Source organism: Lacerta agilis, chromosome 14, assembly GCF_009819535.1.
Source record: "Lacerta agilis isolate rLacAgi1 chromosome 14, rLacAgi1.pri, whole genome shotgun sequence".
In the NCBI taxonomy this organism is placed as follows: Eukaryota; Metazoa; Chordata; class Lepidosauria; order Squamata; family Lacertidae; genus Lacerta; species Lacerta agilis.
Genome location: NC_046325.1, coordinates 5,282,356 through 5,421,194, shown reverse-complemented (window position 1 = coordinate 5,421,194; position 138,839 = coordinate 5,282,356). Strand labels below are relative to the sequence as shown.

Here is a 138,839-nt window from a genome sequence, read left to right as displayed (position 1 = left end):
ACAAACCTGAGCACAAGGCTCTAGTCCACATGAACACTCACTCTGTTTCCTTCTGCAGGGTGGACAGCACCAGCGTCTTGAGCCTGGAAGAGAGAGGATTTCAGGGTCGGGGTTAAATTTTAGCTTGGGAAAGGGAGTGAGTTGTGAACCAGGAGCCGCTCCAAGTCAGCCCCCCCCCACACACCCGTCGTTACCTTCTACACTCCCCAGAAGGCCTTCCTCCTTCAGACTTACATGTCTTGGTCGGCTGCACTGATCTTCCGCCAGTGTTTGGTTAGGCGCCTTCTCACCAACACAGCGGCAAACTGCCGGATCTGGGGGTGCAGGAGACAAGAGGCAAAAGTGAGAGGACGGTAAGGACACAGGGGGCAGGGTGGTGTGGTGTGCAGACTGGCTCGCTTGCACGAGCTACGCACAACCGTGTGGTTATCTGGGTCCCATAAGTTGGCTATTCTAAGTGGGCGCATCTCAACTTTGGGCCCACACACAGACTTTTAAAGTGCAGTGGTACCTTGGTTCTCAAACGCCTTGGTTCTCAAAAACCCGGAAGTAAGTGTTCTGGTTTTCGAACGTTTTTCGGAAGCCGAACGTCCAATGCGGCTGTCAGCTATTGTTTCCGGAGCACCTACACTAATCAGAAGCTGCGCCTTGGTTTTCGAACATTTCGGAAGTCAAATGGATTAAGTCTGGCGCTTTTGTTTTTGCTATTTATTTTTGCGTTTTTGTTTTTGAGGCTTTTTCAGTTAATTTGTGTCAGGGAACTGCCCTCGGCACAGCGCAGTGGGGGTGACAGGGGTTTGGGATGTTACAGAGAGCCCCGACAACACCTGAGGAGCAGCACTTCTTCATCCAGTGGGGGCAGCCATGAGACCTCAAGTGGGGAAGGGGAGGTTTCTCAGGGAACGGGCAGCGAAGGCTTTAGGGACGTGAGAGAGCCCTTACGCCCTGCGGGTGCAGAGAGTGCCACACCACTTCCGCCACCCCAATTGTGCAGAGGGGTGCCACATAGGGCAAGGAGGAGGAGATTCCACATCCCGCGTCTTTTTTGCTGGGGGGGGGGGGTAACCGGAACGGGGCACTCCCGGATTCTGCTGATAGATGATACGGACGTGTATTTGTTAGCTCTGCACTGTAAATAGTTCTGCACAATAAAACTATAAAAAGTGGCAACGGAATCGGCTGGTTACTCATGAGCAACGAACCAGAGTTCTTACAATTTGTTTTTGTGACTGTGTGGAACTCAGTTCAACTACTGATTGATTGATTGACTGATTGTGTGACTGTGGAAATGGATAAAAGCCCCCCCATCCAAACAATTACTATCATCAGTGCAGGTAAGGGGAAAAAATTAATTTTAATTTTTACCAGAACGGATCCAGAATGGATTAAGTTTGAGAACCAAGGTACTAATGTAGCTTACCGTCCTGTTCCATCAAAACAAATCAAATTAGGTTTTAAAGAGAGTTTGTGCACATACAGCCCCAGCAGACAATAAAATCCCAAAGGAGCAACCAAAATCACATGGTTATCAAAACTGCTGCTATTAGCTCCCCGAAAGGGATATGAACATGGTTTGGGGGAGGGGCATAGAGGGCGCACTCGGGGGCATAACTGCTGCCGCCAGAAAATTTAGCCACAAGGCTAGCGCCGTTGAGCATGCGCACTTGGGACACTCCCTTAGCCATGGTTACAAAATTTCAAAGGGGCGCACGCATAGGGGCACACACCCCACAGAAAACCAACCCTTCACCCTCCAAATATTAGGAAATATTCCCCGAGGGAAAAATTGCTTTATTTGAGTATATAGAGCAAACCCTCGGCTTTCTTAAACGAACCCCAAATATTTTCTCTGCAGGAACGAGCCCCAGGGTAAACTGATGCAACCACCTGCCAGCATGTTTTAAGCCCCGGCACCTCTCAACAAAAAAGGTTTAGCCCGGCGGCGGAGGCAGCGATGCTTCTGAGTGCCAGTTGCTGGAAACCACAGGAGGGGAGGGTGCTCCTGTGTTCGAATCCTGCTTGCAGGTTTCTCTCACCGGCATCTGGTTGGCCACTGTGAGAACAGGATGCTGGACTAGACGGGCCACCGGCCTGATCCTGAGGTACTTAACCTGTGGCCTTCCGGGTGCTGTTGGACTCCCATTATCCCCAGCCAGCACACCCAATGGTTGGGGGGTGGGGAGTTTGTGGCCCATGAAGGCACCCCCCATATCCCCCATCCCTGGGCTAAGCCCTGCAAGGACTTACCTGAGGATTCTGAGAGCAGGACATCACCTGACAGAGGTGGGACAGCGCCAAAGGATTTTTCAGGGCCTCTTTCAACTGGGCCGTAGCCTGAGGAGGAAGAAACACAGAGTTGGAAGAGACCCCGAGGGTCATCTAGTCCAACCCGCTGCAATGCAGGGATCCTGCCCGCCGCCGTCCCTGGGGGGACTCGAACCACCAAAGTTCTGGTCAACAGCCAGATGCACTGACCCACTGCGTCACGACCCAAAGCTTCAGTCCAGTCTCTGCAGAGTATAGCCGTGCCATTTCTCTTTCTATATAATTTTTATTACATTTTCTGTTTTACAATTTGTACTGCTTTTAACATCCTTAAAATATCAATGACTTCCCCTCTTCTCTTTCTAGGGTTCATTTTGCATATTGCAAATCCCTGCATATTTTACGTAAACTAAACCATTCAGTCTTCCACTATTACCGGTACATCCATCAAAACTTAATTTACACTGTTGAGTTTATCTCAATGCTGCCAATGTTTTCAGGTTTACACAGTTATTTCCCATACAGTGGTACCTCTGGTTAAGTACTTAATTGGTTGCGGAGGTCCGTTCTTAACCTGAAACTGTTCTTAACCTGAGGCACCACTTTAGCTAATGGGGCCTCCTACTCCCACTGCGCCGCCAGAGCACGATTTCTGTTCTTAACCTGAAGCGTTATTTCTGGGTTAGCGGAGTTCTTAACCTGAAGCGTATGTAACCCGAGGTACCACTGTATATCCTGTGAACTGCCCTGAAACCTCCGGGTGTAGGGCAGTATATAAATTTAATACATAAGTAATAATATATTCAATAAACGTTTTCCAATCTTCTCTAAACGTATGTTCTTCTTGCGCTCTTATTCTGTATGTTAAGTCCGCAAGCTGCGCATATTCCATCAGCTTAAATTGCTATTATTATTCTTTAGTTGGGACCTCACTTGTTTCCCATTTTGGGGCTAACAAAACATGGGGGGGCAGTAGTGGCATACATAAACAATCATGCCATGCTATTTCTCATGCAACATGGGTTTCCGCTATACTCAGAGGGGCAGGGTGCCCTAAACTTGTCCTAAAACCTATTTTTGTTTTATTTTATTTTTTAAATCAATGGCTTCCACATTAAGAATTTGTATTTCACAACAGCTCCGAAGGGGCAGCTGCTGTGATTTGCCATTTTACAAACAGCATGACTGAGGCAGCCAGCCAGTGGCAGCTCCTGAGTCCATAGACAAGGAGGGGTTTCAGATCTAGGGGTCCTAAGGTTAAGGCTAAAGGGACCCCTGACCATCAGGTCCAGTCGTGTCCGACTCTGGGGTTGTGGCGCTTATCTCGCTTTATAGGCCAAGGGAGCCGGCGTTTGTCCAGAGACAGCTTCCGGGTCATGTGGCCAGCATGACAAAGCTGCTTCTGGCAAACTAGAGCAGCACACGGAAACGCCGTTTACCTTCCCGCTGGAGCGGTCCCTATTTATCTACTGTACTTGCACTTTGACGTGCTTTTGAACTGCTAGGTGGGCAGGAGCTGGGACCGAGCAACAGGAGCTCACCCTGTGGCAGGGATTCGAACTGCCGACCTTCTGATCAGCAAGCCCTAGACTCTGTGGTTTAACCCACAGCGCCACTAACTGACTTGGAGAAGGAGCATTGGGAATCAGTTCTCTGCATCTTGCTGGACCTCAACGTACAACTCCCAATCCAAAACCCGGCCCTCCCCTATTTATTAGCATTCCCCCCCCATTCCTATCCTACTTAATATTTATTTATTTATTATTAATATTAATATTTTATTGAGCTTATATACCGCCCTATACCTGAAGGTCTCAGGGCGGTTCACAGAATAATAATAATAATAATAATAATAATAATAATAATAATTTATACCCCATCCATCTGGCTGGGTTTCCCCAGCCACTCTGGGCGGCTTCCAACCAAAGATTAAAAATACATTAAAACATCAGTCATTAAAAACTCCCCTAAACAGGGAAGATCACAACATATATAATCAAGATAAAAACAACAACCCAATAACATTCCCCCACTAGAAAAGAGCCACATTTTTAAAGGGTCTAATTGATGCCCACATGGTCTGCTAAGCAGCTTACAAGCGCAAATGCCAGTTGCACAAACATGCAAACACCCGTAATCAAAGCATGCGAATTAAAATCCCATTAGTGACTGCACAGCAGCGCCCACTATCTGTGCTTTCCAGAAACAACTGACAACATATATTATTATTTTTTGCCTGGACGAGTTTTTCCAGTCGGGTGAGGTGGTCACTGCCTTGAGGGTTCATTTCGCAACAGCTCTTGAAATGACACCTCCAGGTCTTTCGTGTGCTATTTCTAAGGCTATTATTTGGGTGGCACCTTGAGAGAGATATGCAAAAAATAACAACAGGCGATTCATAAGTTACACTACAATAATACTTTTTTTTTCTCCTTTTCTTTTCATTTTAAAGACTTGGGTTGTTCCAAGCCCTAACCACTAACATGCCCACCTCGATTTCACATACCCTACTTCCACTGAAATGCCTGGATCCTTATGCTGTTTTCAAACCCAGCAGCCACCCCACACTTTCCTGCTGCCCCGCTCTACCTGTTGGATGACGGCATTGTCGGGCTGCAGCAAGGCTGACAGTATCTTCTCCAGCTCCTCGGTCGCCATTGTGCTGGGAGGCGAAGGATATGTATATGGAGATATATATATACACGAGGGAGGGGGGAAAGTTACAGGGGGGGGGGAAGGAGCCCCACTGAAAAGTGGGGCAGGGAGACCCCTGGATTGTTAGGGGAGGGGAAGCCCCACTAGGGATGGACAGGCTGGAAGAGGAGGAGGACGGGGAGGGGAAATCCGGCCCACCCACCCCCCAAAAAGAGAGAGAGATGGGGGGGGGGGGAGAAGGCTCAGCCCCACAGGCGAAGGGAGGCAGCTGCCAGGCGAAGCCCAAGAAGCTGTTGGTTAAAGAACTCCCAGCACATGTGGAGCAGACAAGACGGCCGCTTCCGGGGGACAGAGGGGCTCCGCCACGCGTGCTGCCTGCGCCTCGGGCGCCCCCTGCTGCCCTGGGAGGACCGACTGGCCACCCTCTGCCCTGAATCTGTGGGCGGGTTTTGTTTTAATATACGCTCGCTGTTTTAAACTAAAACAAATTAAAAAAATAAAAAATTCCTTCCAGTAGCACCTTAGAGACCAACTAAGTTCATTCTTGGTATGAGCTTTCGTGTGCATGCACACTTCTTCAGATACATACCAAGAACAAACTTGGTTGGTCTCTAAGGTGCTACTGGAAGGAATTTATGTTATTTTGTTTTGTTTTGACTATGGCAGACCAACACCTGTTTTAAACTATTCATGTTTATAGTTGGTTTAAAAAAAAAAGCTTTTTAAAATAATATTTTTAATTTGATTTTACAAATATTAATTTATAACCATCCTAATTACATCTGCATATTTCGAGATTTCTCCCAAATCTCTGGACTTCTGATAGGTCCTGTTCAGTGCTGGATTTACATATAAACTAAACAAGCTATAGCAGGGGTAGGCAACCTAAGGCCCGCGGGCCGGATCCGGCCCAATTGCCTTCACAATCCAGCCCACGGACGGTCCTGGAATCAGCATGTTTTTACATGAGTAGAATGTGTCCTTTTATTTAAAATGCATCTCTGGGTTATTTGTGGGGCCTGCCTGGTGTTTTTACATGAGTAGAATGTGTGCTTTTATTTAAAATGCATCTCTGGGTTATTTGTGGGGCATAGGAATTCGTTCACCCCCCCAAAATAAAATTATTGTCCGCCCCCCCCCAAGGTCTGAGGGACAGTGGACCGGCCCACGGCTGAAAAAAGTTGCTGACCCCTGAGCTGTAGGTTAGGGCAGGGGTCAGCAAACTTTTTCAACAGGGGGCCAGTCCACTGTCCCTCAGACCTTGTGGGGGGCTGGACTATATGGGGGGGGAATGAACGAATTCCTATTCAGTGACCAGAGGAGGAATGACCAGTGGGAGGAATGCAGAGAAAAGAAAAAGGGCATGGTGCCTCTGCAGTGGTGGAACTGGACGCCTTAGTCTGCCCCAGCTGCAACATCACCTCTCTCTCCAGTATCGGTCTCTACAATTCTGTTTCTGCGTGTGTTTCATTAAAATTGCAAATTGTGGTCCTTTTCTCCTGCGCTGTGGGAAGAGGCAAAACCTTTCGAACTCGCATCTTAAGCTTCTAGAGCCTATACTTCCGCAACTCGTTTTGCCGCGTATTAAATCTCTGCTGGGGTTCGCCAAAGAGTACTTGCGCCAAACTTTGACCCTGGCATCCAGGAATTCTCCTTTTATACCTATTTGTTCCTTTGCACCAAAACAGTGTTACAGCAACTGCTTTGATGCAATTAAGATTCCTGACACCTCCAGGTTGGTTGGGGCTGGGAGATTCCCCATCTGAAATCCTGGAGATCCACTGCTGATCAGGGCAGATAATACCGACCTAGATGGACAAGTGGTCTTGACTCAGGATCAGGCCGCTTCCTGTGTTCCTAAGGTCTCACGCCCAATCTTTGGCTTCTACCATTAAGACCTCCCTCCTTCTGGTGACTTCTGTTTCAGTGTATCTGAAGAAGTGTGCATGCACACGAAAGCTTATACCCAGAACAAACTTAGTTGATCTCTAAGGTGCTACTGGACAATTTAAAAAAAATTCAATTTATTTATTTTGACTGCATCAGACCAAAACGGCTACCCACCTGAATCTCCCTCCTTCTGAAAGCCTACAGAGCCTCCAGGAGAGGTAGAGAAATATATTGGGGTAAAAAATGAACCATGGGCTGCAATCAGCAAGTGTAAAGGTGAGGAAGATACGTAGCGCTGGATGGAAGGATTTTGCTGGGCGAAACTCAAGCCCATTCAGAAGGAAACACTGCTGCAGGTATATGCAAACCCTAGATCGCTACACCCGTGCGACCAAATGGCTGCAACAAAGAACACACTCAGGAGGCTGGGCAATGATATCTAGCTGGCAGAAAGAAAATGATTGCACCTTCCAGGGCTCATACTTTCCTCGATACAAGGATATAGAAAGCTAAAGGAGTCACTGTTCGAAGAGGGAGTAGTGGCGCAGAGGTTAGAGTGGCAGACCTGGGAGTTGTTTTTAGTTGTGTCCAACTCTTCGTGACCCCATGGACCAGAGCACGCCAGGCACTCCTGTCTTCCACTGGTCAGACTCATGTTGGTAGCTTCGAGAACGCTGTCCAACCATCTCATCCTCTGTTGTCCCCTTCTCCTTGTGCCCTCCATCTTTCCCAACATCAGGGTCTTTTCTAGGGAGTCTTCTCTTCTCATGAGGTGGCCAAAGTATTGGAGCCTCAGCTTCAGGATCTGTCCTTCCAGTGAGCACTCAGGGCTGATTTCCTTCAGAATGGATAGGTTTGCAGTCCATGGGACTTCTTGCTTTTCCTTAGGATGTCCCTATTTTCATTGGAGAAATGTTGTGTATGGAGTTATCCGACCCCCGATCCATCTGAAGGCAAACAGATGGCACAGGGAAGTGTTTTTTAATGTTTAAGAATGGATAGGTTTGATCTTCTTGCAGTCCGTGGGACTCTCAAGAGTCTCCTCCAGCACCATAATTCAAAAGCATCACTTCTTCGGCGATCAGCCTTCTTTATGGCCCAGCTCTCGCTGGGAGACTAGAGCTCAAATCCCAACTCAGCCATGAAGCTCACTGGGTGACCTTGGGGATCAGTCACTGCTTCTCAGCCTGGCCTACCTCACAGGGTTGTTGGGATTAAAATGAAAACAGGGAGAACAATGTACGCCACCTTGATCTCCTAATAATAATATAATAATAATTTATTATTTATACCCCACCCATCTGGCTGGGTTACACCAGCTACACTGGACGGTTCCCAACGGAATATTAAAAACACGATAAAACATCTAACATTAAAAACTTCTCTAAACAGGGCTGCCTTCAGATGTCTTCTAAAAGTCAGAGAGTTGTTTATTTCCTTGACATCCGATGGGGGGGTGGCGTTCCATAGGATGGGTGCCACCACCGAGAAGGCCCTGTGCTTGGTTCCCTGTAACCTCACTTCTCGCAGTGAGGGAACTGACAGAAGGCCTTCGGAGCTGGACCTCAGTGTCCGGACTGAACGATGGGGGTTGAAACGCTCCTTGAGAGCCAGTGTGGTGTAGTGGTTAAGAGCGGTAGACTCGTTATCTGGTGAACCGGGTTCGCTTCCCCACTCCTCCACATGCAGCTGCTGGGTGACCTTGGGCTAGTCACACTTCTTTGAAGTCTCTCAGCCCCACTCACCTCACAGAGTGTTTGTTGTGGGGGAGGAAGGGAAAGGATAATGTTACCCGCTTTGAGACTCCTTCGGGTAGTGAAAAGCGGGATATCAAATCCAAACTCTTCTTCTTCTTCTTCTTCTTCTTGAAGGAAAAGGTGGGGTATAAATGCAAGAAAGAAATAAAGAGACCGCCAGAGAGTCTTGCAGCTAGGTTTTTTGGTTTTTCTTTTTAATTAATAAAGTTGAATTTCAAGATCTGTAAAAAGAAACGGCTGGAACAAAACAAAAATCAAATTAAAAAACCAAACAAAACCCTAGCTTCGATCCTTGCTAAATATACATAACTCCTCATATATATAATTTCCATATATAATTATAGGCATTTTCTTGACTGTGGCGGAAGGCGAAGAGACAGCTTCTTCCCCCACCCAGACTATAATAGCCCCAGGCACCTTGGGAGTAACAAAGGAGGCAATGTAGGAGAGAGGGAGAGAGAGAGAAAAGGTATTGGCAATGCAGGGAGGCCTCTGACTGGAGGGGGACTACCTTGTCCATGAGGTGGCGGCGGCTGGTGAAACAAATCGAATGAAGAGGCTGGATCCCTTGCTGGATCCCCTTCTGAAGGGGTCGACCGGTGTTCTCCAAGCCGGAAGATGTTGGACTACAACTCCCATCATCCGTGACCGTTGGCGAACCTGGCAGGGGGTGATGGGAGTTGTAGTCCAACAACACAGGGGATTCCCAAACACTGGCGCAGCCTATCCTACAACATGCAAAGAGGGGGGTCCTTAAAAAGCTGCAGGGGGAGGCCCACAAGGCTCTTTCTCTGTCCCCCTCCAACATGGAGACATCCATTTTAACCTAGCCCCCTGGAAAGGCCTCTGGTCAGAGGAAACTATTATCCAATCCTTAGCCCGCGAATTCTCTCCCACATTAAGAATCCCGTAGAGGGGGGAAACCCGAGGGAGAAGGTGGTGCCGGTTGCTGGGGCAATTTCCATCTGCAGGGCCGGCCCTGCCGGTCCTCGTAGGGGCCAGTTTTTATTTTGAATGCGATTGGCTGGGACCTGTCGCCCGATTGCATAAAAGCTCTAAAGGAAGCGAATCGTGGCAGAACAATCTTCACCGTTTCCCGGCTGGTCAGCCGCCAAGAGCCAGACTTCCCTTTGGAAGGGAAGGAGCATGATTGGCGAACTGAGCCTGGCATTGGTCAGCTGACCAGGCCGCCCAGCCAATAGGAAGAGAGCTCTCCCGATTGGTCACATTTCAACCCGTTTAAAGAGAGTAACAAACCATAATTCCCACCCCAAAGCGCACAAACTGCAGTTTTGACCAATTTTTTTTTTATAAAGAAAGAAAGAGGAAATTTGTTGCAGTGCCTACTAATTGGCCAGATTGACAGGCTCGCTGATGGACTAGCTGCGCTGATCAACAGGAGAGGAGGGCTTATGGATCCCGTTTCCTGCTGCTCCCCGGCAATCAAGCAACCGCCACTGCGGTGAGCTGGGAAGCTCTCGGAAAACCGACCCCAGCTAACGAGAGAGACGGGTCGTTAAAAAGCCCGGTTTCCCCGAGCTCGGCTGAGCTCCCAGCCAACTGGGAGGCCCCGCCTTTGAGCAGCGCCTGTCCTAGCCAACGGGGAAGCAGAGCTATGCGCCGGCGCCGGCCAACGAGAGCGCAGGGGTGGGGCGGGCGCTCAGTCCATCTTGAGGTTGACGTAGATGTAGCGGATGAACTTGAGGGAGGCGAAGAAGGAGATGGTGCCCAGCATGAGGAAGAAGACGTAGCCCGTCAGGAGGGAGTAGCCGAAGAACTCCACCGTCTGCACCGCGCCAGACATGTTGGAGCGGCGGGAGTAGTAGAAGACGGAGTAGAGGAAGATGAAGAGGCCGGTGGAGCCAGCGCTCAGCACGGAGCGCCACCACCAGCGGTAGTCCTCGCCCGAGAGCTGGAAGTAGGTGAGGGCGATGGAGATGCAGGCGCCGACGCTGAGGAGGATGGCGAAGACGAAGAAGAGGATCCCGTACAGGGTGTACTGCTCCCGGCCCCACACCGTGGCGAAGATGTAGTAGAGCTCCACAGAAATGGCGCTGCCAGGAATAATAATGATAAAGATAACAATAAGCATATTTGTACCTCACGCGTCTGAGTTGCCCCCTCATTCTGGACACAATGGAGACGTAAAAAGATTTGGGTCATCGCAAAAGACGCAGGAGGAAATGATTAACAATAGGAACCACAAAGGGGAGGGTGGAAGTCCAGGAGATTCCTTGGAATCGTGCTGTTACACGACTGCAAAATTTTAATCCGAAAAACCAAGTAATCACAGTTGTACCTTGGATCCCGAACGCCCTGGAACCCGGACGTTTTGGTTCCCGGACGCCGCAAACCCGGAAGTGATTGTTGTGGTTTACGAACGTTATTTTGGAACCCGAAAGTCCAACGGGGCTTCCGATTGGCTGCAGGAGCTGCTTCCTGCAACCAATCGGAAGCCGTGGTTTGGTTTCTGAACGTTTTGGGAGTCGAACGGACTTCGGGAATGGATTCCGTTCGACTTCCGAGGTACGACTGTAAAAACCAAAAAGAGAGTGGCCCCAGCCACTCTGGGCGGCCTCCAATGTTTAGCTCCGTGGGATGCCCACGAGCTCCGGCATTGTAAGAAAGCATTCTCTGAGCGCTTTGCCTGTGCCACGCACCGTTTTGCAAACCTCTGTCAGGTCACCTCCTACTTGTCTTTTCATTTTTATTCATTTATTTATCCGCAAGAAAAGAACAAACCAATCTAAACGAAAACAAAAAATAAAGGGAGGGAGAAAAAGGGGGGAAGAGTATAAACCCTCCTTTATAGGTAGATCCCAACTAGTCCCACACAGAAAAAAGGTGAACTTTCCTAGCTCTCACCTGGGAGCTTGCCTTTCTTCTCCCACCCTGGGAGATCTTCCCTTCCCTGCCTCTCACACAGGGTCCTTCAGCAACAAAGAATCACCTTTCCTCATTGGTGTGTTGGCTGCTCTTTAACCCTGAGTCGGGGGACCACACCCTGCATAACCCCACATCCTTATTTCAGACATCGTGATATATCGGCATATTGCCGTGTTCAGCTGGTGACGTATCATGGGGTTGAGAACCAGACATTGCCCTGCCCCACCACACGCAATAATAAAAAAATGCAAGGGAAAAGGATGATACAAGAGAGAAAAGAAGAGAGGAAAAAGGGAAAGGAAACGAAGAAAACAAAAGCGTAGAAACATCAGCAAACATTCCCAAAGAGGGACCTCCGGTTTTCCATCGGCCAGTCACGTACTAGAAGGAGATGTAATTATTTAAAACCATTGGTTGATACAAACACCCACCGTCTATTAAACAATCATTTCCTCCAAGTTAGAGTGGCTTTTCTACTTGGCTTTTCTCGTTTGCTGCTGCTTCTCCTCCTCTACCCCCCCCAACCCCACAACACGCAGCAGGGACGACCCCCAGATTTGCAAACTTGGGCAAGCGCCAAATTGGCCGCCGGTGGGACGGAGAGAAAAAGAGATCCCCCCCCCCCCGCTTTAGAAGATCAATGGCCAAATCGAATTGGGCTCCTGCGTCCTCCTTCAGTGGAATCAAAGCAAGCAGTTTCCAATCTGTCCCTATAGATTTGGGGGTTGAGGCCCGGATTCAGTTTGCTGGGTAAACGTACCGCAACACGCACAAAAGTTTTAATTTGCAAGCAATCCGGGTCTTCTTTTTTGTGGTAGCCTCTTAATGGGGCTGAGCGTGTTCTGTTCATCTAAGCGCAGAGACTCCTAGCCCTTTCTTGTGGGTTACTTTAATATGGGGGCGGCAACGGGGGTGGGGGGGGAGAGAGAGATAAAACAGCGTCCCTGCCCGCTTTTGTACCAGGAGTTACGCCCACCTTTGTCGTTTTAAGTTTTCTTGCTTGGTATCTAGTCTCCACACGGCTACTGCTTCCAATAATTATTAGTAATTCTTACAAGATTTTTTTAAAAAGCAATTACTTACATGGCCTTGGGAGTTAAGCTCTCAGGGGCCCTAACGGTTTGAGCGGAGGAATTTGAAATCTCAGAAATTAACCAGTATCACATACTGCCGTATTTATGCTTATTGCAATACTATATTTGCACTTTTAAAGTTGCTGGGAGTGATCCCTGAGGTGCTGCGGGATAGCTCAGATCCAACAATGAAATTCTGTGATTCTATCTTCTGAAGTAGCCAAGTTTGCCTTCTGCTGAAGCCGAAACAAAATAAAAAAAATTCCTTCCAGTAGCACCTTAGAGACCAACTAAGTTTATTATTGGTATGAGCTTTCATGTGCATGCACACTTCTTCAGCTACACGGAAGCTCATACCAATAACAAACTTACCATATTTTTTCGCTCCATAAGACACTCCTAAAAAGTAAGGGGAAATATTTGTGCGTCTTATGGAGCGAATGGTGGTCCCTGGAGCTGAATTGCCCAGGGGCCAAAAGAGGATCGTGCTTTTTATTTTACAAAGAGAAAATAGGGTGTTGAAAGGACCCCGCTCAGCAGCTGATCAGCAAGAGATCGGGAGAGAGATAAGAGTCCCCAGCTCCCTTTCAGCCCCACCCTCTTGCCACGGCCTCCATTGTTAAATGTGCTGCAGAGGGAAGGTTGTTTGTTTCCCCAGCGACATGTGACTGGCTGATTAGATTATCTGTCTGGAAACTGTAGAAAAGGCTCCCTTTCCTTTAGAAGCTGCAGAAATGTGAGTTGAACCCCATAAATACGGGGCTTTTCCTCTTTGCTTTCCCCCCTTTGCCAAAAAAGCTGCAAAACTTTTAGCTGATCCTCAAAAAAACCAGGGCTTTCAGAAGAGGAAACCCAGGGGAAAAAAATTCCTCCTCTAAAAACGAGGTGCTCCCTATGGTCTGGTGCGCCCTATGGAGCGAAAACTACGGTAGTTGGTCTCTAAGGTGCTACTGGAAGGAATTTTTTTAAATTTTGTTTTGACTATGGCGGACCAACACGGCTACCTACCTGTAACTAGAACTTCTACTAAAGCATTAACAGAAAAAAATGGAAACTATGAAAACATCAAAAAGGGGGGAGGGCGTCCTTGGTTTTTTTTCAAGCTACAAAGTCCCAAACGCTGCCCCCTTTCTCCCCCGGGGAGTCACTCCACCTGCCTCCTGCCCTTAAAGTGGGCAGCTCAGAGCCCAGGAGGGATAGCGAAGGACGGAGGCGGCCGGAGACCCAGGCTCTCACCTGAAGGGGAGGAAGCCCCCAATGGTCATGTGAACCAGCGTGGACTTGTACCAAGGCTGGGGCGGGATTTCCCGGGCGATGTTCTTGGTGCGGCAGGGGGCGTCAAAGGGTCCCGCCCGGTTCTTGCCGAAGATGCCGCCGATGACGGTGAGAGGGAAGCCCACCAGCAGCCAGACGGTCAGCAGCAGCAGGATGGTGGTGGCCGGCAGAGCCTGCGTTGAGCCGTTGGCCCAGTGCACCGAGTTGACGACACTCCACGTCAGGAAAAAGGGAGCTGGGCAAAGGCAGGGAGAGAGAAACACACACAGCAGCGTCAGCAACAAGTATCGGGTTGTATCTGTCTCAGGCAAATCGGACCCGCTGCCCTCCCTCTCCCCCCACCCCACCGATGCTCCTTTGTGGGGATCTTGTTAGTACTGTAATGTCTCATTCTCACATTGCATAGTGTTGCGCAGCGGTCGGCAGCCTAAGGCCCGTGGGCCAAATCTGGCCCAATTGCCTTCTCAATCCGGCCCAGGAATCAGCATGTTTTTACATGAGTAGAATGTGTCCTTCTATTTAAGAAGCGGTGGAGGAGGACTGGAAGAAATTTAAAGACTATTTGAAACAGCGTGAAAAGATTGACATTTGAGAATGAAATTAGAGGATATATAAGGTTACGGTTATGAAATTAGTTAGTTTAAGATAGGAAATAAGAATTAGATATTAGTATTTTATGTTTATAAGGATTAAGATTAGATGAGAATGATGATTATATAATGTTATGAAATTACTGAAGAGGATTTGCAATGAACGCAGAAAGAGAGGATGTGAGTAATATTATAAGAATAGTTAAATAAGTGTTTGTTAAGATTTTTAGTTTTGTTTCTTTTTTGTATTTTTGTATTTGTATTTTTGTCTTTTTTTGTAGTTTTTGTAGTGGTTTGTTGTATTTTATGTTTGTTGTATTATTAAAATTTAATAAATTTCTTTAAAAAATAAAATGCAACTCTGGGTTATTTGTGGGGCATAGGAATTTGTTCATATTTTTTTCCAAAATACAGTCAGGCCCACCACATGGTCTGAGGGACGGTGGACCGGCCCATGGCTGAAAAAGGTTGATGACCCCTGCGTTGCGGGTTGCCTTTAATTACTTAATTGATGTATGAGTATAGGAACTATTTAAATGTCTCCTCCCTCTCTGCTCTGCTCCCTCTACTGAAGAAGATGGATGTGAGAGTCATCTTGTCGTTTCGTTATTTGCTTTATAGATTAAACCCTTGATGTTACTATTCCAACCAGTTACTTCTGCTGCGTTCTGCTGTAAAGGACTGAGTTTACTATCTGCAAACGGGTGTTTAATGCTCACAGATCTAACACGGCCCCTGAGAAATCAGCTCTCGTTTTACAAAAAGCAGCATGCTCCTAGTCCTCATGAGGGGCGAATGAATCGCAACGCGCGGCAACAGAATTATCCAGCAGAGGAACTGAACTGAGCTCACAGGCCTCCCGCCCACAAAATTCCACATCAGGTCATCCCCTCATCCCCCCGGCAACTTTCTTCATTGCAGCAATGTAATGGGAGGGGAGATTTTTTTGCTACACAACTGTGAATCAGAAATCCTTGCTGATCTGCTTGAAACCACCAGAGATCCATCAACAGATAGCAATATACCTTCTGTCCACCCCTGCCCTAGACCACAACCCTCAAAAGATTGCATCAACGGTGTCTCCGAAATTTTTTACACATCACCTGGGAAGACAGGCAAACTAATGCCAGTGTACTGGAAGAAACAAAGATCACCAGCGTTGAAGCAATGATTCTTCAACATCAACTTTGTTGGACTGGTCGTGTCGTTTGGATGCCTGATTATCATCTTCCAAAGCAACTACTCTATTCCAAACGTAAAAGTGGAAAGTGTAATGCTTGTGGTCAACAAAAGAGGTTTAGAGACTCTCAAGGCAAATCTAAAAAAATGTAGTATAAACACCAACAATTGGGAAACACTGGCCTGCGAGCGCTCCAATCGGAGAACAGTCTTTACCAAAAGTGTCATGGGCTTTGAAGACGCTCGAACTCAGGACAAAAGCGATAAACATGCTAAGAGGAAGGCATGCTTGGCAAACCCTCGCCGTGATCTACTCCTGCCCGGAAACCAATGTCCCCACTGTGGAAGGACGTGTGGATCCAGAATTGACCTCCACAGTCACTTACGGACTCACTGTTAAGACCGTGTTTATGGGAGACAATCTTACTTGGCTACGAGTGATCGCCAAAGAAAAAATAAGACAGGTGTGGGGAACATAGAGGAGACTTGTGAAGACTGCCACTAGCACATAGCTGTCAACTTTTCCCTTTTCTTGCGAGGAATCCTATTCGGAATAAGGGAATTTCCCTTAAAAAAAGGAAAAGGTTGACAGCTATGCACTAGCAAGGACTAGCAAGATCCAAATGTATAGAAGGAAGATCTACAGAGGGACCAGATTGTCCCAATCCTCTGGGCAAAGGAGAGGCAGCCGAAGAGCTCTCTCCCCCAAGGGAAGGTTCCTCTCGCTGCCAAAGTTTGCCCCGATGCACAAGGACTAAAAACTCCGCCGGGCCTCACCGGAGAAAAGGCTGGTGGTGAGCAGGATGTTCCAGACCCAACGCTCGCCCCCGATCTGGCGGTAGAAGTTGCTGGAGACGTAGCCGGAGATGCAGCAGGTGAGGGCGTAGAGCAGGATGGCAGCCGAGTTGATGGCACCATGCCGGTGGACGTTGAACATGCCCAGGAGAGCCATGACGATGATCCCCGTGCCCAAAGCTAGGAACTGGCTGCCCACCCCGAGGACGGCGCAGAGGAGGCTGCGGAAGGCCGGGAAGCGGAAGACGTCCGTGTGGATGATCTTCCAGCCGTTGTCGCCCTGGTCGAAGTCGTCGCCCGAGGACGAGGTGGAGGCCTCCTCGTCCAGGTTGTAGCGCGCCAGGTCGTTCTTCAGCACCCTCATGAGGATGACGACGACAAAGCCCACCAGCAGGAAGACCAGGACCATGGAGTTGATGATGGAGAGCCAGTGGATCTCCAAGGTGCGGGGGAAGAAGCCGTCGTCGCCGCTGCGGCTGCCTCGCCGGTCGCCTCGCCGCTCCAGCGCAGTCTCGGACCAGCGGACGCTGTAGGTGTGGGCCACGGGGAGGATGCTGCGGACATCGTCCAGGCTGGTGGGCTTGACGTTCCGGACGCTGACGTTGGCATAGATGATGCGGTCGCCGTTCCACTCCAGGTGGAAGTCCAGGTGGGTCCAGAGGCCGATCTTGTGGGTGTGGGGCAGGAAGCCGCTTTCCTCCATGTACCCCACAAAGCCGCGCAGAGGCAGGTCGTCCACCACAAACTCAAAGTAGTATAACTCTTCGATGGCTTGCCGGAGACGCTCCACCTGCCGGAGAGGAAGGAAGCAGTCAGGACGGGAGGAGGGAGGAACCGACACACCCAAAACGGCGCTTGAGTAACAGAACTGTAGGGTTGGAAGGGACCCTGAAGGTCATCCAACCCCCTGCAATGCAGAAATCTTTCGCCCAACATGGGAGTCGAACCCACGGCGCTGAGGTTAAAAGAGACTCATGCTCTACTGACTGAGCTTGGTCTTACCGATTGCTTTCCTTCCCGAGATTTCAAAAGCCCGAGGAAGAGATGCAAGGAAACTGATCCAGGATGCATGGGATTCAGTATTTGCCTCTAATCTGAGAGTGCACAAATAAACTATTTTATTTTTATTTCATTTATTGAATTTATATACCGCCCTATGCCCAGGGGTCTCAGGGTGGTTCGCAGAATAAATATAAATATAAAACCACAAAATGCATAATAAAAATAAAGCACAAACTCAATACCACCCCAAAAGAAAACACATTTTAAAAGGGCATAGGATGTATATTGGATCAACCAAAGGCCTGGTTAAAAAGGAATGCTTTTGCCTGGCACCTCAAGGTTTATAATGAAGGCGCCAGGCGAATTTCCCTGGGGAGAGCATTCCACAGATGGGGAGCCACTGCAGAGAAGGCCCTGTTCTCGTGTTGCCAACCTCCGGACCTCTCAAGGAGGAGGCACACAAAGGAGGGCCTCAGAAGATGATCTCAGGGTCTGGGTAGGTTCATATGGAAAGAGGCAGTCCTTGAGGTATTGTGGTCTTCAGCCATTTAAGGCTTTATAGATCAAAACCAGCGCTTTGAATTGGGCCCAGAAACTAATTGGTAGCCAGTGCAGTTGGACCAGTGTAATATCCTCAAACCGTCTTGCTCCAGTGAGCAACCTGGCCACTGAATTCTGCACTAGCTGAAGTTTCCGAACCTATGGAATTTGCTGCCCACGAGGTGTAGCGACAGCAACCAACTCAGACAGCTTTAAATGAGGATTAGACAAATTTGTGGAAGGCTACCAACGTCTACTATCTCCACCATCAGAATCAGGATGCCCCTGAATTTAGAGTGCTGTTGTGGGGGCTTCCCATAGGCATCTTGTTTGCCATGCTAAAAACAGGGTGCTGGCTTAACAGGTTTGATGTTCTAACCCAACAACATCCAGGTTAGATTCAGAGCCAGGGATAAGACACACACACCCCAATATCCTGCAGCCCAAGCTGATCAGAAGAGGAGATACCAGACTCTGAAAACAATAACAGGAATCAGCTGTCAAACATTAAAGCCAAATTAGGGATGTCCCGCTGAACCAGGAACCCAGGCGGCAAACACCAGCTCTATTAAACAGATCTTGGAATCCAAGATTTTCTGGTTGGGTTTTTACCTGCTCAGGGGTGAGCTTCATTTCACAGAGGACCTTCTTGTCCACGTTCTCCCGGAAACGGATCTCGTACATCGACTCGGCCATGCGGTCTCCATCCAGCACCTCCCCCAAGGTAAGGCTTTTGTGGCGGATATTCTCCGGGGAGCACACGGGGAGCTGGTAATAATGGTAGGTCTCCTGGGGGTTGTGGTAAGGTCCCACTTTGTTGACGTAAAGCATCACTGGGTCCCCCCGCTGATAGTGGGTCTCTGAAGAGGCCGTGGATAGGAGGGAAAGGAGGAAGAAGAGGAGAAGGACAAGAAATGGGGGGCGGGCCATCATGGGGTGGTAACAGGAGAAAGGGGGGTAGGAAATGGGCCAGGGCTTTGGGAGGAAGAACAGAAAAGCATTATTCAGCGAGGCACAATTTCTCTGGAATCACATATTTATAGTTTTGGGGACACCATCTCGGCTGATGCCAACTTAAGGTCTTGGTCTTGGGTCACATTCATAGAATCATAGAGTTGGAAGAGACCACAAGGGCCATCCAGTCCAACCCCCTGCCAAGCAAGAAACACCATCAAAGCATTCCTGACAGATGGCTGTCAAGCCTCCGCTTAAAGACCTCCAAAGAAAGAGACTCCACCACACTCCTTGGCAGCAAATTCCACTGTCAAACAGCTCTCACTGTCAGGAAGTTCTTCCTAATGTTTAGGTGGAATCTTCTTTCTTGTAGTTTGAATCCATTCCCCCGTGTCCGCTTCTCTGGAGCAGCAGAAAACAACCTTTCACCCTCCTCTAGATGACATCCTTTTATATATCTGAACATGGCTATCATATCACCCCTTAACCTTGTCTTCTCCAGGCTAAATATACCCAGCTCCCATTCACTCCATACATTTTAAAATCACTATAATACAACTGCAAACAGCCACGGCTTCCCTCAAAGAATTTTAGGAGCTGTAGTTTTGTACCGATGCCGAGAGTTGTGAGGAAGCCCCTGTTCCTCGCTGAGTTACAGTTGCCAGAATTCCCCGAGAAGACGGATTGATTGTTGAACAACTCTGGGATTCGTTGTGTGAGAGGAATAGGGTTCTCCTAACACCCTCAATAAACTACAGCTCCCAGAATTCTTTGGGGGGGGGCAGCCACGACTATTTAAAGTGGTATCATGATGCTTTTTAAACACATGGTGTCCAAGTGTGGGCTTGGGGGCTTCCTCGGTGCCTGTAGAGTTTGACATCACTATGCCAGACTTAAGAGCTTCCATTCTTTACTATGGGAGCTCCCAGAAACCAACCATTTTGAGGACACCATTCTGTTGACATCAAAGCACCTGAGAAATACCCCATCAATCCCTATAGTCCATTGCTGGGTCTCCCCTGCCCCCACCTCTAACAAACAACAACCCCACAAACCTATGAGCACGGGCCACCTTTCCAACTCATGACAACTTGGGCATTTTTTGGTGCCCTCATAGTACCACCACCTGCGGCTTTGGGGGAGAGAGAGAACGAAGGCCCTGCCAGGGATCAGCCTTCAGGAAACCGCATGCTGGGAGATTCAATACAGATAAACTAAAGTCTTCCTTCCCACAGTGCATAGTCAAACTATCGGACTCTCTCCCCTAGGAGGCAGAGATGGCCACCAACATGCAGGGCAATTCCATGGAGGAGAGGGCTATTGGTGGCTACTAGCCAGGATGGCTATGCTCGGCCTCCGCAGCTAGAGACAGCAACGCTTCCAAGCACCAGTTGTGCCGTAAAACACTGCAGACGATAGATGCTCCTGTGCTCTGATCCTGCTCCCTGCTTTCCCCAAAGAGAACAGGATGCTGGGCCATCGGCCTGATCCAGCAGGCGAGACTCTTATGCTCCTTATCAAAGGCTGGTTTGGTGATGCAATTTTGACCTGGGGGGTGGGGTGGGGAGGCTCAAGCCTCAGGCGTTCGGTGATTCATTCATCGACACACAAGTCCAACTTCGGGTCATGCCAATCTGGGACCCTTCCTTAACCGGCATCCCCTTAGGTCCACGGTTTGGGGGGGGGGGTGCCCACTCTGAATGCCAAACTGCAGGGTGAGTGTGGGGGGCGGCGGTGGCTGTACTTCATGGCCATAGAACCATAGAACTATTGAGTGGGAAGGGACCCAAGGGTCATCTAGTCCAACCCCCTGCGATGCAGGAATCTTTTTGCCCAGCGTGGGACTCGAACCCCCGACCCTCAAAAGTTAAGAGTCTCATGCTCTACCGCCTGAGCTATGTTGGTCTATCTTATGGCGGGGGGGGGGAGGTTTTTTGCAGTTGCAGCAATAGCAACCTAGGAAGACCCTCCGGCACCCACCCCAGCGCCCATCCTGGAAGCCTAACCTGGGTGCTTCGGGGCCTCCCACCACCTTAAGCAGAGGAGGTGCCCCTCTGCCGCCCCCCAAAATACCCCAAATGCCCCCCAAAGCCTCTGCAGCACAGGCTCCCACTCCTCACCTGACCTCACCTCTCTCTCTAGGGCTGCCCTTGGCGCTGCCTGAGGGTCTTGCAACTCCTTCTGCCCGAGGGCGGGGGGAGAGGAAGCGGGGGTCTCCAGGCGCAGAGGGTGAAGTGGGGGGGGGCGCCTCTCAGCCCCAGGGGCTTCCCATGCCCGCGCCTGGCCCCACTGCTCCCTTCAGCCCCGCTCCCAGCCCCCTCTCTTCCCAACGCCGCCTCTTCCCTGGCTCCCTGCCAACAAGGAGGCGCGGCGGCTAATGGCTGTGGCGGATCATTCGAGGGGCCGGAGGCTCGCGGCGCCTCGGGGTCCTTCAGGCAATCTCCGAAGACAGGCCCGGCCACGTCCGTCGGCTGCTTCCGCCCTCAAGCAAGAGCGCGGGGGGCCTCGCTGCCCGCACGGTGACGTAATTCCGAGTTTGAGGGACGCGGTGGCGGGAAGACTCCATAGAGACGGGGAGAAAACACCCCCTCCCCGCGCGCGCGCCGCTCTTGCCCCGCCCACCTGTTAAAGGGGCAGGCGCGAGCGGAAGGAGCGAGCGGCATAGGGAAGGTGGATGAGCCTTAAAGGCTCCATTTCCAAGAAGGCAAAACTGAGGCAGGAAATAAAGACGGCGGGATGCCTGATCTCCTGGGTTCTCTCCTTAATTCCCTTTAAAATGTGCTTTTCAGAGTGTGCGCACGAGCGACTGAAAAAGGGCAGGGTGACTCTGATCACGCCAAGAGTGCATTTTTCATTTTGTTTGCCTCCTTTGCAGCAGGCAGAAATCCAACAGGAGGAGCTCCTCCCTCCACCCCCCGGCCACAACTCTTTAGTAGGAAAAGAGCATGGCAATAATTTCAGGGCTACCCTTTAGCCTTAGCAGCAGAGGCACCTCACGCCATTTCTGCCCAGGACTGTTTCTGGTTTCCAAAGCTTCGCAGCCCTGTGCGTTCAGTAGAAAGTGAGAATTCAAATATTGTTACCTAAAAAGAGAAAGAGAGAATCATGAAAACTTCATGCTGCAGTAAGGAACTGGGACACTTTTGACACCTAGGTGTATATTTCTGGGTCCACCTTATTTTTGTAATTGCAAGCTGTTTGGAACCGGTTTTGGTGCAGCAATTAAAAGCAAAACAAAATGCTAGCACGTTTGCAAAGTTAAGCAGGGTCCGGTATGGTTTTAAATAGGATGGAGTTGGGCCTGTCTTGAGGGTGTCAGACTAGAGGACCCTCAGGATTCTTTCCAACTCTGCAATTCCCTGATTCTATGATACTGTATTTTAATGTTGCAAATCACCTGAGAACCCAAGCTGAAAGGTGGATAATTAACATAATACAATATAACAGCATCATTTTATAACTTGCAGCCTATGGACACTCAGTGACTGAAAAGGAAAATTCCTATAAATCATTCACAAGCTGATGCTAGGCCAGGGGTAGGCAACCTAAGGCCCGTGGGCTGGATGCAGCCCAATCGCCTTCTCAATCTGACCGGAGGACGTGTTTTTACATGAGTAGAATGTGTGCTTTTATTTAAAATGCATCTCTGTGTTATTTGTGGGGCAGAATTTGTTCTTTCCCCAAAAAAATATAGTCCAGCCCCCCACATGGTCTGAGGGACGGTGGACTGGCCCACGGCTGAAAAAGGTTGCTGACCCCTGTGCTAGGCGATGGGGACTGAGGACCCAGGAGTAACACTCTGTGAACATTTAGTTTACTTTGAGGTCAGTGTGCATGGGGTTGGTTTGCAAATCGCACAGACCTGTAGCTCTTCTCTTTCCTAAATCAAGCTTGCAAAACAATGCCCAGACAAGCTGAATGGAGCCCATCAGCTCTGCATCGCATCCCTGAAAAAATGGCGTGTGTGTCGCAAGTACCTGACATACCGCAAAATGGAGAGAGGGCTGCCTTGAATTCGGTGACTCATGACCTTATGTGGACCTTGGTTCGAGGAGCTGCGTCCGAATATCTCCCCTTTAATCCTGGCTAACCCCCATGTATATGTACTCAACTCCTTTCCTGAGCCCAACTTGGGAAGTTCCATTCAACACACGTTTGCGGCTGAAGGCCCTGCAGTGCCGCGAGGTTACTTTTCGGCAACTGCTTTTTCGTTCGAGGCGAGGGCCTGGAATCCTGGCGCACCCCGTGGGTGGGGCAGCACCCCACACCCTTTGTCTCGAGACAATCCCCCATTGCCAGCCAAGGAACCGGAACCCCGCCGACCAATGGGCGCGAGCGGAATGTTGGGACGCGGCTATGGCATCATCGGAATCCCGGGGGGATCCAGGTTGGTGGAGGGCGGGGGGGTCAAGGTGCTGTTGTCGGAGGGGCCGGAAGGCTGGGTCTTCTTATCTCCTTTGAAGCTATCGCAAGGAAGGGTGCCAACTTGGATTCGCTTATCCCGGACGCAAGTAGGGTGAGATAGGTGGACCCTCCACTGGATCTCTCCATCATTAAGGCAAAAAAAAACCGTGCCACCCAGTTCCTTTTCATGCTGGACTGTGCGGTGGGAGAAATTGACCAGCCAGCCTTCCCATACCAGGTTGGGTCTACTGCCTTCCCGTGAGACACTGCCAACCTAACAATTATTCCCAGTATATATCCTATTGAGCACCTTCCCCGTAGACCTTGAGCTGAAGCAAGAAGCCACTTGGCTGGTTGAAGGTGGTTTGGGACAGCACACAAGACTTCAATCATGGTTGAACATTCGGCCTCCACGCCCTACGTCTCTGTGATGGACCAGTATGGTTACCAGGTCGGCAAAGTGATTGGCCACGGTTCCTACGGGACTGTCTACGAGGCCTATTTCGCCAAGCAGAAGACGATGGTGGCCATCAAAATCATCTCCAAGAAGAAGGCCTCCGAGGATTACCTCACCAAATTCCTGCCGAGGGAGATACAGGTTGTTACTCTCACGGTCCTGTGTGGATTTCCCTTTCAACCCTGAGCATTTCCACAGGGCGCTTTGCTGTGGGCTCGGACACGTGTGTTTTGAGCATCCTCATGACGTCACAACACCCCCCCATACAAACGCTGCTCTGAATTTCTTGGCCCCCCCTATTTAATCCAGATTTGCTGTGTCCGTTGGGAAATCTAAGAGATTTGCGGGAGGAACGGCAAAATGGCGAATCCGGATTAAATGGGGTGGGCAATATGGGACAGCATTTCGATGAGGACATTGTGGAAAAACTTGCACAAGCAGCACCGAGTTATAAATAAACTGCTGGCGGGGAAGACAATCTACTTTTATGGTGACGTCTTAGAATAGAGCGGTTCCCAAACTTTCTTCCCCACGGACCACTTGAAAATTGAGAAGGGTCTTACTCACAGACCACATGATTGTTTTCCTGCTTCTCGCAGCAGTTGTAATTGGCTATGTGCTAGATGCAATACGATTTTCATAGAATCATAGAGTTGGAAGAGACCACAAGGGCCATCCAGTCCAACCCCCCTGCCAAGCAGGAAACACCATCAAAGCATTCCTGACAGATGGCTGTCAAGCCTCCGCTTAAAGACCTCCAAAGGAGGAGACTCCACCACACTCCTTGGCAGCAAATTCCACTGTCCAACAGCTCTCACTGTCAGGAAGTTCTTCCTAATGTTTAGGTGGAATCTTCTTTCTTGTAGTTTGAATCCATTGCTCCGTGTCCGCTTCTCTGGAGTAGCAGAAAACAACCTTTCTCCCTCCTCTATATGACATCTTTTTATATATTTGAACATGGCTAATATATAAAAGGATGTCATATAGAGGAGGGAGAAAGGTTGTTTTCTGCTGCTCCAGAGAAGATTTTGATTCTTTTATTTCTTACGCATTTTCTGTTCTGCTGCATTACCGTTTCAGCCTCCGTAGAATTCAAATTGCAACACGAAACAGATTTAAAAATGCAGTTAAAAATCCATATGAATATTTTGTGCAATGGGTGTGCCGTCTCCCGTCTTTAGCTGCGAATGCTGCAGTGCAACTTTGAGAACACATCAGAGGAGTCAAGGGGTGGCAATCTTTTCTCAGTGCTAAATTTCTCTTATCAAGAGAACAGTTGTGCAGAATAAACCCCAAATTCTTACGTAGTGCAAGCCACAATAGACCTGAAATCAGAAACCTTTCCCAGCTGACCCTGGCTTCAATGTAATGTTGACTTTGGGCTTTATGGCTTTGCATATGTTAATTTCCTTTCCCCTTTTGAAGAACAAACATTGCTTATTGACAGATCCTGCCACCAGTGCTCTGCTTCCAGGCAGACAGCTGGGTAATTTTTTTCATTTCTTGGAGCTATGGGAAAACTAGGCTGCAGAGTCTGAGATCCCATCTGCACTGCACATTGAACAAATTGGGGTTGTTCTTTTGCAACCCAACTCTGCATCGAGAGATTCAGTGTCCCCTAAGTCCATTTATTATGGTGCTGGAGGAGACTCTTGAGAGTCCCGTGGACTGCAAGAAGATCAAACCTATCCATTCTCAAAGAAATCAGCCCTGAGTGCTCACTGGAAGGGCAGATCCTGAAGTTGAGGCTCCAGTACTTTGGCCACCTCATGAGAAGAGAAGACTCCCTGGAAAAGACCCTGATGTTGGGAAAGATGGAGGGCACAAGGAGAAGGGGACGACAGAGGATGAGATGGTTGGACAGTGTTCTTGAAGCTACTAACATGAGTTTGGCCAAACTGCGAGAGGCAGTGAAGGATAGGCGTGCCTGGTGTGCTCTGGTCCATGGGGTCACGAAGAGTTGGACACGACTGAACGACTGAACAACAACAACAAAGTCCATTTTCGGTCAAGGGAAAAATATGTGGAGTTAGGAACCAGTAGAAGGAAAGCAAGGAAGATCTTTAGTTGTCTGTTGCATCACAGCCCCCCTCCCCCCCCTTGCAAGGAGGTGAGGACCCAGAAAAAAGGAGCTACAGTTGATCCCAGGGGACTCTGGGAATCGTAGTTCTGTGAAGGGAATCGGCCCCAGACATGTTTCAATCTGTCCGTAACCTTTTCTGCTAATCCACTTCACCAGACATTGGCACACGATCTGTTCACGGAAAGTCCAGCCTTAGTTTTCTAATATTTGCTGTTTCATTGTCTTGCTGCCGCCATAAAATATATCATCAGGTCTTTGCCGAGGCAACTTTGAGTTGCTTCTGTCAACGGAAGTAAATAAAGATAATATGGTTGGGCGTCAACATTTTTGACTATAAAACACTGAAGAAGTGTGCATGCACACGAAAGCTCATACCAAGAACAAAGTTAGTTGGTCTCTAAGTTGCTACTGGAAGGATTTTATTATTATTATTAAACATTCTCGTCTGACTAGCACGAGATTCTGTATATTGACATCATTAACCCATATGTCCAAATAGTTATTGAAACAGGACTGAGGGTTGCAAGATATACATGGAGAAGGCAGTCAGATCTTCAGGCCAATGAGTAGTCGATAGTGGGTATTTATTCCTCCAGCCTCATAATATAACTCTTTTTGTGAAGCATAAGAGTTCACAGGATCCACTTCCATTTCCCATCTGTTAGCCCCTAGGTTATAATGTGAGCATCTGCAAACATCAAGGATTTTTCTGAACAAATTTAATCAGGATCGTTTCTGAGAAAGCGTATGTTTCACCTTGCCCTCCAGGTGATGAAAACCCTGCGCCACAAATACGTGATCAGTTTCTACCAGGCTATCGAGACCACCTCTCGCCACTACATCATCATGGAGCTAGCGCCCTGCGGCGACGTCCTCGAGTGGATCCAGAAATCGGGAGCTTGCTCCGAGGCCCTGGCCGGAAAGTGGTTTTCTCAGCTGTCTCTGGGAATCGCCTATCTGCACGGTAAAGGCATCGTGCACCGGTGAGTAAAAGGAGAAAATGGTGATAGGCCGGGAAAAGAGGCAGTCCTCAAAGCTGCCTCTAGAAACAGATACTCTAAAGACTTGGGCTGTGTGCGCACCAGATCTACTATAAACATGTCGCCAGTGGCGTAGGAAGCTGCTCGGGCACCTGTAGCGGAAAACATGACGTGTACCCGGGGACGGACGTTGCTACATAGCGCGCATGTGCAGCATTGCTACATACAACGCATGCGTTGTACGTAGCGACGCCGCACATGCGCACTATGTAGCGGGTTGCCGGCGTTTGCACTCCGGCGACATACGTACGGCGCCAGTATCCTCTGCTCATGGCTGCAGCCACAAATGGAGGGTCCCGGCGCTGTCCATACAGCGCTGGGGTGCCGGTGGCGGCAAACCACATGCCTTTTCACCCCCAGAGACGTGTCACCGGGAGCGGATTGCCTCCCCGCCCCCATTGCTACGCCACTGCATGTCACATTCAAAGCACACACAGCTGGCCGGTGTTCAGAAGCATTTCCTGTCTGCCTCCTTGGAGGCAGAGAACAGCCACCCTGGCTAGTAGCCGTCAACAGCCCTCGACTCCTGGCTGGCTCGCCAAATCGTTATAAGAAAAAAATGTTCCTTTTCCCCAAGAGCCCGTACAGAGTCCTTATGTAGCTTCTCTATCGGTGGGAGAAAATAACAGAGGCCGACCAGAGAATACTGAGAAGCAAAGCAGCTAGTAAGCCTGATCTTTATTCAAGGAACTGTTGCAACAGGGTCCCCCACTCATCACATGCAGGAGGGAGAACACAGAACAAGCCTTTATATAGACTTTTGAAATTGCCCGCCCTGTAGCCCAAGACCACCCATCACAGAAGGAGGTCTACAGCAGGAATTTGAGAGTGTTGCATCTCTCCTGTCTGCCAGGATACCTGATCATGCCTTACTTGGTTGCCCTTTCTGGGTAGCCTGGCCATTCCTTTGAGATGGGAAATACTTAGTTCCTGAATCTCTCATGCATATTGATAACAGATACTTGCCAGGCTGTATTTGCAGGGAGGTTTAAGCCCCTACAGTCAACAGGCAATTGGAAAGATTTTCCCATTTCCTTCCTCCTTGCAGAGAAATATTTGAGGTCAATCATCAGGATTGTTCTCCTGTAATATTTCAGACATGTGGCTTATATACTTACATTGTTTGCTTTGTACATTTATGAGCATTTATTTTATATCTGAGACCTTAGAATTCTTATAACCACCATCTTTTTATCTGTCCTGAACATTCAGCTTTGTGCAATGTCCGGGAGTTCTAGCATTGTGGGAGAGGGAGCGAAACTTCCCTCTATGCTGTGCTTAATTTAATAAATGTCTGTCTTCTTGCTTCTCACACACTTTTCTCCAGCCCCTTTTTTGGGGAAGAAGTCCCCAGGGCTGCAGACTTTCTTTGTAGTGGAATTTCTCTCTCTCCCACCCTCCTTTGATCTCTCTGGTTGTCGTTTTCTGAAGCTTCTCCAATTCTGCAATATCCTTTCCACTCTGGAGACTGAACCTGGGATGTCCCTGTGAGAAAGTCCTGCAGGTGTAGCCCACTTTCCCTAAGATCCCCACCCGATTCCCTGTCTCCTTCCTTTTCTCCCCGCTGCCTTTTCCAACCGCAGGGACCTGAAACTCGAGAACCTTCTCCTCGACAAGCGCGAAAACATCAAGATCTCAGACTTTGGCTTCTCCAAGATGGTGGCCACCCAGACACAGCCTCCCCCGACGCCGTCGTACCGAATGATGAGCTGCTTCTCGCACCTGAGCCAGACGTACTGCGGCAGCTTTGCCTACGCTTGCCCGGAGATCTTGCTGGGCCTGCCCTACAACCCGTTCCTCTCCGACATCTGGAGCATGGGGGTCATCCTCTACACCTTGGTGGTGGCCCACCTGCCCTTTGATGACACCAACCTCAAGAAACTGCTCCGGGAGACACAGAAGGAGGTGAACTTCCCCAGCCACCTCCAGATCAACGAGGAAATCAAGGTGAGCGGCATGACATTTAGGAGCCGTACCCACAAAAGCCACCAGGGGGCACCGTGCCAATACCACTGAGTGCCACTAGGGATGCGAGTGGCGCTGTGGTCTAAACCACTGAGCCTCTTGGGCTTGCCAATCAGAAGGTCAGCGGTTTGAATCCCTGCAACGGGGTGAGCTTCCGTTGCTCTGTCCCAGCTCCTGCCAACGTAGCAGTTTGAAAACACACCAGTGTGTGGGAATGTTTAGGAGTGTGGATGATGATATATTAGCTTATATATCTCAATCCCAGCTTGAGTTAACAAGCTCCAAACTTAGCAGAGTTCCATTCCCTTTTAAAACACACACAGCAGACGCGCTTGCACAGGCTTGCTAAAGCCTCTATAAGAAATATATATTCCTGGTATATTCCCCTTCTTCCCTCTTAAAAGTAAAGACACAACACAGTACTGATTATAAAAGAGTTTACTTACAGGCATCCTGAGCTACAGCATACAGTCTCAGAGAGGCAGACAGGCTTAGATAAATGTATTTACATGTAGAGGCTAACTCCACAAGGGAGGAAAGCCTCTTTGTGCTCTCTTGGCTGGGAGCCGAGAGAGCATCTTCTCCTAAGATGTTGCTTGTTCACAAGACAATGCAAAAAGAGGAAGATGGGGGCTGCTTCCTGTGGTTTTGTGAAAACCTGCCTAGGTGACGCCACACCCATCTCCAATTAGATGGAGGAAGTTGTCTCAGTCCAGGTAAACAGGAAGTTAAGGCTGGAGGACTGAGACACCTTCATGTCCACTCTAGCAATGTTGTGTTTTGACTGCTCTGTGTTTACATCCCACACAGTGCAAGTAGATAAATAGGTACCACTGCAGCAGGAAGGTAAACGGCGTTTCCGCCCGCTCTGGTTTCCGTCACGCCAGAAGCGGTTTAGTCCTGCTGGCCACATGACCCGGAAAGCTGTCTGTGGACAAACACCGGCTCCCTCGGCCTGAAAGCGAGGTGAGCGCCACAACCCCATAGACACCTTTGACTGGACTTAACCGTCTAGGGGATCCTTTACCTTTACCTACTCATGGGATCACGGTGTGGTGTGCATACCCCAGCAGGGGGTGTTGATGTGAGGGGTCCTGTATCCATGCCCTCAAAATCCACTGTGGGGTGTTCGTGCAATGGTATACTGCTGAGCCCATACCCTCAAATGCCACTAGGGGGTGCTGCTGCATGAGTGCTACACCAATACCCTCAAAAGCCACTAGGGGGCAGTTGCGGGACTGTGGTGCTTCTGTGCCTGCCCCCTAAAAAGCGACTCAGAGGTCCTCATGTAAGAGGTGTTGCCTCCTCTCCCCTTGCCCTCAACTCACAGCTTCTTGGCCTTTTAACTGGTTTGGAACAGGCAGAAATCCAACAGGTGCGGTTTCCCCAGCCAGTGCCATTCATATGCCTAGGAATACCGGCAGCCTGGCTGCAGCGCCGATACTCTCGGGTGCAGCAGGCGTACTTACTGTGAGGCTGGCCCTGCATGAACCTCTCCACCCACCCAGCACCCTGAGGCTTTATCACGGGGGTGGCAGGAATGCCAGCTACACCCTGGCTGATCACCTGGTTCCTCCGAGCAAGGACAAGAGCTGTTCCCCGACTCTCACTGTGCCTTCCTCCTGGAGCCTTCCTTCCTGTGGATCATCTAGTCCAACCCCCTGCAATGCAGGAATCTTTTGCCCAGTGTGGGTCTCGAACCCACGACCCTGAGATTTAAAGGTCTCATGCTCTACCGACTGAGCTACTCCAGGTCCCAGACAGGAGCTTTCTCGTTTCAAGTATTGTTCAAGGCAAAGGACGGTTGTGCACACCTTGGTCTCTGAGCAGCGAGAGTCTCCGGCGCTTACCTGCAGTTTGGTTGCGTTTCCTTGGAAATGAAGGTCAGCGGAGACTGCGGTGTCCTTAGTATATACATATTACACATATATACAGCAATAACAGTCCAGCAGCAGATCTTGACTGTTGATGATTACGAGTCCAGCACACATGAAGACAAGCCTCTCTCTCTCCAGCTTCCAGCATCAGCCAAAACTCACAACCAACTTGCCTGGCTCTCCTTCCTAGGACCATGTGGCATCCAGCCAGGCGAGTTCGAGAAAGTGCTTACACCTTCCTGGAAGCATCTCCAGTAGTCGCTATGGCAACACATCTCTTCCCAGTTAATGCCTAAAGATGCTGATGAGACTGACCAAGACCATTACCTGAACAAAGGAACTGGTTTCCTCTTGCAGATTCTAACCTCACAGGTGTAGGGTCGCAGGTTCGGGACCCCTGGGCATCATCCAAACTGACCCCCCCAAAAAAATCTATTGCTAGAATCGAAGATGACAGGCGTAAACAGGGGTGGGGAAGTTGTGGCCAAACAGCTCATTGATAGCCAGTGTGGTGTAGTGGTTAAGAGCGGCAGACTCGTAATCTGGGGAACCGGGTTCGTGTCTCCGCTCCTCCACATGCAGCTGCTGGGTGACCTTGGGCTAGTCACACTTCTCTGAAGTCTCTCAGCCCCACTCACCTCACAGAGTGTTTGTTGTGGGGGAGGAAGGAAAAGGAGATTGTTAGCCGCTTTGAGACTCCTTCGGGTAGTGAAAAGCGGGATATCAAATCCAAACTCTTCTTCTTCTTCTTCTCATTGTAATGGCTACAACAGCCAGCTGCCCCGAGGCCATTGGCCACAGTGGCGGGAGATGATGGGATCTGGAGTCCAAGAAGACCTGGCAGGGCACACCTTTCCTCCTACCCCAGATCTAGCGAAGGCCTCCTTATAGACAATGCCTCCTGCGACGCACAAGGGAATAATCCAAAACCGAAAGCAAACCTGCTTTTCCACTTTGGAACAATTGTTTTCACCCAGTTGCAAATTCAGCTGCTTAATCCGGTGCCTCTCGTACAGTGAAGATCTTTTTAGTTGAGAGAGACAGAGACCGCACTACAATTCCCTGAATTCCCCAGGAAGAGATTTGCCTTTAAGAGCTGCCCCAATGGCTCTATGAGGGAGATACTGTAGGGGTCTCCTAGCAACTCTCAGCACCAGTGCCGGATTTACGTATAAGCTAAACAAGCTATAGCTTAGGGCCCCACACTCTTGGGCCCCCCCAAAAAAATGTAAAGAAAAAAAAAACTGGGTGTATATTTCTAAAATATGAGATAAAAAACAAATAAAATAAAACCTACATACAGCAACAGTGTCTTGTGTTGTGTAAGTCATGGGCCCCGCCTGCTAGCCTGCTCCCTAAAATATCACTGGTTGAGAAGAGAAGACTCCCTGGAAAAGACCCTGATGTTGGGAAAGATGGAGGGCACAAGGAGAAGGGGACGACAGAGGATGAGATGGTTGGACAGTGTTCTCGAAGCGACTAGCATGAGTTTGGCCAAACTGCGGGAGGCAGTGAAAGATTGGCGTCCATGGGGTCACAAAGAGTCGGACACGACTGAACGACTGAACAACAAAAATATATAGGGTGCCAACATTCTGCATGAACTGGTTGCATGGCAACTTGGGCAAACGGCTTTAATAATAATAATAATAATAATAATAATAAAAAAATTTATTCAGGGCGGCTAACACCAAATATATAATACATTAAAAACACAAAATCATACTATTATATTTAAAATAAAACTCAAAATTTAGATGCCTATTAGGTCCATAAATTACCATATAGCATATAAGGTAAAGGTAAAGGAACCCCTGACCGTTAGGTCCAGTCGCGGACGACTCTGGGGTTGCGGCGCTCATCTTGCTTTACTGGCCGAGGGAGCCCAAGTACAGCTTCCGGATCATGTGGCCAGCATGACTAAGCCTCTTCTGGCGAACCAGAGCAGCGCACGGAAATGCCGTTTACCTTCCCACCTATTTATCTACTTGCACTTTGACGTGCTTTCGAACTGCTAGGTTGGCAGGAGCAGGGACCGAGCAACGGGAGCTCACCCCGTCGCGGGGATTCGAACTGACGACCTTCTGATCGGCAAGCCCTAGGCTCAGTGGTTTAGATGACAGTGCCACCCACGTCCCAGCACCACCGCATATATTCAACACGAAAACAGCGACAATTTGTTGTTGACAAAGGACAGTAGGACATATAAAGGGCCCCATTACCTTCAGGAGCTTAGGGCCTCATCAAACCTAAATCCGGCCCTGCTCAGCACTCTTAACAAACTAAGAGTTCCCATGAGATTTTTGGAGGAGGGAGTCATGGCTGTTTAAAGTGGAGTGACACCGCTTTAGAGGTGTAATCACAAAGGGACTGTGCACTTCTGAATTTGCCCGTGCATTACTTAGAAAAAGGTTTTGTGGACGGCTGGGCTCGGCCTCCACACCCAGAGGCAGCCGTGCTTCTGAACGCCAGTTGCTGGAAACTGCAGGAGGGGAGAGGGCCCTTGTGTTCGAATCCTGCTTGCAGGTTTCCCACAAGCCCCTGGGAGAACGGTCTGGCGGATGTAGCCGGGCCGTTGGCCTGATCCGGCAGCCTCCTCACCCGTAGCGGTTAAACTGGGACCGCCTCTCTCTCTCTCTCCCGCCTGCAGGATTTGGTCCACCGCATCCTCCGCCCGGCTTCCAAGCGGCTGAACATCCTGGAGGTGCTCAAGGTCCCTTGGGTGCTCAAGTTCCTGGCTGAGAAGCCAACCACCGAGATCAAGGCCCTGGAAGCCATCTGCGGACCCCGGGCAGCCGACACCAGCAAGAACGCCACCACGCCCAGCACCAAGTCCCGCTCCCTCACCTTCACGGCGGACAAAAAGAAGCCCGCCAGCCGGACCCGTAGCACCGGGCAGATCAAGGGGAGTAAGAACCAGGAGAAGCCCGCCTGAAGGAGGGGAGACATCTTGGAACAAGGGTGGGGGGGAGGTCTCAGGTTGGAGTCTCTCACCTGCAGTGACCGGCCGCTATTTTATGGGGGGTGGGGGCGAAAGTCCAGGGGGTGGGGGGTCTAGGGTGTGCACAGGGACCATGGGGGGGGGGAAGGAGAGCGGGGAACACCCAGAAAGAGTGTTGCAGCCCCTTGCCTTCATCAGGCCTAAGGGAACAAAAGCTGAAGGTGGTTTGGGAACCTGACGTTTGGGTGGCATCTCTGAAATGCGAGATTAAAACCGAAAACAGAACAGTCCTTTGGGGTTTCGCGGAAGTCAATTTGGGAAGGTTAACAAACCTTTACGCTCATCTCTTCTTCTAACGTGCACCCACAAAACAAACCACAAACCACCATATATATATATATATATATATATATATATATATATATATACACACACACACACACACACACACACACACACATTCCCTGGGGTTACTGAGCCAAAAGGCTGCGATTCTCGATTTCACAGAATGGTAAGCGCTGGAAGGGACCCAGAGTGTCATCTAGTCCAACCCCCTGCGATGCAGGAATCTCAACTAGATCCCCCCCCCCCACGACAGGTGGCCACCCAACCTGTTGCTTAAAAACCCACTAGCTTCCGAGGGAGACCGTTTCACTGTCAAATCGATCTTCCCGTGAGAAAATTATTCCTGATGTTTAGCTGGAATCAGTGGTGTAGCAGAGTTTGCTGGCCCCCGGGGCACAGTAGGTGAAGAGAGCCTGCTGTGCTAGCCCACATTGGGGGGGGGGAGAACAACAGCCGGCCAACGCAGCCTTTGGTGGTAGGATTCCCCTGACGTCCACTGAGAGGGTGCCAGGTTGGGCCTGGCTAGCCCCTTGCCTGCCTCCCTCAGCCTCCGCCCGCTCGCCAAGTGCAGTGCGAACGACCCTCTGTTGGGTTCCTGAGTTCAGCTCCTTTCCAAGCGAGGAAATTGGGAGTTTGCAAATAAAAGCCACCTTGGTGATAGCAAGCGTGGCAACGAATGTAGAGATGGTCTTCTTCCCGCAAACCCGCCCCCCAGCAAACACCAATGAAAGTGAAGGCCGGGTTAAGAGTATGAGAAAATCTAAGCGCTTTTTCTCCACCCAAAATAGTTTAAATTAAGATGTAGCGATGTGTGCTGACAGCTTCCAGTGAGGAATCGGAACAGAGGTCTGGCGGTCGCTCTTACCCGCAGCAACTAAGCAGAGCCTCCAAGCTCAGGAGCAGTCTACCACTAATTGCTCGGGAGAGGGCCAAAGAAGGGCGGGCCGTGGCTTCGTTGGGCACATCTGATTGGGCAATGTGCGGAACAGAGGGACACTCTGCCCAATCTGAGGACAGAGAGAGGCCGGGGAGGGGGGGGAAATGACTTGAAGAGCGCCGCTTCCCTCCCCAGCAGCCCCGTTCTTCGAACAACGAAACAGCAGAAGAAAAAAAATTTCCGGCCACGTTTATTCTCAGAGTTGTCGTCGTAAAGGCCACTGCAGCATGTGCGCATGAGGGGGTGCGGGGCGGGGGCGGAAATCCCTCCCCTTCCCCCTCCGAATTCTTGGCCACGAGAAGATACAAAAAGAAGAAGAAACTAACGACGGAGACGGAGACGAGAGAGAAAAAGCTTCCGAAAAGTTAGCGGGTTAGCACAGACCGAGTGCAAATAACATGTAAACGCCACCCCAAGCAACATTTAAACAGACACGCTGTCGATAGGAACAGAGAAAAAGAGAGAACGTACCTCTTTGTATCACAACCCCCTGCCCACCCTCTTGGCACAATTCCACCCACCCTGCTGGGTTGGCATCATTCATCATTATATTTTAAATCCACATGCTGGTGGGGAGAAAATCCTTAGCATTGGTAAAGTTAAGAGGCTGAGGGGGAGACGGGACGACCAAGGCATGAGGCATGAAGCCCCCTCCCCAACCCCCCGCCCAGCAAACAGGAGGAGGAGCGAAGGGACACTGAACCCCCATAATTTGACACACACCCCAATCCCACTCGCAGCGAGGGCAGGGGGAGAACCTAGCTCTGTGGAAACCCCCCTGCCTCATTTCTGGGGAGGGGGACTCGCCCCCACCCCACCCCACCGAAGCCCCCTCACATGTTCACAACCGTGGAGAGGGGTTGCAAAGTTTGGTCCTCGAGTTTTACAGAGGGGTTAACGCGGGGGGTGCGGGGGCCAGTCCCCCGTTCCCAAGACGAAACCCCCTTCCCCTCCCCACGATACAATCTGTTCATATATATATATATATATATATATATATTTCATATATATAAATCTGTCTATATAAAACTCTTTACATTCGGCACGTAAGGTTATTTCAGGCAGGGGCGGGGCGGAGGGGGTGTCGGTTGTTCACCACCCCTCCCCGAATCTGGAACTGAAGGAGGAAGGCGGGGGGGGGGGGAGAAGGTCCTCTCCCATCTCCCAGCCCTCCGAGGAGGGGGAAGAAAAGAGGGCGGTTTTCCCACAATGCATCACGACACCCAGGCGGCGAGCTGCTTCATTTCTTCGTCGTCATCGTCGTCCACCGCAGAGGCAGAGGCGGGCACTTTTGAGGCTGGCAAAAGGACGGAGGGAGGGAAAGGATGAGATCAAAACAGAGAAACGGCACCCCAAAACTTCAACCCTCTTCCAAACGGTTCTTGGAGCTCCTGCCTTTACTTAACTCCTTCCCTCGGGTTGCCTGTTTATTCACTGTATTTACATGGGCTTTGAAGACGCTCGAACTCAGGATGCAAGGGAGAAACGTGCCAAGAGGAAGGCACGCTTGGCAAACCCTCACCGTGATCAACTCCTGCCCGGAAACCTATGTCCCCGCTGTGGAAGGACGTGTGGATCCAGAATTGGCCTCCAGCCACTTACGGACTCATTGTTAAAGCTGCGTTTATGGAAGACCATTCTACTTAGAATCATAGAATTGGAAGAGACCCCAAGGGCCATCCAGTCCAACCCCCTGCCAAGCAGGAAACACCATCAAAGCATTCCTGACAGATGGCTGTCAAGCCTCCGCTTAAAGACCTCCAAAGAAGGAAACTCCTTGGCAGCGAATTCCACTGTCGAACAGCTCTTACTGTCAGGAAGTTCTTCCTAATGTTTAGGTGGAGTCTTCTTTCTTGTAGTTTGAATCCATTGCCCCATGTCTGCTTCTCTGGAGCAGCAGAAAACAACCTTTCTCCCTCCTCTATATGACATCCTTTTATATATTTGAACATGGCTATCATATCACCCCTTAACCTTCTCTTCTCCAGGCTAAACATACCCAGCTCCCTAAGCCGTTCCTCATAAGGCATCGTTTCCAGGAAACTTGCTACGAGTGATCGCCAAAGATGATACAGTGGTACCTTGGTTGCCAAACTTCATCTGTTCTGGGAGTCGACTCCCGGAACCGTTCGTAAACCGAGGCGCGGCTTCCGATTGGCTGCAGGAGCTTCCTGCACTCACATCGGAAGCCACGTCGGACGTTTGGCTTCCAAAGAACGTTCGCAAACAGGAACACTTCCAGGTTTGCGGAGTTCGGGAGCCAAAATGCATGCGTACCAAGGCGTTCTGAGAACCAAGGTATGACTGTAGTACTTTCAGGCAGACATCCCAAAGTGGTTTGTGTAAGGTTACGACAAGAAGAACACACACACACACACACACACACACACAGGGCCTTCTCTTTTAAAAAAGTCACAATATCCAGGCTGGATTAAGACCTTTGGAGACCCTAAGCGCTTAAAAGCTCTTGGTGCCCCCATACCTATCCAATTCGAAATATAAGCCGTAAAATAAAATTTTGTTTTTCAAAATGAAGTGGAACCTACGCTCAGATGGAAAATAATGCCAATTTTTGTACTACGTTCAGATGGAAAATAATGCTTATTTTCTACTTTACATCCTCCTGCCCATCTAGCAGTTTGAAAGCACATCAAAGTGCAAGTAGATAAATAGGTACCACTCCAGCGGGAAGGTAAACGGCGTTTCCGTGCGCTGCTCTGGTTCGCCAGAAGCGGCTTTGTCATGCTGGCCACATGACCCGGAAGCTGTACGCCGGCTCCCTCGGCCTATAGAGCAAGATGAGCACCGCAACCCCAGAGTAGTCTGCGACTGGACCTAACAGTCAGGGGTCCCTTTACTTTAACTTTTTACTGTACATCCACCCACTTCTCCAGATTTGTTGGGGCCGCCACTCCTGCCACCCCCCACCAGCCAGAGGCAGGATGGGAGCTGTGGCCCAGTCACACTTGGAGAGACCCAGGTTGGCAAAGCCTGGGCTTTGAGCGGAGCTGAATCAGCAGGCGACGCCATGCCAAGACCCAGGGGCCTGTTGCCCACCTCGCTGCCTCCCAACACCCCCTTACCTGGCACGCTGGGCAGGCGAGAGGCAGGCACGCTGGGCAGCTCGGGGGTCGGTTCCCCAACATTCAGAAGTTCCTTGTCCAAGTCTTCCTGCTCCATCTCCTCCAGCTCAGCTAGCAGCTCGTCCTGAGGGCAGCAAAGGCAGGGGGACAAGTAGAAACACAAACAGGTACCCATTGCCACCCCCCCCATGCCCACTGCCCCACTCCTCTGGGGCTCAGCCCCCCACAAAGGCGGATCTGCAGAACCGCAACCGAACTCCACTTTTCAGGAGGGAGAGGTCCCCCGCTTCTGACGTTACCTCGTCTACATCGTCCCCAAAGCCGACGGGCTTCGAGATGGCGTCGGAGATCTGCTGGGCGATGTCCTGCTGCTCTGTGATCTCGGCCATCAGGTCGTCCACTTTGTCGATGTCCCTGGAGAGACGGGGTGCGGGGAGAGGGTGAGACACAGCGGAAAGGGCAACTGGGGTGGGGTGGGGTGGGGGACTGCTTTTGCCATCGCACCAAAGCGAACCTCAAGCACAGGAAAGCTCCACGCCGAGGGAAGCAGGGGAGGCCAAAGGAGATGGAAGACGGAGCAGGTTAAGTGGCAAATCGGAGACCCAGGTCCGAAAATGTGAAACAAAATGCTCAAGGCAGGACTAAGAAGGATGGAGCCAGCCTTTGAAAGGGGAACCTTTTTTTTTAACCATGGGCTGCATTCCCACCGGGGCAGCTTTCTGGGGGCCACATTTCCGGAAACACACAAGCCTCTCCATCCTGGTATGATCCCAGTTCAAAGACACAGACCAGCCAGGTAAGCTTACGGGAGGGCGGGATCAGAGATGGCCCAACAAGGAGGCGTGGCCTGGGCAGAGGATTCTGGGAGCTGTAGTCCGTTGAGGGCACCAAGCGTCGCTAGGAGAGCCCTATTCCCCCCTCACAGAGCAGCCATTCCCAGAATCCCCCAGGAAGAGAGAGTGGCTGTTAAACTGCCCCAACAACCATTGCTCTTGTGAAGGGAATAATGGGGTCTCTCAGCACCCTTATCGGACTACAGCCCCCAGGATCCTTTGCGGGAAGCCACAGCTGCCGGCATTGTGCTATAAGTAAAGGGCATACATGTGGCCAGACAGGGTCTCCTCCTTCGCACTCGGGGCTTGCCGCTCCCTCCGCCTTCTCTTTTGCCCTTTCCAGTCTCCACACACGCACCCCGTCTCCCTCCCTCCCTCCAAGCAGCGCAGGAGCCTGCCCTGAAGGCCCCACGGCCTCAGGACCCACATGTGCTGATGGGCTTCCTTCATGGCTCGGGCCGCGTCCGACATGGTCTTGAGCACTTCGGTGTTGGTGGTGGCATTCTCCAGAGCCTCGCGCTGGAACTCAATGGTGGAGAGGGTCCCATCGATCTGCCCCAGCTGCTGCTCGTAGCGTTTCTTCCGCTTGAGGGCTTGCAGAGCAGCTGGACCGAGAAGGGAGGGAAAGAGGCAATCTGTTATTGTGTTTTTAATATTCAGTTGACAGCTGCCCAGAGAGGCTGGGGCAACCCAGTCAGATGGGTGGTATATTATTATTATTACTATTATTATTAGCAGGCATCAGTTCCATTTGCTCTCTGACACAGCCCACCCCTTAAACTTTACAAACTTTCTCTTTCCTCCCCTAAGGCTACAGGGTTCCACTTCTCAGAAATGAAGGATGTGCTGGAAGCAGGCACACAAGCTCCCTAAAATCCGCCAGCTTTCCTTTTGATACTGCTAAGTTTCTTTTTTATTATTGTGTGTGTATAAGTGAATTTAAATATTACATCACAAAAGTAAAAAGAAAACACACCACTTTATTTTATTTATATGAAATATTTACTTTTCGGTTACATTTTACTTTCTATATAGCATTTTTGTTAACCGACGAGTGGTGTATTTCCTTTCCTTTCCTTTTAACACGGCTAAGTTTCTAGTCCTTATGAAAGAAAACCCCTCTCAAAGGTGCTGCTTTAGGGATGAAGGAAATCCCCGTTTTTGTTTCCTTAACCAGCCCCCTTCCTGGACCCCACGTTCCCCATATCTCCCTCCACAGCTCCCATTCACCTCTTTTGTTTTTCGTCCCATGTTTCTTGGCGGACTGAAGTTCCTGCTGGATCTTTTGCTCCAGGAATTCTTGTTTCTTGACAAGCACCTCCTCTGTCTCCCGCAGCTTCTGGATGGCCTCCTGCGGGGTAGGGGCTTTGGCTTTCTTACCTGGAAAGGGCGCCGGCCAGAGAGGGTGGGGAAGGGAAGAGAGCCACAACGCCCATTATTGCCCCATGAATCCTCCAGCATCAATCCAACCTACCTGAGAGCCAACAACAACAGGGACTAGAACCATTGCTTGGAAAGGATGGTGCTAAAGGGAGACTGGTCAGCCCACCAAGCGGTACCCCAGGTGAATTATGGGCTTTTCCCAGCAGCCATACTTCTCCCCTCTCCTTGACTCTCCTGCCCTGCTTCAAAATGGGGGGAGCTGCCGTCCTACACCCAGAAACTGAGCACTGGGGAAGAACATAGTTAACCCCCCCAAAAAAGAGATTTTTTTGGAAATATGGTACAGTCCACCCCCCCCCCGAAAAAGCTTGGAATGAACCCTTCCCCTTCCTTTAATACGTTTCCCTCCTTTGTTTTTCTCCCTCCACCAAGCCAGATTCTTTTTCTCTCCTTCCTCCTCCCCCCCCCCCAAGACACAGTTGGTTTCTCCCAGCTATCCGTGATCCCCTATGGCGATTGGGCGATACCACCCTCCTTCAGGGTGGGGAATGTAAATCTAGGGGCTCACCCTTCCCGAAGAGCTTTCCCAAGCCACTCATCTCGCCTGGTTGGTAATTCACTGGACTTCCTCTTCCGGCTTCATCCACCTCCCAGCCTTACACCGCCTCCCCCCCCCAATCACATGACAATTGGGAAGGACCAGGGCAAAGGGATAAGAGTCTTCCTAGTTATTTATAGAGACATCAGGTTCCCAATTTGAACTGGCTACACTCCTCTTATGTGCGGGGAAATAGGAATGGAATTGCATTTAAAAAAAAAAAATGGGTTCGACCTAGACTCACTTATAAATTGCAGGCGTTGCAGTTAATTCCCAGTGAGGCTAATTAATCGTGGCCCAAGTCCTACTGATTTAATTTGGAATCTAGTGCAAATAACTTACTCTAGAAGACTGGGACCAAGCCAGTGATCGGATTATTATTATTATCATTATTATTATTATTATTAAAAATCACCATGGCTGCTTCAAGGAACAGCAACGAAAGGAGAACCTCTCGCCCTGTTTGGATTTTGGCAATTGGGATTGGTTTCTAACAATAGGTTCCGTCACCGTTCTACCACGCTTGCCCCGCACACGGGGTTCCAATGGAAACCGGAAGTTTCGGTTGCGGGGAGCCTCCAATTATTTCTTTGGACCAAATCTGGGCACGGGACGAAAACGTGGGCGGGGAATCATATGACGTGACGTCTCTCCCTCCCTTCCCCCCTCCCTCTCTTAAAGGAGCCGCCCTGCCCTAAATAACCTCTTTCCAATTTGTAGTCTCGAAATTAAATTATGAATACAGTATCCACTTCGTACAGGGGCCATATGATCTACCTGGTTTTATGGGACTGAGTCCACATTAATCATTTTGCCTGCAGTTTGAAGGTCTCCACCCCAAGCTGCCCCATCCATCCCATAATAGCGCCCCTGATCTTTAAAAAGCTGCGCGAGATTTAACAATCCAACAGGTATAGCCTTCCACTGTGGTGGAGATAATTAGGCGGGGGGTGCGGCGGCTCCCCTCCTTTTAACACTGATTTTCCATGTTTACTATACCAGGCACTGAGAGCCATTGACTCTCCTGTTATAAGATTCCTAGCTCCCATCATCCCTGTTTTATTGGCCAAGCTGGCTAAAGCTGACATCCAAAAACATCCCCTAGATCAGGGGTCTGCAACCTTTAAGACCAAAAGAGCCACTTGGACCCGTTTCCGAAGGGAAAAAAAAAAACTGGGAGCCGCAAAACCATTGCGACATTTAAAACAAATATAACACTGCATTTTATTTTTAAAAATCCGATTTAAATTTTAAAAAATCCGATTTAAATAAAATAAATCCGATTTAAATAAAAAAAATCCATTTTTTTAAAAAAAGCATTCATTTTTATCCACCCTGGGGACCACTACCAGGTCACAGCCTGATCCAAGGTGGGTTGCAACAGCATACAAATATTTGATTTGTTGTTGTTTTTTTAAAAAATGAGTCCTCAACTGCATACTTGTGTTAAATGTTTGTCCCATGTCTTATTGAAGACTGCTGGCTTTTACAATAATCTTAGTGTCTTTTACCCTTAATATTCCAGACCAGAGGCTATGTTCACCTCTTCCAACCTCCTCTCTTGCTAAATAAAGCACAGAATTGCACCAGAGAAGCCTGTGATGTTTGTGCTGACTTGCATACAGGTGGCTGTAGTAGTTCGTAGTGTTCAAACCTTTTTAGGGGAGTTCCCTGCCCCCTTAATGACAATGGCGATAGATTTTGCACATGAACACAGATCCAAGTTAGGACTCCTCTCTTCCACGCCAACAGGTGCTTTGTCAAGGCTCCCCTAACACACACTCAGGACAGAGGAAAAACTGCAAAACGTCCCGGCCTTGCTCCGGGGTGGAGAGAGACGCGCGCCCGCGAGAGCGTGGTCTGAGGCTGCGAGCGGAACCAGGAGCGAAGGAGGCAGCGGCATGGAAACAGGCGCCGCTTCCTCGACCATTTTTAAAAAGAGGGCTTCCCCCCTCGCCCGCCACCCGCCGCCCCTGGCCCAGCCCGCAGCTGCCTACCTCGTCGTCGCCTCGCCGCAGCAGCCAGCAGCCTTCCAAGAGGAACCGCGGCCAGCCCTCCCCCGCGGTCCCACGACCCAGCCGAGGAGTCCTGGCCTCCAGTGCCCGTGCGGGGACGCGTCTGAAGGCCCCCTTCCTGCCCCCATCCCGTCCCGCCTCCCAGCTGCCTCTGGATGCCGCGGGGTCACACATACCCGCTGACCCCGGAGCTCCCCTGTCCGCCCCAAGGCCGCCTCCCATGCTAGGAAGACTCCCGGAGCTGGGCAGGGTTGGTCCCGCCAGGCAGGCTCGGGGGGCGGCCTCTCCCATGGGCGCCTGCTTCGGAGGCGGAGGCGGGGTCTTCAAAGTTCCCCCTCCCGCTCGCCCAGCTCCATCTCTTCCCGAAGGAGCGTGCGCGCCTCAGGCACGCTCCCCGCCAGAGCCCTCGGCTGAGCTGCACCACCTCTACTGCGTCCCCACCGCCTCCGAGCCCCGCTGCCCTGCTGTTCAAAGCCAGGTGATCCTGGGTACGCCCCTGAGCAGCACCCTCAGCCTCTGGAGGGCGGGCTGCCGGCCAGCTGGAGGGCGGTCGCTGCCAGCTGGAGAAGTGGGCGGGCATATCCGCCCCGGAGCCGCGGCAGCCATGTAAAAGAGCCGCATGCGGCTCCGGAGCCGCAGGTTCCTGACCCCCGCCCTAGATGTTGAAAGCACTTCTTTGTAATCTGACTGAAATGTCTCTTCCCACTTGGCTCTGGGCATTCACACCTTTTTTCTTAATGTATTATTGTAATACATGAACTAATTGAAGATGTTGTAAGAATTTTAAGGTATTTTATTTATATATAATAATTGTTATTAATGTACCAAAACAAATAAGGCCACATGTCTGGGGGAAAAAACAGCACAGGAAGACAGGCCTCACTCCATTTTGACTCCCAACTGACCAAGTATTTCTTTGTCTCAGGAACAAAAAGCGGGGGGGGGGGGGTTGCCCCTCCAGCTACTCAGCAGCCCTCTGCCTGAGTGATAATCTCTGGCATCCTGATACCTGAGTGCCAGACAAAAGGGTGTGAATAACTTGGCTGGGATATAGGGAAATGTAAATATATTTTGTTTGATGGGTTTTTGGTGGAGGGCAAGAGGAGACATAGGGGCAGGGTCCAAGATGCTCAGATCACTGCTACCAGACCATCCCAATTTGTGATGTAATTCTGATGTATGGAGGGGTGGTCTTGAGCTGGAGGGGGGCAATTTCAAAAGACTATATAGGAGCTTGCGCGCCTTTGTTGGAGGTCTTTTGCTTGCAAGACACCCTGCTGCAGCAGTAACAAATAAAGGGCTATCGCCTTGCTTTGGGAGATTTTGTATCGTCTCTATTTATTCATAAGTGCTCTTGAGAGGAGGGGAGCCCTACTAAGGCTCTTCCCCGGGTTCGTGGACTCCCTTCTGGGGTTGAACCTAATTTTTATAACAGAAGACAAGCATGTCTCTGGCCATGTACGAAGTACACCTTCCCCAGTAGTAACTGCAGCTCAGCACTGTTGGATATTGAGGGTGAAAGACTGTAGGGCCTGGCCATTGCTTTAAAAAAAAAAAGTGTGTGGGGGGAAGCATTGGGCCTGACTGACCTGACCATGGATATTACATTTTTTTAAAAAAACAAACAAAGCAAAACCAAACCCACACTACTTATGACTCTTAGGAGATGCATTGCACTTCCTGACTGAAAGAGCAGAGTAAAGCTATTGCAAGGAGAACTGTGCCAACTCTTCTGTGTACAGTATTCGTTTGTTCTCTGCGCTTGGTTCTTAACAAACATTATATCAATTTTACGCGATAAATAAATGTCTGCTCCCAGGGTGAGAGAGAAAAAGTGAGCTTTCACCTGCTCCTGCCTGCCTCAGGCAATGAGAAATCAGCAACCCACCAGACAGTTTTTGCCAACCTGGCGCCCCCTGGAAGGTTTGGGCTCCAGATCCCATCAGCCCAGAGTTCGCAGTGATAGAACTGTAGAGTTAGAAGGGACCCGAGGGTCATCTAGTCCAACCCTCTGCAATGCAGGGATCTCAACTGAAGCATCCGTGAAAGACGGCCATCCAACCTCTGCTTAAAAACCTCCAGTGAAGGAGCGTTGCATTTCAAAACAACCGGAAGCTGCAAGGTTTGAAAAGGCTGCCACAGGAATTTAGCCTTGGGAGTCTTTTTGGACTCACAGCTGTCCATGGAGGCGCAGGTCAATTGTGTGTCCAGGGCAGCTGTTTACCAGCTCCATCTGGTACGCAGGATGAGACCCTCCCTGCCCACAGACTGTCTCACCAGAGTGGTGCATCCTGTAGTTATCTCCCGCTTGGACTACTGCCATGCGCTCTATGTGGGGCTCAGCCTTTGAAGGGGACTCAGAAACTACAACTAATCCAGAATGCGGCAACTAGACTGGTGACTGGGAGCGGCCGCCGAGACCATATAACACCTGAAACATCTTCATTGGCTCCCAGGATGTTTCTGAGCACAATTCAAAGTGTTGGTGCTGACCTTGAAAGCCCTAAATGGCTTTGCCCCAATATACGTGAAGGAGCGTCTCCCCCACCCCCCACCGTTCAGCCTGGACACTGCGGTCCAGCTCCAATGGCCCCTTGGCAGTTCCACCCTTGCGAGAAGCGAAGTTACAGGGAACCAGGCAGAGGGCCTTCTGAGTAGCGGCGCCCGCCCTGTGGAACGCCCTCCCATCAGGTGTCAATAATAATAAAAATAATAATACTGGACTGCAAGAAGATCAAACCTATCCATTCTCAAAGAAATCAGCCCTGAATGCTCACTAGAAGGACAGATCCTGAAGTTGAGGCTCCAGTACTTTGGCCACCTCATGAGAAGAGAAGACTCCCTAGAAAAGACCCTGATGTTGGGAAAGATGGAGGGCACAAGGAGAAGGGGACGACAGAGGATGAGATGGTTGGACAGTGTTCTCGAAGCTACTAACATGAGTTTGGCCAAACTGCGAGAGGCAGTGAAGGATAGGGGTGCCTGGCGTGCTCTGGTCCATGGGGTCACGAAGAGTCGGACACGACTGAACGACTGAACAACAACAATTCAGATACGTAGCATGCTGACATGCATTTTAATCTGCTTTTTATCTTATTGTTGATGTGTGTTTTTACTATGATTTTATTGTTTTGTTCTTTTTAAATAAACCACTTTGGACGTTGTTGTCATTGTCTTTATACAGTCAAGCGGTGCGTAAATTTTACGAGGCAGACAAATGAATAAAACTGAACCCCACCCCACCTCCGCCCCGCTTTCACGGTGCCTGTAGTTTTCAGCATCTCGAGGGGACGTGGATCAGTTGTTAGGGAACAGGAGTTGCACGGCAGGGAAACGCGTAGAGGATTTATTGCACGGGGTCAAAATCCCGCCTCCCCCAGCACACTCCACACATGACGAGAGAGAACGGGGTGTCCGGTTTGCGTCATCTGCAGGCGGCACTCAGGAGCAAGCGAAGGCTTCTAGGCCCTGTTTCAGGAGGGACAGGTTCATGCCGTTGGGGACGAGGATACACGCGACTCCTACATGGAAGCGAAATGGAGGGAAATTGGATGGCACACACACACACCCCTTTGTAGGAAGCTGACTTATTCAGTGTCAGCCTTGGGCTCCGCTTAGCTCAGGCTTGTCTCCGCTGACCTACAGCAGCTCCCAAAAGTTGCAGGTGGGAGCCACGGCCTCGGGCCCCTTGCAAGTAAGAGGGGCAGGCAGGTGGCGGCTGGCTGAGGGCAGAGCAAGGCGGGTGCCCTATCTGCCCCACATACACCAGCCTCCGCTGCCTAGGGGTGAGGGGTCACGCGCAGGCACATTTCTCCCCGTTACCTAATTTGCTGATGTCGTAAATGTTGCGGCTTTCGTCGTCAAAGAAGAGCATCTGCGAAAGGGGAACCCCGGTTTGTTGAGACAACCTGGGGAGGAGCAGGTGGGGGGGGGGGGCGGAATGAGAACTCCTCGTCCCGTCGCTCCCATAGACCAGCCTTGCCAACAGGGTGCCCTCCAGACTGTTGGCCTAGAGCGGCTGAATCGCAGCCATCCTCACAGGCACGGCCACGGAGGACGGTGTTAGGATTTTAAGCATCCTTAGCTGCTTCAGCAGGACTGTTATGTTTAGTGTAAATCACATGAGTGTCTGAGTAGTGTGTGGGAACGGAAGACAGGTCTTATCTCTTCCGTTTGAGTATGTTTATTGTAATTTGGTTTCACGTCTGCTGTGTCGCAGTAAGTTGGATTGTTCTGCCAGAGATTGGAGAACACAGGCGTGGAAATGGACTCTCTGTACATACAGGTGGGTAGCCGTGTTGGTCTGCCATAGTCAAAACAAAATAAAATAAAAAATCCTTTCCAGTAGCACCTTAGAGACCAACTAAGTTTGTTCTTGGTTTTAGCTTTTGTGTGGATGCACACTTCTTCAGATACACTGAGACGGAAGTCACCAAACCCTTAAATACAGTGAGGGAGTGGGGAGGGGTATTACTCAGAAGGGTGGTGGGAATGGGTGATTGGCTGATAGGTGTGGAAAACCTGTTGACGACTCTTAACAGCTGCAATTAGTCGTGCAGGGAAGGCAAGGAGTGAGATGGCTAAAGATAGCTTAGGACAAAAAGCTATCTTTAGCCATGGACAAAGCTATCTTTAGCCATCTCACCCCTTGCCTTCCCTGCAGCTGTTAAGAGTCATCAACAGGTTTTCCACACCTATCAGCTGATCACCCATTCCCAACACCCTTCTGAGTAATACCCCTCCCCACTCCCTCACTATATTTAAGGATCTGGTGACTTCTGTTTCAGTGTATCTGAAGAAGTGTGCATGCACACGAAAGCTCATAACAAGAACAAACTTAGTTGGTCTCTAAGGTGCTACTGGAAATAATTTTCTCTGTACATAGACTGTAAATAAACGTAGTTTAGATCTACGGATGTCTCTTTCTTCTTGCTGAGTGATGCTAGAAGATGTGTGTGCTCTTCTCATGAGAGAAGGGTTGCATATTATCGGCACTCTGGACTGAAGGGTGAGCGCATTCCCGACAGATGGAACTTGGGGGACATCACTGTCAGGGCATACAAAGAGCCTGGATCAGGCCAATGGCCCATCTGGTCCAGGCTCCTGTTTTCACAGCCACCCCCCAGATGCCCCCCCCCAAAGGGATGTAGGTCTTCTCTTACTTCTGGAAGTGGGTGACTTTGCTGCCCGGGTAGATCTCTGCGTAGCAGATGAAGCGGTTCAGGCCAAAGAGATCCAACAGTTGATTAGCTCCTCGGATCTCACCTGTCCTAGGACGAGAGAGGGAAGGGTGGAGGGATTCATACTTGAGATGACTTATTAGCATTGTTTATTAAATAATATCCCTCGCAGACAACTGCAGTGCCTGGAGACAGGCAGTCAAGTCGTGCATCAATAGCAGGGACCTGAGGAGAAATGACCGCTGGGAGGCGCACGGAGAGAAGAAATGGTACGAGACAACTGGCCGCCTTCCTCTGCCCTGGCTGCAACAAAACATGTCTCTCCTGTATTGTCTCTGCAGAAACAGCAGGCACTGCAACCGTCCGACATCTTGACCTCACCCTCAAAGGCGCACTCTTCCATTTGTATGTGTGTCAGAAATGGAAGCAAGAAGAATTACCGACGATAGAAGAATGGCAAATGAAGGTGATGGACTACGCAGATTTGGACAAGATGACAGGGAGAATCTGAAACTGACGGGACCAGAGATTCTTAGAGGACTGGGAAAAAAATGAAAATTATTTGAAAAACAATTGTACACAACAAATTACGCTAGTAGGGTTGCAGGAAGTTTTGTAAGGCGGATAATATGAAACGTTATGAAGAAAATTTTGGAATAGGATAATTAGTTATGATTGTATAAGTAACAGCGGAACAATGAAAATACAAGATTAGATCTGGAAAATGGAAATCTTTAGACGTGGTAGAGGGAAGTCAAAAAATGTTGTATAAGATTTGAAGAAATGTTCAATGATGTATGTATGGAAAATTTATGCAAAATTTAATAATATTTTTTTTAAAAAGATTAAATTTATATGCTCAGGGATTTTTCTCCCAAACCATTCCACGTATGGAATTCTATATTGGCAGTCCAATCAACAAGAAAGCAATGCAAAAAGTCAAACAAAGAAGCCACAAACAGAAAACTCATTCAAGTTAGTACAACAGGACAATTTCAGTCTTTAAATGTCTTTAGCCAGGCTCCTGTAGATATTGATGAAAATAGGTCCAGTCAGATGATATGCACAGATGTTAATAGATGAAAGCAAGTCCAATCAGATGGAATATTGACGATGTGACGCACAACAATTATACAGGGTGCCGGCGTTTGTCCCCTGTTTCGCCCATGGACAATTTTGGGCTTCTTCAGTAAACTCTTTCCCAGGATTTACTGTATATTCATACATACACTGGTGGGATAAGTCAAACCTTATTAGTATTAAAACATACAGTGCAAAGGGTTTGTAAATAATGTAAATAATAATAAGTTTGTAAATAATGTCTGAACAGACAAATACAAAAATCCATACTTACAATTTACATGTTACATCTCATCTAAACTAGAACATCTAGTCTTCTTCACAATATTCTTTCACAAAGATTTGGTACATTTGCACACTTTCACTGGTGATATAAACCAAACCTAGTTAACATTTACACATTCATTATATGAATAATCAAAAATTTCTATATCATTACTGAAAAGATAAATGAATACAGGAATCAATACTTACACTTCATATGCTAAGTTCTTTCTTGGCTTAAGCATTAATTCATTTAGCAAGGTTGCTGTGTTTGGATCTACCATATATACAACATTTCATACAGGGTAGTCTAGCAGGTGTCAGAGATTAGAAGGAAGGAGGATATGGATCCTGATAATACTTACAGTGTCTAAGTTCTTTCTATGTAATTAACTACTAGTATACAAAGTTAAATGAACACAGAGAAATCGAGATCCGAATTCAGTCCCCATGGTTGCAGTGTTTTGAACATAAAAATTAATTTGGTTTCTTGTTGCCTAAGTATTTTTTCAACGTCTTGTTTGTAAATGCAATGTGTGCCCCTATAGTTTGCAAGTAAAAGAGATCAAAATATGTATTTTACATTTAAAATTAACTCTATGACAACTTGTAGTTCTAAAAATGTTGTATACTGCATACGGTGCCCCTGCAACAAATTTTATATAGGAAGTACTACTCGATCGTTGAAACCGCGCATAGGGGAACACAGATCTAGAATTCGTAATAAAGTAATGGAAGCCCCTTTAACATCACATTTTTTACAAATGAAGCATAACGATGCTGATCTAATGTTTTTTGGGATTTGGCAGTACACACCGAGAAAGTATTACAAACAAGACGCTGAAAAAATACTTAGGCAACAAGAAACCAAATTAAATATAGAATTCCATACGTGGAATGGTTGGGTAGATTTGTGTGCGCCGTTTTTGTGCTGCTGATTGTATACTGATTTACCACGAGTATTGGCAGCATAGGTTTATTGTTTCAGGGATTTTTCTCAGCCGGAACTCGCCAGAACTCAGTTCCGGCACCTCTCAGATCGGCGCCACTGCCGTTGTACGAGAACAAGGGAGGTGTTTGTGGCGAGTTCCTCTTTTTTCCTAGAAAAATAGCACCGCGACCCGAAGAACCATCACAGGGTGGTTCACAATTCAAAAGCGCGAAGGGAGAACACAAAATGCGTAATGAAATCAAGGACAAGAAAGAAAAGCAAGCCAACAAACCGTCCCACAAACGCATTCAAAATGACTTCATAGGGACTAGTCACACAACGGAACTTTAACACTCGAGATTAGGGTGGTCGGCAAGCAGCCAACATGGCGTGGATGTCCCTGATGTAGGTGGACACGGAGTCCAAGCCAAGTAACCCAGAATAAATGGAGGCGGTTTGGGGCCCGCAGGAATGGGCGAAGGATCTGGACTCACCGTGAGGCAGCCGCCATAGGGATCGCCTCAGCTTGCAGCTTCTCCAGCACAGCCGGCACCTCGGGGTACAGATTTATGGGTTGCCTGTTGTGGTCTTGTACCGAGCCATCGCTGAGGGGAACATTGACAAAAGAGTCGTGAGGTTTGTTGCCTTTAAAACAGAAAAAAAGTGTGGGGAAGGTATATGTGTTTTTAACATGGCAGGCAGAAATCCAACAGATACAGTTTTCCCCAGGACACAAAGGAGAGCTTCACCTGTTGGGTTCCTGCCCGCTGCACGGCTTTTAGGGGCACATCACTATTTATTTCATAACATTTGTAAAAACTGATTGTAAAAAAACAACAACACAACAACCAACCCCTCAAAGAGGTTTGCAAAAAAAGGATAAAACAAAGCAATTACCAGTAAGAAGAATTAACGACAATAATTTAAGACTTTTGAGAAATTAAAATGAACCAAAAACAGATTAAAACGCACATCAGTGCGTGCTGTGAGTCAATGAGACGCTGCAGAAAAACACCCTCAAAAAACACTGGCAGTCTTATAAATACTCCATATTATTTTTCTAAATTTGCATACCACCCTTCATCTGAAGATCTCACCTGTTTTTCTGGAAGGGGGGGTCCACGTGGGTGTCGACCCAGAAGGGCCACAGGGTGTAATCTGCAAGAGAGAGAGATCAGCTGACCTTGAATTCCCCTAACCCCCAAAACATAAGCCTGGAAAAGACCCTGATGTTGGGAAAGATGGAGGGCACAAGGAGAAGGGGACGACAGAGGATGAGATGGTTGGACAGTGTTCTGGAAGCGACTGGCATGAGTCTGATTGTGGGAGGCAGTGGAAGACAGGAGTGCCTGGCGTGCTCTGGTCCATGGCATAGCTTTCAACTTTTCCCTTTTCCTGCGAGGAATCCTATTCGGAATAAGGGAATTTCCCTTTAAAAAAGGGAAAAGTTGACAGCTATGGCTGGGGTCACGAAGAGCCGGACACGACCAAACAACAACATACGGGACGGCAGCACAAGGCTTGCATGCAGGATGAGCGCCAAAGCAAGGACGGAGCAACTTACCCAAGTCAAACACAACCAGCGACGGCCGTTTGCTCATCTCCTTTCTATTCCCAGGAAGAAAAAACTGGAAGAGAAAAGTAGGTGTCGCACTCTAGGTGGGGGGGGGGGAAACAGAGACTTTGCTCCTCTCTCTCTTTTTTTATAAAAAGGAGGGAATCAGGGGCCGGTGGAGCTGCGAATCAGGCCCCCGCTTTCTTCCTGCGAGGAGCAACGGGAGCTGCAGGATCCGGCCCTCCAGGAACTAGCAGATCGGCTGCGGCGGATGAATGACAGGCTGCCTGTCACTCGGGCGCTCCTTCCTCCTTTCCCACGTGCTGCGGCTGCGAGAGCGTTCCAGGGCCGCCCCGGGTTAACCCCTTCAGTCCCGTGGGGTTGTGGCGGGGGCAGGAGAGATTGCCAACACAGCAGGGCTTTCCCCCTCCGATTTCCTTTTTTTTTTCTTTAAAGGATGGGCTGCGATTGTTGCAGGAATTGACAGCGAAGGAAAGGCGAGGACGGTGGATGTTGTCATGCTTATGATCATATTTTATTCTTTTGTTAATTACGCTGTTTAAAATAAAATAAAATAAAATAAAATAAAATAAAATAAAATAAAATAAAATAAAATGCTTCCAGTAGCACCTTAGAGACCAACTTTAAGGTGCTACTGGAAGGAACTTTATTATTATTATTATTTTGTTTTGACAATGGCAGACCAACACTGTAGCTGTTTTAAATGTGTCTTTTATATTTGAAACAAAAAAAAAATCCTTCCAGTAGCACCTTAGGGACCAACTAAGTTTGTTCTTGGTATGAGCTTTCGTGTGCATGCACACTTCTTCAGATATATTTGACTTCATTTTAGCAATGTTTCTGTTCCTTTTTGAAATGTTTTAAGATTTGTTTTTGTTAACTTTGTTTTAAACATGCATCCTGTAGTTGACCTCCTTTGCGATGTTTTATTTTGAAATCTTTTTAATATTTTAGTTTTCTGTTAATTACCGTATGTTGCTTTGACTGAATTTGACTTTCTTCAGAAATGTTTGATTCTGGATTGTTTTATTGATGTTTTAATATGCTGCAAACCGCTTTGGGACTTTTTTTTTCTTAAAAAATATAAAGTGGTATGGAAATGAAATAAATAATAATGATTTTGTGTACGCTTTGAATAACATTCTGATTGTGGCTGCTCTTTATTGGTTTCATTATTATTTTGGTGCTATATATAAAATGTTAATTTGGGCTCCCTCTCTCTCTCTCTGTGTCTATACTGTACATACATATATACATATACATATATGGCTTTGCCCCAGTATACGTGAAGGAGCATCTCCCCCACCCCCCACCGTTCAGCCTGGACACTGCGGTCCAGCTCCAATGGCCTCTTGGCAGTCCCATCCTTGCGAGAAGCGAAGTTACAGGGAACCAGGCAGAGGGCCTTCTCGGTGGTGGTGCCCGCCCTGTGGAACGCCCTCCCATCAGGTGTCAAGGAAATAAAACAACTATCTGACTTTTAGAAGGCATCTGAAGACAGCCCTATTTAGGGAAGTTTTTAATGTATGATGTTTTATCGGGTTTTTAATATTCTGTTGGAAGCCGCCCAGAATGGCTGGGGAAACTCAGCCAGATGGGCAGGGTATACAGTGGTACCTTGGGTTATGTACGCTTCAGGTTGCGTACTTTTTGGGTTACCAACTCTGCTAACCTGAAAGCGCAACCTGACGCGCACACGATTTGCACATGCGCAGAGCGTTTTTCTCGGTTCCCCCGTTTTTCCGGGTTTTTTTCATGCGCAGAAGAAATTGTTTGGGTTACGTCCTTTTTGGGTTACGTACTGTAACCTGGAATGAATTAAGTACGTAACCCGGGGTACCACTGCAAATAATACATTATTTCATTATTATTACTTTTTTTTTGGTGCAAAAATATTTGTTTAGGCAAGCCTATTCAGATATGGGAAAGATGGAGGGCACAAGGAGAAGGGGACGGCAGAGGATGAGATGGCTGGACAGTGTTCTCGAAGCTACTAACGTGAGTTTGGCCAAACTGCGGGAGGCAGTGGAGGATAGGGGTGCCTGGCATGCTCTGGTCCATGGGGTCACGAAGAGTCGGACACGACTGAACGGCTGAACAACAACAACAATTCAGATACGTAGCATGTTGACATGCATTTTAATCTGGTTTTTATCTTATTGTTGATGTGTGTGTGTGTGTGTGTTTTAATGCTTTGGGTGTTTCTTCTTAACCAATTCTTTTGACTATGATTTCATTGTTTTGTTCTTTTTATAAACCACTTTGGACATTGTTGTCATTGCCTTTATACAGTCAAGCAGTGCGTAAATTTTATGAAGCAGGCAATTGAATAAAACTGGACACACACACATCCCCGCCCCACTTTCACAGTGCCTGTAGTTTCCAGCATCTCGAGGGGACGTGGATCAGTTGTTAGGGAACAGAAGTGAAGCAAGGTGCCTATAAGGTAAGTCCAGGCTGTTCACACGCGTGTAAGAAGTTGCAAGGCAGGGAAACGCGTAGAGGATTTATTGCACGGGGTCAAAATCCCGCCCCCCCCAGCACACTCCACAAAATGACAAGAGAGAACAGGATGTCCGGTTTGCGTCATCTGCAGGCGGCACTCAGGAGCAAGCGAAGGCTTCTAGGCCCTGTTTCAGGAGGGACAGGTTCATGCCGTTGGGGACGAGGATACACGTGACTCCTACATGGAAGCGAAATGGAGGGAAATTGGATGGCACACCCCCCCCCTTTTGTAGGAAGCTGTAAGCCTCAAAGGGGGGAATTGTTATAAGAACTTACAATTCTTCTATATATATGTTATAATTGTTATTAATTTTCCAAGCAAACAGGCCACGTGTCTGAGGCAGACAGGTCTCACACCATTTTGACTCTCAAAATGACCCAATGTTTACCAAATGGGTCTCTGCAAGGAAGGAGGGATGAAGGATTTAATTGTTCCAGGAATTAAAGAAGATTACCATCTCAAAGGAATGGCCAGGCTACTGAGAAGAGGCATCAGATAACGCCTTTTTGTGTGGTGTAGGTGTGATGCATCTGGGTGATGAGCTTGGGTTACACCTATTCCCTGTGATTGATGTTTCTGGGGGTGGGCTAGACTCCAGGGGGATTTTGAAATGTCTTTATAAGAGCATGTTTGCTTTGTTCTGGGTCTTTTCCCCTGAGAAACACCGTTGTTGCAACAGCTTCAATAAAGATCAAGCTTACTAGCTGCTTTGCTTCTCAATCTTCTCTTGTTGGCCTCTGTTATTTACTCCTACCAATGGAGAACCTGCAAAGGACTTTGCAAGGGCTCTTGTGTACCCCATAAGGGAATAAGGGCAGATTTTTCTTACAACAAAGCTGACTTATTCAGTGTCAGCCTTGGGCTCCGCTTAGCTCAGGCTTGTCTCCACTGACCTACAGCAGCTCCCAAAAGCTGCAGGTGGGAGCCACGGCCTCGGGCCCCTTGCAAGTAAGAGGGGCAGGCAGGTGGCAGCTGGCCGAGGGCAGAGCAAGGCAGGTGTCCCTTCTGCCCCACAGAGAGCAGCCTCTGCTGCCTAGGGGTGAGGGGTCACGCGCAGGCACATTTCTCCCCGTTACCTAATTTGCTGACGTCGTAAATGTTGCGGCTTTCGTCGTCAAAGAAGAGCATCTGCGAAAGGGGAACCCCGGTTTGTTGAGACAACCTGGGGAGGAGCAGGTGGGGGGGCGGAATGAGAACTCGTCGTCCCGTCGCTCCCATAGACCAGCCTTGCCAACAGGGTGCCCTCCAGACTGTTGGCCTAGAGCGGCTGAATCCCAGCCATCCTTACAGGCATGGCCACGGAGGACGGTGTTAGGATTTTAAGCATCCTTAGCTGCTTCAGCAGGACTGTTATGTTTAGTGTAAATCACATGAGTGTCTGAGTAGTGTGTGGGAACGGAAGACAGGTCTTATCTCTTCCGTCTGGGTGTGTTTATTGTAATTTGGTTTCACGTCTGCTGTGTCGCAGTAAGTTGGATTGTTCTGCCAGAGATTGGAGAACACAGGCGTGGAAATGGACTCTCTGTACATAGACTGTAAATAAACGTAGTTTAGATCTACGGGTGTCTCTTTCTTCTCGCTGAGTGATGCTAGAAGATGTGTGTGCTCTTCTCATGAGAGAAGGGTTGCATATTATCGGCACTCTGAACTGAAGGGCGAGCACATTCCCGACAGATGGAACTTGGGGGACATCACTGTCAGGGCATACCAAGAGCCAGGATCAGGCCAATGCCCCATCTGGTCCAGGCTCCTGTTTTCACAGCCACCCCCCAGATGCCCCCCCCCAACGGGATGTAGGTCTTCTCTTACTTCTGGAAGTGGGTGACTTTGCTGCCCGGGTAGATCTCTGCGTAGCGGATGAAGCGGTTCAGGCCAAAGAGATCCAACAGTTGATTAGCTCCTTGGATCTCACCTGTCCTAGGGCGAGAGAGGGAAGGGTGGAGGGATTCATACTTGAGATGACTTATTAGCATTGTTTATTAAATAATATCCCTCGCAGACAACTGCAGTGCCTGGAGACAGGCAGTCAAGTCGTGCATCAACAGCAGGGACCTGAGGAGAAATGGCCGCTGGGAGGCGCACGGAGAGAAGAAATGGTACGAGGCAACTGGCCGCCTTCCTCTGCCCTGGCTGCAACAAAACATGTCTCTCCCGTATTGTCTCTGCAGAAACAGCAGGCACTGCAACCGTCCGACATCTTGACCTCACCCTCAAAGGCGCACTCTTCCATTGTCTCCCATCGTCAACTAAGATTAAATTTGTATGTGTGTCAGAAATGGAAGCAAGAAGAATTACCGACGATAGAAGAATGGCAAATGAAGGTGATGGACTATTCAGAATTGGACAAGATGACAGGGAGAATCCGAAACTGACGGGACAAAAGATTCTTAGAGGGCTGGGGAAAAAATAGAAAATTATTTGAAAAACAATTGTAAACAACAAATTACGCTAGTAGGTTTTGTAAGGCGGATGATATGAAACGTTATGAAGAAAATTTTGGAATAGGATAATTAGTTATGATTGTATAAGTAACAGTGGAACAATGAAAATACAAGATTAGATCTGGAAAATGGAAATCTTTAGACATGATAGAGGGAAGTCAAAAAATGTTGTATAAGATTTGAAGAAATGTTCAATGATGTATGAATTTAATAAAAAATAAATTAAAAAAGAAGATTAAATTTGTATGCTCCGGGATTTTTCTCAGCGGGAACTCGCCGGAACTCAGTTCCGGCACCTCTCAGATCGGCGCCACTGCCGTTGTAAGAGAACAAGGGAGGTGTTTGTGGCGAGTTCCTCTTTTTTCCTAGAAAAATAGCACCGCGATCCGAAGGACCATCACAGGGTGGTTCACAACACGAAAGCGCGAAGGGAGAACACAAAATGCGTAATGAAATCAAGGACAAGAAAGAAAAGCAAGCCAATAAACCGTCCCACAAACGCATTCAAAATGACTTCATAGGGACTAGTCACACAACGGAACTTTAACACTCGAGATTAGGGTGGTCGGCAAGCAGCCAACATGGCGTGGATGTCCCCAATGTAGGTGGACACGGAGTCCAAGCCAAGTAACCCAGAATAAATGGAGGCGGTTTGGGGCCCGCAGGAATGGGCGAAGGATCTGGACTCACCGTGAGGCAGCCGCCATAGGGATCGCCTCAGCTTGCAGCTTCTCCAGCACAGCCGACACCTCGGGGTACAGATTTATGGGTTGCCTGTTGCGGTCTTGTACCGAGCCATCGCTGAGGGGAACATTGACAAAAGAGTCGTGAGGTTTGTTGCCTTTAAAACAGAAAAAAAGTGTGGGGAAGGTATATGTGTTTTTAACATGGCAGGCAGAAATCCAACAGATACAGTTTTCCCCAGGACACAAAGGAGAGCTTCACCTGTTGGGTTCCTGCCCGCTGCACGGCTTTTAGGGGCACAGAGGCCTCTAAGCATAAAACAAGCATCAGTGTCTCCCCCCAGGTGTGGGGAATAAACGGCTCCCCGAAAGACCCTTTGTATTGTGCATTCATGACAATTTACGGTTTATGCTCATGATGGTTTCAGGGAAGTTACACGCAGAATTCCTTTTCGACATTGTTTCGGGGTTTGGACACCCCAATTAGCACATACCTGCCCATAGCCTGCCGCTGAAATCCTGCATCTTTTTAAATATAAACAACGTTCCAGTTTATGTATTTATTTCCCCTGTTTTCGTCGCGCTACAGTGCAAGAGCTGCCAGTCTGGATGGTGAGGACATGGTAACCTTAGAGAAGCGTCGCATCAGGGAATCTAATAAGCCGCATGATGCGTCGTGCGGACAGTCCAGTATAAATCCATCATTATTTATTACATAACATTTGTAAAAACTGATTGTAAAAAAAAACAACACAACCGACCCCTCAAAGAGGTTTGCAAAAAAAGGATAAAACAAAGCAATTACCAGTAAGAAGAATTAACGACAATAATGTAAGACTTTTGAGAAATTAAAATGAACCAAAAACAGATTAAAACGCACATCAGTGCGTGCTGTGAGTCAATGAGACGCTGCAGAAAAACACCCTCAAAAAACACTGGCAGTCTTATAAATACTCCATATTATTTTTCTAAATTTGCATACCACCCTTCATCTGAAGATCTCACCTGTTTTTCTGGAAGGGGGGGTCCACGTGGGTGTCGACCCAGAAGGGCCACAGGGTGTAATCTGCAAGAGAGAGAGATCAGCTGACCTTGAATTCCCCTAACCCCCAAAACATAAGCCTGGAAAAGACCCTGATGTTGGGAAAGATGGAGGGCACAAGGAGAAGGGGACGACAGAGGATGAGATGGTCGGACAGTGTTCTGGAAGCGAATGGCATGAGTCTGATTGTGGGAGGCAGTGGAAGACAGGAGTGCCTGGCGTGCTCTGGTCCATGGCATAGCTTTCAACTTTTCCCTTTTCCTGCGAGGAATCCTATTCGGAATAAGGGAATTTCCCTTTAAAAAAGGGGAAAGTTGACAGCTATGGCTGGGGTCACGAAGAGCCGGACACGACCAAACAACAACACACAGGACGGCAGCACAAGGCTTGCATGCAGGATGAGCGCCAAAGCAAGGACGGAGCAACTTACCCAAGTCAAACACAACCAGCGACGGCCGTTTGCTCATCTCCTTTCTATTCCCAGGAAGAAAAAACTGGAAGAGAAAAGTAGGTGTCGCACTCTAGGTGGGGGGGGGGGGGGAAACAGAGACTTTGCTCCTCTCTCTCTCTTTTTTTTTTTTTAAAAAAAGGAGGGAATCAGGGGCCGGTGGAGCTGCGAATCAGGCCCCCGCTTTCTTCCTGCGAGGAGCAACGGGAGCTGCAGGATCCGGCCCTCCAGGAACTAGCAGATCGGCTGCGGCGGATGAATGACAGGCTGCCTGTCACTCGGGCGCTCCTTCCTCCTTTCCCACGTGCTGCGGCTGCGAGAGCGTTCCAGGGCCGCCCCGGGTTAACCCCTTCAGTCCCGTGGGGTTGTGGCGGGGGCAGGAGAGATTGCCAACACAGCAGGGCTTTTCCCCTCCGATTTCCTTTTTTTTTTCCTTTAAAGGATGGGCTGCGATTGTTGCAGGAATTGGCAGCGAAGGAAAGGCGAGGACGGTGGATTTTGTCCTGCTTATGATAATATATTATTTTGTTAATTACTCTGTTTTAAATAAAATAAAAAATAAAAAAAATCCTTCCAGTAGCACCTTAGAGACCAACTTTAAGGTGCTACTGGAAGGATTTTTTATTATTATTATGGCAGACCAAAACTGTAGCTGTTTTAAATGTGTCTTTTATATTTGAAACAAAATAAAATAAAAAAATTCCTTCCAGTAGCACCGTAAAGCAGTGTTTTTCAACCACTGTTCCGCGGCACACCGGTGTGCCGTGGGAAAAATTACTTTATATATAGTCAATATAGGCACAGAGTTAAATTTTGTAACATTTTCTAATGGTGGCGTGCCTCGTGATTTTTTTCATGAAACAAGTGTGCCTTTGCCCAAAAAAGGTTGAAAAACACTGCCTTAAAGACCAACTAAGTTTGTTCTTGGTATGAGCTTGGGCACCTCTTTAAACAAAATGTTAATTTCGGTGCTATATAACATTCTAGTTTGGGTGCTATTTAGTTTTATTTTGGGCACCCCTTTAAAAAAAAATTTAAATTTTGGACAAGCTTTAAATATTTTTTTCTAATTCTGGCATCTCTTTAAATAAAACAAAGCGACAATGTTCTTTCTGTTGGGATTTAAGGGGGCATAGCAGAATATCGGAGCGATTTAAGAATTTTTTACTGTAGGTTTTGTATTTGGCTTTCAAGCTGTTTTTAGGATGTCATAAACTGTTGGAGCGGTTTTCTTCAAAACATGGAAGTTTGCCTAAAAACCACCTAAATCAATCAATCAATCAATCAATCAATCAATCAATCAATCTGTGGCATCCAGATTTGCCAGATATAGTTAAGAAGAGCTATGTCTCATCCAGAGCTATGAACCTCAGAGTGGGGCAGACCTATTTAGGATTGTACTGGACCAGTCAACCCAGCTCATTTCTGGGAACAGGCTGCGACTCCTTCCATGTGGCATCTCCTGTGTTTAAAGACATAAGGAAAGTGTTTCCAGGAAATAGGGCGCGGTTTGGCACAGCCTATGGCAGGGAGCAGCAACGTGGTGTTGTCTGGATGATGGAATCCCAACTCTGATGCACCCAGGCAGAACGGCCAATGGTCAGCGATGATGGGAGTTGTAGTTCAACACCCAGAGGCAATGCCATTGGCTACCCCTGGGTTGATATCAAGTCAGTTGGCTACACACAGCAACTAAGCTCCCTGGCGCCAGCGCTTTCTCTGATCCGAATAAGGCAAAAACCCTCACAAACCCCAGAAATTCCACGACTAGGAAATGAACGTTTGTGGAGTACGCTCTGCTTCCAACACCATCCTTTCGTATAAATGTTGTAGTGGGGGAACGTCCTGATGTATACACGGACAGGCAGCTCACGTGTGAAGAGATGTAAAAAGAGGCTGCTGTGGAAGGATTTTGCTAGGAGAATCCGCTTACTCAGACTGTGCAAGGAATGTTTGTGCAGGAAAAACTCCGCCTCGGATCGGTGAGAGGTAGCAGAAACTCTTCCCGCCGAGTCAGGCATCCAGCTCTGATAACGGAGCCCTGCTTTCTGTCTGAAATTTAATTACTACGCCTCTGTAAAGCTAAGGGGAAGGAATGTCTCTCTATAAGCCTGTGTAACTTAACAGTCCAGCGGACTCCACCTTTATTTGGCCCGCTGTGGTTCTGACCCAATAAAAGCTGCCTTAAACATTGCAGCGGGAGGGGTTAACCACTACACTGTCATGGCTCCCTCTGCAAAAAAAATCTGGGAAATGGGAAATGCAGCTGTTAGCCCTTGTTGCCCTGTGCATACATATACAAGCGCACATGCTATACATCCCAGAGGAAAGGAAATGCCTTTTGAGGATCCTGAATACCCCAGTGAAAAGGGCACACCGTAAGCAGAGTCAAACACAGTCACGAGCCTGCAACTCAAGAAACCACGTGAAACATCTTTATTTAACATTCAGCCATTTCAACTGCGGGAAGGGGGGGGCAGGGAGGACATTTGAACGTGGGGAGGCAGAAACACAGCCAACGAGCATAGGCAGCACTTGAGAAGTTGCCGGGGTGGAAATGCATGAGGGGAATCGGGGGCGGCGGGACACGAGATCCCCCAGGAAGGCAACAAACCATGGACTCCCCCCCTCTTGCCCCTGCTAAATGGCACCTCCCTCAAATGACAGCTTACGGAAGATCTCCGGGGTGGTGGGTGGCAGCGGCCATATTCTCCCTGGATCCGGGAGGAAGAAAGGGTTTGGGAGGGTAGCTATGCGCAGTCTGGCGGTGTCCCACACGCAAACGGCAGATCTGTCCTTTGTGGGGAGAGGGGAGGGGGACGCGCCGAGGGATGGGTGCGCCATCATCGCAGGCCTCCCCCTCGTAGCGCCAAGACCAAATGGAGCACAGAGCCGCCCTGGATCTTGTAGTCGGCGGCTGTTTTCTCGTCGTTCCTGGGAAGAGATGAAGGCAGGAGCGGTTAGAGCACCCTGGGCCAAGCTGGAGTCCTACAAATGTTCTGGACTACAACTCCCATAAACCCCCAGGGGCTTCGGCTCTACAGACTGGCATAGTACAGCAACAGGGATGTAATACAGAACAACACATTACGGCTGTCGCTTACCAAGTAGTAGCAATAATAATATTTTTACCCTGCTCATAGCCCAAAAATAAGATATCGTTGAAGGAAGCAAATGGGCATGGCCCATAATAATGTTATTTCATTCATTATTAACTGAGGCAAAGATTTTTGCACAAGATAATTCTCTTTCCCAGCGTTCCCCTACATCAGGCTTGCCAAACCTCTGGAGGGCTCCAGGTTGGCAAAGGCTGGGAAAAGGTCTTCAAGGATGTATTATGTAGTGGAGCAACAGGCCAGATAATACACCCAGGCATGTTGCAACTGTCCTTCTGAGGTTGCCAGGGATGCTCAGACCTTCCAGAGACAATCTTGTCTCTCTCCCACTGATATACAGAATGGGTTTGGCAGGAACTTGAAGAAGGGCTTTCGTAGAATCGTAAAGTTGGAAGGGACCCCCAAGGGTCATCTAGTCCAACCCTCTGCAATGCAGGAATTTCAACTGAAGTGGCTGGTCCCAAACTTTGGAACGTCCTGCTGAGGGAGGCTGGTCTAGCACTGTTCTTGAGGACCCTCTTCTAGTAGGGAAAGCCCTTTTCATTTAAAGCAGGTGTTTGGGCCAACGACCTCAACTGCTTTCTTCTGCTGCTATTGTGTTTAAATATGCCTTTTTATATTGTGGCTGTTATTGTCGCTATCCACCTTGAGGGTGTTTTTTCATGGAAAGGCAGCATAGAAATGCCAGTGGGCCAGATCATTATCTCCTCCACCCCTCGTGGGGCCACCACCTGCCAATCACCTGATGCCACAATAGCATCAGGTGACTTTTCTGCCGCATACTAGCCTTGTAAAATGCTTTGCAAAGCGCTCTGCAATGTTTTGAAAAGGGGCTGACAAATCAGCTGGGCCTTGCCATGCCTTTCCAAGGCGCTGTCTACTGCAGCACTTTGCCCTGTGTTTTCCAAGCTTGCAACCCCTACTATGGCTATGCCAGGTTTTCACCTGCCCCATCCCTGTAGGGCCAGGTGCTGTGGCTTGGCCTGATGAGACCTGAGGGCCACCATCCTATAAAACAATTGTCCCGCAATGCACTAGGGCAGCCTATGCTTCCACCCTAGCGGCCCTACAAATGCCAGGCATTCCTCACAATACACCGGGAAGCAACCGCCGCTCCCGATGGACTCACATCTGCTTGCCGCTGTAGATGAGGCGCTGCTGTTGTGGCGGGATTCCTTCTTTTTCTTCCACTCTCTCCTTTATTCTCTCCACCTGGGGGGAAGGGGTGCAGAGAGAGAGAGAAGAGAAAGAGAGAGAGAGAGAACAGAAAAGGGTCACAGTCTATCCAGAGCAGTTTTTAGCTGCAACCTCACATCAACACTAGTGGGCAAGGCTGACGGAGGGAAAAGCTCACTTCCCAGGGGGGGGGGGAAACGGCCTGCTTGACTCTTTCAATCCGTTTCGCTGTCACAAAGGGCAACATCCGAGCATCTGGGCCTCCCCATCCTTGTGGCCTCCGCCCCAAAAGCTGCTGAATGTGGCCCAGGAGGATCTGATGAACCTCTCAACTGTTTCTCACACGTGACCAATGTGACTGGGAGGCGGATCGGCATTGTGGTTCAGTTGTGCTGATGAAGGAGATGTCACGCTTGCCCAGCAAAGTCCTGGCTGCCCTTTCAAGAGCATGGAGGGACCCCCTTGGCAAACATGCCTCACTGCCCATGATCTGAGGGCAAGACAGCAGGGGAGGAATAGCTCCACCATCTGGCCAGACTGATAATAGGCCAAGCGGGGGGGGGGGGCGCAGAAGTAAAATTCATGTACCACTTAATGTCATAGTTTCTAAGAGGTGTACAGCAGCGATACAGCATACATTGCAAAAAGGAGCCCACTTAAAACTCACTTAAAATGCCTGTTTCGCCAACACTGGAAGTTCATCAGGGAGGGGGCCTTTTTGATCTCAGCCAGTTCAACATAACTGGACTTGAGGAAGGGAGAGCCATGTTGTTTGCCTTGGTGCGAGGGGCTGGGCAGGACCCACAGTGATGCAAACCAGCCCCACATACCAGGGCAAATAACATGTCCCTCTCCATATACTAGAATGGAAGAGCCAAACAGGTGATCCCCTGCTAGGTGCAGAGCGCCGTTGTCATCATCACAATCCCACCTGCCATGTTTGTCTGCCCAAGGTACCTTGTCTGTGGGTTCTATGTCAATCTCAATCTCTTTTCCGGTGAGCGTCTGCAACAAAAGAGAGAGGCCTCAGCCACCAGCAGCCACCCATCTCCCCCACAATGATTCAGCCGCCTCTTCAGGCAGCAAGGCTAGAAGACACGACATTTTTTTCCCTCCTGCTGCTCCAAAAGAAAGGTGGGGCTGGGTGCTTTTTGAGAGCTTACGGCCCTCCCCAAACTCCCTTCTCATTCTGCATCAGGATTGTAGCTCCCACCATCTCCCCGGACACAATTCATTATAACCTTCCTCTCTCTGATCACGCTCAGAACTGGAGCTTGTGGCTTTCTTCTTCCATCATGAACCAGAGACAGTATCCCAGAACCCCTCACTCCAGCAATCCCGGCTCATCCCAGTTCTGCCCTGGGGCAATCCACAACTCAGATTTGAAATGGGAGGCAATCTTTCCACCCACCTCCAATCTGAACACCAGAGGAAGTGGGAGGCAGGCAGCGTCCCACTGCATGTCAAAGCAGTTGTGGGGGGGGGGGGTGGAATTTAAAACACTGGGTTAAAACCATTTCCCTTTGCACAGCTGCTGGCTCTGAAACCCAGAAGCAAGTCCTGTCAAGTCGACAGAAGACTGTGGCATTGGCATTTTTCATGAAATGGGATTCCTGGGGTGCGGCCCTCGAGATTCACACACAGAGCAGTTAGCTCCTCATTTGGCAGCAAGTTTGCCAACAAGGAGGAGATGGCAAAAGGAAAAAGATGCTTAGAGGTAATGCCTGGCCCAGAACTCCATCTGAACACAGCACCTGTTCCCGCTTATTCTCTCCCTCCAGTGCAGCAAGAACATCCAAGGAAGCTGTTTTGTGAGTGCCCCTACAACATAAACAACTCTAGGCAAGGTATTAAGATCTAGGGGCAGTCTTCCACAATCCAGTGTCCTCCAGATGTTTTGAACTACAAGTCCCATCACCTGTGCTGGCTGGGGCTGGTGGGAGTTGTCGTCCAAAATGTCTAGAAGGCACGAGGTCGGGGAGGCTACTTTAGAGCCTTCTGGGTGGTGGCACCCCAGTTTATTGAATCCCCTAGCACTTTTCCCACCTTTGAAGCAGTGCTAGCAACAGTCATGCCAAAAAAGCTTGCTATCTCTGTTCCAGCAGAACTTCTGAGCTCTATTTGATCCCAGTATTAAGTGACAAAATAATTAATTCAATGTTGGGTTTCCAACTGAATATGATGCAGTTTCACCACTGAGTGGAGTTCTTCAGCACCATCTTTGAGCCGCTCATTAAAATGTGGAGCTGAATACCAAATTCTGAACTAACATCCATAATTCAATAGTTTATAACCTAGTCTCTGATGGAATCTAAGCTTCTGATGGGCTCACTTTACTGCTGTATTTTAAATTGTTGTTTTATTCTAGTCTTTTTTTCTCATTTGCAGGCCAGTTAAGAAAAAAAGGCTTAAATAATGAATTAAAATGCTATTTAAAAGACCGCCCTGTAAACAATTTATATACTGCAATAGTAAATTTTAATCATAAATGCAAAATTTTGGACAAAGGGATAATTTATTCTGTTTATTCTTGTTTAAAAATATATATATTTAAAAATCTAAAATTTCCCATGTGCATTAATGTTATGTACCAACACATGAAAGGATATATTACTCCAACCTGCAAAACTAGACTCAAAAGGTAAGTTGGGTAGGAATTAAAAAAAGGTAAAATACTTTGAAATATTATAGGAAAATAATGTACTTTAATCCAATGTAACAATATAAAAATGCAGTCCAAATAAAATCACATAACAATGCAGTAACAAATTGTCTATTCACATCAAAATAGGCCTGATCAAAATCCTTATCTGACCAATAACTAAGAACAAATTTAATCAAAGATAACCCAATTGTTGTTCTCTAGTGGCCAAAAGAAAATTATTATCTACAAGTTGGTCACAGAAATTAGGTCCGAAAGGTTCGTTTGTCAAAATGAAGTGATAAGTTGACTTCTCAGTCATGACCATGAGCTTACTATGCCCAAGTGGTACCAGTTAGTATATATACCGGTAGTTGTGTGGTACTCTGGCAATTGTGCCTTTTCAACGGATCCCAAATTTTGGGCATCTCTTGAGGCTTATATATCTGACCATCAGCTCCCCGCTATCATACAATTATTGTGATTAGGCTTTGACCCAGACAGACAAGTCAGTTACTATACAAACATTGCGATTTCCCCCTCTTTTGACCTTTTAATATTGTATTAAAGTTGCACTTTTATTTTCCTGTGATATTTTATTCTGAACCAGCTTAGTTTTGAAGTCTGAAATGACATGGGCCAGCCTTTCCACAGCCTAGGCATTTACTAGAATGCGATGGAGTCGGGACCCGCGCCTGATCCACGGCAGGCGGAAATCCAGCAGGTGAAGCGCTCCCAAGCGCAGTGAAAAGACGGGGGGGGGGAAGAAGAGAGCTCTACCTGTTTACCTCCTGCCTCCAGGAGGAAGCTGTGGGAGGAGCCTCTCTTTCTGCACTTGGCCAAGGGAGGAGCCCCACCCGCAACACAACCAGGGCTGGACCGGGGGGGGGGATGCCTGCAGGTGCCCCACAATGCACTGCGGCAGGAGCGAGGGGTGCAGCAAAGCTATCCCGTCATGCTCCGGGACACGAGGAGGTGACCCCCCCCCGGGTCTTCTTCCACCCCTCTCCCCAGCGGGGAACCGCCGAGAGCCTTCCTTACCTTCACTTTGATCAGCATCGTGACCAGCCTCTTCAGTCAGCCGCTCGACCTCTGACCTCGGAAGCAGAACAGGAGCGCTCTTTCCCTCCCTCACGCTCCTTCCGGTTTATCTGACGTCACTTCCGCTTCAGAGTATTTTCCCCCCCCACACAAAGGGCCTTCCAGTCTTTTTTGCCTCTTTTTAAAAGGAAGCCAGTAAAGACGTTTAGAGCTCGAGATAAAGCGTGCGGCGTTGTTCTGCGGTTGAATCCCCGCTTGAATTCACCTCTTCGACACCCTTTCGCTTGCTGATCCGCAGTGCACTATGGGAGATGGAGTCCTTTCCACATAAGTGAACTTTTATGAACTACGTCTCCCGCGCATTTTGTCCCATACTGCCGCAGCAGCCGCCGCTTAAATGCTTTACTGGGCGCGACTATAATTCTAGCCCCGCTTAATTGCTGGCCAGCCATTCACTTCTGCTTCGCGCTCCCCGCCTTCAATTTATTCGGACTACATCTCCCGTCAGGCACTATTTATTCGGACTACATCTCCCGTCAATTTATTCGGACTACATCTCCCGTCAGAAACCCATCTCCGCCGTGCCCCGCCCGCTGGGAGTAGCCGTCTTTTCCCCTCCTGTCGTTCTCTTGGTTGGCTCGCGCGAGATTCGACGTCACGCGCACGCACGCAGGTGGGGCAAACGTTTCCCGAGGGCCGTTCCAGGCGCGTTGGCTTGTGGGAGTTGCAGTCCAGCGAGCGCTCGCTGTTATAGGCAGTGAGGGGAGAAGACTACAAGGACCACAAGGCAGTGCGCCGAAGAGGTCCAGAAGGACCAGGAGGAAAGGGGGCGTGGCCGAGTGGCGAGAAGCCGGGTGGAATCGCGCCGTTGTGGAAAAGAAGCTCGCGCTGACTCCAGCCTTCTGAGATCGGGTAGCCGCAACCGGAAGTGCGCGGGAAGGGGTGCCCAAGGGTGCACCGGAAGTAGGGCTCAATCCGGCTCCTCGCACTTGTCCCCCCAAAACAAACCCCACATTCGTGATGTGAACCACGTCCCCTTCGCTCTGAGTGGGGTTGGGGGTCCGGGGCAGCGATGCAGAGTTAGCATGACTTATGCTAACATGGCAGTGCCTTGCTGGGGGAGGGGTCAGGTGGTGGGATTGATGGTTCTGTGACATCTGCGCCCCTGTCCCAGTATGCTGGCAGTGGCGCCCCACTGGTTTTAAGAGAGTCAGACGCCCCGCAGGCGTGCTCAAAGGCTGGCGTCAGTCATACAGACGCTTCCCTGGAAGTGCGTCCATTTCAGAACTTGCTGACAATTTATAGCATTAGGATGTGGGGTGCAGGGTGGTGTTCCTGGAACTGGCGGGATAATTAAAGATAAGAGGTGCAAAGTCTTTGCAAATGCCTGTAATCGACTCTGCTTCCCTTGGGGCGATAAGAGCTGCTGATTGGTGACAAGCCCAAAGAGGGAGACTGGTTGAGGTTTTAATGTGACAGCTGTGTTAATGGAAGTTATTGTTATTAATGTTATTGGAAGTCCCAAGAGGTAGCCTCTGCGAGGTGGTGGAGATGGAGTTGTAGTTTGACAAACAACTTAACTGGGGACCAGAGGATCAGAGATTATGTGGAGATCAGAGATACAATGTGCCTAGTGTTTTTCCACAGAGTGGCATGCGTGGAATCACTGCGAGAAACTGAGGAAGAAGCAGAGGTCATGAACGGCTGTTAGTGTTAGCAAGCTGTGGTTCGTGGAAGCAACACAAGTCACGGCCTGTTAAGATAACTTGCATTTTAATGCCAAAAACCACTGCTGGTTGCTATAGGAAAATATTTTCAGTTTCAATATTGACAAAATTGGCTTTGAAAAGAAATGTGTGTCTTAAACAGGCAACGCTACCGATAACAATCTGTTCTACAGTTGTGCTCAGGTCCTGCTTTTGGGCTTACTTTTGGAGCAGTCGGTTGGCCACTGAGAACCGGATGCTAGGCTCGATGGCCCACTGGCCTGATCCAGCAAAGCTGTTCTTATGTTCACTGATTAGTTACCGTAATTTGTTATCTGCTGGTTAGTGCTGGTGTTCTCCTGGTGGAATAGGCTAGGATTTTCTGCCTGGTGTCCCAGAGTGTGCCCTTTTTGCTTTCCTTCCAAGGGGTCGAAGATGCCACACATCGACAATGACGTTAAGTTAGACTTCAAGGATGTCCTCTTGAGGCCGAAACGGAGCACTCTCAAGTCTCGCAGTGAGGTGAGAATGCTGCTTAGATGCCCTCCTGTATGTTAACAGTTTGCTGAGACATAAGTGTGGGACACTGAATGGAGCCAGGACATTTAAATGGAGGCCAATCTGATATTTGAAGCCCTTCCCTCAATGGCTGGACTTGCTGTAATTGCTGAGTGGAATGGGCTTAGGGGCATTTCCCTGTCAAGGGTCACGTTACACATGTTTGCTTTGAAGTCATGAGGACTAGCAACCTTTTTAAATTAAAGACATCGGCATCCTCACACTTCATGCTTAGCCTGGACCTGATATTTACACCCCGGTCCTACATCCTGAGGACTGGGGATATCAGGGACAACAATTTCCGCAGGTAAAGCATTGGCTGAGCCATCTATTTATCAGATTGCTCCCTGACGGGCGAGTACTGCAGGATGTTTGGTTTAAGCCACAACAGAAGATGGGAGAAACAGGTCCCCCGCCTGCTGCTCCATACTGGGAGACACTGGTTTCTATCGTCATGCGACACCTCAGAAGTTAGGAGCAGTGACTCTCAGGCCATATCGCTCTTGCAGCCCTATACCTTTTATCTTGGCTTCCTTCCTTCCCAGGTGGATCTCATGAGGTCCTTCATATTCCGCAACTCCAAGCAAACATACACAGGGATCCCCATCATTGCTGCCAACATGGACACCGTGGGCACCTTTGAGATGGCCAAGGTCCTTTGCAAGGTACGGTGGCTGTCGAGGCAGCCTGGTCACCTGGGTGCTGCAAGGGCTTCCTGCTACAGCAGAGGCGCTGCTCCCTGCTAGCCCTGGCAAGGTGTTCAGCTTTGGGATCACTGGTTACTTAATTTAATTTATTTATTTAACTTCTATAGCGCCTTTCCTTGGAATATCTCAGGGTGGTTCACAGGGAAATCACAGGTTGACCCAGAGTTCCTTATCGGAGTTCACCTGATCAGCAGTAAAGGTGGATAGAGGGGAGGGGGGAAATGTATACCTGATCCCCATTTGGTGGTACCTGCAGGGCAATGTTTTTCAGCCTTGGGTGCCCTGCAGAAGATGCTGGACTCCAGCTCCCACCATCCGTGACCATCGGCCCAAGGTGACTCTGGATGATGGGAGTTGTAGTCTCAGTAACACCAGGACACCCAGAGTTGAAGGATGCCTGCTCTAGGGCTGTTTCCTCACTTTTCTCAGTGTCTGTTTCCCCTCCATCTCTCTTCCCAGTTCTCTCTCTTCACCACTATCCACAAACACTACAGTCTGGACCAGTGGAAGGAGTTTGCGGCGGAGAACCCAGAATGCCTGCTGGTGAGTGAATGTTGTCGCCCTCGCTTGGGCTTCAGGCCACCTGACATTAGCTCCTCTCCTGGGTCATCCGTTGAGTCGCCCTCACGTCTCAAGTTGCCCTGGGGAATAGGGCAACCCTATCTCCTCCCTATCCAGTTCTTTACCATCTGTCCCGCTGCTTCTCCCCAGAACGTGGCAGCCAGTTCAGGCACCGGCCCCTCTGACTTTGAACAGCTGGAGCAGATCCTTGAGACGGTGCCGCAGGTGCGCTACATCTGCCTGGACGTGGCCAATGGGTACTCCGAGCACTTTGTCCAGTTCCTGAGGGACGTGCGCAAGCGGTTTCCGGATCACACCATCATTGTACGTTTCATCTTTCTTGGGCTTCCCTTTGCAGCCACTGTAAGGACTGGATGGGCCTTCAGCCCAATCCTGCAGGGCTCTTACTTATTTATTTTACTCCCAATATTGCTGCCATGTCTGGGCAGTCTTCAAGGTTAGCCCTAAGTAGAGTGTATTGCAGTAGTCAAGACGGGAGGTTACCAGAATGTATAGGACTATATGGCAAGGCTAGTTGTGTTTCCTGATCACGTCCCACTGTCCCCCCCCCCCCACATCCATCACATTATTTCCACACCACGGTGTAGCCTTTGTCTTGAAGGCTTCAGAATTTCACCCCTATGTCCCACCATGGCATGTTTCACCCAAGCCAGCCTTTTTGGTCCTACAAGTCAGACGTTTTTCTCTTTGCCAGGCTGGGAATGTGGTGACAGGGGAGATGGTGGAAGAGCTCATCTTATCAGGAGCTGATATAATCAAAGTGGGGATTGGCCCAGGTAAGTGTAGAAGGATGGGTAAGCTTTTTGGGGTCAGATCCGTCTTGGGGTTATGGCAGGAAGAAGAAGTTTGGATTTGATATCGAGCTTTATCACTATCTGAAGGAGTCTCAAAGCAGCTAACATTCTCCTTTCCCTTCCTCCCCCACAACAAACACTCTGTGCGGTGAGTGGGGCTGAGAGACTTCAAAGAAGTGTGACTAGCCCAAGGTCACCCAGCAGCTGCATGTGGAGGAGCGGGGAAGTGAACCCGGTTCACCAGATTATGAGTCTACCGCTTTTAACCACTACACCATACTGGTTCTCTCTCAGGAGTCTTGTGTTAAACTGAAGGCACCCTTATTTATTCACTGATTATGCTCTTAAGGTCTGGATAGGTTGATAGGCAGAAGTGGTCTTTTAGGGCAGGTGAAAGCCGTTGGAATGGGTTCATAGAATTGCAGAGTTGGAAGGGATCCCCAAGAGTCATCTAGCCCAAATCTCAACTAAAGCATCCATGACAGCTGCTCATCCAACCTCTGCTTAAAAACCTCCAGGGAAGAAGAGCTCACCACCTCCCAAGGGAGTCCGTTCCACTGTCAAAACAGCTCTTACTGTCAGAAAGTTCTTCCTGATGTTTAGCTGGAATCTCCTTTCTTGAAACCATTGGTTTGGGTCCTACCCTCCAGAGCGGGAGAAAACAAGCTTGCCCCATCTTCCATGTGACAGCACTTTAGATATTTGAAGATATCCATTATATCTCCTCTCAGCCTTCTCTTTTCCAGACTAAACATACCCATTCCTTTTAAATGGTGCTCTTTTTTAAACAGAGGCCGGATGGCCATCTGTCCTGGGAGTGGGGGCACCTGTCAAATCTCAATCGAGGGAAGACAGGAGGTCTTTCAAGTCTTGTCCTGCCCCAACCCTCTCCGTCCCTCTGGAAGAGCAGGCTGGCTAGGTTAAACCACTTGCAAAGGGTAAAAGTGTATTGGGAAATGATCCATAATGAATTGGGGGGAAATGTTTAAAAGTACTCCCCCCCCAAAAAAACCCAGAGTCCTTTCTGTTGGGGATAATTCAGACTGAAATTCCCAGCTGTCAAAAAAGGTTATTTATGTATGCCACTACTGTGGCCCGTGTTTTGTTAGCCCAAAAATAGAAAACGAGCGAGGTCCCAACTAAAGAAGAATGGCAACTTAAGTTGACAGAATATGCGCAGCTTGTGGACTTAACGTATAGAATGAGAGAACAAAAAGAACATACGTTTATAGAAGAGTAGAAAACATTTATTGAATATATGGGAAATAATTGTGCACAGCTTAAAACACTGAAAGAAGTTGGAGTTCTTATTGCCAAATAAATTGTAATGAAACCAAATAAGAACTCTGGCCAAAGTTTTAACAAAAAAACATGCGTTTACTCATAAGTAATTCCAAACGTATTATCAATTCTGTAAAGAATTACAGTCTTAAACAACAAATAGTTTCATATGAAAGTTTTCTTTAAAGTCTTTTAGAGATGGCTGTCAGGGCTTCTCCAATGCGTGTCAGGTGTAAACCAGGGAGACCAGGACAGGGCCCCGTTTCGGCATGGATGCCTTCTTCAGCTGGCAATATCAAATAGTATTAAATAGCACAGAGTACATCAAGTTTCAAAATTGAACATTTTAAACAACATCAAATGAGTTATGTAAGGTTTTAAACAGAATTATAAAGTATCATTCACTAAAGGTCATAATTCAACAACATCAGATAAATTATTATTACAGGAAGTTTTAAAGTCTCGTGCTTATATATGTGCCCAAGTGGCTTTTCAAAGTATTTGGTTCCTTACCTTGTTTTTTATGGTAGAAGTATGTGAAAAATAAAAATGGTGTGTTTCTTTGATTCCTAAGAGGATATAGCGTCTGTAAACCATAGAAAAAACGACTGTTACAATTCTTCCATTAAATTGTGTATATGTGAAGTACAAGATTATGTGTGGTCTCACCTTAGAAGTTTTGCTGTATTTTTCTCTGTTTTTTTCGGGCGTTTCCTACTCATAGGTGAGTTTGTGGCCATTCGCTCCATAAGACTCACCTATGAGTAGGAAACGCCCGAAAAAAACAGAGAAAAATACAGCAAAACTTCTAAGGTGAGACCACACATAATCTTGTACTTCACATATACACAATTTAATGGAAGAATTGTAACAGTCGTTTTTTCTATGGTTTACAGACGCTATATCCTCTTAGGAATCAAAGAAACACACCATTTTTATTTTTCACATACTTCTACCATAAAAAACAAGGTAAGGAACCAAATACTTTGAAAAGCCACTTGGGCACATATATAAGCACGAGACTTTAAAACTTCCTGTAATAATAATTTATCTGATGTTGTTGAATTATGACCTTTAGTGAATGATACTTTATAATTCTGTTTAAAACCTTACATAACTCATTTGATGTTGTTTAAAATGTTCAATTTTGAAACTTGATGTACTCTGTGCTATTTAATACTATTTGATATTGCCAGCTGAAGAAGGCATCCATGCCGAAACGGGGCCCTGTCCTGGTCTCCCTGGTTTACACCTGACACGCATTGGAGAAGCCCTGACAGCCATCTCTAAAAGACTTTAAAGAAAACTTTCATATGAAACTATTTGTTGTTTAAGACTGTAATTCTTTACAGAATTGATAATACGTTTGGAATTACTTATGAGTAAACGCATGTTTTTTTGTTAAAACTTTGGCCAGAGTTCTTATTTGGTTTCATTACAGCTTAAAACACTGGCAGCATTAAGATAAATTCAACAGTGTAAATAAGTTTTGATGGATGCAATAATGGAATACTGACTGGTACAGTTTTCGTAAAATATGCAGGGATTTATGGTATGTAAAATGAACCATGGAAAAAGAAGGGAAGTCACTGATATCTTAAGGATGTAAAATGAGTACAGTGGTACCTCGAGATACGAACGGGATCCATTCAGGAGCCTCGTTCGTATCCTGAGAAGTCCGCAAACCGCAGCACTACTTCTGTGCACACGTGGGTCGTGATTCAGCGCATCTGAGCATGTGGGTGACGTCACTGTGTGCGTCAGCGCATGCACAACCTGCCAAACCCGGAAGTATTCCGTTCCATTACTTCCGGGTTCGGCGTGTTCATATCCCGTGCCGTTCGCAACCCGCAGTGAAGGCAACCCGAGGTATGACTTTATTTTAAACTGCAAAACAGAAAAGTTAATAAAAATTATATATATATAAACCACTTGCCTTGTCTCCTCCCAGGCTCGGTTTGTACCACGCGGAAGAAGACGGGGGTCGGCTACCCCCAGCTCAGTGCTGTCATGGAATGTGCTGACGCCGCCCACGGCCTCAATGGGCACATCATCTCGGTGAGATGCCCGGCTCCCCCCTTGCCAGGTCCAATGGGCAAAGGGATGGCAGGAGCCTTAACTATGCTGGAGCCCCTTTGGAGCAGGGGCGGAAGGGGAAGGTCTGCCCATCCATTGTTATTGAACTACACTTTGTCCTGGGATCAAACTTTTCTCTTGCCTGTGGCATGAGAAAGCATCCAGGCAAACCCCACGCTTTCCTGCCCCCTCAACTGGCCACTTTGTAGGGGTTCTTGGGAGGGGCAGCCCTGACCGCTGCAGAGAGTTTGATCCTGTTTAAGAACTCTAGGACAGCTGCGCCGCTGGTTCCAATCTCTAAGCATAGGCTTTCCGGCCATGAGGACTAGAGGCTTGCCCAAGCCTTTTGCTAAGAGAAGGCAGGCGCTTAGGATGGCAGCCATGGGGAGATTGAACGAGGAATGCTGAGATTGTCCTTCTGCCTTCTCTCCTGCAGGATGGAGGCTGCAGCTGCCCAGGAGATGTTGCAAAGGCTTTCGGTAAAAATAAAAATCCCATCCTTCCAACTTCAATGGGTTGGGGTGGTGGCAGAACCCGACTGGTTCTCAGGGTCCCGCAGCTAAAGCTGCTTGTCTCACACACCTCCCAATTCTGTTGTGGGTGCAGGTGCCGGCGCGGACTTTGTCATGCTGGGAGGGATGCTGGCAGGGCACACCGAATCTGGCGGGGAGCTCATTGAGAAGGAAGGCAAGCAGTACAAGCTCTTTTACGGCATGAGCTCCGAGGTAGCCATGAAGAAGTATACCGGGGGTGTGGCAGAATACAGGTACGGTGGCAGAAATAAGAGTTTGTGCTCGCTCCTTTCCCCCTTCCGTTACCCCGTTCACATTCACTCCTCTTTGTAAAATGCTGCAGGGTAGAAGCACTCCGATTCGCTGCTCCGATCTGCCGGGTGTGCCTTTCACCAATACACTCTTCTCGTTTCCCCACTTTTCTGTCTAGGCAATAAGATAATAATTTATTCCTTAGACGCCAGCCATCTGACTGGGTTGCCCCAGCCACTCTTGGCGGCTGCCAGCAGAATGTTAAAACACAAAAAGCGTTACGCTCACTCAACCACTTCTATCGGTAGAATCAGCACTGCTGCAGGTGCCGCGTTAACACCGGCGTAGGTAGGAAATGGATCTTCGGAACTCCCTGCCTCTTGAACAACAGGCAGGTGCCTCCACTGTACTCTTTTTGGCACCTGCTGAACACATTTTTGTTTAGGCAAACCTTGCAGGGCATGCGGAATGTTGACGCGAGCTTTAATATGTTTTTATTGTTGATTTTAATTACCCTGTTTCTCCTAAAATAAGACATAGCTATAAAATAAGCCATAGCAGGATTTCTATGCATTTGTGAAATATAAGCCGTTCCCCAAAAATAAGCCATACCCCGAAAATAAGCCATAGTGACGTGGTACCTCCCATTAAAACAGCCTGGAGAGGCGTGGCTATGCAGCGTACCGATGCGACACGGTTAAAATAAGACATCCCCTGAAAATAAGCCATACTGTGTTTTGTTGAGTGAAAAAAAATATAAGACGGTGTCTTATTTTAGGAGAAACACGGTAGCTGTGGAATGTTTTGAATAGCTGTTTTTACTAATGACCTTATTCATTTTGTAAACCACCGTGGTTTTTTGTTTACGATCACGCGGCATATAAATTTCCTGAAATAAAAAAATCAGCCAATGTTCCGCAGCCACCGAGCACATTCAGTCCTCGTGGGTAGCTGTGGCCCACACAGTGGTGGTGAGCTGTGGAACATTCCCCCACTCCAGATTTTTCCTATTTCTGCCAGGCCGAGTCTGCCAGTACCTCTTCCTTGCATGCAGGTGCTGCTGTTTGGCCTACATAAGTATCAACCCTCATGCCTGAGCATCTGAAGTACAGTCATACCTTGGATCTTAAATGCCTCGACTCCCGATCAAATCGGCTTCCGAACGAAACCCAGATCGAAACCTGGGAGTGTGTGTTCCGGTTTTCGCACAATTTTTGGAAGCCGAACATTTGGCGCGGCTTCCGACTGGCTGCAGGACGCTCCTGCAGCCAACTGGAAGCCGCGCCTTGGTTTTTGAACGGTTCCGGGAGTCGGACTCCCAAAATGCTTTCTGTTCAAGAACCAAGGTACGACTGTAGAGGGAACTAAAGCACAATTGTAGTTTCTTGGGTGGAAATCTGATCGCTAAGAGCCAGGCAAGGGCATGTCACCAATAGAGCACAGGGCAGCTTTTGTGAGGGAAAGGGAAAGGTCAGCCAGGCTGGGGGGAAACCTCACAAGGTCTAGGGAGGGAAGGCAAGGAGTCTTGTGATCATGGCTCAAGTTGCTGTGGCATTTTTAACTCGGCAGCATCCTTGCTGTGATGCCTGAGTGGGAAAACTCTGGCAGCTCCCATCAGTCACAGCAAGCATGGCAAGAGATGAAGGGAGTTGCTCCTCACAGAATCAAAGAATTACTGTATTTTTCGCTCCATAGGGCACACCGGACCATAGGGCACATCTTGTTTTTAGAGGAGGAAACCCAGAAAAAAATTTCCTCCTCTAAAAGTCCTTTTTTTTGAGGATCAGCTAAAAGTTTAGCAACTTTTTTTGCAAAGGGAAAAGCCCTATTTTTTGAGGATCAGCTAAAAGTTTAGCAGCTTTTTTTGCAAAGGGGGAAAAGCAAAGCTCCTTTTGCAAAGGGGGAAAAGCAAAGCTCCTTTTGCAAAGGGGGAAAAGCAAAGAGGGAAAGCCCCATTTTTATGGGGTTCAACTCACATTTCTGCAGCTTCTAAAAGAAAGGGAGCCTTTTCTACAGTTTCCAGACAGATAATCTAATCAGCCAGTCACATGTCGCTGGGGAAACAAGCAACCTCCCTCTGCAGCACATTCAACAAAGGAGGTCGTGGCAAGAGGGCGGGGCCAAAGGGAGCCGGGACTCTTATCTCTCTCCCGATCTCTTGCTGATCAGCTGCTGAGTGGGGTCCTTTCAACACCCCCTTTTCTCTTTGTAAAATAAAAAGCATGATCCTCTTTTGACCCCTGGGCAATTCAGCTCCAGTGACCACCATTCGCTCCATAAGACGCACAGATATTTCCCCTTACTTTTTAGGAGGGAAAAAGTGTGTCTTATGGAGCGAAAAATATGGTAAATGCAGGAAGTGGAATGATGGGGCAAGATGCCTCTTTGCCTGTCTAGCCACACAAACTCTCCTATATTTCTAGTAAGGATTGTGGTGTTGAAGGTTCAAGCAAAGGAGGATTTGTGAGCACGCTCAAGTCTCGGCTTGAATTTTTCCTGCGCCTGATGTCAAGCCCGGGAAGAGAGGGAGGAATGGTTCCCCCAAAACGGCTGGTTGAGGCTGGGGCCTAGAGCTTCTCTCCAGCTCCAGTAATACATGCTAAATGTACGAGGAGGGGGAGCTGGACAGCCCCTGCCCGGCTGCTAATATCTCCCTCCTCCCCCTGCAGGGCGTCCGAGGGGAAGGTGGTGCAAGTGCCATTCAAGGGCGACGTGGAGCACACCTTGCGGGACATCATGGGCGGCATCCGCTCCACCTGCACTTACGTGGGGGCTGCCAAGCTGAAGGAGCTCAGCCGCAGGACCACCTTCATCCGAGTCACGCAGCAAGCCAACCCCATCTTCGGCGAGGCCTGCCAACCCTGACCTCCGCCCCACGAGACGGCGGCCGCTCCTGGGTCACTCCAGTGGGAGTATTTGCACAGGCTGGCAAGCTGGAGCGCTGGCAGGTTTACAAGCACCAAGCCTGGCGCTGACCAAATCCACTCCATGCCCGACGCCAGGCTGGCACTCCTTAACTCCCCTCCATTGCATTCCTTGCTCAGTCCAGTATAGGCAGACCGCCCTCCTCTTGTGAGTAGAAAGGAGACGTGTGTCTGCGTAACTATTTTATTCCAGTATTTGCACGCCAGTCCCGCTTCTGCGCTGCGCAATTTGCGTCTTTCCTTCCCGAGACCAAACTCGAAAGGGAGCAGGCGAGGCGTTTTCCGTGGGCCAGGCCAAAGACAGGTTGGGAAAGACGACAGTGGAACAGCAACAGAAGCTTTTGCACTGTTTGCCAAAACCATAAATAAAGCTCTGGAAATGTCTTTGTGCGGGCATCTTTGGAGGAGGAGACCAGTGGGGCGGATGTCATGTCAGATGGGATTTCGCTGAGCCTGAAGAACTAGCGCACCTGGAGGAAGGGAAGGAGAAAAAAAGAGAGGTTAAGGTGTGGCAAAGAACAGCGGCCCTTCCTAGACAAGGGAGGGGGGTGGTGGCAGCCACTCACTGATTCCTGGTGTTGCTAAGGTACTGCTGCAACGTGGGGATGAGGGTGTTGTGTCTGGTGCACTGGTACTCTCCCTGTTGGAGGAGAAAGGGAGAAGAGGCCTTGGCTGGCTGAGCCCCTTACCGGCACACCACCTCTTCAAGCTCAAGAAGGGACACACTCGACCCATCTCCATCAGCCTTATTTAAATATCAGTGCAAACGGTACTTTGCAGCGCACTAGGGGATAGGTCCCTGCCCTGAGGAGCCTACAATCTAAAATCTGACAAGGAACAGGGAAGCAAGATGCAGCCGTTTCAGTTGCACATGCTTGAGCTTGCTTACACTCACAGCACGGCAGCCTTTCACAACTGAGGGCCCTCGGTTTTGGACTACAACTCCCATCAGCCCCAGCTGGCTGCTCCAGGAGGGGATGGGGGAATTACGGGGCTGAGCCAAAAGGCTTCAGAGAAGCCCCACAGCTGTTTCTTCAACATTCACCAGGGACACCAGCCAAGGCCCTGGCCTGACCTCCTGCACTCTCACCCCCCCCGCCCCCCAATGGCATGCTGAGCATTTTGCTCCTCACCTTCTTGAAAGGGGAACTGCACCCGTCACTGCTTGAATCCAGGACAATATCCTCGACTTCTTCTAGAAAGAGAACGAAGGGGGTTGTGGGTACATGGCACATCCTTCGCTGCTCCCCTGCATAGCCAAGGCTGCATCTTCTCCCCAGGTCAATGCAAGGGGAACGTGGTGGCATCTCGGGATTTTTCTACCCTCCTTTGGAAAGGGGAGGGGATGTGGAAATTGGGGGCAGGCCCATCAGGTCAGGGCCCTGCAGTTGGGGGGGGGGTAGTGGAGAAACTGAGGTCCCTGCTGAGCAACTCCAACCCTGGTCATTCCAAACCTACGCCACGCCACAGCCCCTCCACCCTGTCTGCTCCCGATAAACTGCCTTCCTAGAGAGAAAGAGAGATGTTCCCGGAAACGGGAGGCTGAAACACAGAAGGGGGAAAAGCGGGGTGATTTGGGGAGCAGGGAAGTGGTGTCTCACAGGGGAGGGGAAACAGCCAGCCCTCAAAACCTGGTTGGCCAACCCTGCTTTCTACTGTAAAATCCGCACATTTGTTCTGCAAAAAATCCAAACGCTGGAACCACCCCCCAGTGAATCTTCATGTGGATTTTTCTTCAGCTGCTGCCCTCCAGCTGCTTTTGGATTATGACTATCCCAGGCTGGGGCTGATGGGACCTGTAGCCCAATGTACATGGAAGGGTACCAAGGCAGGGAGGCTGGAGTAAACTATTTTTTTTGGGGGGGAGGAATACATTCAGTTCCCAGAATTGTACTTGCCCACAAAGTGGGGAGAGATTCATAGAAGCAGGACTACCTACCCATTCCCTGGTTGCCCAGCCGACGCCTGGGGGAATTCCTAAAGAAGGGAGAAAAAAAGAAGGTAGAACAAGCCATTAAGGGGCAGGGGAATCGGGGGAAATGAGAAGGACAAGGAGACACTTACTGTTCCTGGGCGCAGGGTGAACTACTCCTGTATGTGTGTGCCTGGGAGGGCTCAAGTGTCCTATGTTCCCCCTCCTCCTCGCTGTGAACTAGGGAGCTTGACAGGCGGGGGGAAGGTGGGTGGGTAGGTAATCCTGGAAGAAGGGTAAGAAGTTGCAGACAAAGGACACACAGGGAAGGCAGGCCAAGGGCCGCAAGCCAAATTCCTTCGTTACCTACCTGCGGTCTGGTACCCCATGGTGGAGAGGTAGCACGAGAGGATGCTGGAGTCCGGCTGGGGAGTCTGGCTGGGCCCTTGGAGGCAGGCGGCGTCCAGCAGCTGTGGAGGGGGGAGGTAAAAGTGAGGGCCAAGGCCTGCCCATAAAGCCTGTGCCCTACCATGGAGCCACAGGGCCCCTCCATCCCAGGAGTGCTGAAGGTGGCGGCAGTGGACTGCCAGCTCACCGCTTGGTTCCAGCCCATGCATGCCCTGCTACTGCTGCCTGGTACCTGCTGCAAATGGGGCTCAGGAAGGGTTTTCTCCAGTTGCCACAGGTAGTCGTGAAAGAGCTCTTCAACCACCTGCATAAAGGCTTCTCCGTAATCCTTTTCCAGGTGCTCCTAAAAGGCAAAAATCCAAGAACGTTTGCAATTGCCTCCAACCGAAGCTCTATTCCGACACCCATCTTCAGAATAGGGATCTGCCTTCTATGAGGTTGGCCATTTGCGTCCAGCTGCCCCGGCATTTTCTGTTATTGGGTGGGGAGCCTGTGGGGCCCTGCAGAAGTCGTGGCACTATGATCAGTATCCCTGATCATGGACCATGTAGCTGGGGCTGATGGGAGTTGGGAGACCACAAAGATCTGGTGGGCCAGATGTTCCTTATCCCTGAAGGGGCTCTTGGGTAGAAAAAATATTTTCCATGATCTCTCAACTGAAGATGCCCCGATCAAATGTAGGATTTCTGTATGCAAAGTATGTCCCATTCTATCATCATCATCATCACCATCATCTAGTTACAGGTAGGTAGCCGTGTTGGTCTGCCGTAGTCGAAAGAAAATAAAAAATTCCTTCCAGTAGCACCTTAGAGATCAACTAAGTTTAGTTGGTCTCTAAGGTGCTACTGGAAGGATTTTTTTAAAAAAATAATAATCATCATCATTAACCTTCCCTTCACCCCAAGGTCCCAGGGCAGGTTACAGCAAGCAACCAGAACACCATATTAATAGCTTAATCAGCTTGCAATCACAAAACCAAGATGGGTCTTGGAAATATACCCCAAAATGTAAAAAAAAACCAACAGGGTGGAGAGGTGTGGCGTTTTCAGCATTTGCCAGAAGCTGTCTTATTTAGGAGCTGCCACAGAGGATGATCCTTCCTGGGCTGTTGAGCCTGTCCCTTCAATCCCAACTTCTGCCCAACACAGATAAGTAAACCCACAACCAAACTTGCATTGTTCAAGTGCACCCCAGCCTGACTTTCCTCTCAACATCGTCGACCAGCCTCACCTGCACATACTTCTCCTTCTCCCTGCGGTCACTCAGCAACCCAAACACCAGATCCCGGAAGTTCTCCTGAGCCAACCGCACCATCTCCACGTCCTGAGGCGTCTGGGGTGAAAGGAAAAGATGGCCACAGTAAGCAGGGATGGCTGCTCCTTAATGAGAGGTGGGCAGCCTAGAAGGAGCATGGCAGGGAAGGACGCACGGTGGTGTGTGTGTGGGGGGGGAGAGGGCGGTTTGGCTCCGCTGAACATATATGCAGACACTCACAGCTTTGGTGTGGGGCTGAGTCTCCCCCTCTGGAAAGAACGTATCTAGAGCGTTGTAGATCTTGCCATTTGGCTGCTGCTCCTGAAGCATTCTCATGATCACCTGATGCAAGAGAAAAAAGAAAAGTCAAGGGAGCTGACCTCCTCTATGGTGACCTGGGAGAACTTGTGGGACAGGGATGGGAGGAAAGGATCAAAGAGTCATTTGGTAATAATAAGTGAAAACCAGCAAAGACTGACCAGGCTACTGAGACATAGGGACATCAGGCTGGCGCCTTCACTTGACTCTTCTTTGTTTAGGCCAGCCTACCCAGACATTTATAATGTTGACATGTGCTTTAAGCTGGGATTTTTACTGACAATTTTATTGTTTTATTGTTTTTGTAAACTGCTTTGAAGCGTTTCCCCCCTCCCCCCCAAGTCAAGTGGTAGATAAAAGAAAAACACTCTGATTATTTCGTTTTTAACTCCCCTCACCCTGCCAATGCCACGGCAGGACATCTGCACACGCAAGAAATGTTGGCCTGAGACCCACCATTGCCTGCAGGCCCAACCGCAGCTTGGCAAGGTGCCGGAAGTGCACCAAGTCAGGTGCCGCTTCCTTCACGGCCTCCAGCAGCGCCAGCACGCGGGGGAAGTCGTGGACCTGCTGCTTCTTTACCACGTGCCAGGCGGCAGCGGCCACGAGACGCAGCGCGACGCAAGGGTCAGGAGCCTCCCTTGCTATTGCTTCTGCCTCCTCCTCCACCACCGTGGCTGCCATCGCCTGAGGAGAGAAAAAGCAGAAGGGGGGAAGGAAAAGTAAGAAGTGAGCGACAGCGGGAGGCTGGCGACTGCGAGAGACAGTGTGGTGTAGCGGATGGAGTGCCAGATCAGGGTTCAAATCCCCACTTGCCCATGAATCTTACGGGCTGATCGTGGACACCACTTGCTGCCTCTCATCCAAACCCACCTCAAAGGTTGTTGTGGGAATTAAATTAGAAAGAGGTGGGGAGAGCAATGTACTCCACCTTGAGCTCCTTGGAGGAAAAGCTGAGATAGAAATGCAGTAAATGAAAAAATGCCACAATCAGGACTCAGAAAGACTATTCCTGGCCTAGCTTCTTACACCCAAAGCTTGTTTATTTGATGCAATGTGACCCATCGCTGCCTCCTGAGGGAGAGTTCCAGAGATTAACTGTGCTGTCGTGTAGAGGAGGACCTTCGTTTTCTCCGCCTTCCTGAAAGTTAAGAGCCATTAAACAGTGGAACGGACTCCCTCGGGAGGTGGTGGGCTCTCCTTCCTTGGCAGGTTCCTGCATCGCAGAGGGTTGGGCTAGATGACCCTCGAGGGTCCCTTCCAACTCTACCGCCCTCCATGCCAGGCATAATTTCTGCAAACTTCCGCTCGGCCTAGCCCACCTCGCGAGGCAGAAGAACCGTCCCGGCCACCTTCGTTTCCCTGTGAGGGTGAACAGCGCAATAGAAGCGCAATAAATAAACCAATAAACAAGCGTCATACCCTTCTTCGTTGCCCTTGGCAACCCCTAGCCCTCGGCCGGGCTTCCGGCGCCTTCACTTCCGGCTGCGCATGCGCCCTTTTAACTCTCCCCTCTCCTGTTTTTCGGGACTCTGAGCCACATCGCAGCTCCGACGCTCGCTCGGTTCTCCTCCTTCTACCGTTATCCCCGGTCATTTCGTTTTTTTATGTCCTGCCGCGCTTCCGGCGCGTTTCTATGTGGGTGCGCCTGACGTCACCCCGGCGCTTTCGTCACATCCGCTGGCGTTCCGTGGAAACCTTGGAGACACGCGGTTTCTACACCACCGCCGCTCAAGATGAGCCACACAGCGGCCCCTGTCGGTCATTCTGGGAACCGCGGCCTCTTAGAGCAAGCAGCCAACCAGGAACGAGGAGGTGGGGCGAGAGAGGAGTTTATGCAGATTTGAGAGCAGGATGCCCACCTGGCCAGGTGGAGGTGGGCGGGGCCTAGCGCGTTACGCCAGCCCTGCAGTGTAGGCCGAGGTTAATATTGCACGTCGGGGAACCGGTGCTGGGAGCAAGAATATAGTCTACAACTACCCTGCGGTGTGGTCCAGTGTTCCTGCTTTGTTGCAGGCTGGGCTTTGTGTATACTGTACAGTCGTAACTCGTGTTGTGTTAAGGTTCATGTTGCATCCGAACGCGGCAAACACGGAAGTGTATACTTCCGGGTTTCGCCATGCGTGCGCAGAAGTGTGTGCACAAGAAGCGTTCTGCGCGCTTCACGCATGTGCAGAAGTGTTTTGCGCGCTTTGCACATGCACAGATGCGCTCTATTGCGCTGTGCGATTGCAGAGAAGTGGCGTTCCAGTTACAGACTTTTCAGGGTGCGAATGGCACACCGGAACGGATCGAGTCCTTAACTAGAGGTACCACTGTAGATGAGAGAGGCAACATCTAATGCACATCTTGTAATTAATAAATAATAACAATAACAATAACAACAACAACAACAACAACAATAATAATTTTATTGTTTATAGCCCACCCATCTGGCTGGGTTTCCCCAGCCACTCTGGGTGGCATACAGCACATAAAAAAGCAAAACATTAGACATTAAAAATTTCCCAATACAGGGTTGCCTTCAGATGTCTTCTAAAAGTCAGATAGTTGTTTATTTCCTTAACATCTGATGGGAGGGCGTTCCACAGGCGTTCCACTACTGAGAAGGCCCCCTACCTGGTTCCCTGTAACCTCACTTCTCGCAGGGAGCGAACTGCCAGAAGGCCCTCGGAGCTGGACCTCAGTGTCTGGGCTGAACGATGGGGGTGGAGATGCTCCTTCAGGTATACTGGGCCTTTGAGGCAGTTTAGGGCTTTCAAGGTCAGTACCAACACTTTGAATTGTGCTTGGAAACGTACTGGGAGCCAATGTAGGTCTTTCAAGGCCGGTGTTATGTGGTCTCAGTGGCTGCTCCGAGTCACCAGTCTAGCTGCTGCATTCTGGATTAGTTGTAGTTTCCGGGTCACCTTCAAAGGCAGACCCACGTACAGCATATTGCAGTAGTCCAAGCGGGAAATAACCAGAGCATGCACCACTCTGGCCAGACAGTCTGCGGGCAGGGAGGGTCTCAGCCTGTGTACCAGATGGAGCTGGTAGACAGCCCACCTAACAGTTCGAAAGCACTTCAAGTGCAAGTAGCTAAATAGGTACCGCTCTGACAGGAAGGTATATGGTATTTCCATGTGCTGCTCTGGTTCACCAGAAGCGGCTTAGTCATGCTGGCCGCATGACCCAGAAGCTGTCAGCGGGCAAACGCTGGCTCCCTCGGCCTATAGAGTGAGATGAGAGCCGCAACACCAGAGTTGTCCGTGACTGGTCCTAATGGTCAGGGGTACCCTTACCTTTACCTTTATATTGATTATTGCTTTCTTTTTATGGATCAATGGTCTTGTTAGATAGTAAAATTCATTTTAAATTGCTGTTTTAGGGGTTGTTTTTAGAAGTCTGGAATGCTTTAGTCCATTTTGCATTACTTTCTATGGGAAAGCACACCTTGGTTTTGGAACGGACCTCCAGAACGGATTAAGCTTGAGAACCAAGGTACCGCTGTAATTGGTTAAGTACAGATGTATTGTCATAGGGCCAGCTAGCTCAGAAGGAAGAGGGGTGGGGCCTTTCTTCCACCTCTACACTGCCCCCCCAAAAAGCTTGCAAACAGTGATAATTCTGATATGTCTCAAAGGGGGCTGTCTCCTGGTCTAGTAGATGTACCGGTATGATATGAGACATCCTATTTAGACTGTGACTATCAAAAAGGAAATAGGAGCAGAGTTTGTCAGCCTTACTCATTTCAAAGGAAACCTCTTATCCAGTGACGTTTAAAATTTGTGTTTCTCACCCCCTCAACTCTCTAACTGGAAATTGCTAATCCAAGCAATGAGATGCAGCACACTGTTGTTGTTGTTTAGTCGTGTCCGACTCTTTGTGATCCCATGGACCAGAGCACGCCAGGCACTCCTGTCTTCCACTGCCTCCCGCAGTTTGGCCAGACTCATGTTAGTAGCTTCGAGAACACTGTCCAACCATCTCATCCTCTGTCGTCCCCTTCTCCTTGTGCCCTCAATCTTTCCCAACCATCAGGGTCTTTTCCAGGGAGTCTTCTCTTCTCATGAGGTGGCCAAAGTACTAGAGCCTCAACTTCAGGATCTGTCCTTCCAGTGAGCACTCAGGGCTGATTTCCTTCAGAATGGATAGGTTTGATCTTCTTGCAGTCCATGGGACTCTCAAGAGTCTCCTCCAGCACCAGAATTCAAAAGCATCAATTCTTCGGCGATCAGCCTTCTTTATGGTCCAGCTCTCACTTCCATACATTACTACTGGGAAAACCATAGCTTTAACTATACAGACCTTTGTTGGCAAGGTGATGTCTCTGTTTTTTAAGATGCTGTCTAGGTTTGTCCTCGCTTTTCTCCCAAGCAGCAGGCGTCTTTTAATTTCGTGACTGCTGTCACCATCTGCCGTGATCATGGAACCCAAGAAAGTAAAATCTCTCACTGAGAGATTTTACTTTCTTACTGCAGGACACTATTACCCCTTTTATATCTCTACTAGGTGTCGTTTGCGACTGGACCTAACGGTCAGGGGTACCTTTACCTTTACCTTTTGAGGGTGACTCTGCTTCAGTTTCCTAACCTGAGTTTCCTTCTGTGGAATTACAGCAGCACCCCCTCTCTCCCTGCCTTGGTTTACTCTCAAGACCAAATTTCCCTTCTCCCTTTCCCTCTCCATGACAACATCTCCCCTCCCCACATCTCACTCTCCTTCCCCAATGCCATAATGGGTTATTTCTTTCTCAGCTTCTGAACCTACAGAAGTGTCAGAAATATCTGCTCCTCCAGCCTCTCTTCAACCCACAGCTTCCCACAAAAAATCCCCTTCGCTTGCTCTCTTGCCCAAATGGATAACCTGAAAGGGCCAAGTTTGGCTCCATTCACGTGCCTGGTGTGAATTACTGTATGCTTGTGAAACATGGACGACTTATAAACACCATCTCCAACTCCTCGAAAGATTCCATCAACGGTGTCTCTGAAAAATTGAACACGTCACTTGGGGAGACAGGCGAACTAAGGAAATATCGCCAGTGTCGAAGCAATGAGTCTTCAACACCAACTTCATTGGACCGGTCATGTTGTGTGGGATGCCTGATTATCGTCTTCCAAAGCAACTAGTACTCTATTCGCAACTTAAAAATGGAAAGCTTAATGTTGGAGGTCAACAAAAGAGGTTTAAAAACTCTCAAGGCAAATCTTTAAAAATGTAGTATAAACACCACCAACAATTGGGAAACGCTTGCCTGCGAGTGCTCCAATTGGAGAGCAGCCTTTACGAAAGGTGTCATGGGCTTTGAAGATGCTTGAACTCAGGATAATAATAATAATAATAATAATAATAATAATAATAATAATAATTTATTATTTGTACCCCGCCCATCTGGCTGGGTTTCCCCAGCCACTCTGGGTGGCTTCCAAGAAATACTAAGATACATTAAAATGTCACAGATTAAAAACTTCCCCAAACAGGGCTGCCTTCAGGTATTTTCTAAATGTCAGGTGGTTGTTTATCTCTTTGACCTCTGGTGGGAGGGCGTTCCACAGGGCGGGCGCCACTACCGAGAAGGCCCTCTGCCTGGTTCCCTGTAGCTCTGCTTCTCGCAGTGAGAGAACCGCCAGAAGGCCCTCGGCGCTGGATCTCAGCGTCCGGGCTGAACGATGGGGGTGGAGACGCTCCTTCAGGTATACAGGATGCAAGGGAGAAACATGCTTAAGAGGAAGGCACACTTGGCAAACCCTCACCGTGATCAACTCCCGCCCAGAAACCAATGTCCCCACTTTGGAAGCATGTGTGGATCCAGAATTGGCCTCCACGGTCACTTATGGACTCATTGTTAAAACCATGTTTATGGAAGACGATCTTACTCGGCTATGAAGGATCGCCAAAGAAGAAGAAGAAGTGCCCCCCTAGTGGCTGTCATAATCACAGTGTGACGACAGACCAGTGCAAATACTATATAGGAGAGAGAGGATGTGCAAGGAAAAGGCAATGTGGCTTTGAGGGGACAATACCACCAAATGCAACAGCTGCTAATGTGGGTTTGTGACATGTTGAGTGCTCCAAGAAAAGAAGAAACCCACACAACCATTTAAAAAGCCAGGTTTAGAGTTAAAAATCATTTATTTTCAAATAAATACCTATATTAAGTGTGAAAAATAATAGTAACAGGCTTTGGCTTCACTTGTTTGCACGTAGTTTAAATGTAGCACAATTTAACATATCTTCACATAATCACAGAGCTGTCATCTGGGCTGGTCACCAACATGTTATTTTGGCTCTTCTTTTTAAAAGAACACACAGCTTGGCTTCAGTGCAAAGTTAAGGAATATTGTGGACATTTAGTGACTGCATACATTTAAATAAGTGAATGTAGGCAAGGCAGCCCATGGCCAATCAATGCATTTTTGCGGTGGGTTAGTAGCCTTCCTCAAGCAGTTTCCCTTCTCTTCCTTGCTGTTACTATTTTAGGAGGGCAGGGAGAAAAATCCCCCCCACACCACAACCGGTGCATGATAACCCCCTTGCACGGGGACCAAGGAGAGAGATAAGAAAGTGGCAAGATTCATCTAATGTTAAATGTGGCGTTAAATTTCCAGTGGATATGGTGGGGATCGAGCTGGATTTACTTAGGAGGACTTAAAAAACAACAACCCTGTGTATCTTCTCCCTTCGGAAGCGCACTGCTTGCCTTTTTCGGGGAGCAAGTATTGTGCCTGTGCGAGAGAGTGAGGTTCAGTGTATTATTCAAAAACAAAAAGTGTGCGAAGGAGCAAAAGAGAACAACCATTACAAAAATATTTCGGGGGGATCCCAGCGATCAAGAAAGAGGGGGTGGGTTTGTGGGGCTCGGCCCTTGGGCTTGGGAGAGAGTGAAATTGACAGTGCAGGTATGTGAGGGGATGGCAAACATTCAGGCGGAAGATGGACGGAACAGGCAGAGAGGGGCAGGCCAGCGTGGGCTCAGAGTCGCGAGTTTTGTAGGGAGCGGGGACGGAGAGCAAGGAAAAAGGGGAAGGAACTACAGAACAAATTGTGTGAGGGATTGGGGAAAGCAGAGATATACGGTAACTGGGCAATGGCAAATAACGGGCCGGGCCGGCAGGGTGGGCTGTATATGGGTGATGGACGGCTGAGAGACAACCGAATATTGAGGCCTTGGCATGCCCGCATCCTGCAGAACTGCTGTGGTTCTGTGGCTCATGCGTGGCACGCCCCGCCCCCTCCTCAGGTAGCTCCCAGTTCTGCTGGCACCGTATGCAATTCATCACACAGTACATGGCATATAAAAATAAAAAAGCTAAAAAGGTCTGTCTCAGACTGGCCGCCCCGCCCTCACGGCAGGCGACCCACGGGCATTGGGGGTGCCTCGAGGGTCTGGCTGGCGGGCCGGAGACCCGCGGGCATTGGCTGGGCTGCTGCTGCGGCCTGTCGGCTGGCGAGCCGGAGACGCCCTGGCGAGGGCGGGAGAAGGTGCAGGCGAGGCTCGGGCGGGGGCCGGAGAAGCCCGCCCATGGGCCGGGGAAGCTCGTCCGCGGGCCGGAGACCCCCGAACAGGGGCTGGAGAAGCCGACGAGGGGCCTCGTGGGGGGCCCTGGGTCACCTCGATCGTCAGCACCCCGTGGACCTGGGAGAGCTGAGGGCTGTCCAGGCTGGCAACCAGCTGGCGTTGGCCTGCACGGAGAGGCGTGAACGTCTGCCGAAGCGTCACTGTTTGGTGTGGGCCGATATTTCTGCAAAAGGGGAAGAAAGAGAGAGTCAGGTTTCCCCAGCTTGCGTTTTCAGAAATGCCAGAGTTCGGATGTGAAAAGGTAAAGGTAAAGGACCCCTGGGTGGTTAAGTCCAGTCAAAGGTGACTATGGGGTTGTGGCGCTCATCTCGCTTCAGGCCGAGGGACCTGGCGATTGTCCACAGACAGCTTTCCGGGTCATGTGGCCAGCAGGACTAAACCGCTTCTGGCGGAATGGGACACCGCAACGGAAACCAGAGCGCACAGAAACGCCGTTTACCTTCCCACCGGAGAGGTACCTATTTATCTACTTGCACTGGTGTGCTTTCGAACTGCTAGGTTGGCAGGAGCAGGGCCTGAGCAATGGGAGCTCACCCCATGGCAGGGATTCAAACCGCTGACCTTCTGATTGGCAAGCCCAAGAGGCTCAGTATGGTTTAAACCACAGTGCCACCCGTGTTCTGGTCCGGTGCCAGGGCTCGAGGAGTCCAACCCTCCAATTCTGGGTATGCGAGAAACTAATTATAGGTTCTTACTAGAAGCATCCTGCCTTACTTTGGTCAACTCTTCGCTAATTTGGTTTAAGGTTCCACCCCAAAGCATCTGTCATAAGCAACCCCTGAATTAAGGACAAAATGAAAACTAGGGAGCCATCTGGCAACCCAGAGAGATGGGCAGGGTATAAATATTACCAGTGCTTTCCCCCGCTAAAAAAAAAAAATGTTTAGGGGTACTCTCATTTTCCTACTCATATTGAAATCCTGCCCTTCAATGAGTCCAAATTTAGATTCACACAATGTTTAGGGGTATGCGTATCCCTGCGTCCCCCCAGGAAAAAAGCACTGAATATTACAATAACAACATTATTTTCATATCATTTATTATTATTATTATTATTATTATTATTATTATTATTATTATGTTCTGCAGATTGAATCAAATTAGGGGTTTTTTTTTTCATTTGGCCTTTTCCTTCTTTCAGCTCTGAGCATTTAAAATTGCACCTGTATTACGCGATGTGAATTTTGCTGAACGCTTTCGCATAGCACCTGGTAATCTTCTGATGAAGGGAAGGTGGTTATTGTTTCAGGTGCATAATGCACTTAAATGGCAGCCCGCTCCCAAAGGATCCTGGGAAAGGTAGGTTTACTCACCCCACTGTCATTGTATTTGGGGTGGAGAGCCCTGACCCCTCCATATGGAAGATGGCCCCTGTCAGAGTCACCGGAAGTGGGTTCTTGAAGACAATCTGGACTTGGGTTTCTTGTCCAACGATAGCTGGGCCCAGCAACTATTGTTGGGGGGAGAGAGAGAGGAGAGGAGAGAAGAGAGAAAGCATTGTCAAGTGTGAGCAGTGCCGGATTTACGTATAAGCTAAACAAGCTATAGCTTAGGGCCCCACTCTCTTGGGGGCCACCCCCAAAATTAAAAAAAACCAACAACTGGATGTACATTTCCAAAATATAAGATAAAAAATAAAACCTACATACAGCAACAGTGTATTGTGTTGTGCAGGTAAGGCCTGCTAGCCTGCTCTCTAAAATATCACTGGTTTGCTCCTTTCTATATATAGGGTGCCTACATTCTGCATGGACTGGTTGCGTGGCAACATGGGCAGATGGCTTTAGATACCTATGAGGTCCATAAATTACCATATAGCATATAGAGGTAAAGGTAAAGGGACCCCTGACCGTTAAATCCAGTCGCAGATGACTCTGGGGTTGCGGCGCTCATCTCGCTACATGGAGGACAGCGAGGAAATGACACGCAAAGGCAATGTTTACATCCATTGCTCCGCCCTCTTTGGTCTCTGGCCCCGCCCACCATGGCACCTGGCCCTCCAAAGGCTGCCCAGAAAGGAATGCGGCCCTCAAGCCCCCCCCCACTCTCAAAGGGTTCACTCACTCCTGACTCTAAACCACAGCCTGTGTGCCATACCGTCAGAGTGAGGTCCGGCGTCCGCAAACGGAAGGTGTGCTCCTTCGCGATCACCTGGCCGGTTTCGGCCACTTTCCCCGAGATGCTCAGCTTCATGGCTCCCTGGTCAACCAGGTGGGGCTTGTACTCGGCGTAGGAGACCACCATGGGAACAGCTTGGCCTGGAAGGGAAAGGCAGGGGAAGGGTTACGCAAACTGGGACCGAAAATCACGACAAGCTCTACGGCACAACTTGCGGCTCTACGCAGCTCAGGACCAGGTTCCCCTATTTTATTATCTATTTACTTTATCCTTTAAACACTCAGTCGACTGCCACAGTCTGCGGAAAAGTCTTCGGCAAGTTCCAAAGATCTCAGAAGTCCGCTCTGCAGTAACTCTGAGTGTCCGGAGGCGGTTGGAGGATGGATGGCGGCTAACAGATTGAGGATAAATCCTGACAAGACAGAAGTACTGTTTTGGGGGGACGGTGCGGGCAGTTGTGGAGGACTCCCTGGTCCTGAAAGGGGTAAGTGTGCCCTAGAAGGACCAGGTGTGCAGCCTGGGAGTCATTTTGGACTCACAGCTGTCCATGGAGGTGCAGGTCAATTCTGTGTCCAGGGCAGCTGTCTACCAGCTCCATCTGGTACGCACGATGAGACCCTCCCTGCCTGCGCACTGTCTTGCCAGAGTGGTGCATGCTCTGGTTATCTCCCGCTTGGACTACTGCAATGCGCTCCACGTGGGGCGACCTTTGAAGGTGGCCCGGAAACTGCAACTAATCCAGAATGTGGCAGCTAGACTGGGGACTGGGAGTGGCCACCGAGACCATATTACACTGGCCCTGAAAGACCTACATTGGCCCCAAGTATGTTTCCAAACTCAATTCAAAGTGTTGGTGCTGACCTTGAAAGCCCTAAACGGCCTCAAAGGCCCAGTATACCTGAAGGAGCATCTCCACCCTCATTGTTCAGCCTGGACACTGAGATCCAGCTCCGAGGGCCTTCTGGCGGTTCCCTCACTGCGATAAGCAAAGTTATAGGGAACCAAGCAGAGGGCCTTCTCAGTGGTGGCGCCCACCCTGTGGAACGCCCTCCCATCAGATGTCAAGGAAATAAACAACTATCTGACATTTAGAAGACATCTGAAGGCAGCTCTGTTTAGGGGAGTTTTTAATGTTTGACGTTTTATCGTGTTTTTAATATTCTGTTGGGAGTCGCCCAGAGTGGCTGGGGAAACCCAGCCAGATGGGCGGGGTATAAATAATAAATTATGATGGTGACTATAACTCAGGGGAGGGTTTTTAGCGTAGAATATCTGTATTCTGCAAATCATAAAACTTCTTTCAAAACTATACTGCACTACACTGAAATGTTAAAATGTTTCTTTCATTGTCCTTGAATCTTCCTGCCATTCTCTTGCTACCCTCTTCTTCGAGAACAACTGGCGTAGAGAGAACGCATCACACACTGTGGATTTCATTCGTGGGCCCCCCCTGACTCCACCCGGGGAGCTGTGTGTCCCACCTCTACCCGTTTTGCCACACCACACGTTTTGCCACACTCACAATGGGCTTGTTTGATGTGACGCAGGGGGCCCCATGCAGTTACGAACACATGGCCCGGTGATTTAAGGCGACCGAGAGCCAGTGTGGCATAACAGTTAAGAGTTTTGGACCTGGGAGAGAGCCGAGTTCGAATCCCCATTCAGCCATGAAGCTCAGGACCACAATACCTGAAGGGCCACCTCTTTCCATATGAACCGACCCAGACCCTGAGATCATCTTCTGAGGCCCTCCTTTGTGTGCCTCCTCCTCGAGAGGTCTGGAGGGTGGCAACACGAGAACGGGGCCTTCTCTGCAGTGGCTCCCCGTCTGTCGAATGCTCTCCCCAGGGAAGTTCGCCTGGCACCTTCATTATACACCTTTAGGCGCCAGGCAAAAACGTTCCTTTTTGACCAGGCCTTTGGCTGACCTGATGGACATCCTACGCCCTTTTAAAAAGTGGCTCTTTTGGAGGGGGTGTTATTGGGTTATTGTTCTTATTTTGATTTTATATATTGTGATCTGGAAGTGATCTATACGGAAGTGAGAGCTGGACCATCAAGAAGGCTGATCGCCGAAGAATGGATGCTTTTGAATTCTGGTGCTGGAGGAGACTCTTGAGAGTCCCATGGACTGCAAGAAGATCAAACCTATCCATTCTCAAAGAAATCGGCCCTGAGTGCTCACTAGAAGGACAGATCCTGAAGTTGAGGCTCCAGTACTTTGGCCACCTCATGAGAAGAGAAGACGACAGAGAGGGGACGACAGAGGACAAGATGGTTGGACAGTGTTCTTGAAGCTACTAACATGAGTTTGGCCAAAGTGCGGGAGGCAGTGAAGGATAGGCGTGCCTGCCGTGCTCTGGTCCATTGGGTCACGAAGAGTCGGACACGACTGAACGACTGAACAACAACAACAAATTGTGATCTTTTCTGTGAACCGCCATGAGACCTCCAAGTATAAGGGCAGCATATAAATTCAGTTAATAATAATAATAATGAAGTTCCGTGGGTGACCTTGGGCCAACCTCTCAGCCTAGCCTACCTTGCAGGCCTGTCGTGAGGGTGAAAAGGAGGAGAAGCCTGCCCACCACCCTGAGATCCTTGGAAGAAGAAAAAGGTGGTATATGAATGTGGGGGAAAACCCCCACAAATAAATAAGGTGTCGTACTTCCGCTGGCCGGCACCTGGACCTCCCTCTTCTCCTGCTTGAAGTTCCTGCCCGTTACGCCGGTGTAATACATGACGGCCACGAAGAGGTTGAGGGAGACGCTGCGAGGCATGGAGCTGCGGTTTTTCAGGATGACCCTCAAGGAGATGTCTTGGCCCGTGTAGGCCTCCTGGGTGTCCACCGTCACAGAGATGTCGTCGCCCCACTCCTTGTTGGTGTAGATGTGGGCCTTGGTGCCGTGCTTGGCGGCCGTTTCGACCGCTTTGCGCTCCGCTTCGGAACCTGAGAGAGAGAGAGAAAGAGGGAGAAGGATGCAGAGAGAGACGCAGGCAGAGATCCCGGGGGAAAGACGGTTTCATTCCAAGCTGCCTAGAATGGTGCTTTTTATTAATTTCAATTACCACATTTTCCCGTGTATAAGACTAGGGTTTTTTAAACAAAAAATTAGGTTTAAAATTGGGGCTCATCTTATACACGGGTAGGGCTGAGGGGTGTTTTTTTTTAATTTGGAGTCCCCCCCCCCCGTCTTATAGATGGAAAAAATACGGTAAATTTTCTGTTTTGCATTTTAGAATATCCACTCAAGCAACCTTAAAATACCAGTGGCTTCCCTTCTTCTCTTTCCACAGTTCATTTTGCAAAACATAAATCCCTGCATATTTTATAGCAAAAAAAAGTTCCTTTTTAACCAGGCCTTTGGTTCATCCGATTTACATCCTATGCCCTTTTGAAATGTGTTTTGTGTGTGTGTGTGTTTTTGGGGGGGCTATTGGGTTGTTGTTTTTATTTTTATTAGGTATTTTGTGGTTTTATATCTTAATTTTATTCTGTGAACCGCCCTGAGACCCCCGGGTATAGGGCAGTATATAAATAATAATAATAATAATAATAATAATAATAATAATAATAATAATAATAATAATAATAAATAACAACAACAACAACAACAACTAAACCATTCAGTATTCCATTATTACATCCATCAAAACTTATTTAACCCGTTGAATTTATCTTAATGCTGCCCACATTTTCAAATAAACACAATTTTCCTCCATATATTCAATAAACATTTTCCAGTCTTCTTTAAGCGTATGTTCTCCTTGTTCTCTTATTCTATATGTTAGGTCTGCAAGCTGCACATAGAATAGTGCTTTTTAAACCTTCCTACCATTTATTATTATTATTATTATTATTATTATTATTATTATTATTATTATTATTATTTCTCCCCTCGCAAGAGCACAAAATGGTGGGAGCCACACAACCTTTAGAAGACATCAGAAGGCAGCCCTGTATAGTTTTATTATGTGTTTATATAGCCTAGAAGCTGCCCAGAGTGGCTGGGGCAACCTTGTCAGATGGGCAAGGTATAAATACTACTACTACTACTACTACTACTACTATTACTACTACTACTACTTATTATTATTATTATTATTATTGAATAGGATGTCCCTATATCAGAGAAATGTTGGAGAGTTCCCTCACTGCAAGAAGTGAGGTGGAAGGGAACCAGGCAGACGGCCTTCTCGGTGGTGGCGCCCTCCCATCAGATGTCAAGGAAATAAGCAACTATCTGACTTTTAGAAGACACCTGAAGGCAGCCCTGTTCAGGGAAGTTTTTAATGTTTGATGTTTTATCGTATTTTTAATATTCTGTTGGGAGCCGCCCGGAGTGGCTGGGGAAACCAAGAACCCAGGCAGATTGGCGGGGTATAAATAATAAATTGTTGTTGTTGTTGTTAATTTGTGTGTGTCCTGCCTCAGGAATCCCAACTGTCTGTCCCCTTGTCCACACAGCGCATTACCTTCAGGATGCTTGTAAATGTCGGTGACATCTTGGCGCTGATTTGAGCCCACTGCCTTGGTACTGATTAAGTGACCAATTGCCTTCTCCTCCACATAGACGATCTTGAAGCTACCGTCAGACTGGCGTTGCCAATACACCTTGTCACTGTTCACCTGCAGAGAGAGAGAGAGAGAAAGTGGGTCAGTGAAACCCATCAGCAGGCCTACCGCCATAAAAAACCAACACCGCTGTGTTTGCCCATGGTTCTGTTTGGGGGTAGAGGGGCATCTCTCTGACCCCTTGCCATTTCACATAATTGTAGGCTTGGAAGGGACCATGAGGGCCATCTTGTCCAACCCCCCTGCCATGCAGGAATCTTTTGCCCAATGTGGGGCTCGAACCCCTGACCCTGAGGGTCACAGCCTCATGCTCTACCAACTGAGCTAAACTTGTCCAAAAACTGAACCTTGAGCTAAACTTGTCCAAAAACTGAACCTTGCTTAATGAAACAGGCAGAGGGCCTTCTCGGTAGTGGCACCCACCCTGTGGAACGTCCACCCCTCAGATGTCAAAGAAATAAACAACTATCTGACTTTTAGAAGACATCTGAAGGCAACCCTGTTTAGGGAAGTCTTCAATGTTTGATGTTTTATCGTGTTTTTAGTATTCCGTTGGGAGCTGCCAACCATGGCTGGGGAAGCCCAGCCAGATGGACGAGGAATAAATAATAAAATTATTATTATTATTATTATTACTACTACTACTACTACTACTACTACTACTACTACTCTTTACCTACATGACCCCTAGAGAAGGTTTACCCAGAAGTCAAGTCACAACAAGTTCAACAGGCTGGCAGTCCACAGCAAAGCATTGCCAGCTCAATATTGCTATAGTAAACTTTGAAGAGAGATATATAAGGTATTCAATTCTGTGGTGAAGACCTTGTATATCTATGACTATCTACCCATCTAGATAGATAGATGGATATTTCAATTTCATTGGAAGTTATAACAGAAAACCAGGTTTAGTGACGGCAAGGATTATTATAGTTACAGGTTGGTAGCCGTGTTGGTCTGCCATAGTCAAAACAAAATAATAATAATAAAAAATCCCTTCCAGTAGCACCTTAGAGACCAACTAAGTTTGTTCTTGGTATGAGCTTTCGTGTGCATGCACACTTCTTCAGATACACTGAAACAGAAATATCTATATAAGGGTCTGGTGACTTCTGTTTCAGTGTATCTGAAGAAGTGTGCATGCACACAAAAGCTCATACCAAGAACAAACTTAGTTGGTCTCTAAGGTGCTACTGGAAGGGATTTTTTTATTTTTTATTTTGTAAGGATTATTATGATTGTGTCTCTGCGCGGTTTTCCTCAATCTGGCACCCTTCGGATGTTGTTGAAACCTTTCATCACCTTCAGCCTTTGACTGTGTTAACTGGGGTTGATGGGAGCTGGATTCCAGCAAAATCTGGAGGGCACAGGTTGGGGAAGATTGCTCTAACCTTTTGTTTATCCACAGCTGCGACTGAAATTATTCCAGCCCCGTTGCAAATCAGGTGAGATTCAGCTGAAAACTCAACTTATCCTGGCTTCATCAGTCTCACTATAAGTTGCATTTGCAGCTGAATTTGACGGAACCACTTGACACATCGATTGTGTGGAGCGACTGCCATTGGTTTTGTTGGATTTGCTCCTTGCAAACAGTTGAAAGTCTGCAAATTTTGGAGAATAAACCTGATTTGCAATGGGGTGGTGGTGGAATAATTTCGATTGCAACTGTATGTGATGGAATCCACGTCTGCATTCCTGGGGAGCTCTCCCTGGTGCTGAAAGTTCCAAGCCTGAATCAGAGATGCTGTGACATGACCAGGCGTGGAGAGCGGCCCTGCTTCTCTCAGCAGCATTCGCACACGCGAAATCATTCAGAAACAAGTACCTCAGCAAAGCAGAAGGAGGCATCGTATTTCATGTAGACCAGTCCATTCTTGATGGCCTCTACAGAGCAGGGACCGCAGCAGAAAATGCCTGTTGGGGAAAGCAGGGGAGAGATGAGATGGAGCACTGTGTCAAACTCCCCGTCCCCTTCCCAGAACAGAAAATGGCTTCCAGTGTTAATCTGTGGAACTCCTTGCAGCACGATTTGAACTGGCGTCCATACCAGGTGGCAGGTGTTGCTTGAAAATGAAACCACGAAGCAAATTGTTCTCCCTACCAGGTGATTCTTCCTCAGCACTTGAACTCAGGAGTTTCCACCAGTGATTCAAGCACCTTTTATGAGGCCAGAGTCTGATTGGCTCACAAAGTCACCTGACCCCTGCTGGTCGGGTGGCTGCAGTACCGGCCTCCAGCCACCTGCAGCGCTGGTGTACCAGTGCAGTAAAGGAGATCGGCCCAGCCACTCCCAAGCTGTTACAGTGGCCCAAGGCCCACTACACCTGGTTTGTGACCCCAAAAGTTGCAAGCTGGCCAGGTGTCCTCCAGGTGTTTTGGACTACAACTCCGGCTTGGGGCTGATGGGAGTTGGGAGTCCAAAACACCTGGAGGACATCAGAGTCTTTTTTGTGTGCAGGAAGCTTTCCTTGACTCACCGCTGCTGGATTCCTGGGGCGTCGCATCCACAACTTGCCACCCATCAAACCCTGAAGGCAAATCGGGCCGTTTCATCCAGCAGTCGTTCCAGACATGGAAATTCCTGCATCCGAATGGGGGGGGGGGGGGAGAGAGAGAGAGAATTAAAATGGAAGTGGAAAGAAGCCGAAGTCCCAGCAAAGGAAGAATGGATACAAAAACTTATGGAATATGCAGAAATGGCAAGACTTACCGGAAGAATAAGAAATCAAGATAATAAACTTTTTTTAAAAAAATAAAAGAATGGAAATGGTTTATTGAACATTTATAGATAAATTGCAAACAGATAAAAAAAAACACTGGCAGGGTTATTGTAATAACCTGCAGTTATTACATAAGGGTATATATTTAAAGGAGATAATTAAATGAGCAAATTAAATGAATTTGGATGTGTAGAAGATATTATAAAATAAATTTAAGGAACCGCAGAAAGAGGGGGAAGGAAGTCAAACTTTGAAATGTTAAATTGATTGCAAAACTAATGAAATGTATTAACTTGAAAAGTATACCGTACTTTTCCATGTATAAGATGGCCCCTATTTGGGGGGGCTCAAATTTAAGAAAATGGGGGGAGGTGGCTCAGCGTTATTGAGCTTTTTAGGGGGGGGGATTGCACAGGGCTGTTGAGCTTTTTTTAGTGGGGATTGCCGAAAATCGCTCACCGGCACCCAGCACAAAAAACACCTCTCGTCTGTCCCCTTGCCGGTAGAAGCTGCCAATCGCCCGCACAATTTCCCCAATGTCAGCCAATCAACACCAGCCCTTGACACAGCAACCAATAACACGCCCAGTAGCCGCTGACAGCCGCGGCAGTAACCAATCAAATGTCCACCCTATGCACTCTCCATGTATAAGACGCCCACCACTTTTTAGCATAGTTTTTAAAGAAAACAACCTAGTCTTATACACAGAAAACTACAGTGGACGCTCGGGTTGTGAACATGATCCGTGCGGGAGGCACGTTCGCAACCCACAGCGTTCACAACATGTGGTTATGGCTGTACGGTAAATAAAGACTTTTAAATAATAATAATAATAATGGGGTACTTGGGTGGCCCATTATTGGGAAAGGAGTACGACAAGGCTGTATATTGTCTCCCCGCTTATTTAACTTATATGCAGAATACATCATGCGAAAGGCTGGACTGGATGAATCCCCAACCGGAATTAAGATTGCCGGAAAAAATATCAACAACCTCAGATATGCTGATGATACTACCTTGATGGCAGAAAGTGAGGAAGAATTGAAGAACCTTTTAATGAGGGTGAAAGAAGAGAGCGCAAAATATGGTCTGAAGCTCAACATCAAAAAAACTAAGATCATGGCCACTGGTCCCATCACCTCCTGGCAAATAGAAGGGGAAGAAATGGAGGCAGTGAGAGATTTCACTTTCTTGGGTTCCATGATCACTGCAGATGGTGACAGCAGTCACGAAATCAGAAGACGCCTGCTTCTTGGGAGAAAAGCAATGACAAACCTAGACAGCATCTTAAAAAGCAAAGACATCACCTTGCCGACAAAGGTCCGTATAGTTAAAGCTATGGTTTTCCCAGTAGTAATGTACGGAAGTGAGAGCTGGACCATAAAGAAGGCTGATCGCCGTAGAATTGATGCTTTTGAATTATGGTGCTGGAGGAGACTCTTGAGAGTCCCGTGGACTGCAAGAAGATCAAACCTATCCATTCTCAAAGAAATCAGCCCTGAGTACTCACTAGAAGGACAGATCCTGAAGTTGAGGCTCCAGTACTTTGGCCACCTCATGAGAAGAGAAGACTCCCTAGAAAAGACCCTGATGTTGGGAAAGATGGAGGGCACAAGGAGAAGGGGACGACAGAGGATGAGATGGTTGGACAGTGTTCTTGAAGCTACTAACATGAGTTTGGCCAAACTGCGAGAGGCAGTGAAGGATAGGCGTGCCTGGCGTACTCTGGTCCATGGGGTCACGAAGAGTCGGACACGACTGAACGACTGAACAACAACAACAACACTTGGGTGGCGGCCGTCCTGGGTTCGCCCTTCCTCCTGAACGTAGGAACCCGAGACGGAGGCGGCAGGGTCGTCGCGCTTACCAAACAGAGTCGGCATTGAGGTTCTCGATCGGCTTCATGTTCTCGTCAAAGTATATGTCCATGGTGAGGCTGACATCCGTATCGTGTGCCGAGTTGTAGTTGGTGACGGTCCGCGTGGGAATGCCCAGGCACCGGAGGACTGAGGGGACAAGGAGGAGGAGGAACGGGGAGAGATAAGCCTTTGGTTGGCCCCTTTGAGGACCAGGATGCTGGAGCACATGGACCTGATCTTGCAAGGCCCTCCTTCTGCCCAAGCCCTTCTCCTCCCTTCCCCAGAGCCCACTCTCGTCCCGACTCCCCGCAGACGGCAGCTACCTGTGGTCACGACTCCGGCAAAGACCCAGCACTGCCCGTAGAGAACCGGGTAGCCCGTCTTGTGGTACTTCAGCAAGATGTCTCGGCTGCCCACCCAGGCCGAAGGGTTGGTGCCGCGGGAGTAATCGCCGGTCCAGTTCCCAACCAGCACCCCGTTGTCGTCCAGAGAGTTCACCTGAGAAAGAGAGAGAGAGAAAGAGAGAGGGATGGGGAGAATCAGTACGGTTAGCAAGTGCTGTGTCAGCCCCGGAGGGACACAAGGTTTCGTGGCTTCGCCTTTAGTAGAATCATAGAATTGTAGGGTCGGAAGAGACCCGGGGGTCCTCTAGTCCAACCCTCTGCAATGCGGGAATCTCAGCTCACGGTTCCCCGTACAGGTTCCTGCTCAGCTTTGCAAATACGCTAGTTTAATGGCGGCACCTCTAATGGTTCGTTTCTACAATGAGAGAGAGGTATGCTAAGATTAAGAAGTTCCACAGCGCTTAATCCACTTCGTGGTACCACAGAAATATGGATCCGAAGTGTGTGTAGGCAATAGGAATTATTATTAATAATAATAATAATAATAATAACAATAATTTGTTATTATTTATTGGTTTCCCCAGCCACTCTGGGCGGCTCCCGACAAAATATTAAAAATACAGTGGTACCTCAGTTTACGAACTTAATCCGTTCCGGAAGTCCGTTTTTAAACCGAAACCGTTCGTAAACCATGGCGCGCTTTCCCTAATGAGGCCTCCAGCCGCCGGTGCCCTTCCACCATTCGGCTTCCGTTCTTAGACTGAGGTAAAGTTCGCAAACCAGGACACTACTTCCGGTTTTATGGAGGTCGTAAACCGAATAGTTTGTAAACAGGGCTGTTCTTAAACCGGGTACCACTGTAGAATCAAACATTAAAAACTTCCCCGAACAGGGCTGCCTTCAGGTGTTTTCTAAAAGTCAGATAGTGGCTTATTTCCTTGACATCTGGTGGGAGGGCGGGCGCCACCACTGAGAAGGCCCTCGTCCTGGTTCCCTGTAACATCACTTCTCGCAATGAGGAAATTGCCAGAAGACACTCGGAGGTGGACCTCAGTGTCCAGGCTGAATGATGGGGGTGGAGACGTTCCTTCGGGTATACTGGCCAAAGGCAGGAAGCATATTAGGGATTCCAAAAAGGAGATCTACCAGGGAGCCTGCAGTGGCATAGTGGTTAGACTTGGACCTGGGAGAACAGGGTTCGAATCCCCACCCAGCCATGAAGCTCACAGGGTGACCTTGTTCCTGCCTCTCAGGCTAACCTCCCTCCCAGGGTTGTTGTAGGGATAAAATGACGAGGTGCAGAGAACTACCCTCCATGGAGATGAAGATATATGAATGCAATAAACAAACTGACTTTCTCCATGCAGAAAGGCAGGTGCTACAAGCTTTCTGAAGAGAGGGGTAGAAGTTGAAGTCAGAAAATAAGAAGACTTTTTTTTTTAAAAAAAGGAAACACGCAAGCAAGTTTTGTCAGGCAGGAAGGCGAAACTGTCCCGAGGGCTCACCATCGCAGAGACGACCCGCGAAACCATGATGGGGTCTCCACGACTCGCGTGCGGCATCCCACGACGGTCCAGGACGTAGAGGCAGGCATCTAACATACCCTGGTCAAACTGTGGGGGGAGAGGAGAAGGGGACACACTCAAAGATCTCTCATACGCACACACCAAACTGCTCTGCTGGGTACCTCAAGGCACCGTCAAGATCTCCCGCAGAAGCAAAACTGCAAAGCACCACGGTGTAAGCAACAGTGCCTCCTGCTGGCAGATAACCAGAATAACCACACAAGGCGCTTCAGTGCTGCTCTGTTATCTTCAAAAGAAGTCAGTGGACCTTTGGTTCTCCTCCAGAAGGCCTATAATAAGCCATCGTCCTGATTTGCTTGCCCAGAGCTAACACGGGGGTTAGATTTTATCTGGCCTTTATTGAGCATCTGTTCTGATTTGCTTACAGGGAGGTTATATGAGCATTCATCCTTCACGCCTCCCAATTTGCTTGTGGGGTATTTATCCATATTTCCGTTCATTTCATGCTTCTCAGGGCTTATCCCCAACACATTCATAACTGAAAAATGTCAGTTTTTTTCATACTTTTTACAAATTATTTTTTTAAACATAGTTGGCACCTAATGGGTGTCTGACAGTCTGGGGTGTAATGTGCAAATGATTCTAAAGAGGAGGGAAATTCATAGAATCATAGAGTTGGAAGGGACCCCGACGGTCATCTAGTCCAACCCCCTGCAATGCAGGAATCTCAACTAAAGCATCCATGGCAGATGGCCCTCCAACCTCTGCTTAAAAACATCCAAAGAAGGAAAACCCACAACTTTAGCCGGAATCCTGTTTTCGGTAACTTGAATCCATTGGTTTGGGTCCTACAGAACAAGCTTGCTCCATCTTCCATGGAACAGCCCTCGAGTCGAGATATTCAAAGGTAGCTATCATATCTCCTCTCGGCCTGATCTCTTCTCCGAGCTAAACATACCCAAGTCCCTCATCCATTCCCCATAAGGCTTGATTTCCAGACCCTCGATCATCTCGGTCACCCTCCTCTGTGCATGTTCCAGCTTGTCAACACCCCTCTTAAACTGTGGCGCCCAGAACTGGACACAGGACTGGACACAAGTCACAACAGAGCAATATTATGACTTCCCTTAACCTGGACGCTATGCTTCTGTTGATGCAGCCAAGAATAGCATGAGCTTTTTTTGCTGCTGCATCACACAGTTTGTGGTCCACCAAGACCCCTAGATCCTTTTCAGGTGCACTATGCCCCACCATCTTATATTTGCCGGTTCTTCCTGCCGGGGATGCAGGTGGCGCTGTGGTCTAAACCACTGAGCCTAGGGCTTGCCGATCAGAAGGTCGGCGGTTCCAATCCACGGGACGGGGTGAGCTCCTGTTGTTCGGTCCCTGCTCCTGCCAGCCTAGCAGTTCGAAAGCACGTCAAAGTGCAAGTAGATAAATAGGTACCACTCTGACGGGAAGGTAAACGGCGTTTCCGTGCGCTGCTCTGGTTCTCCAGAAGCGGCTTAGTCATGCTGGCTACATGACCCGGAAGCTGTATGCCAGCTCCCTCGGCCAATAAAGCGAGATGAGCACCGCAACCCCAGAGTCGTCCGTGACTGGACTTAACGGTCAGGGGTCCCTTTACCTTTACCTGCCTAAGTGCAGAACCTGAGATTTGTCCCCATTGTGTTAGCTTTGGCCCAGTTCTCCACTCTGTTAAAGTCGCCTTGAATCGCGATTCGAGAGTTTTTAAGGAAGTTTAGGAGAAGTCATGGAAGCCAGTAGCAGGTTCGATGAACTTGTGGGCCCTCTCACCTTGCACAAGGGTGCTGGTAGAAGGCCCAAATAGAGGGGGGGGGGGGTTCATATGGGCCACTTGGCCCGGGCCTCCGATTTCACAATCGCTCACCATTATTTAAATGTAAATACTTAAAATAATCCTTTTCCCTATGTATTTTTAAAAATCACTATTGTATATCTATATTTCCCATTTTTTTAAATATGCAGATACGGTTCAAGCCTTGAAATAAAATTATTTGTCAACATAACTTTTGTGAAAATTATTTATATACTTACTTATTTATAAGACTTCAGAGATCCTCAGGGTAAAAAAAAAGGGGGGGGCACATTATCTGCCTGGCTCTGCAAGGGTCTGGCTGGTAGTGGTGGACAACCTCATCTCTGAGGGTTGATGTAAACAGTACTGAGTACCCCGAGACCTTAGACCACTTTGCATTCTGCCAATGAGCCACCCAGGGGCCTACCTGGGCGTAATTCCACGTCCGTTCCCCAATCTGGGTTTCGGTCCCATAGTAGATCCTCCCTGTCTCATTCAACACATACTCCTCCAGCCAATTGGTCTGGGCCAGGTAAACAGGATCCTCTGAATGGGGAAAAATGGAAGAGGGCAAATTTAGGGCAAATTCAGGAGCTTCAAAATTACAGGCCTTTTAAGGGAGGAGAGAGAACACCGAATGCATGTGCAAAAATCACCAACGGGAGAATATTTTGACTCCCTATCATCTTGATTGTGTTTTCTTGTTGATTTTTTTTATAATCATCTTTCCTATCCGATTTTTCAAATACAAATTTATAACAAAGCCGACTACATTCCCACAGACAGAGATTTCTCTGAATCTCACGACGTCCCCCCACCCCCCTCTCCAGGGGTCCTAATGTCAACCTTTTCAACTGCATATTATATCATAATCTGTATTTTATATCCAGTGCTTTTTTATTTTAAAAAAATGTGGAGGGGGTGCTCTCATTTTGACTCAAGAAAACCACCATTTCATAGTTCAAACCGGGGAAAATAAATACAGCAAATGGACAAAAGGACAGAGATTCACAAAATGTTTAGGGGTATGCGTCCCCCTGCTTCCCCCCCAGAAAAAAGCACTGTTTATATCTATCCATATTGTCCGTCGTATTTATTACAAGTGTGATTAAAATCCTGGTAATGTTTTCATCTGCTCAGTGATCCGATCCCCTAAATAAATTACGAATCTTTCGCATTCTTTCTTAAAAGTTTTTTGTCCTCTTGGTTCCTGAGCTTTCCAGTCAGTTTTGCCATTTCGGCGTAATCCCTCATCTTAGTTTACTATTCCTCTCTGGCAGGGACTCTTTCGTCTTTCCATCTCTGGGCTAGTAGCATTTGTGCGGGTCTTGTTGATGTTTCTTAAGTTATATTGTTTTTATGCTTTTATATGACATATGTCACTGTTGTGTGTGTGTGTGTGTGTGTGTGTGTGTGTGTGTTTTGCAATCATTTTTTCAGCGGGAAGGAAAATGGGTGCTCTACATATGCTCAGAGGCACCCTTTGCGTGGCGTTTTCCAAACCCAGCTCTGCCTCGGATTGCAGTGGAGTCCTGCTTTTCGTGAGCTCAACTTCTCTTCCTTTTTGAGGGAAAGGGAGCTGACCGTCCCCTGAAGAGCGCCGGGCATTCTGGAACACACCCCAGGGGCATACGCAGAGTGCCTTTTGTTATTTTGCATCCCTTATCCTGACACTCCCTGAATGTTCTGCTCAGCTGGCCTTTGTAAAACTCTACAATGCAGAGCCAAGAGATTTATTTTCTTTGGTGCTTTATCCAACATATTCCACTGGAGATAAAAGGTTTCCTTTCTCCACCCCCCCACCCGCAGATCATTCCCATTTATCGTGCAGGGTGTGTGCGTGGGACAGAGATAAAGACCGTTTTCCCGTGGTTCTTGGCATCCGGACAAGCTTTTGCTGGCCAGACCCTTCCAGCAGCGAGGAGGCTAGGAAAACGAGACTCTCCCGTAAAATCGGGGAAAGACTATGGCCTTAAATGTGGGATGTGAAGCATGAGAAGCAGTCAAGTACAACATTCCTTGAAATGCTAGAGAAGACATGCGAGGGGATGTTTGGGCCAGCCAGTCGAAATTTCCTGTTCCTCCTGGCTGGAGCATCCTTCCTTTTGCATGTGATAGAACAAAGGTCTCCAAACTAAGGTCCGCGGGCCGGATAAGGCCCGAGGGACTCATTTATTCAGCCCGCGGTGACCCCTGCTGCTGCCGCCCGCTCTTACTGGCGCGGTGCGGCGCAGCCAGGGGCGTTGCTGGGGGGGGGCGGTACGCCCCGGGCGCCAGGGGAGGGGAGGGGAGGGGTGACAAGCGGCGGCCCCTCCCGCCACTCCCAAAGTGACCCCAATGGGTCGGAGACAGCACATACTTCCATTTACCGGCTATTAGAAACCGCTGCATGGGTCGTGGGTGGCGCTGTGGACCAAACCACAGAGCCTAGGGCTTGCCGATCAGAAGGTAGGTGGTTCGAATCCCCGCAACGGGGTGAGCTCCCGTTGTTTGCTCCCAGCTCTTGCCCACCTTGCAGTTCGATAGCAGGTCAAAGTGCAAGTAGATAAATAGGTACCACTCTGGCGGGAAGGTAAACGGCATTTCCGTGCGCTGCTCTGGTTCGCCAGAAGCGGCTTAGTCATGCTGGCCACGTGACCCGGAAGCTGTAGGCCGGTTCCCTCGGCCAGTAAAACGAGATGAGCACTGCAACCCCAGAGTCATCCGCGACTGGACCCAACGGTCAGGGATCCCTTTGCCTTTACCTTTAGAAACCACTGCAGCTTCATAGAATCATAGAGTTGGAAGGGATCCCCTGCGATGCAGGAATCTTTGGCTCAGCATGTGTCTCGAACCCACAACCCTAAGATTAAGAGCCTCGTGCTCTACTGACACATACACACAAAGAGGGAGGGAGAGAAAAACCCCCAGCCAACTTACGTTTGCACCAGGGGTTGAAGAGGATGTAAGTATCATAGCGGGGGTCAAGGGGCATCTGGTACTCTCCCGCCTTGGTCCGCGTCTTGACCCCAAACTGGTACTTTCCGATCACGGCGTTGGGCGAGGTGGTGACCCGCAGGGATATGTTGTTTGTGCCTGTGTCGGTCACCTCTGCTGACCAGAGCCCTCCGTCCATGGACTTGCCCACTGGAACCAGAATGTATGTCCCCTTTGAGGTCTGCGGTGATGGACCTGTGGGGAGATGGGGGGAGAGAAAGAGAGAGATTAGTGGGAAGAAGCAAAGGCAAGACTGTTGGGTGGAGCGACCCATCTCCTGCTTCCTGTGTCCACCAACTACAGTGGTACCTTGGTTCTCAAACTTAATCCGTTCCGGAAGTCCGTTCCAAAAACAAAGCGTTCCAAAACGCCCTGGGTGGGAGGGAGTTCCACCGATCAGGGGCCACCACAGAGAAGGCCCTGTCACCCGCCACCCCTGAGTCTCTTTAGGGCAGAGGAACAATCAGGATTGAATAAGAACATTCTTCCCTGAGACCTCCAGGTATAGGGCGGTATATAAATTCAATTAATAATAACAACAATAAAATAATAATAATAATACTGGGTTTTTTAAAAAATTGTAGCCTGCTCTTCAGCAGCTACCCCCTGCCCCCCAAAAGGCAGGGTTGTTGTTGTTGCACCTCAGGTTTGCAGTGTAAAAGATAATGACACTAAAGGAAAAGGGATGGGGAGGGAGGAGGAAAGAAGCAAACTCAGGGACTGGTTCTATTTCAAAGGAGAAACTTGACCTCCAGTGGGGAGGGCAGAAATCTCAGAGCAGTCCCGCCCCGCCCCATTAGCAAGCCGAGATGTCCCGCCGCAAACTGTCCAGATCATTGCTTTTCAGCCCTGGCATCTGCCCTCCTCTCCGCTGAGCTGCCTTCTCAGGTTTCAAACCCAGGACCCACTTGCCTCATCTCCAGGAATGTGCCTCACCCTGGGTTTGGCAGGTGTCCCGTTGAGCCTGGCAGAGCTGCCACCCAGCAGAGAAGGATGGGCAAACTCGGTGCATATCAGCCTCTCGCTTCTCTCATCTCAAATCCAGCTTTCCATATCAGTCTGCGAGTTTCGAGTCCTCATGAAAACCCGCTAGCCTTTCAGTGCGATTTTCTCCCTATATATGTACTGTACGCAACTTGGCCTAAGGCACCCGTTTTTGCAAAGCCAGCTCCCCTTTCGTGCAATGCCCTTTCGCACTGCCAAATTCCTTGCCAGATTACACTATTCACAGCAGCCCATATGGCCAGCTATAATATAATTTCTTGCCCTACACTGCCTTGGCTATACTTCTTGCCAAATTGCAACTTATTGCAAGTGCAGTCTCGTCGATAAGTAACCCAGGCAACTTATTTTATCGTTTTTAAAGCAGGATTTCTAAGCCACAGCAGTTGATCTTTGAATAACTTGCTATGGGCAGAAATCCACCAGGTGCAGCCTGTTTCGAAGCTTCCACGGACAGATTTCTGCCTGCCGCCCAATTCTTAAGAGCGCAAGAGCTTTGCCCAGGAGGGAAAGGTGGCAACCGCGCACCTATCTGAATGCAGAAATTTTCCCTTATCTACTCTGCTCATGCTCAGAAGTACCTCAAGGGCACGAGAAACATACATCTCTCTGCACACAGCCAGAAATTGGAGTCTTTTTTTTTTCTCTGGGTCACAGACCATTTCTCCACAAAAAACACAGGCCTGGCTGCTTCTCTCGCTCGATTTCCTTTGTTTGTTGATATTAGGATTTCAGGAACTGCTGGCTTTATCAAGCAAGGCCTGGAAGCAGCCAAAGAGGTGGCTGTTTTCACCTCAGGTACCCTGCAAAGGCTCCACCTCCGCAGCCTTGGTGGGCCTGTGTTTCGAGAGATATGGACCTCCAAGGCACTCCACCACCGCCTCAGAAAGATGCATTTCAGCCGACCGCAGAAGCGGGAAAAGATAACCAAAAAAAGAGAACACGGCTGCGGTGTAAACAGAGGACATTGCCAAATGACTCTCCCAAAGGCCAGCAGGGCTGCTCCTCTGCCTTTCACAAATATTTGGCCGCCAGGAAAGTCGGATCAGAGTTTTGCTTGCGAGAGGCACAGGAGCAAGGCGTGCCGAGAAAGTTGGCTACTCTCGTGAGGGTTCCTCCCGCCCTCCCAGCCCTGAGGGCCACATTTCTTTCTGAGCACGGCCTTCCGGGGGCCACAAACTGGTGGTGGCAAAAATGGGCAGAGCGATGAATGAAGAGCTTGGGTGTTGAGAGCCAATGGGCTATCCGGAAATGGCAAAAGTCAGTAGCGTTATTAAGAGGTCAAAACGAACTTTTAACAGAAGCAGGTAGGTAGCCGTGTTGGTCTGCCATAGTCAAAACAAAATAAAAAATAAAAAAATTCCTTCCAGTAGCACCTTAGAGACCAACTAAGTTTGTATCTGAAGAAGTGTGCATGCACACAAAAGCTCATACCAAGAACAAACTTAGTTGGTCTCTAAGGTGCTACTGGAAGGTGAATTTTTTTTTTGTTTGTTTTAACAGAAGAATGGGGGACTTTTTGGAAAAGCACTGCAAACAAATAAAATTGTGGGCAGGATTCAAAATAGGAGCAGCAGGAGAAAAATGATAGAAGCATTTGCATCAGAGGGATTTTTGTAACTGAATTTGATATATAATCCAGTCACGAGTGCCCGGGAGGTGTAGTGGTTAGGGTTCGAATCTCCACTCGGCCATGAATCCCACTAGTTGTGACCTTGGGCCCAGTCCCTGTCCGTCTCTCCACCTAGCATACCTCACAGGGTTGTTGTGTGGGGAGGGAGAGAACCAGGCGTCTCACTTCGAGCTTCTCGGAGGAAAACACAGGATTACACACGCAATACGAAAATAATATTTGGTTGCTGGGCTCTGGCAGTGAGGAGAAGAGTGCTCCGCACAGCACCTGTTGAACTGCGGCGCATTTGCAGACGCAGCTTGTTTCGGCTCTTGTGCAAAAGAACCAGATCAGAGAGATAATCGCACACTCCCTGCTCGGAGTAGACCCACACCCAGCAGCTGGGCCGAGGTGGCTCCTCGCATCCTTTGGAGGGAAATCGGGAGCAGGCTGTGTCCCAAACCTCCTCATGTTCTCTCCCAGCCTCCAGCAAGCAGGTTGGGGCAGGAAAGAGCCAAACCTGTTCTTCACTGGGGTGCGGCACCTCCATATCGACTCCTTTCTCCTCCCTCCTACACCCAGGGAGGTTACAGCTGGCAAGAGGTCCCACCGCTGTGTCACCCGCGTCTCGGATCCTGCCCCTTCTCCTCCCTGGCTGTGGGTGTGCCATGACTCTCCCTCCCACCCTGTGACGCAAGCCTCGTGCCTTTAAGCAGCCGTGTGGCGGGCAGAAATCCAACAGGTGGCGTTTCTCCCGGGACTGTTAGAAGAAGCTGCACCTGGTGGGTTTCCACCTGCGGCAAAACCCCGCAGGTGGAAACACATTCATTTTAAAGGTTTCCAGGGGGCAGCCGGGGAACAACGCAGGAAGACAGCTGAGGTGCGCAAAATGGCGCCCCCGTTCTGGAGGAGAGCCTTCCCCAAACTGGTGCCGGCTGGGACTGATGGGAGCTGCACAACTTCTGGAGGGCAGAGAGTTGGGATGAAGGCCTCAGGCTCTGAATCCTACGAAACCCGACCGATAGGGCATTCCAGGACAGGCGAGAGGAAGGGACACCTCTTGCACGGAGTATAATTAACATCTTTCTGTAATGTGCTCCTCAGAAGACTTGGCAAGAAGCCCTTTCCAAGAAGATTAGCTGAATCTTTCTCATCTATGAGCTTACATCCAACAGGGGTATCCCTAAGGGGTCTCCGCTGGAGGAGTTCTCTGGCCCTAGCCCCCATCTGAAGAAATGGAGGCAGTGAGACATTTTACTTTCTCGGGATCCGTGATCACTGCAGATGGTGACAGCAGTCATGAAATTAAAAGACGCCTGCTTCTTGGGAGGAAAGCAATGACAAACCTAGACAGCATCTTAAAAAGCAGAGACATCACCTTGCCGACAAAGGTCCGTATGGTTAAAGCTATGGTTTTCCCAGTAGTGAGGTATGGAAGTGAGAGCTGGACCATAAAGAAGGCTGATCGCCGAAGAATGGATGCTTTTGAGTTATGGTACTGGAGGAGACTCTTGAGAGTCCCACGGACTGCAAGAAGATCAAACCTATCCGTTCTGAAGGAAATCAGCCCTGAGTGCTCACTGGAAGGACAGATCCTGAAGCTGAGGCTCCAAGACTTTGGCCACCTTATGAGAAGAGAAGACTCCCTGGAAAAGACCCTGATGTTGGGAAAGATGGAGGGCACAAGGAGAAGGGGACGACAGAGGATGAGATGGTTGGACAGTGTTCTTGAAGCGACTGGCATGAGTCTGACCAAACTGCGGGAGGCAGTGGAAGACAGGAGTGCCTTGCGTGCTCTGGTCCATGGGGTCACAAAGAGTCGGACACGACTGAACGACTGAACAACAACAGCCCCCATCTGAGTGACGATATAAGAAAAAATGACAGAAAATTGTTTATGTACGCAACGACTGGGGCAAGACTGTTGTTGGCACAGGTTTGGAAATCTCAACAAATCCCAACGGTTGAGCAATGGCAACAAAAGATTATGGAATACATGGAAATTGCTAAATTGCTAAATTGACATCAAAAATCAGGCAACAGGGTGACGAAACTTTTCAAAAAGAATGGGGAAATTATATGACATATATAGACAACATGTGTAAAGTAGATCAATATGGAAATAAACCTCATAACGGGAAGGGAAATTCAGCAAATGGAAATAGAACGGAAAGGTAATCAGTAGATGTTTGAAAAGGGAAACAAATTATGTATATTTTGAGAACATTAGATGTATAAGTTTGAGAGATTAGTTATTATATTATGAAAATTGGATAAGAATGTGAAATATAAAAGTTTGATTTAAAGAAGACAGAACATGGAAGATATGAAGTCGATATTAGATACGGAATATAAGCTATTTTATGTAATTACTATATGTAATTATATGTGTATATTAAAATCAATAAAAATCATTGATTAAAAAAAAAGAGTCGGACACGACTAAACAACTAAACAACAACAGCCCCCATCTGGGCGTTGGACGGAGGCAATTCCTCACAGATTCCCTTAGCGGGATAGCCTTAACTAAGGAGGGTCAGGCAGAGGCTCTGGTTATCTCCCGCTTGGACTACTGCCATGCGCTCTACGTGGGGCTACCTATGAAGGTGTCCAAGAAACTACAACTAATCCAGAATGCGGCAGCTAGACTGGGGACTGGGAATGGCCGCCGAGACCACATAACACCAGTCCTGAAAGACCTACACTGGCTCCCAGTACGTTTCCGAGCACAATTCAAAGTGTTGGTGCTGCCCTTTAAAGCCCTAAACGGCCTCAAAGGCCCAGTATACCTGAAGGAGCGTCTCCACCCCCATCATTCAGCCCGGACACTGAGATCCACCTCCGAGGGCCTTCTGGCGGTTCCCTCCCTGCGAGAAGCGAGGTTACAGGGAACCAGGCAGGGGGCCTTCTCGGTGGTGGCACCCACCCTGTGGAACGCCCTCCCATCAGATGTCAAGGAAATAAACAACGATCTGACTTTTAGAAGACACCTGAAGGCAGCCCTGTTTAGGGATGTTTTTAATGATTTATGCATTAATGTATTTTTTTTATCTTTTGTTGGAAGCTGCCTAGAGTGGCTGGGGAAACCTAGCCAGATGGGTGGTGTGTGTGTGTGTGTGTGTGTGTATAAAAATATAAAATTTAACCTCCCCTTCAACCATGACAAAAGATGGCTGCTATCGTTAATCCCACTGTGGAGACTCCATGGAGAGCTGCAGTCTACCTGCTTGGGCCCAGAGAGCAGGAGCGAGCCAGTGCCTTCACACATCACCTTGCTCCTATCAGGCCTTCCTGGAGGGATGTGGTGGACACACTACGAAAGGCACGACGATGGACCTTTCGGTCCGATGCAGCAGGCCACATCCTCTTGACGCACAAATCCTGCCAGGGATCAGGGCGGGGCAACCCGTTTGCCGGCAACACCGCCAAGGAGGCCTGAGCTGGCAAATGCCCGGTGGTTTTCTGATACCATCAGAGGCTGCTGCCGTCCCATTTCAGGCCTCCCAAACGAGAATTTGGGGACCCCGCTCCCCCCAATGGCTTGGAAGCTCCCTTTTATTCCAGAGGTGCAAAACAGCTGGATGAAAAGCAGCTCTGGAGTGCCTCTAGATCAGGGGTCAGCAACCTTTTTCAGCCATGGGCCGGTCCACTGTCCCTCAGACCTTGTGGGGGGGGGCGGAGTATATTTTGAAGGGAAAAAATGAACGAATTCCTATGCCCCACAAATAACCCAGAGATCCATTTTAAATAAAAGCACACATTCTACTCATGTAAAAACACGCTGATTCTCGGACCGTCCGTGCCCACAGGCCTTAGGCTGCCTACCCCTGCTCTAGATTCTCAGCAGTTTGCAGGACGGATCCAAGCACACACTGGGAACGTTGGGCTTGCGCAAGTCATTATCATTTCCTAATTATGAACTACCATTTTCCCGACGCCAACACATGTTCCCAGCCTCTCATTCGGCCAAGAGATGTTGACAACAACATGGATTCTCAATCCACTCCCAACACAACTTAATGTATGAATGAACCAATAATAATAATAATAATAATAATAATAATAATAATAATAATAATAAGTTAGACCCCGCCCTCCCCGGCCAAAACCGGGCTCAGAGCGGCTAACATCAAATGCATAACACATTAAGATAAAATCAGGCAATCCTGCTTTTATAGGGAACACGGCCGGAAACTAAGTTTGATGAGCGCGTGGAGGACTGCTCAGTTCCCAAAGGGTGCTTCCAGACTGTCATTATTTTTTGGAGGGGGGGGCACTCCATCGCGTACTGCCGGTGGCGCAACAAACCCGCTCCCCAGCAAAACGGGGTGCTCTTTTTTTCGTAATAAGGAGAATGAGGCAGGAAGCGTGACACCGACGCCATCAAACCTCAAACCTCCCCACAAAACAAATCGGGCTGGAAGGGATGCTCCATAAATGGCAAACGTCATCTCCTCTCCCTGCAAGCAAATCAGGTTGGACGGTCAAGGAAATGGGCTGTCCGGAAGCAGCCTCATTCGCCCGGCAAAAAAAAAAAAAAGAGGGTTGGTAAGGATCTGTGTGATTAGCCGGGCAGAGAAGAAAGGATTCTGCTGGGTCTTATTTCCTCCAGCAATATAATTATGTGGGCACCAAATTGGGCCATTTGGGCAGGAGCATCCGTCCCCATCAATTGTCCTTGCAGCATCGGGCAGTTTTGTGGTTTCCCTTTGATGCTGATGGTCCCTGGGAACAATGCCCTCAATTATCTTATTAAACGCATCCTGCCCAATGCTTAATTTCTCCAAAAAGAGCGCACCGCCTTCTGATCTGCCAATCGCCCTCCATTGCCCACACCAATTCCTAGGGGCGTATGAAGCTGTCAAATATAGTATAGTACCACTGTATTCTGCTCTGGTCAAACCTCACCTGGAATACTGTGTCCAGTTCTGGGCACCCCAGTTCAAGAAGGATACTGACAAGCTGGGACGTGTCCAGAGGAGGGCAACCAAAATGGTCAAAGGCCTGGGAACAATGCCTTATGAGGAACGGCTTAGGGAGCTGGGTATGTTTAGTCTGGAGAAGAGAAGGTTAAGGGGTGATATGATAGCCTTGTTCAAATATATAAAAGGATGTCATATAGAGGAGGGAGAAAGGTTGTTTTCTGCTGCTCCAGAGAAGCGGACACGGGGCAATGGATTCAAACTACAAGAAAGAAGATTCCACCTAAACATTAGGAAGAACTTCCTGACAGTAAGAGCTGTTGGACAGTGGAATTTGCTGCCAAGGAGTGTGGTGGAGTCTCCTTCTTTGGAGGTCTTTAAGCGGAGGCTTGACAGCCATCTGTCAGGAATGCTTTGATGGTGTTTCCTGCTTGGCAGGGGGTTGGACTGGATGGCCCTTGTGGTCTCTTCCAACTCTGATTCTATGATTCAAATATGATCAGCTCAGATGATCTATTCTACCAGTAACTGGGACTCTCCGGGGTCTTTGGGGGTGAGAAGTATATCCAGCAGTGAGGGAACTCTGCATTTGCTCAGAGGTTCCCTTCATCGACTCCCTCTTCCTGCCTCCCAGGCTGCAGCAGTGACACCATCAACTAAATCTCAGATCTACCTGCAAAACATGGCCACTCCATGTTTCACCGTCATAGGAAGGGACAGAGGAATCCTTCCTCATGCAGTCAGAACCCCAGCCCATCTAATTCAGAGATGCCTACACTGACTGGCAGCACCACTCTGGGGTTTCAGGCAAGACCTACCTGGAAATGCCTAGGATTGAATCTGAGACTGTCTGTATGCGAAGCAATAGCTCTCCTACTGAGCTATGCCTCTCCCTCACTGAATCCAGGCAGGATCCAAAAGTTGACCATCTCTCCAATCCAGAGGCAGTGCCCTTCAGATGTTGCCAGCCTACAACTCACAGAGCTGGAAGGGACCTCCTAGAGTCATCTAGTCCAACCCCCTGCAATGCTAAAGCATCCATGGCAGATGGCCACCCAACCTCTGCTTAAAAACCTCCGAGGAAGGAGAGTCCGCTACCGTTTCACTGTCAAATCGCTCTTCCCGTGAGAAAATTATTCCTGATGCTGAGTCGGAATCTCCTTTCTTGTAACTTGAAGCCATGGGTTCGAGTCTTGCTCTCCGGAGCAGGGAAAAAAAAAAACCAAGTTTGCTCCATCCTCCATGTGACAGCCCTTGAGAAGATGACTACTGTATCTCCTCTTTTCCAGGCTAAATATCCCCAACTCCATCGACCGGACCTTATAAGGCTTGTTTTCCCTAGACCCTTGACCGTCTCGGTCGCCCTCCTCTGCACACGTTCCAAGCTTGTCAATATCGTTGTTAAACTGTGGCGCTCAGAATCAGACACGGTTTTCCAGGTGGGGGTCTGACCAGCGCAGAATAGAAGGGTAGTCGGTGGCCGTAGCCAATGGAGGCCCTCTCCCATGGGCTACCCCTGCCCTAAATTGTCCCCCTTCTCTGCCCCCTGGGAACTGAGCAGAGGGCTGAGGAATTAAGAAGCTATCTTACATCACGTCTCACTATTTGACCATCCAGCCCAGTGTCATCTCCTCTGACAGAGGCCACATCCACACCACACCCCCAAGCTCATTTCATAGACTCAGAGAACTGGGGGTTTCGAAGGGCTCCCAGGGTCATCTAGTCCAACCCCCTGCACTGCAGAAGTCGCAGCTAAAGAATCCCGGGGACAGATCACTACCCAACCTCTGCTTTTTAAGAAAGAGCACATAGTTTTCCCCCAAAGGATTCCTGGGAACTGCTGTTTGTTCCGGGCTCTGAGACTCATAGCTTTGCGACAGGTAAACTACAGTTCCCAGGATTCCTCGGCGGGGGAGCTATGTGCTTTAAAGGTATGGTGCGGTCATTGGCCCATAGCTTGGTCAATGGAACACGAGACTCTTTAGGGTCGTGGGTTCGAGCCCCACGTTGGGCAAAAAATTCCTGCCTTGCAGGGGGTTGGACTAAATGACCCTTGGGATCCCTTCCAACTCTTTGATTCTACGTGACCTGGGTTTCCGACCACCTGCTACCTTTAAAGCCCTAAACGGCCTCGGCCCAGTATACCCGAAGGAGCGTCTCCACCCCCATCGTCCAGCCCGGACACTGAGGTCCAGCTCTGAAGGCCTTCTGGTGGTTCCCTCCCTGTGAGAAGTGAGGTTACAGGGAACCAGGCAGAGGGCCTTCTCGGTGGTGGCGCCCTCCCATCAGATGTCAAGGAAATAAACAACTATCTGACTTTTAGAAGACATCTGAAGGCAGCCCTGTTTAGGGAAGTTTGAATGTTTGGTGTTTTATCGTGTTTTTAATATTCTGTTGGGAGCTGCCCAGAGGGGGGAATCCCAGCCAGATGGGCGGTTTTAAAAATATATTATTATTATTATTATTATTATTATTATTATTATTATTATTATTTCCGCAGTTGTACCTGGAGATGCGAGGGATGGATCCTGTGACTTCTGCATGCAGAGCAGTTGCTCGACCCCTGCAACCCATCTCTTACGTCTTTTAAAAAAATGTGCCTCTCCCAAAACGCCACGTCTGCGCACTCTGAGGGCAGGGGGCCGTATTGTGATTCTGGGTGGGCCATTCGAAGGAAAATGTTCACCTCCCAGCAGATGCTGTGGAACGCAAAAGGCCCCCGGCCCCCAAACCCAAGAAATTACAGAGGTGGCTGGCCTTGCAAGCTAATCAGAGGGTGGGATGTTTTCTATTTTTTAATTTCAGGCAAGGAGGAACAGAATTGGCGGTGTTGGGGTGGGGGTGGGGAACGGCTGGGCCAGAAGCCAAGAAAACAGGCTGCCTGCCAGCCCAACCCCATTACCAAACCCTGCGCTCCCGAGCGAAGTTTAGCAACACGTCCCGGAGACGCTGAGAGCCAGATTCCTCGCCCACTTGAGCAGAGAGAGGCCTGATAAGGAGCGCAGACCAGTTTCGCCACTAAACGGAAAACGTCATCTGGGAGCGAAGGCTCTTGGCTGCAGTCGCCCCAGTGCAACTGTGCTGCTAAGGGGAGGGCAGGCAAAAATCCAAGAGGACAGGCTGAGAATCAAGCTTTACCCGGTGAATTCCTGCCTGCAGCCCGGCTGACAACTACATGGCAGCAGGGAACACTGCAGCCGTGGCCGCGGTGGAATTTGTGGGATGCTGAGATGCATCTCTCAACCGTGTCACGGTGTCTGTCGTGGTTACTTTCTGACCAAGAAATGCTTGGTGTGGGCGAGAATGGGCAGGAGAGGGATATTGCACTTTGCACATGCTCAGAAGCAACCTTGCTTCACTTAGGGCAGCTGAGCAAAGCCCTGCTAAGCGTTTTGGCTCACCTCTGAACCTTGGGAAGGATCACAGGCAGCATTACAGAAACGGTAGAGGGTCATTTAGTTCACACACCCATCCCTGCCGTGAAGGAATCGCAGGAACCTGGGCTGTGTGAAGTCGTCGTTGATATCTGTCTGTCTCGAGAGGCAATGGAGTGCACCTCCAAGGGTGAAATCACAGGGCCTGCTGCGGCTGCAGAAACCCGTAACTCCTAGCTACTGCTGCTGCCTCCTGCGTTGTTTTTGCCAAGTTAGCAGCACCAAAGTGACCCCCTCGGGGTGCAAACCTGGGCAGTGTGTCTGGGGGGGCCTGGGCTGCCCAGAAGACAAGACCCTCTTCTCAGCCTTGGTCCAAAAGAAAGCAGAGCAAGACGTTTGGCACCAGCTTGGCTGCAGGAGTTGCCGGAAGGAGGAGTACAAGGGGCCACCCAACCCCCTTAGGGACCCCACTTTGGATCTGTGTGGGGTTTACTCGTGAGCCTTTTTTTCTCCCGAAGATATCCCACAAGACAGCATGTGTGTGAAGCACTGATAGGCTATTTGCGTTAGGCATAAAACAAAAACATCATGATTTGCACCAGGGGAAACTTACATTCTCTGCTTATTTGTGGAAGGAGGGGTGCAGCTCCTGTAAAAAATATGCACCAGGGCAGGCCTGCTAGATCAGCCCCTCTCGCTTCATACATTCAGACACATCCCTCTGGGAAGCCCATGATCGGGGAACGAAAACAACAGCCCTCGTCTCACCCGTCCTCGCTTCCCAACAAGGAGGAGGTACATTTAGACACCTCCCTCGTGCATTTTTGAACTTCCCTAAGCTAGGCATCATTGGACGCGGGTGGCGCTGTGGTTTAAACCACTGAGCCTAGGGCTTGCCGATCAGAAGGTCGGCGGTTCGAATCCCCGCAACGGGGTGAGCTCCCGTTGCTCGGTCCCTGCTCCGGCCAACCTAGCAGTTCGAAAGCACGTCAAAGTGCAAGTAGATAAATAGGTACCGCTCCGGCGGGAAGGTAAACGGCATTTCCGTGTGCTGCTCCAGTTCGCCAGAAGCGGCTTAGTCATGCTGGCCACATGACCCGGAAGCTGTACGCTGGCTCCCTCGGCCAATAATGCAAGATGAGCACCGCAACCCCATAATCGTCTGCGACTGGACCTAATGGTCAGGGGTCCCTTTACCTTTAAGCGAGGTATCAACCCTATACAGTGGTCCTTTGGTTCTCAAACGCCTTGGTACTCAAACAACTTGGAACCCAAACACTGCAAACCCGGAAGTAAGTGTTCCGGTTTGCAAACTTTTTTTGGAAGTTGAATGTGCTCCACTTTGAATGTTATGCTTCCAATTTGAGTGCCACACTTCCATTTGAGTGTTACACTGAGGTCTGGCGTATAAGACTACTTTTTAATCCAAGAAAATCTTCTCAAAAGTCGGGTGGAGAATCTGTGGTCGAGTATATCTCAAACTGTATAAAACAAAATAAAATAAAAAATTCTTTCCAGTAGCACCTTAGAGACCAACTAAGTTTGTTCTTGGTATGAGATTTCGTGTGCATGCTCATACCAAGAACAAACTTAGTTGGTCTCTAAGGTGCTACTGGAAAGATTTTTTTATTTTATTTTGTTTTGACTATGGCAGACCAACACGGCTACCCACCTGTAACTCAAACTGTATATTTTAACTGGAAAAGTTGGGGGTCGTCTTATACGCCCAGTCGTCTTATACACCGGAAAATACGGTATTTATTTTGTGTTTTTGCTTCTGCAGCTCTTTATTGTTTTGTTTTTGTGACTGTGTGGAACCCAGTTCAGCGATTGATTGATTGATTGATTGATTGATTGTGTGGCTGCAGTACATTATTGCTTTCATTTTATGGATCCATGGTCTCGTTAGATAGTAAAATTCATGTTAAATTTTAGGGTTTGTTTTTTAAAGTCTGGAACTGATTAATCCATTTTGCATTATTTTCTATGGTAAGGCACGCCTTGGTTTTGGAACGCTTTGGTTTTGGAACGGGCTTCCGGAACGGATTAAGTTTGAGAACCAAGGCGTCACTGTACACTGTGGCAATGGATTCCGCAACTGGGAGAAAAAAACAGAGTTACTTGAACGACACCGAGGTGTGCTGAAGAGCATCGGGCGGGTATTTCTGGCCCGCTTCCGTCTCACCTAGTTCCTCCTAACTCAGCAGCTCGCTCATGAGGACTAGAAGCTCTGTTTAAAAGCAGCGACGGCCCCCCCGCCCCACTCCCCTCCACGACCGACCGCCGGATAGCCCGCCATCTCTCGGCCCGCTCACCGATGAGGAACTCAAGGCAGATGCGGTGCTCCTCGGGGTCGTACGGCTGGCGGAACTGGAGCTTCATGTCAAAGGGCTGGCCGCGGCGGATGATGAGATTGTCGTACTCGTACTCGTTCGTGTGGTGGGCTCGGCGGTTGCTGCCGGATCGGCCGCTCATCAGGTCCACGCCGCTGACCACCAGCATGCCCTCTGCTCAAGGGAGGAAGGAAAAGAGTCAGCAACTGGTCTTAGAAATCCCGGCATTGTACGGTTGGAAGGGACCCCCCAAAGCTCATCCAGTCCAACCCCCTGCAATGCAGAAATTTCTGCCTAAAAAAACCTTTTTCAGCCGTGGGCCGGTTAACAGTCCCTCAGACCATGTGGGGGGCCGGACTATATTTTGAAAGAAAAAAAATAATGAACGAATTCCTATGCCCCAGAAATAACCCAGAGATGCATTTTAAATAAAAGCACACATTCTACTCATGTAAAAACACCAGGCAGGCCCCACAAATAACCCAGAGATGCATTTTAAATAAAAGGACACATTCTACTCATGTAAAAACACGCTGATTCCAGGACCATCCACGGGCCGGATTGAGAAGGCGGTTGGGCCGCATCCGGCCCATGGGCCTTAGGTTGCCTATCCCTGATTTGGATTGTATTATTTTATGTTTGGTGGATTGCTGATGTCTTACTGATTGTAGTTTAGGAATTATTTATTGTAACTTTTAAGAGTAGATTTCGGTTTAATTTTTATATGCTGATACTATTACTCTATACTATTCTAATGCTGGCTGAATGCTTCTTTACTTGATGTAGGTTGCTTATTTTAAAGTCATGTTTCATTATCAGATTTTTGTCTTGCGTTAGATTGTTACAAGGTGTACATTCTTTGGTCCTTCAGCTTGTAAACCGCCTTGGGTCTTGTAAGACAGAAAGACGGTATACAAATTAAAAGGGATGGGTTTGATGATGGAGTTGCTTGATTTAAACATGTCTGCACACTCATGTTGGGCTCCATGATCACAGCAGTCACGAAATTAAAAGACGCCTGCTTCTTGGGAGAAAAGCAATGACAAACCTAGACAGCATCTTAAAAAGCAGAGACATCACCTTGCTGACAAAGGTCCGTATGGTTAAAGCTATGGTTTTCCCAGTAGTAATGTATGGAAGTGAGAGCTGGACCATAAAGAAGGCTGGTCGCCGAAGAATGGATGCTTTTGAATTATGGTGCTGGAGGAGACTCTGGAGAGTCCCATGGACTGCAAGAAGATCAAACCTATCCATGCTTAAAGAAATCAGCCCTGAGTGCTCACTGGAAGGACAGATCCTGAAGCTGAGGCTCCAAGACTTTGGCCACCTCATGAGAAGAGAAGACTCCCTGGAAAAGACCCTGATGTCGGGAAAGATGGAGGGCACAAGGAGAAGGGGACGACGGAGGATGAGATGGTTGGACAGTGTTCTCGAAGCTACTAACATGAGTTTGGCCAAACTGCGGGAGGCAGTGGAGGATAGGCGTGCCTGGTGTGCTCTGCTCCATGGGGTCACAAAGAGTCGGACACAACTAAATGACTGAACAACAACAGCAGCAACAAGCACACTCATGTGTGCAAAAAAGGAGGGGCTTCCGCTTTTCACCCCGGCCCTCTCGCCTGGCAAGTGTCTCGCACACCCTCTCCCAAGCAGCTCACCTCGGATAACAGGCTCTCGCCGAGCTCCTGGGACCTCCCCGGGCGCGGGACCCCAGTCATCGTCCCCCTGGCCCGAGCAGCAGGCGCAGCATTTGTTGAACCAATTCCGCTTCTTCCTCCTGGGCCCGGTCTCCGGCTGGTTGGGCTGCCGCACGCGGTAACTGACATTGGTCCATCGACCCGCGTCCCCTCGAGTATCGGCCACCGGCATCTTGTCTGCAGGGAAGGAAGAGGAGGAACAGTGAATACAACGCTGTTTCCCGGCACTAGGGGCACTGTAGCTCCGGGGGCAAAATTTCAAGTCTGTACTAAAGGTAACCTATCCATCCTTAAAGAAATCAGCCCTGAGTGCTCACTGGAAGGGCAGATCCTGAAGTTGAGGCTCCAGTACTTTGGCCACCTCATGAGAAGAGAAGACCCCCTAGAAAAGACCCTGATGTTGGGAAAGATGGAGGGCACAAGGAGAAGGGGACGACAGAGGACGAGATGGTTGGACAGTGTTCTCGAAGCGACTAGCATGGGTTTGGCCAAACTGCGGGAGGCAGTGGAGGATAGGGGTGCCTGGCGTGCTCTGGTCCATGGGGTCACGAAGAGTTGGACACGACTGAACGACTGAACAACAGCAACAACTAAAGGTAAAGGGACCCCTGACTGTTAGGACCAGTCACGGACAACTCTGGGGTTGCGGCGCTCATCTCGCTTTACTGGCCTAGGGAACCGGCGTACAGCTTCCGGGTCATGTGGCCAGCATGACTAAGCCGCTTCTGGTGAACCAGAGCAGAGCACGGAAACGCCGTTTACCTTCCTGCTGGAGCGGTACCTATTTATCTACTTGCGCTTTGGCGTGCTTTCGAACTGCTAGGTTGGCCGGAGTAGGGACCGAGCAACGGGAGCTCACCCCGTCGTGGGGATTCAAACCGCCGACCTTCTGATCGGCAAGCCCTAGGCTCTGTGGTTTAACCCACAGCGCCATCCGCTTGGTTGGTTTTATGTACTCCACTCCAGACACAGCTGCATTTTAGCAGCAGAAAACCCTAATTTTCCCCAGCTGGGAGGCTGGCAGTGGTGTGGGAAGCATGCAAAGGGCATTCTGGAGAGCCATCACATCTGTAGCTGGCTACTGGGCCCCAGGATAGAGGCTGGCACAGCACCTGGGACAGTAACCAAATATCTCCTTCAGCAAGGGTGGGTCTTCCTCGCTATCTGATAGCTCCTTGGCAGAGGCAGGACTTGTTCTACAGAACCACCATGTCAGCGGGGGGGGGGGGGGGACGGGGGACGGGACCCCACAGCTTCCCCCCAGATTTTCCCTTCCAAAACTAGAAAGAGATTCTGGAGCTCGCGATCCGAGTTCTCTTGGCATATCTTTTTTTACTGATTTTCAATTTTTTAAAAAAACAAATTGGTCACTAATGAAAACAAATTAAATCAAAACAAAATTTTAAAAATTTCCAAATCGGAATGAATTTAACGTTTCCCCCAAATCTGACTTCCCGCACGCCCTCTTAGATGGTTCCCCATCATATTCCCCAATTAATTCTAGTTTATCTTCAAACCTTACAGAACATCACAATATCCATCCACCAATTCCTGCACGTATATATTGAATTAACATTTCCCGTTTTGACACGCGAGGTCCCTTATCAGACTGTCAACCAAATCACTCATGAATATTAATTAACGGAGAATAAAACTCCCTCTCCTTCCATCTGCTTGTGCAGAAGAAATATAGCAGGCTTTTTGCTGTTTCGGAATCCAAGGTCCCCTTTGCTCCGCCTGCAAAGACTCGCTCCCAGCTTACACACAACTCAGAAGTCCTGGCTTTCAAACTACTAAGGCACAGCCTGGAAAAAAAAGGGTTCTCATAACCTTGGAGAGAAGGCACGGAATTCCAGAATTCAACAGGGGGTGTTTGTTTCCCCCCCAACTTGCCGCACCGCCTGTTGAATGTGGGACTGCCACACCTCTGTCAAGAGCGCAGGAACCGTGCCAGAAATCAAAAGGTGGCAACCACCCCAGGCTGCCACCAGCCGAAACCACAAAGCCTCGCTTTCCTCCTGGCAGCCAGGGAAATGAATTGGGACACAAATAAATCGAGTGAGAGTATGACTCTACTCTGAAGCCTCTTCCATCATCAAGCCAGGCTCCTTTCTGCATTCTTATCCAGGGCTGGGACGCTGTTAAACGCCAGCGCTGCCATTCATTTCTAAGCTACCTTTGTCACTTCCTGTGGGTGTTCTCCCCAGCCTCTGAAAACCTAGGATTATATGGCCAGAAGATGCTTGCCAGGTGAGACTCATTTCAAGGGCCAATCCCTTCTTTAAAGCAATATTCCCCTCTCTGTGTCCCAATCTGCACTCTCTGCTTTATTTCACAACGCTATAATGTTATTGTTTTAGTTAAATGAATTGTTTAAATTGTCATTAAGGAAAGGATTATTTTTCTCCTTCCAATAAGACGCAGCAGAAAAGTCGTCCAAATATAAACAGTTAACTTATTAAACCTCACAATAATTTCATCATTACGGTTCTGTGTATTTCTAATAGTATAGCGGTACCCCGAAGAATTGATGCTTCTGAATTATGGTGCTGGAGGAGACTCTTGAGAGTCCCATGGGCTGCAAGAAGATCAAACCTATCCATCCTTAAAGAAATCAACCCTGAGTGCTCACTAGAAGGACAGATCCTGAAGCTGAGGCTCCAGTACTTTGGCCACCTCATGAGAAGAGAAGACTCCCTGGAAAAGACCCTGATGTTGGGAAAGATGGAGGGCACAAGGAGAAGGGGACGACAGAGGATGAGATGGTTGGACAGTGTTCTCGAAGTGAATGGTATGAGTTTGGCCAAACTGCGGAAGGCAGTGGAGGATAGGCGTGCCTGGCGTGCTCTGGTCCATGGGGTCACAAAGAGTCGGACACGACCGAACGACTGAACAACAACAAACCCCGTGTTACGTACGCGATCCGTTCCGGGTTGCGCCACGTAACCCGGGCGTACGTAACTCGAACGAACAAAAAAGAAAGAAAGAAAAAAACCGGAAGTTTGCGGGTTTTGCCTGCGCGAAGTGCGCAGAATGCTTCTGCGCGCTCCGTGGAGGACTTCCGGGTCGTGGAGGTCCGTAACTCGAACGTACGCAACACGGAACGTATGCAACACGAGGTATGACTGTATAACCAAATCTGTAATTTTTGATATACCGGAAACTGTAAAAACTTCTCTGAATTATTATTAGGCCAAAAAGGAAACCTTCACCTGGTTGTAAATATTAAGATGATACCAGCAAGAATGAGTCTTTCTGTAAAAAATAAATAAATCAAGTCTTACTGACTAGTGATTTAAATTGATTTGATTTAAATCAAATCCACCCTGTCTCCAACTGTCATCCTTAACCACTGACCACTGGCTGGTGGGATCCAGGCCACACTCAGGCCATACATTTAAAAGCACCCTCCCCCTCCCCAAACTACAATTCCCAGAGTGGGCGAACAATCAACCCCTCTTCACGGGAGATGGCAAAGGTGACGGCACTGAAAGAATATACAAATCTGAAATCTTTCAAAGAAGACTGGAAACGCTTCGTAGTCTATATTAAAAGTTAATTCCCGTGTGCAAAGGCCACAGCGGGGTTTGAAGTGCAAGAAAATAGCAGAAGACATTAAGAAACATGCTGGAGAGGAGGAAATCGGAGCCTTAAAATGCAATTGTATGTAATTTGGGTTATGAACATCGATGTTGGTTGAGCACTGGAATTGGCTAGTTTGGTTGAATTGGAATATAATTGTTGAGTAACCAACGTATTCCATATGGGGGAAGAAGAATAAAATATTATTATTTTTAAAATTCCTCTTCACAGGGTGCACTTGGAATTGTAGTTTTGCGAGGGGGTCTCCTCACAACTCTCGGCGCCCTTAACAAATGACAGCTCCCATAATTCTTTGAAGGAAGCCATTGACATTGGAGGAGATCCACTGGTTCAAGAACAACATTTGCCAACCTGGTGCCCTCCTGGTTGGGGGGGCGGACTGATGGAAGTTGTGGTGCAAAGCACCGAATTGGCAAAATTTGTGGCCCTCATCCTCGTTCTAATCTGCAAAAAAGAAACCCAACAGTTCCCGTCCCAGAGGATTCTGGAATCCGAGACCACGGTCTCCCTGTTGGATCTAAACCTGTTTTGGGGCAACTGGGCGCTTCCCCAGATGTTCTAAACTGCAACTCCCATCAGCTCCAGCCAGCATGGATGCAGTTGCAAACATCTGGATGGGGACTAGGCTAGGCAAGGCCGTCTTAAATGTTCCGGGATGAGGGTACCGGAAGGACAGACGTTCTTGTACAAGCCTGACCGTCGACCGAGACCAGTCCCTGGACAGCCCTTGTGGCCTTGCTGCCTGAGGTTGCTATAGAGCAGGGGTAGGCAACCTAAGGCCTGTGGGCCGGATGCGGCCCAATCGCCTTCTCAGTCTGGCCCGTGGACGGTCTGGGAATCAGCGTGTTTTTTACATGAGCAGAATGTGTCCTTTTATTTAAAATGCATCTCGGGGTTATTTGTGGGGCATAGCAATTCATTCATCCCCCCCCAAAAAAAAATATAGTCCGGCCCACCACATAGTCTGAGGGACGATGGACCGGCCCACAGTTGAAAAAGTTTGCTGGCCCCTGCTATAGACTAAAACAGGGGTTGGCTCACTGCCGCGGAACCCCCCTCCGTGGGCCGGATTGCCGGATTGCGGGCATACATGAGCGCCCGCGATTTCCGGCGTCTGCACAGATGTGATTTCCGGCGCTGCGAAATTAATCCCCGCGCTACGCTATGCTAGTTTGGCGCAGTGCGCAGGGACTCGCCAAGCGGGAAGCTCAGTTCAGGGGCGGCCCGTGGGCCGGTAAAACGACCCCTGTGGGCCGCTTGTGGCCCATGGGCCTTAAGTTGCCGACCCCTGGACTAAAATACCTGGAGGGCACCAGGTTGGAGAAGGCTGGATCCTGGCTTTGTAAATCCCAAGGGGCCTGGCTATAATGCTCACTGGCTGTGGACACAGTGTACATTTAAACCAGGCAACGTCCCTCCAAAGAACCTTGGGAACCATAGTTTATCTGCCACAGAGCTACAGTTCCCAGCAAACCACGGTTACCATAATTCTTTGGAGGAAGCAAGCAGCTTTTAAGGTGCTCTGTCACTGATCTATGACTCTCGCTCTTTCCTCCACTTCATTTCTAAGAATCTGTCTTGGGGAAAACCCCGAAATCCTAGCTGTGGTGACCCAGACCCTCCCCCCAAAGAAAGCCAGACACCCTGGAATTTGCCTCCTTGAAATCCAATGGGGTTTTTGTTTTGTTTTTGCAGGCTCCCTTCCCCTTTTCGCATGCAAATATTTCCTGACTCAGCGGTGCTGTCCGGTGACTTTGGACACGAGGGCCCCCAGAACATATCGGGCAACCTCTGCCCGCCTGCCCTCTGCTCTAGCTGACATGGCTCCAGATGTGGACAGATGTTTCAAAGGAGGAAGGGAGGGACGTCGGGAGCTGGGAACAGGAGGCAGAAAGGCCTTGCGTCCAGCAGGGATGGCGAAACAGAGGAAACGATGATTTCGTAAAGCTGGAATTGACTTATAGGAGGGTGGGCTACATTCAAGGCCTCGGGTATTTCCACGCACGTCGAAAACAGGACTTTGGGAAGAGGCCACAGCAAAGTGGAAGGGCGAAAGGTCCCTGTTAAAATCCTCGTTATCTCCAGGAAGGGCCTGTCCACAATACTGCTTGCTCCCAAGAATAACAGCTTAGGGGGGAAGGTGGGCGATAAATCTCACAGGAACAACAAGGACAGTTCTGAATTGGGTGGGTCAACATCCAGAGGACCAGATAGCCGAGGCTGGTGACATGCTTGAGGTGCTGCTGCCTGTCAGAGCACGCTATGCTTAGATAAGTCGAGCCATCGATCCACCCTGTCCTGTGCTGTCTGCACTGACCGGCAGCAGCTCTCTAGGGTTTCAGACAAGATTTCTTTTGCAAGTCTTTCGTGGAGATGCCACCTTTTTATTGTCACAGGCGGATCCTGCAACGAGGGCTGCCTTTACAAACCCACTCCTGATATTTTGCACCCAGCAGATCGTGGAATTGTAGAGCTGGAAGGGACCCCGAGGCTCATCTAGTCCAACCCCCTCCAATGCAGGAATCTTTTGCCCAACGTGGGAATCGAACCCACGACCCTGAGATCAAGAGTCTCCTGCTCTACCGGTTCGGATCTGCCTTTTGCCACAGCATTTTGATGCTGCGCTGTCCTGAAAAATAGCCACACACAAAAAGGTCAAGGCTTGGGTATGGGTGGAATATGCCTGCCCCCCGAAATGTACTTTATTCGTTCGTTTTAGACCTTTCCACACTTCCGTGCTGCCTTCAGGACACCTGGCACAACCCCAGCGAAAAGCTAAAAATGATAAACCTGTTGACAATTAAAACCGCAGTTGGCTGTTAACATAATGAGGCATTGTAAAACCTGCTGCTCAAGTGGCGTTAAAAAACAATATCCATAACGATTAAGCAAACAACTTTACTCACTTTGGAAAGTGTAAACACAGTAGACTGTTCCTGACGCCCTAAAGACAACAGAGATGGCACTAAGGAAACATTCCAACCTTTCCCTCATAGGCGGGTGTTAGTGGAACTCATAGCGGGGGTGCCACCACAAAGAAGGCCCTGCATCTGGGAGCCACCCACTTCCAAAGGTGGAAGCACCCGATGTCTGGGGACTCACCTCCATCAACAGGCAGGTCCATAAGAGAAATACAGCATCCCCCAACCTGGCGCCCTCCAGATGGGGGTTGTGGTCCCTCTGGAGGTTGCACCATTTGGAGCAAGGCTGGATCAAGGATGCCTCGCCTGAAACCAGCACAGTGAGCCTGGGAGCAAGGGGGAAAGTGCCCCAGGTCCTTTAAGGATGGCACACATGGGAATTTACATCTTTGTTTCTATAGGGCAGGGGTGGCCAACTCCCAAGAGACTGTGATCTACTTACAGAGTTAAAAACTGGTAGTGATCTACCCCCTTTTGGGGGGTTTGGGTCAAAGTTGTTGACCTTTTTCGGGGAGGACGAAAGCCCCATTTTTTTTAGCAGCCCTGTTTAGGGAAGCTTTTAATGTTTAATAGATTATTGTATTTTAAAAATTCTGTTGGAAGCCACCCAGAGTGGCTGGGGAAACCCAGCCAGATGGGCGGGGTATAAATAATAAATAATAAATTATTATTATATTATTATTATTATTAAAGTTGTTGTTGAGCTTTTTTAGGGAGGAGGAAAGCCCTGTTTTTGGGGGGTGCTGGGCAAAAAAATTGAGCTTTTTATAGGGGAGCCAAAGTTGTTGAGCTTCTTTGGGGGAGCCAGTGATCTACCAGTGATCTACCACAGACAACTAGTGATCTACTGGTTGATCACGATCTACCTGTTGGACGTGCCTGCTATAGGGCCATTATCAGCTTTGCCCGAGCGCAGGAGTAGCTTGCCCCAAGGAGCTTACAATCTGCTGGAACAAGGCAGAGGCCTAAAGAGTGGGCCGCCTAGATGCCTCTGGGAAGCCCGGCAGCAGGAAGGCGAGAGCAATAACCTGTTATTGCTACTGCTCCATGGTCAACGGTTAGTATTCAGAGCCCATTTGTTCTCTGATCAGGGATAGCTGTCCAGGATGGTAGCCTTATTTTCCATACAATGTGGCCAAATAATTCTCAAACGATCCCTTAGGTGGCATGGAACGTGCAGTTCACGCAGCATGGGGCCATGGGAGTAGATGGGGGAGGCTCAGAATTAATATACGGAGGGTCTGGAGCCTGGGTCAGGCCAAAGGCCCGTCGAGTCCAGCATCTCAACTGGTTCTTGACTGAAATAAATAAATACGTATCCCGCATCCTGACCTCGCAGCAGCCAGCCAGATCCCCGTTACTGAGCTCTCTGTGTCTCTCTAAGCCCAATCCTTTTTTCAAGCCCACCGGAGTGGGTGGCCCTCACTGCGTCCAGTGGCAGCGAGTTCCACAGCTCCACTGCTCTCCGGTCGAAGAAAGGCTTTGCTTTGTGAGGCCCGAACTTCCCAACATTCAGCTTCGCTGGATGCCTGCGAGTTTCGGCGCCGTGGGAGAACAGCTTTTCTCCGTTCTCCGTTCTCCCGCCGTCATTTTCACGCACCTCTCTCATTCCCTCCTCCTGGTTGCCTTTTCTCTAAACCTCCACTCAGCCGGCTGGGAACGTCGCTATCTTTAAGAGCTTGTTCCCATGACCACCGGCAGCATGCTTGAAATGCCTCGGCCTTGCACAAATCCTGCCCATGCCACTTTGGGTAACGCCACAGAGTCCTCGGCCGAAAGTTTCCTATGTGAAGCCGAAAGCTAACAAGCGCTTTGTGGCAGCCTTGATGAACGTCGACAGGGAAGAAATATGAACACCCTTATCTACAAAGACGCATTTCGCAAGATATTAATGCAGGGACTCCCTAGGGTGCTGGGCTAGGCTCTTGTTTCAAGCACCTGGGAGTTGTTGGGGCGACCAAGTGCCCAATTGTGTCTGTGCCCTTCCTTGGAGGTTTTTAAGCAGAGGTTGGATGGCCATCTACCATGGATGCCTTAGCTGAGATTCCTGCGTCGCAGGGGGGTGGACTAGATGGCCCCTGGGGTCCCTTCCAACTATGATTTAGGGGTGCATCAAGATGAAGTCCATTTAGCAGCACCCCAGTGTTTGTCTCCTTCAACAAGGGTTGCGGCTCAGTGGCTGGGCATCTGCTTTGAATGCAGAAGGCCCCAGGTTTCAATGCAGGTAAGGCTAGGAAATTCCCCCTCTCTGCAATCCTGCAGTGCTGCTGCCAGTCAGAGCAGGCAGCTCTGGCCTTGGTGAATCCATTCGTTATAAGGCAGCTTCCCGATGTTCCCCCACCAAGCCCAGGAGTCTCAGGGGTGGGGAGGAAGAGAGCTGCTGCAGGTTGGGTTTCCCCTGCACGGAAAGAAAAGCACTTTGCCCATGCTCAGAGGCCCTCTTGCGCGGTGGGCGAGACCCAGAGCCCCGGCGTTAGGATATTAACTTCTTCCTCCCATTCGGGTGGCTGAACAGGTGGACGTCCTCGGGCCCCGGGGCCTGGAATGCAGGAAGGAGCTGAGGCGCGGCTGAGGCGAGGGACTTGGGAGGACTGAAGACTTGGGAATATCCCTTCCCAGGAAAAAGTTGCTCATCTCCCAAGGTGCCCCACCCACCCGCTGGCCAGGTAGCCAATGGGAACGGCCTCCGTGGAGTTAATGATGGTGCCAAGGTGTGCGATTTGCCGGTTCAGCTGGATGGAGCAGGTGAAACTGAGTTTCTGGTTGGGCCATTAGCTGTAATGAAGCAAGAGCGAAGCAAGCCCCGGGGCCAAATCAGGGAACCCAGGAGTCCTGGCTTGCAATCCTTTCCACAACAGCAGGTGGAGGTTCGTAAAGAACTCCAGGGTCCTCCATCCAGGCTTGCCATATCTCTCTTCTCCCCCCGCCCGAATCTCTCGCAAGGGCCTTGAAACAACGACACGGCAGGCAGAAATCCAACAGGCGCAGCTTCCTCCCTACTTGGGGAAGAAAAAAACCTACCTCTGTTGAACTTTTGCCTGCCACACAGGAGCCCTGCTAGAAGGGATGCCGGTCAAAAGCGGCTCTCTTGCTTTTGGAGAGGGTTGGCGCTAAACTTTGAGGGGCCCCCCTTCCAACTCTCCTTTTCTCTCAGGGCCGAGGAACAGAAAGTGGAAGTCGGCCGAGGAAATGTTCTGTCCTCGTTTTCGTTTGGGTGCTGCCTTATTTATTTTTTAACAATTATATTGACGGTCAAGACTGAGGAGCTGTACAGTTCCGCCCGCATCCACATACGCTGAAGAAATAAAGGGAGAAACCCCAGCAGAGAAACGGGGCTGCAACTTCACCCCAAGAAGAGAGCGTTTCTGAGCGTGTGCAAAGTACGTTTCTTTCGACGCGCGGCATCGCACCAGACAGAGCGGGCTTCGAGGCCAGAAACCGCAGCTTATAAACTGCCCCATCTATTCAGAAACGAACCATTTAAAAAAAATAATGCAATGAGTTTCCTTGCACCCCAAAGAACTCGGGGGCTATCTGAGGGCTCCCTTCTCCAAAACGGCGCTCGCCCTCTTCTTCAGCACCCCTAAAATCCCTGCACCACCAACTGAATCAGATAGCACGCCTCCCCAACCTTGCCTGCTTCAACTGTTCCCCTTCCAGATCTCCAGATCTTAAGGCTTGCATCAGCTCTCACGCCCTCCTGTTGCTAGATTTCCCTTCCCTTTGCCGTGTGACCCAGGGCGATGGGGCTGTGCCCCAGAGGTTCAGCGCCCGCCTTTCATGCTGAAGATCCCACCAGGCTTAATCCCTGGTGGGATCCCTAGGGAGGGGCCGGCTGGGAGAGATCCCGACCTGAAACTCTGGAAAGCCACTGCTCAATGCTGGATCCCAATGACCTGACTCAGGAGAGGGCAACAACATCCTACGTTTCCTAGGACCTTCTGAATGATTCGGCCCTGGTTTCTGGGATGTTGCTGCCTCCGAATCGCTCCAAACAGCCTCCGTTGCAAATCCGTTTCCAAAAACCCCTCTTCTTGAAGCAGCCCATTAAAAACAATACCCCAAATTCCCAAGCACACCCCTTCGCCTGTTTTCGGGCCACACTCTTACAGGTAGGTAGCCGTGTTGGTCTGCCGTAGTGGAAACAAAATATTTTTTTTTTTTTAAAAAAAATTCCTTCCAGTAGCATCTTAGAGACCAACTTTGTTTGTTCTTGGTATGAGCTTTTGTGTGCATGCACAGTGAAAGAAAGTATCTGAAGAAGTGTGCATGCACACGAAAGCTCACACCAATAACAAACTTAGTTGGTCTCTAAGGTGCTACTGGAAGGAATTTTATTTTATTTTTTATTTTGTTTCGACTCCAGAACAGGACAGGGTAAAAATTATTATTATTATTATTATTATTATTATTATTATTATTATTATTATTATTATTATTATTAGGTTGTCCTAGCCACTTCCAGCGGCTTCCGACAGATATAAAACCACAATAAAACACCACACATTTAAAAGCTTCCCTATATAGGGCCCCTGTAAAGGAAATCTCCTGTTCTGTCGTGGAACATCCCCAAATGCCGTGGGCAAGTCCCTTTGCATTTTGGCCTTGGGGGGTTGTTGCTGTGGAATCTTTGCAAAATGCGAAGGTGTCCCCTTACCCCTTACTTGTCCGACTTACAGGATCAGAAAGAAATATTATTTATTTAAAAGAGAGAGAGAGAGAGAGGTGAGGGGGAAGCTGTTAATTATTTTCAACCTTCAAAGCCCCCAGCCCCGCATTGCCTCCTCCGTCTCGGATTCCTCCAGCTGAGATTAGCAGCTCATTCATTTCCTTCGCCGCAGCAACACCTGCAGCTCATCTGCATCGCCTGGCACCCGTCACCCTCTGCCCCTTGGCACCGCTGCCCTGCCCTTTTTCTAGCACCCATCAAGAGGGAGGTGCCCTCCCAAACAAGGCTCACCCGTCTCTTAACAACTTGCAAATCCTCACCGGGGAATCACTGCCACCAAAACCAGAGCTGACATCATTCAGCTGGGAATGTAAGGGACTGCCTTAAGACCGAGTCAGATTCTTGCTCCATCCTGCCCTGTATTGCCCACACTGGCCGGCAGCATCTTCTAAGGCTGGCGTCCTTTGACCCCCGCACCTTGTCAAGTTGCTGTTCTCCCTTTCCACGCGCACGCTCAGAAAGGCTGGGCCCTTGATCTGCCCTCGAGACCCCTCCCCAGATCCCAACTCTGGCTCAAAGCCCCCTTCCCTATTGAAATGGGCACGCCCACCTGTTTTCGAAACCAACTTACTGGATAACAAGGGGGGGGGGATTCCTCTCTGCCAGCCCAGTGGGGCGGTTGGATAATATTGAATTCTAAACTTAATGGGCTAATGAGAGGTGTCCCTCATTAGAGAGGAATGCATATTGTTGCGCCTGTTTGGGGTGCGACCCACTGCCCAATTCTGCTGAGTGGGGCCAGGGACCTCTGCCCCAAAGTCCAGACCTGAGCTGGCCACCTAATACATTTGGACCCCACCCCAGTTCTGTGAGTCCCCCCTCCCCCCAAAAAAAACCTCCCGACCGTGCATCGCATCACTGGGAAAGTCACCACTTCCAAAACCTCGAAATGTTTTCAGTGCTCGGCTCCCCAGCACCTACACGAACCTCCCGGTCATTAATACTGCCCCCCCTCTCTCTGACATGAGACCCTCCTGAACCCTCTTCCATGCCCCCCATCTTGCAAATTAATGCTTAAGATCTAGAGACCTATCACAACTTCTCCGGAGTTTTAAAACCCGCAGGCACACTTTAGATCGCTCTTTCGCCCAATGACCTGCGGAACTCCCCGCTTGAGGGCCAAGCACCCCCACAGCCCATCCACTCCTGGCACCAACACCCACACCGGCACTCTCGCCCCCCCCCCAAAAGACGCACAGCATGTGCAACAAAGTCTTTCTTTCCTCCACTGATCCCCGGACGCCCCTCCAGAGGGTCCATCACCCCTCGGGCTCCACCCGCCGTGCCCCCTGGCACCCACACCCTTCCCGTGCCCCCTGGCGCGCCCTCCTTCCAAACTCTCAGCGAAGCCATCCTTTCCTCCCACCCGCGGTCCCCTGGGCGCCCCTTTGGGGATCCCGCGCATGGCTATGGTGCGTTCTCCCCTTGGCACCGAGGGCGCACCCGGACTGGCACCCACCTCGCACTCAGTAGCCGAGGTCGACGTGCTCCCGTCTGGCCTCTGCCTCTCCCCGGAGCTCTCTGAAGTGGAGAGGGCTCTGCCAGCGCCTGTCTTCTGTCAGGAGCGCGGGGTGGAGCCGCCTGGGTTGGGTGTCACAACTATGAGAAACATCCGGGGAGGGAAAGGCACCTCTTGCACCACGGGGTAAAAGGGAAGCACCCTCCCTCGCCCTCCTCTCTTGCCATGTGGGGGGCTGGCACGGTGCCCACCAGGGGGAGGCAAGCAGGAGGGGATGGAGTGGCTGCCCGGGCTGTGGGTCTGCAGGGAGAAGGGGTGGGGGGGGGTACAAGGCTCCCCCAGAAATGCGCCCATGCCCCTCATCCATATTTTGCATCCTGCCTTTCCTCCAGACCAAGGAAGTTAAAACTCAAAGAGTTAAAAACATGTTTTTTGCTTTTTTTTAAAGCCACAAACACTAATAGAATTAAAACAACTTTTTTTTAAAAAAAAACCCAAGTCTATCATGTCTCTACAACGCATCTCAAACACGTCTCCACCCTTCCCAACATAATTTTGGGAAGTGTAGTTTGCTAAGGGTGCTGGGAATTGTAGTTGTGCGAGGGGTGGACTGCAGTTCGCAGGGTTCCCGGCGTGTGGGTGTGGATTTTGCTCCAGAGGCGAGTTCTGGCACTGAAGTCTCTCTTGTGTACACAGATGTGTCTAAATAATAATAGTGCCATAATAAAATCGTTTATTATTAGAAATAGAAAGTCATCTGTCAGGCCGGCGATTGAATTTGGGACTCTCTATCTGGGGCACACCCTGCCCACCTAGCAGTTCGAAAGCACGTCAAAGTGCAAGTAGATAAATAGGTACCGCTCCAGTGGGAAGGTAAACGGTGTTTCCGTGCTGGCCACATGACCTGGAAGCTGCCTGTGGACAAACGCCGGCTCCCTCGGCCAGTAAAGCGAGATGAGCACCGCAACCCCAGAGTCGTCCGCGACTGGACCTAACAGTCAGTGGTCCCTATCTGCATTTTAGTCAAGGCACCGAGAAGCAGGGCTGGACCATCCTTCCAACTCTGCTTTTCTAATCATTTATTGCAACCATATTTCCTGCGGTGGCGCCAGAGTGGGCGACACTTTGCACACGCACGTGAGAAAAAAAGACAAACCAAGGGAGGCGGAGGGGAGACCCGCTGAATAAAACAGCAAATACAAATCTATGGTATAAGAACATCAGGAACACCGTGTAGGGTTCTGGTCGCCTCAACTCAAAACGGATATCGTTGAGCTGGAAAACGTTCAGAAAAGGGCAACAAAAATTATCAAGGCGGTGGCAGCCAGCTGACAGCGGAGGGTGGAGGGTGGGCACCCACAACAACAAAATTGTGGGTGCCCAGCCCCCCCCCGAGTTGGATCCCCTGCCATCTGCTTTGGATGCTTTAGTTGAGATTCCTGCATTGCAGGGGGTTGGACTAGATGACCCCAGGGTCCCTTCCAACTCTGCGATTCTATATTGTTTTTTTAAACCCACCTTATTTTTTTTTAATCAACCCTGGCAATCAATGGGGTGACAGATGTCACAGCCAGATCGCCCTTATACCTGCCTTTTATTCTGTCCGTGTGGGCAACCACACGTAGAGGACATTTGCCATTACCTAGGAAGAAAGAACTGGATGGGTTATTTGCAAAAGGGACTCTGAGATCTAATATGCACATTTTATTTGAGAATTGATTTTTATTCTGTGTAATAAGAAATTTGGGTGGATTTGACCGTAGTTTCACTGCATATGTTGCGACTGCTGCTGTTTTTTCAACCTCCTTTTGATTTCTTTTCCTTCTTCGTATGTTGGCATGGCCTTTGGGCTAGCGCAATAAAATCCAATAAACAACATTACTTTGTTTTTATGGATGCAACTTGTGTTAAACTGCTTTTAATGTATGTTAATGTTGCAACCTGGGTGAAGTGTGCGTAATAAGTAAATAACAACAACGTAGAAAGATGGGAGTATTCTCGTAAAGTCTCTTGCTTCCCTGGAGGGCAGATAAGAGAAAAGTGTTTGTGCGTGCAGAAAATCAGGCTGTGGATACAACACTGTGCCTTTAAAATGCATCCAGAGTACATTTCCCCCCTCCTCAGAGAATTCTGGGCACTGTAGTTCACGCCCTCAGAGAGTTACAACTCCCAGCGACCCTTAAAGAACTACAGTGCCCAGAATGCTTTGAGGGGAAAGAAGGGTCCTTAAAGGCGTAGTAGTGCAAACAGGTGGTCCCATCACCTCCTGGCAAACAGAAGGGGAAGAAATGGAGGCAGTGAGAGATTTCACTTTCTTGGGTTCCATGATCACTGCAAATGGTGACAGCAGTCAGGAAATTAGAAGAGGAAATTAGAAATTAGAAGAGGCCTGCTTCTTGGGAGGAAAGAATCCTAGAATCCTAGAATCATAGAGTTGGAAGAGACCCCAAGGGCCATCCAGTCCAACCCCCTGCCAAGCAGGAAACACCATCAAAGCATTCCTGACAGATGGCTGTCAAGCCTCTGCTTAAAGACCTCCAAAGAAGGAGACTCCACCACACTCCTTGGCAGCAAATTCCACTGTCCAACAGCTCTTACTGTCAGGAAGTTCATCCTAATGTTTAGGTGGAATCTTCTTTCTTGTAGTTTGAATCCATTGCCCCGTGTCCGCTTCTCTGGAGCAGCAGAAAACAACCTTTCTCCCTCCTCTATATGACATCTTTTTATATATTTGAACATGGTTATCATATCACCCCTTAACCTTCTCTTCTCCAGGCTAAACATACCCAGCTCCCTAAGCCGTTCCTCATAAGGCATTGTTTCCAGGCCTTTGACCATTTTGGTTGCCCTCCTCTGGACACGTTCCAGCTTGTCAGTATCCTTGTTGAACTGTGGTGCCCAGAACTGGACACAGTATTCCAGGTGAGGTCTGAACAGAGCAGAATATAGTGGTACTATTACCTCCCTTGATCTAGACGCTATACTCCTATTGATGCAGCCCAGAATTGCATTGGCTTTTTTAGCTGCTGCTTCACACTGTTGACTCATGTCAAGTTTGTGGTCTACCAAGACTCCTAGATCCTTTTCACATGTACTGCTCTCAAGCCAGGTGTCACCCATCCTGTATTTGTGCCTTTCATTTTTTTTGCCCAAGTGTAGTACTTTGCATTTGTCCCTGTTAAAATTCATCTTGTTTGCTCTGGCCCAGTTCTCTAATCTGTTAAGGTCATTTTGAAGTGTGATCCTGTCCTCTGGGGTATTGGCCACCCCTCCCAACTTGGTGTCATCTGCAAACTTGATCAGGATGCCCTCAAGCCCATCATCCAAATCATTGATGAAGATGTTGAATAAGACTGGGCCCGTCACTTCTCTCCAGGATGAAGAGGAGCCATTGATGAGCACCCTTTGGGTTCGGTCAGTCAGCCAGTTACAAATCCACTGAATGGTAGCATTGTCT

At 49.1% G+C, this 138,839-nt stretch overlaps 9 protein-coding genes across 16 annotated transcripts in view; 2 read left to right on the top strand and 7 right to left on the bottom strand.

The window, feature by feature from the left end:
• IPO4 (importin 4) overlaps positions 1-4,956 on the bottom strand; it is a 41,646-nt gene extending 36,690 nt beyond the window's left edge. Inside the window, exons 1-4 of the mRNA XM_033169787.1 lie at positions 4,855-4,956; positions 2,248-2,334; positions 235-314; positions 42-83 (exon numbers count right to left, since the gene is read on the bottom strand). Coding sequence (XP_033025678.1) covers positions 42-83; positions 235-314; positions 2,248-2,334; positions 4,855-4,923 — 278 coding nt within the window. The 5' untranslated portion in view covers positions 4,924-4,956. The remainder of the gene's footprint in view (positions 1-41; positions 84-234; positions 315-2,247; positions 2,335-4,854) is intronic.
• Positions 4,957-8,733: 3,777 nt separating this feature from the next.
• Positions 8,734-40,879, bottom strand: TM9SF1 (transmembrane 9 superfamily member 1). Its single transcript, XM_033170294.1, has 14 exons — positions 40,778-40,879; positions 40,057-40,206; positions 39,254-39,431; positions 38,293-38,407; positions 37,994-38,117; positions 36,128-36,207; positions 33,439-33,618; positions 28,544-28,726; positions 21,859-21,944; positions 20,992-21,157; positions 18,520-18,882; positions 16,348-17,155; positions 13,763-14,036; positions 8,734-10,621 (listed from the first exon to the last, which is right to left on the bottom strand). The coding sequence occupies exons 1-14, from the start codon at positions 40,806-40,808 to the stop codon at positions 10,228-10,230; spliced, it is 3,132 nt and encodes a 1,043-aa protein (XP_033026185.1). The 5' UTR covers positions 40,809-40,879; the 3' UTR covers positions 8,734-10,227.
• TSSK4 (testis specific serine kinase 4) lies at positions 23,572-33,622 on the top strand. The gene is made up of 4 exons (XM_033168899.1): positions 23,572-23,863; positions 26,574-26,788; positions 28,429-28,792; positions 33,338-33,622. The coding sequence occupies exons 1-4, from the start codon at positions 23,657-23,659 to the stop codon at positions 33,620-33,622; spliced, it is 1,071 nt and encodes a 356-aa protein (XP_033024790.1). The 5' UTR covers positions 23,572-23,656.
• Positions 40,880-46,076: 5,197 nt separating the features above from the next.
• Positions 46,077-52,136, bottom strand: LOC117058028 (magnesium-dependent phosphatase 1-like). The gene is made up of 6 exons (XM_033168902.1): positions 51,842-52,136; positions 51,375-51,435; positions 50,772-50,882; positions 47,985-48,092; positions 46,645-46,730; positions 46,077-46,343 (listed from the first exon to the last, which is right to left on the bottom strand). Exons 1-6 carry the CDS (start codon positions 51,876-51,878, stop codon positions 46,264-46,266), a joined length of 483 nt encoding a protein of 160 aa, XP_033024793.1. The 5' UTR covers positions 51,879-52,136; the 3' UTR covers positions 46,077-46,263.
• A 1,901-nt stretch (positions 52,137-54,037) lies between these two features.
• Positions 54,038-59,053, bottom strand: LOC117058027 (magnesium-dependent phosphatase 1-like). Its single transcript, XM_033168900.1, has 6 exons — positions 58,956-59,053; positions 58,489-58,549; positions 57,491-57,601; positions 56,169-56,276; positions 55,436-55,521; positions 54,038-54,536 (listed from the first exon to the last, which is right to left on the bottom strand). Exons 1-6 carry the CDS (start codon positions 58,990-58,992, stop codon positions 54,457-54,459), a joined length of 483 nt encoding a protein of 160 aa, XP_033024791.1. The 5' UTR covers positions 58,993-59,053; the 3' UTR covers positions 54,038-54,456.
• Positions 59,054-61,386: 2,333 nt separating this feature from the next.
• On the bottom strand, positions 61,387-67,046 carry NEDD8 (NEDD8 ubiquitin like modifier). The gene is made up of 4 exons (XM_033168903.1): positions 66,948-67,046; positions 64,223-64,270; positions 63,219-63,301; positions 61,387-61,907 (listed from the first exon to the last, which is right to left on the bottom strand). Exons 1-4 carry the CDS (start codon positions 66,963-66,965, stop codon positions 61,817-61,819), a joined length of 240 nt encoding a protein of 79 aa, XP_033024794.1. The 5' UTR covers positions 66,966-67,046; the 3' UTR covers positions 61,387-61,816.
• Positions 67,047-67,758: 712 nt separating this feature from the next.
• GMPR2 (guanosine monophosphate reductase 2) lies at positions 67,759-78,418 on the top strand. Of its 4 annotated transcripts, none has more exons than XM_033169742.1 (10): positions 67,759-67,859; positions 69,080-69,175; positions 69,757-69,876; positions 70,378-70,461; positions 70,630-70,803; positions 71,195-71,276; positions 74,527-74,633; positions 75,088-75,130; positions 75,258-75,417; positions 78,085-78,418. In XM_033169742.1, exons 2-10 carry the CDS (start codon positions 69,089-69,091, stop codon positions 78,278-78,280), a joined length of 1,053 nt encoding a protein of 350 aa, XP_033025633.1. In that variant the 5' UTR covers positions 67,759-67,859; positions 69,080-69,088; the 3' UTR covers positions 78,281-78,418. The 4 variants fall into 4 exon arrangements, with proteins under 4 accessions (XP_033025633.1, XP_033025634.1, XP_033025635.1 ...); XM_033169743.1 differs by having other exon boundaries at positions 67,800-67,882; XM_033169744.1 differs by lacking the exon at positions 67,759-67,859 and adding an exon at positions 67,891-67,910.
• Positions 78,419-78,514: 96 nt separating this feature from the next.
• Positions 78,515-83,842, bottom strand: TINF2 (TERF1 interacting nuclear factor 2). 4 transcript variants are annotated; one of them, XM_033169738.1, is made up of 11 exons: positions 83,654-83,842; positions 82,688-82,918; positions 82,154-82,255; positions 81,890-81,991; positions 80,892-81,002; positions 80,622-80,721; positions 80,404-80,536; positions 80,279-80,316; positions 79,473-79,534; positions 78,906-78,979; positions 78,515-78,809 (listed from the first exon to the last, which is right to left on the bottom strand). In XM_033169738.1, exons 1-11 carry the CDS (start codon positions 83,825-83,827, stop codon positions 78,767-78,769), a joined length of 1,170 nt encoding a protein of 389 aa, XP_033025629.1. In that variant the 5' UTR covers positions 83,828-83,842; the 3' UTR covers positions 78,515-78,766. The 4 variants fall into 4 exon arrangements, with proteins under 4 accessions (XP_033025629.1, XP_033025630.1, XP_033025632.1 ...); XM_033169739.1 differs by having other exon boundaries at positions 79,473-79,531; XM_033169741.1 differs by lacking the exon at positions 83,654-83,842 and adding an exon at positions 83,554-83,646.
• Positions 83,843-88,326: 4,484 nt separating this feature from the next.
• TGM1 (transglutaminase 1) lies at positions 88,327-135,514 on the bottom strand. 2 transcript variants are annotated; one of them, XM_033170317.1, is made up of 15 exons: positions 135,383-135,514; positions 122,632-122,847; positions 120,956-121,147; positions 107,674-107,925; positions 105,182-105,300; positions 102,915-103,022; positions 101,389-101,563; positions 101,074-101,212; positions 98,964-99,067; positions 98,312-98,400; positions 96,387-96,540; positions 94,579-94,860; positions 91,890-92,050; positions 91,106-91,242; positions 88,327-89,955 (listed from the first exon to the last, which is right to left on the bottom strand). In XM_033170317.1, exons 2-15 carry the CDS (start codon positions 122,840-122,842, stop codon positions 89,538-89,540), a joined length of 2,541 nt encoding a protein of 846 aa, XP_033026208.1. In that variant the 5' UTR covers positions 122,843-122,847; positions 135,383-135,514; the 3' UTR covers positions 88,327-89,537. The 2 variants fall into 2 exon arrangements, with proteins under 2 accessions (XP_033026208.1, XP_033026209.1); XM_033170318.1 differs by lacking the exon at positions 135,383-135,514 and adding an exon at positions 124,847-124,865.
• Between the last annotated feature and the right edge of the window lie 3,325 nt (positions 135,515-138,839).

Coding starts and splice junctions, on each gene's coding strand:
- NEDD8 (XM_033168903.1), bottom strand. Junction 63,302..64,222: donor ACATAGAACCCACAGACAAG/GTACCTTGGGCA, acceptor CCTTCCCCCCAG/GTGGAGAGAATAAAGGAGAG. Junction 61,908..63,218: donor ATCTACAGCGGCAAGCAGAT/GTGAGTCCATCG, acceptor ATCTCTTCCCAG/GAACGACGAGAAAACAGCCG.
- TINF2 (XM_033169738.1), bottom strand. CDS start 83,827: ATGACCGGGGATAACGGTAGAAGGAGGAGAACCGAGCGAGCGTCGGAG. Junction 80,722..80,891: donor CTGAGCCCCATTTGCAGCAG/GTACCAGGCAGC, acceptor CCCCCTCCACAG/CTGCTGGACGCCGCCTGCCT. Junction 78,980..79,472: donor GCAGTTCCCCTTTCAAGAAG/GTGAGGAGCAAA, acceptor CTCCTCCAACAG/GGAGAGTACCAGTGCACCAG.
- TGM1 (XM_033170317.1), bottom strand. CDS start 122,842: ATGCCGGTGGCCGATACTCGAGGGGACGCGGGTCGATGGACCAATGTC. Junction 105,301..107,673: donor CTTCAACCCCTGGTGCAAAC/GTAAGTTGGCTG, acceptor TTCCCCATTCAG/AGGATCCTGTTTACCTGGCC. Junction 94,861..96,386: donor CATTTACAAGCATCCTGAAG/GTAATGCGCTGT, acceptor TCTCTCTCTCAG/GTTCCGAAGCGGAGCGCAAA.
- GMPR2 (XM_033169742.1), top strand. CDS start 69,089: ATGCCACACATCGACAATGACGTTAAGTTAGACTTCAAGGATGTCCTC. Junction 70,804..71,194: donor TTCCGGATCACACCATCATT/GTACGTTTCATC, acceptor TCTCTTTGCCAG/GCTGGGAATGTGGTGACAGG. Junction 74,634..75,087: donor TCAATGGGCACATCATCTCG/GTGAGATGCCCG, acceptor TCTCTCCTGCAG/GATGGAGGCTGCAGCTGCCC.
- LOC117058028 (XM_033168902.1), bottom strand. CDS start 51,878: ATGAGCAAACGGCCGTCGCTGGTTGTGTTTGACTTGG. Junction 51,436..51,841: donor GCTGGTTGTGTTTGACTTGG/GTAAGTTGCTCC, acceptor TCTCTCTTGCAG/ATTACACCCTGTGGCCCTTC. Junction 46,344..46,644: donor TTACGACATCAGCAAATTAG/GTAACGGGGAGA, acceptor GCTTCCATGTAG/GAGTCGCGTGTATCCTCGTC.
- TSSK4 (XM_033168899.1), top strand. CDS start 23,657: ATGGTTGAACATTCGGCCTCCACGCCCTACGTCTCTGTGATGGACCAG. Junction 23,864..26,573: donor TCCTGCCGAGGGAGATACAG/GTTGTTACTCTC, acceptor CTTGCCCTCCAG/GTGATGAAAACCCTGCGCCA. Junction 26,789..28,428: donor GGTAAAGGCATCGTGCACCG/GTGAGTAAAAGG, acceptor TTCCAACCGCAG/GGACCTGAAACTCGAGAACC.
- LOC117058027 (XM_033168900.1), bottom strand. CDS start 58,992: ATGAGCAAACGGCCGTCGCTGGTTGTGTTTGACTTGG. Junction 58,550..58,955: donor GCTGGTTGTGTTTGACTTGG/GTAAGTTGCTCC, acceptor TCTCTCTTGCAG/ATTACACCCTGTGGCCCTTC. Junction 56,277..57,490: donor CCTATGGCGGCTGCCTCACG/GTGAGTCCAGAT, acceptor CTCTCGCCCTAG/GACAGGTGAGATCCAAGGAG.
- TM9SF1 (XM_033170294.1), bottom strand. CDS start 40,808: ATGAGTGGCTTGGGAAAGCTCTTCGGGAAGG. Junction 38,118..38,292: donor TTGGGGACGATGTAGACGAG/GTAACGTCAGAA, acceptor TGCTGCCCTCAG/GACGAGCTGCTAGCTGAGCT. Junction 18,883..20,991: donor GGGCAGCCCTAGAGAGAGAG/GTGAGGTCAGGT, acceptor TTCCTCCCAAAG/CCCTGGCCCATTTCCTACCC.